The 108,151-nt window shown below is 46.6% G+C and overlaps 4 protein-coding genes across 6 annotated transcripts in view; 1 reads left to right on the top strand and 3 right to left on the bottom strand.

Moving 5' to 3' along the window:
• Nucleotides 1-14,040: 14,040 nt before the first annotated feature.
• LOC146036721 (interferon lambda-3-like) lies at nt 14,041-20,434 on the bottom strand. The gene is made up of 6 exons (XM_083160618.1): nt 20,141-20,434; nt 18,836-19,025; nt 16,977-17,054; nt 16,347-16,490; nt 15,446-15,526; nt 14,041-14,514 (listed from the first exon to the last, which is right to left on the bottom strand). Exons 2-6 carry the CDS (start codon nt 18,974-18,976, stop codon nt 14,395-14,397), a joined length of 564 nt encoding a protein of 187 aa, XP_083016744.1. The 5' UTR covers nt 18,977-19,025; nt 20,141-20,434; the 3' UTR covers nt 14,041-14,394.
• A 2,900-nt stretch (nt 20,435-23,334) lies between these two features.
• Nucleotides 23,335-32,277, top strand: ALKBH6 (alkB homolog 6, nucleotide demethylase). 2 transcript variants are annotated; one of them, XM_083159970.1, is made up of 7 exons: nt 23,335-23,514; nt 23,840-23,957; nt 25,370-25,438; nt 26,560-26,620; nt 27,061-27,212; nt 28,551-28,667; nt 29,403-32,270. In XM_083159970.1, exons 2-7 carry the CDS (start codon nt 23,907-23,909, stop codon nt 29,667-29,669), a joined length of 717 nt encoding a protein of 238 aa, XP_083016096.1. In that variant the 5' UTR covers nt 23,335-23,514; nt 23,840-23,906; the 3' UTR covers nt 29,670-32,270. The 2 variants fall into 2 exon arrangements, with proteins under 2 accessions (XP_083016096.1, XP_083016097.1); XM_083159971.1 differs by lacking the exon at nt 28,551-28,667 and having other exon boundaries at nt 29,403-32,277.
• Nucleotides 32,278-34,038: 1,761 nt separating this feature from the next.
• On the bottom strand, nt 34,039-63,544 carry SUPT5H (SPT5 homolog, DSIF elongation factor subunit). Its single transcript, XM_083159969.1, is given in 31 exon segments — nt 34,039-34,532; nt 36,947-37,042; nt 37,883-38,086; nt 38,169-38,337; nt 38,510-38,668; nt 38,755-38,860; nt 39,397-39,524; nt 41,012-41,114; nt 41,205-41,315; nt 41,426-41,510; nt 41,591-41,716; nt 41,816-41,962; nt 42,278-42,424; nt 42,559-42,714; nt 43,947-44,083; nt 46,334-46,427; nt 46,625-46,730; nt 46,825-46,895; nt 47,814-47,903; nt 48,487-48,738; nt 49,032-49,100; nt 49,638-49,668; nt 52,385-52,450; nt 52,527-52,595; nt 52,718-52,787; nt 53,971-53,985; nt 55,836-55,901; nt 55,989-56,105; nt 56,108-56,156; nt 58,080-58,193; nt 63,381-63,544. Coding segments are annotated over 30 exon segments (3,261 nt in total). The 5' UTR covers nt 58,161-58,193; nt 63,381-63,544; the 3' UTR covers nt 34,039-34,391.
• Nucleotides 63,545-99,930: 36,386 nt separating this feature from the next.
• The window catches only part of PLEKHG2 (pleckstrin homology and RhoGEF domain containing G2), an 85,517-nt gene continuing 77,296 nt past the window's right edge, over nt 99,931-108,151 (bottom strand). For both annotated transcript variants that reach the window (XM_083159968.1, XM_083159967.1), the window contains 3 exons: nt 108,079-108,151; nt 106,103-107,435; nt 99,931-104,580 (listed from right to left, as the gene is read on the bottom strand). The exon at nt 108,079-108,151 is cut by the window's right edge and continues 212 nt beyond it. In XM_083159968.1, the coding sequence (XP_083016094.1) occupies nt 102,080-104,580; nt 106,103-107,435; nt 108,079-108,151 (3,907 nt within the window). In that variant the 3' untranslated portion in view covers nt 99,931-102,079. The remainder of the gene's footprint in view (nt 104,581-106,102; nt 107,436-108,078) is intronic.

Genomic DNA, 108,151 nt, shown 5'->3' with positions numbered 1-108,151 from the left:
ATACTATATATACACAGACACATTGCAATCCCAGTATACTATATGTACACAGACACACTGCACTCCCAGTATACTATATATACACAGACACATTGCAATCCCAGTATACTATATATACACAGACACATTGCAATCCCAGTATACTATATATACACAGACACACTGCACTCCCAGTATACTATATATACACAGACACATTGCAATCCCAGTATACTATATATACACAGACACATTGCAATCCCAGTATACTATATATACACAGACACACTGCACTCCCAGTACACTATATATACACAGACACATTGCATTCCCATTATACTATACAGTTTATACAGAATAGAAGGTCCTCACCTGTTGGTGTAGTCTGTGCCTCCCCAGTGCTGGTCTCAGGTCTAGCCCCAGTCTTGCCATGTTTCTTCCTTTATAGTTCACTCTCCAGGAGTAAAATATCCTAATTTTCATGATGTTAAGATTTCTTCTTTCCTCCAGAATCCGAGTGACAGGAGAGAGGTGACAGCAGCCGCTGGGAAGTCCTGCACAGCTTTCACTTTCCTTCCCATACAGGTGAGATGCTGACGTTAGCTACCTGGGAAGATTCTTCTGTCACAACAAGCCCCTCCCTCCTGTTACAGGTAAAAACTATGTACTGTACAGAGCAAGAATTCTCTGGTAATGCAGCAATCACATAATGTGGCCTTTAGGCTTTTTAATACAGTCTATATCCTAATCTTCTGTATTGTTATCTCTCTGCATTACTTATTTATTTATAAAAAGTAATTTATATAGCGCATACATATTCCGCCGCACTTTACAGAGAATGTTTGGCAATTCACATCAGTCCCTGCCCCAGTGGAGCTTACAATCTATAATCCCCACACAGACATTCTAGGGTTAATTTAGTTTAGGATCCTGAAAGTTGTTTGATTTGAAGGGGATGCAGTTAAAATCCCAGCGGTCGGGATCCCGGCGTTCAGAATCCCGACGCCGGAATCCCGACATCCGAAATGCCGACACATTCTCCCTCCTGGGGTGTCCACGACACCCCTGGAGGGAGAATAAATTAGTGTGCCGAGCGTAGCGAGGCACCGGGCCCGCTGCGTGGCGAGCGCAGCGAGCCCGCAAGGGGGGGCGATCCACGTCCCCCCCTTGTCGGCATTTCGGCTGTCGGGATTCCGGCGTCGGGATTCTGAACGCCGGGATCCCGACCGCCGGGATTCAATACTGAATCCGATTTGAAGTATTCTGCTAGTCTGTCTTTTTTTTTAAATCTTTTTATTGGATTTTTTCGTGAAATATTGGTAGACATATAGAATTGCCAAACAGACATCCAACATGGATGTTTCCATACAGCAATCAACCAATTAGATGCATTGCAACATGTCATGTTGACCAATCAACAATAATTAGTACACATCAGTAGTCATAGTATCTCTTGTGAGGTTTGCTGGTCGGGGGAGAAGAGAAAAATGTACCCAACAACATAATCAAGGCCCTTATTCTGATCGATGCGGATATTCCCGCTTGCGTACGGGCTAGGGAGGCCAATCCCGGGGCATTTTTTCAATCCCGGGATTGAAAAATGCTCAATCCCGGGATTCCCGGGATTCCCGGGATCCCGGGATTGGCCTCCATGGTTTAAAAAAAAAAGAAAAAAAACACGTCCCGACACGGCAAAAAAAAACACTATACCTCCTGCCCTGCACTGCGCTGTCACTTACATGATGGTGGTGACAGGCAGTAGCAGGACCATCTTCAGTGGGAATGCGGCTGGAAGCTACTTAGCTTGGCTGGGAGCTGCTCAGTGGGTGAGCGGGCGGCTAGGAGGTCCTCAGCGGGCTGGTGGGCAGGCGGCACAGAGCTCCTCAGCGGGCGGCTAGTTGCTGCTCAGCAGGCGGGCGGGCGGCTGGGAGCCTCAGCGGGCGGGCGGGCGGCTAGAAGGTCCTCAGCGGGCGGCTAGGAGGCTGCTCAGCAGGCGGGCGGGCGGCTGGGAGCCTCAGCGGGCGGGCGGCCGGCCAGGCGAACAATTCAGAACAGTGTGCTACTGTGCTGCAGCGGCATGACGGCGGCCGGGCTGTGCAGCGTGGTGTGATGTCAGGGGTCACGCTGCGTAGCCCGGCCACCGTCATGCCGCTACAGCACACACAGACACTGTTCCAAACAGCCGTCTGCTGTTTTTTTTTACAATCAGGTACGAATCCCGCAATCCCGGGATTGGAAGGGTCAATCCCGGGATTCAAATCCCGTCATTTTTAGGCCAAAATCCCGGGATCCCGCCGATCCCGATCCCGGGATTGGCCTCCCTAGTACGGGCCGCCGATGTTTATCTTCTGCGCATGTGCAGAGGTCACTCTGCGCATGTGCAGGCGATTTCGCCGCAAGGATTCTCTATACGCCGCACAGGGGGCGTAGAGGGGCGTGAGGGGCTACTTATCCTCATTACCCTATGCATACGCCCCGCGTTTCATGGGCGTTCCCATGCAAACGCGGGGCGTATGCATGGTAATGAGGCCGTGACGCGTGGGTACGGGGCGGGCATCTGACATCGCCCCATACAAGTGTCCGTGTGGTCTTGTGTTGCGGGACCTGGTGGAGCGTGCGGCCCTGCATTCGATGTTCGGCGACCATCGAATGCAGGGGCTGCTCCCACCATGGAGGAGGCGTATCCCCGTCCAATTTCATGCGGATCGCCACATATCCGCGTACGGACGGCAGGTGGCGATCCGTATGGAAGGCGGGGATTCGCCTGCACGGTCGCGGCCGCATATTCTGATCGGGCCGCACCGATCAGAATAAGGGCCCAAGCGAGATATCTGATAATAAGCAACAATAAAATCAGGTGGAAAAAAGAAAAGTATAGACATAGACGCAAAGGCAGATACATGTGGGTATGAAGGGGAGGCTAAAAGAGAAAGGGTGGTGGTGGGGGGGGGGGGGGAGCGTTTGTCAACCAGAGAGGCCTAAGTTACATAGGTCATAAAAATACATCTACACGTTAACATATCAGTCATCATCAGGAACGATTAATGCTCCCGATGTCACTTTTTTCATAAGAAACCATTCAGTATGTTGAAATATCTTAAAAATATGCGATTGAACATCGGGTTCTAGACTGTCTATATACAGCCCCCATTTTTTTTGTAAAAGGAGATGATGCCGGATTCCAAAAGAATGCAAGCAGATTTCCTACCATAGTATAATAGCTGTAGCATTTCACCTTGTACCTCCATTATAGATGGGGAGGATGCAGATAGCCAGTGAGTGAGAATTACTTTTTTTGCTACCAGGCTTGTCAGTACAGGTACAAGTAGCGATATCTGTGTCCCCAAGTCCCAAGCAGAAAAATGAACTAAGAGACATACTGAAAAATCTAAAGAAACATGTACCTGGAAGATGTGGTTAATGTGATTCATGAATTTATTCCAGAAATGCTTTATGTGCCCGCAGCTCCAAAAACAGTGTAGATATGACGCAAAGGAAATAGGGCATTTAGGACATTGTCCTGAGTTGGTGTCTGAAAAATGTGCGTACCTAGCCGGAGATATGCATGCCATCTGGATAGAACAGATATGCACTTCTAGAGGGTATGCGGAGCTAAGGATTTTCATAGTATGGTCATACTGTGAGCTCAGTACCTTGTGGGAAGGGAGCGTTGGAAAGTGCGTTTTCCATTTACTGAATGTTTTCTCCCACCTAGCATCAGCTTTTGTTTCAGTTAAAAGTGTATATAAGGACTTGATATGATAAGGTTGCCTTGTGCAGGAATTCACTAAACTATGAATTTGATTCAGCCGAGGCAACAATACCTATCAAGACCTATCCCCACAGATTTCCTGGGAGCAGCTAGTCTGGCAAAGGCCAACCTCGGCTTTTTACCCCTCCAGAGAAAGATGGAGATTAGTTTAGTCAACTTTTTGGTATCTAATTTTTGCATCAAATAGAAGAGTTTGGGGAAGATTATGCTTTGTCCAACCGCCACTCTTCCAAGGAGTGACAGCGGAAGTAATTTCCAGCTTTCCAACATAGTGGATATCTTTGTCATGAGTGGCGTGTAATTCTTCGCATAAAGGTCCCCAAAATCGGCAGTGATTATGACCCCGAGGTGTTTAATATTATTTCTTGTATTGGCGAATGGAAGGGATGATACATATTGGGGGTTATTCTAGTCCATTCTTTCTGACAAAATCCTTCTTAGATGGACAAAACCCCCTTATTCTGCATCGTGCGGTACGGCCCGCGTGCGGCCGTACCGCCGATGTTTTTAGTCTGCACATGCGCAGAGGTCAATCTGCGCATGTGCAGCCCCATTCGCCGCAGACGTATTTCGTCCGCCGCAAAGGGGGCGTATAGGGGCGTGAGGGGCTTCATACCCTCATTTCCCTATGTATACGCCCCGCGTTTCATGGGCGTTCCCATGCAATTGCGGGGCGTATGCATGCTAATGAGGGTATGACGCCACTGATGGGGGCGGAAAGCTGACGTCGCCGGATGTCAGCTCTCAGCCCCCATACAAGCTAACACACGGACGATTGTCCGTGTGGTCTCAGCTTGCGGGAGCTGCTGTGGCGTGCGGCCCTGCCTTCGATGGTCGACGACCATCGAATGCAGGGGGCAGCTCCCACCATGGTGGAGGCGTACGCCCCACCATTTTTATGCGGATCGCCAGCCGTCCGTGTACGGACGGCCGTGGCGATCCGTCTCGTGGGCGGGGATTGGTTTGTGCGGCCGGAGCACCGTGTGCGGCTCTGGCCGCACCAACCAGAATAAGGGCCACGTGCACTGCGGGTGGGGCAGATGTAACTTGTGCAGAGAGAATTAGATTTGGGTGGGGTTTTTCTTCAAAGTGAGATCTATATTGCAGTGTAGAAATAAAGCAGCCAGTATTTTCCCTGCACAGAAACAAAATTACTCACCCAAATCTAATTCTCTCTGCACATGTTACATCTGCCCCCCTGCAGTGCACATGGTTTTGTCCATCTAAGAAGGATTTTGTCAGAAAGAATGAACTAGAATAAACCCCATTGTATAGTTAGTAGCAGCATCTGTTGACGGGAAATAGAGCAATTCTGATATGGACAGGTTAATTTTATATCCAGCCCTGGCTCCAAAAGAGAATATGAGGCGTAATATCTCTGGGATAGTGGTAGGCGGGTCTGATATGAAAAGCAACATATCGTCCGCGAAAACGTAATTCCATGTTGCCTACTTGGTACTTGTTTCCTAGCACGGCCACACCGATTTCCATCGGGTTGCCCGTGTCGGAAAAATCGCGTCGATCGCATCGCATGCGATTTGGTCGCATGCGATGCAATCGACGCGACCGACCCAATTTTTTAATTGAATCAAATGTGAATAGGGTCCCTGGGACCCGATTTTACATTGGATTCAATGTAAAATATTCCCTAGACCCCCAAATTGTACAACGTAAACCCCACCCCACGATAGACGCCAACCCGAAGCGTGGCGAGCGGCGGCGGTTCGCGTCCTCCGACCTTTTCATTCCCCTACTATCCACATCGGCGTGGCGTTGAGAATATATAGTGTGGCGAGCGCAGCGAGCCCGAAGGGTGGCAAGCGTAGCGAGCCCCGCGAGGGGACGCGTATAACTTCACAGGGCACTGCAAAGCTTCAAACGGGCACTGAAAACTCACCTATTCATCAAAGCGTACCCTTCCACTGCATAAACCAGCTGGTTCTCCGACCCCTTGCCTGTTTACATCCTGCTATCTAACCACCACCCCCTCGCTTGCACCTCTTGTAATCTGTCTGTCTCCCCTTCCTACTAGATTGTAAGCTCCTCTGAGCAGGGCCCTCTTCCCTCCTGTTGTCAAAGCCCACTTCTCCTCACATGTCACTCACAGCTCTCCTATACTCAAACACTCAGTGACCATCTTCGTCCGCATACCCATCTCCATCATTGGCCTCAAGCCTGTAGTTGTATGTTGATTGAGTCCTCACTACTTACATTTAAGCTGTAATGTGTATTGAACTGTGGCGCTCTTTATTTGTACTGTATTTTTGTTATTTATTCAATGTTATGCCAAGTTGTGTCTCCCTGTACTGTTCCTTTGTACGGCGCTGCAAAACACTTGTGGCGCCTTATAAATAAAATTATAATAATATAAATAATAATACGCATCCCCTCCCGGGGCTCGCTGCGCTCGCCACGCTTCGGGCTCGCCACACTATATATTCTCAACTCCACGCCGACGTGGATAGTAGGGGAATGAAAAGGTCGAAGGACGCGCACCGCCGCCCCTCGCGGGCTCGCTGCGTTTGCCACGCTTCGGGTTGGCGTCTATCGTGGGGTGACGACGGGGCCATATATAATGTGAAATGGGTCATATTGGCCCATTTCACATTTTTCACATTTTTTCCTATGTGAGATGGACTTAATCAAGTCCATCTCATCTTGTGCCATTATAATGGCACAAGACCGTCGCGATGCTCCCGATTTCAATGTTAAAAAATTGAAGCCTATGGCAAAATCGGGGGCATCGCGTCGGTCGCATCGGGACCAATGTTAATGGTCCCGACCGACGCGATGCCCCCGATTTTTTCCTTTGCCGGCAAAATGGACCTGATTTCAAAGGAAATCGGGTCCATCGCGGGGATCGTGTACCTTAACTTAAAGGTACACGATCCCAAAGATTGTGGCCGTGCTAGGAAACAAATACCGCCTACTTTTATCCCCTTAAAAATGTCTGAGTTTCGCAGTGCAATAGCTAATGGCTCGAGAGCAATAGCAAACAGGAGGGGAGACAGGGGGCATCCCTGTCCCGTCACCTTTTTAATCTCAAATTAATTGGACATGATACCATTACTGGCTATTTGGGTATTTGGACTATAGTATAAACATTTAAGGATCTGGATAAATTTAGCACCGGGAAACCTAATTTTTGCAAGGTAGAGTATAAGTGAGACCATTCAATCAGGTCGAAAGCCTTTTCCGCGTCCAAGGATAAAATCAGATTGGATGAGGGAAGGGGTAATTCTGAGACTGATATACAGGCAGCTGTGAGGACTTTTATGACATTAATTTCCGAGTGTCTACCGGTGATAAATCCTATTTGGTCTGGGTTTAAAATCTTAGGGAGCAAGGTTTTTAATCTTACAGCCATGATTTTGTCAATATTTATAATCTAGGTTGAGGAGCGATATCGGCCTATACGATCCCGGTAGGGAAAGGTCTCTCCCTGGTTTAGGAAGAACTTTCAAGATGGCCGTATTGAAGTGTAGTGGAGGGGTGTCCTTTTCCAATAGGGCATTGAGTGCTGAGACTAGTATCGGACCTACATGTGGGAGGAGTAACTTATAAAAATCACCACTGAGACCATCTGGACCAGGGGCTTTGTCTTTTGCAGTCTCTACTTCCAGTAGATGAATAGGGTCTTTCAGTGAATTTGAGTCTGCCTGTGAGATCTGGGGGCATAGCAGATTATCCCAGAAGTCTGAGGGGAGGTCAGGGAGGGTAGGGGAAGGAGTGTCAGGTGGAGGTGGGACAGAGTATAAGTCTGAATAGAAGTCTCGTAATACATCTGCTATTTCAGAGTTGCCCGAGGTAGTTTTAAGGGGATGGACCACTGCTGGGGTGTGGGTACCATTAATGAGGTTGGTTAGGAGCTTTCCGATTTTATTGCCAAACTTCTGGAAGTTATAATTTATCGAAAAAAAGATGTCTATCACCTACAGTTTGCATATATATATCAAAGTTGGTCTTTGCCAAAAGGTAGATGTGCCTATTAGATGATGTGGGGGATAGCTTGAATTGCTGAAAGGCTGCTGTCAGCGCGTCTTGTAGTTTTAGGTAAATAGAGGTGTATTCGTGTTTCTGTTTGGTAACATAAGCGATGATAGCACCTCGGAGGACCGATATAGCTGCCATCCAAAAGAGAGCAGGGTCTGAACTAAGGTGGGAAGCATTGTCGGTAGCATATTCTCTCCAGGTGCTCTCTAGGTATTGTTTAAATTTCGTAGAGCTGGCCAGATATGTAGGGAACTTCCAAATCTTTTGGATAGTTGGGTTTAAAGGGGATTCCATAGAAAAAGTGACTAATGCGTGGTCTGAAAAGACAATAGAATTAATTTGAGAGGTCATGACAGAAGCAAAAACTTTGTGTGAGAGGAGAACATAGTCAATCCTCGATAAAGTTGCATGTGCCGCAGATAAACAGGTATAATCCCTCTCTATTGTATGGAGGGCTCTTCATGCATCTGTTAGTTGGAGTCTAGTTGAGAATGCAGGAATTTGCTAGTCTGTCTTTTAATAGTGTTTAATTACTTTTCCTACTACTGATGGAAAGCTTATTGGTCTATAATTACTTGCTTCCACTTTTGTGCAGTGGTACTATATTTGTTCTTTTCCAGCCCTCTGGAGTAGCACCAGCATCTAGTGAATGGTTGAATAATTCTGTTAATATTTAAGCTCTTTCACGATGTTTGGGTGTATTCCATCTCGCCCCATTGACTTATTCATTTTCAGTTTTGAGAGTTCTTTTAAGACCTTCTACTCTGTGAATGTACTTATCTTATTATTCCTCCACTTGATATTCTTCTTTCACTTGCTTCAGTGGTTCCCAAACTTTTTTGACTCATAGCGAACAGGAGTATAAAAAAAATTTTCATGGCACTCCTAGGCCAAATGTTTTGTTTTGAGGAAGTCAGACTAAAATATTGAGTTAAGTAATTGGGTTTATATCTAATCCTTAGGGTCAGTAATGGGGTTATAGACAGGATTAACTTTTGTTTGTCCACAAACTGCCTATTACATTGGCCATGCACTGACTACCAATCCACGGCACCCCTGCAAGTCCTCCCAAATCTGATACTCCTGGGCACCGTGAGTCAAAAATGTTTGGGAACCATTGACGTAAGGGAAAGAAGAATATCAAGTGGAGGAATAATAAGACAAAAAAAAAAGAGGGAGACAGGGCAATAGCAGGTCATCTAAATAATTATTTTTTAATATTCACTACAGAACTAGAGGGGAAGTGGACATAGATAAGTTGCAAAGACATTCATAAGAAAATAAAAATAAAGTACATTTACAGAGGGGGAGGTCTTAACAGAATTCTCAAAACTGAAAATGAATAAGTCAATGGGGCTAGGTGGAATACACCCATAGTAAAAAGAGCTTAAATAATAACAGTATTATTCAACCACTCACTAGATACAGGAGCAATTCCAGAGGGCTGGAAAATAATGAATATAGTACCACTGCACAAAAGTGGAAGAAAGGAAGAAGCAAGGCAATGGTTCCCAAACTGTGTGCTGCGGCACTCAAGGGTGCCACAGCACACAGTTTGGGAACCACTGCCTTACATACTCAAAAACTCCACCCCACCCCATCCTTTATCTACTGACTGGTCAACCATTATCTCCTCAGCTTCTGCCTTTGCACTTCTAATCACCGTCAGCCTCCGTCCATCTGGCAAGATACACCTCTTTGTCATTATTATCGAGTCTGTATTTTTGCTTGTGTCAACCTTTTGTCAATATCGACTTATTGCATGTTGACCCTTTTCATGTTGTCGGCTTATTGACTGTCGACCTTGACACTGTCAATCTAACAATCCACACTCCCACCTCTTCTGTACTCTTTCCAAGTTCCTCTAATATGCCAATGAATCACTAACACATCTCTCCATTTTTCCACGTTAGCCTTCCTAAAATCCAAAACTTTTTTTTGTGTGGCATTAAGGTCGACATGGTTGGAAGGTCGATACAAGCATTAGGTCGACAGTGTCTAGGTCGACAGTCAAAAACATGTCAACCTTAAGCATGCCGACCTATTTCAGGTGTTGACCTAACCCATGTCGATCTTCAGTGGTCGACCCAATGTATGTCATCCTTGAGTGCATTGACCTATTAACCGTTACCATTATAAACAGGGGCATCGACGTGTCGGCTGGGCCCCATTAAAATGAAGGGGGCATGGCCACCGGAAGGGCGGGCCTCTTGGAGGGGGCATGGCCACACCACTGTGAGGAAAAAAAATAACGAGATGAAGAGAGTTGATAGGCTGCCGCTGCCCCTGCCTCTCTCCCCAGCTCAGCATACAGCACTGAGCAGTGTGTCATCTCTCTCCCCACTGCCCGGCTCCCTGCAATAGAGAAGGGGGATCTGGGCCCCTCCAGTAGACCAGGGCCCGGGAAAAAATAACACCCCCCCCTTCTCCACGGCTCTGGTTATATCCAACATTTGCAAGTATGAAATCTAATATTGACTTTTGGAAAGTGGCCCCCCTCGCCAATTGCTTGAGGGATGATCCCTGTAAGAATTTAGAAATTTGCTAAATCTATTAAACTTGCAAAAAACCTTCCCAAGTTACATCTGGCAGATTAAAGTCTCCCATGATTATGACCTGTCCTTTAAATTCATTTTAGTGATGTCCTGCAATAGGTTCATGTTCATTTACTGCCCTATAGATTCGTTATACAGCCATCCTGTGAGGTCAGTTATACAATGTGCAGTATATTCATTATGTTGAAAGAGACTCGCACTGCTGTGCAGACTCCAGGTGGGCGTGGTCTTGTAAAAATTGACATGTCCTCACCAGAAAAGTGGGTGTGGTCTCATCATACAGACAGCAGGGGAGGAGCTGATGAGCCCGAGCCTCTCTCATCTGTGTGAAGTGCGTCCTGCAGCCATGATGGCTACTAGGCAGAGAGGAGAGCCCTATTGGTGGGCACATAGCAGAGTGTCACTGTTCCTGTGAGGCAAGCTGTTGCACTGCTGGTATGAGGCAGGCTATTAGATGTGAGTGGCCGGGATGCACACTTTTGCAGGCCAGTCTGAGTCCAAACCCTAATACTCTTCTCTCACTTGCTGTAGCCCTGTGGCACTGTCTGTTGACAGCTAACTCCAGGAGTGCTAGGAGTATGGCTGGCATTACGGAGTTTGCCGGGGCAGGCTTTAGTTGGGCAGGATGGATGAGGAGGTGGCCCTTGATTGATGGTGTCTCATCACATGTGAAGCAAAAGAGAGGCAGGCTCTAACTGGCGCATGTTGCCCTGGGGTTTCAAGGGACTGATGGGGAGATGCAACAGCAGCAGCTGGCTTCTAGTCGTCACTTACCTGCCGGCGTTCTCCTGCCCTCTGCGCAATGTCTCCTGCAAGTCCTGCCCCCGGCCGGCACTCACTCACTCTGCTCTACCATCCAGGGCTGTGATGGTGGCACTTCAGGACTTTCTTGTGCGCCACCCGATGACCACTCCACCCCCGATGCGACCCGGAACTTGCCTGCAACAACCAGCAGGCAGGGCAGCGGCAGCACCGCAGGGGGAAGCTGTGGAGGCTTTTCCAGTCACCTGGATTCTGGGAGAATCCCGGAATCTGGGTGACTGGAAAAGCCTCCTGGAGGGTTGCCACCAAATCTGGGAGATTCCCGGAAATCCGGGAGAGGTGGCAACCCTAGCTGGGACAGAGTGGGCGGAGGCGCAGAGCCGAGCGGAGGGCTGCTACAGCCTCCGACAGAACAGGACATGTGAGCGTATCGTGTGCACGCGCCCCCTTCTGTTGGAGGACGTGGCTGGCGGGGGGCAGCGATTGGTGATAGAATCACCAGGAGCAGCTCAAATGGGAGCTGCTCCATCTGCAGGCACAAGGCACCAGCAATAATATGTCCTTGATACACAGCACTGTTACACAATGATGACAACTGAGTCAATGTCACTAGAACTCTGGAATAGATCAGTTACCTTGGACAGGACATTGTGCAAAAGCTACAGAACAAATTGCCTTAATTATAGCAGGCCACACATTTTACTAGGGTTTTATTAGGGTTTCTGAGCATTATCCTATAATCAAAGCGGTGCCCACGGTCAGAAAAAGCATTGGCCCCACACATCATATTTTTCAAACAGGGATATAAGGCAAGCGCTGGTGCCCAGTGAAAGCACTTGGATATATACATATCATATAAGAGAACACTCACTGGCTCACAAAAATGTAATTGGACAACCAACCATTTATATACCAACATGTATGCACTTCATTTGAAAGCTCTTCGTCATTTAGTTACATTATCCTTTATTTAAACCACACATTTCTTAGCAGTCATACCAGGACCTTCATACACACATTTCAAAATACTGTGATACCCAGGACTCAAACACATGACCATCCATAGTGCAGTCAGACACCTTTCTCATGGATCTATTTGCTCCTTTTTGGGAAGTATGATAGTATGAAATGTGTACCTTAAATAAAGAAGTGAGTGAGTGAAGGTGCTAAGGGAAGTGAAGGGGAGGTGGACAAGGACAGGAGATTGCCAGGATTAAAGAGTGAGAGAGATTGATTAAATTAGAAATTTGACAGGTGGTGCAGAAAAGCGCCCCCTACCATGCAGTGTCATGTGGCACCATCCTAGTTACGGCCCTGCCTATAATAAATCATACATCTCAACCATTCCATCATCAACACATTTGTGGGCTCTGAACTGCTCTCACGATCAATTCTATTGTTGCAAAGGTCAAGCACTTCAGGACGAGTGTCATTTCTTTGCTCCTCTGCATGTACAGATAGGGCCATTCTCTTCCTTGCCGCCAGCGGAGCAGACGGGATGTGGACGCGCGAGTGTCTCACACGCCGGCACATCCATTGCCGAGAGTGGGACATGTGCACGCCCCATTCTCAGGGCCGTCTTAACAATCTACTGGGCCCCTGGGCAAAATAATTTTTAGGGCCCCCCTCCACCCACCTATGTGCAGCAGCAGAGGAGGGCTGGGAGTTGTGTGGCGGGGATCCGGGCAGCAGCTGTCAGCGGCATCTGTCTAGGCGACTCATCGGTGGCGGCGGTGATCCAGGCAGCGCGGGGGGGGGCTGGGAGCTTGATGTAGCGGTGTGTGGTGGGGATCCAGGCAGCAGCTGTCAGCGTTGTCCGTCCAGGCAGCTCGCTCAGAACTTGATGTAGCGTTATTTGCTGCCGGGCAGGAAGCGCTGCAGATTTTGAAAAGACTGGCCGGACACTGATTGGCTGAGCGTCCGGCCAATCAACGTCCGGCCAGAATTTTCAGAATCAGCAGCGCTTCCCGCCCGGCGGCAAATAGCGCTACAGCAAGGTCTGAGTCGCCACTGCCTGTATGGACAACGCTGACAGCTGCTGCCCGGAGCATCCCCGACATATGCCGCCCAGATTGCTACATCAAGATCCCAGCCCCCCGCTGCCTGGATCACCGCCGCCACCGCTGAGTTGCCGCTGACAGCCACTGACCGCATCCCAGCCGCCCACCGCCATTCCCCAGAGCAGTGCCGTCTTCCCCAGTGGGCTGGGCCCCTACAATCCTTTGGCCCCTGGGCAACTGCCCATTCAGCCCAATGGGAAAGACGGCCCTGCCCATTCTGGCGGATGGCGGTAGTCGCGATGGGAGCCACTCTGATGAGAGCAGCCCCATCTGTACATGGTAATTAAACTGTAATAGGAGGTGGACCATAAGCTCACCCGGTTGTGGATTGATAGATCTACAGTGTTCAGATAGACAGTCAATAGGTCGACAAGGTGAAAAGGTCGAAAGGGTCAAAATGTTGACCTTAAACTTTCAATTTTTTTTGGTGTGTCAATGTCCACACCTGTCGACATGAACCATCAATTAGTGTAACGCCTTCCCTTGCATGGCTCGCTGTGCCGGCACACTATAATATTCTCCCTCTCTGCCGACATGGATGGTAAAGTATGAAATGTCCAAACATTTTTTTTTTCCAGATATTGTGGAAAAATTATGTCGACTATTTGAATGTCGACCTTTCGACCATGTCACACTTTTAACCCTGTTGAAAGAAACTTACTGGAAATGTATTGGGTGTTCCTGGGCGGTGATGGGGGAGGATTGAGCTTGCAATGTGTGACCAATTATGACAAACTAGCGCCCGACACCGCCATGGCCGGCCCAGAGTCTTGGCCAAAGTATATGTTTTCCGTAAGAATGGAATCCATCATTCTGCTAAATGGATAAAACACTTTTCTTTGTGAACATATCTTTGTAATATAATTATAATTGTTCATATGGCAAAGTTTTATTTTAAGTAAAAAAAAGACATTTATAATAAACGGCACAAATCCTCAGTCCTCAACGTATCCACCAAGTGGACAGATGAAAACCAAGGTATGACCTCACTCAGCATTGGTTTCATAAATTAAATTACCGAAAAAAGTAAAAAAATAAATTACGATAAATATAAATAAATTAAATAGTGGCTTTGTAACAGACAATCGATCTTCCATTGTATAAGTAAGTAGGTCCATCAAAGATGATTGGCAGGATGACAGCTTTGTAGGTTGTGCAAGCAAGTCCATTAATGACAGTTTGTATGTGTTCTCCAAGTCATTGCTGAATAATGACCAACAATGTCAGAAGAGCAGATACTGCGATGGGTGACGATCACGCAGCAGAGAGAGGTCTAACTTCCACCTTTTCTGCGTTTTAAGAGCGAGTTCCTTAGAGCCCAACAACTCACATCTTCTAACCTTAAGGAGAGGAGGCCGAGTAACACAGCGTCCCGGACACATTCTGGAGATGCCTGTATTGAAGTAGAAAGTACATTGTAATTCACTTGTTTGTACATAACACTGTTCAATATCTTTATGACTCCATAATTATGGTTTTCAGTAGGGGCTGGGATAGTTATTTAGCCCTTACCATAGGCAAATATGGAGGGGGTTACCGGAAACCCTCCTCCTCTTGGAAAGTGGCTAAAATTGTGACAACAATAGCAATATTATGCAGTATAAGGGACAGAGCGGAGCTGCTGCACATGCCCAGTGGTAGCAGCGCAGCCTCTTACAAGTTTCCCGTGCGTGTGGATTTGAGTCCTCTATCAGTGCAGTAGATCAGAGAGCAGCTACCAGGAAGAAGAGACAGGAGCCTTACCATGAGGTGGGAGAATGTAAGCTTAGAAAGTTCAGTACTGGTTCCATTATGTTTGTGTACTTATTGTGGTATATTTAACCTTTTCTTGACCATTTATTTATATAATTTAAATGTTTGATACAGCCAATAATATAGACCATCTGTAGTGTTAGAGATGAATACTGTATCCCATACAGTATCCAGTGTATAAAAAGGCCAATGTGTACATTAATGTCCGGGGATCATTACTTGGTTCTTCTACCGCTCCCACAGACTACCGCTTTGCTCCAATGTTGCACAGAGTGCGAGATTGCGGACTGAATTTGGAAACCCCCGCTAGTTTGCCACTGCTTACTGTGTACTTGTGGCCATTCCTCAGGGGATGTTGCCGCACCTCACAAAGGTGTGTTGCAAGTCATGGAGGTGGCTCAACTGTGAAAAACCATGCTGCACTGCAGGGGGGCAGATGTAACATGCTCAGAGATATTCAGATTTGGGAGGGTTATATTGTTTCTGTGCAGGGTAAATACTGGCCCAAAGTCCATCCTAATGTAGTCACTAGTAAGTACAAGATATATTTATGGTCTGTGCAGGACACTTACTGCTTTCTTAAAACGTTGGAGACGACGCAGCCATGGCCTCAACCACTGGGAGGCAGGTTCTCTGGATTCTGGCGACTCCCTCTATAAAGAAGAATTAGGAGGTAAGGAACCTGTGTCAGTGTATCCCACTCCCACACACTCACATCATAGGTGTAGATGCATGATGAGGGCAATATTGGGGCAAAGTGGTATCAGCGCATGTTATGTGATACATGTACCTTTCCTTCCCTGTGTTACTGTGGCTAGTCCTCTCTAGTGCAGAGTACAGCCGGCTGTATGGATCATATGGTCGACAGTCATTAGGTCAACACCAATTTGTCGACATACTGCAAGGTTGACATGTCATTAGGTCGACACAAGCATTAGGTCGACATGGTCTATGTCAACAGTCAAAAGGTCGACGTGGAGTTTTTCACTGTTTTGTTACCCGAAAGTCGACACAGTCGACATAGACACAGGATAAAGTGTACCGCGTCCCCTCGCATGGCTCGCGACACTCGGCACACTATTTTATTCTCCCACCATGCCCTAGTGGATGGTATGCCGCCTGTCGGCACATGTTGGCTCAAAAAAACAGTGAAAAACCCCATGTTGACCTTTTGACTGTCCACCTAGACCAAGTCGACCTAATGCTTATGTCAACCTAATGATCTGTCAACCTTGTCCCATGTCGACCTAGACCCATGTCGACCTTGCAGTATGTTGACCTAGTGGTGTCGACCTAATAACTGTCGACCATCTTCAGGTCGACCATATGACCGTATCCCGCGGGAATTGCTTTCACTCCCTCCTTTATCTCCTCATTGTACCTCACTGCTTCGCCTGGTAGTGGAGTGAAACAGGAACTGCTATAGCGGCACAATCCAAGCCACTGTTATACATTTCTCCCCTGAGAACTTACACAGATCACCAGGTCATCCTTTAGAGTGAGGAACACCATAAGCGACTGGGACGCAGCGTCAGACAGAGCAGGCGAGGACATATTGGTCAGTACGTCAGCAGCTAGTGACACTCGTTCCAAGGTCAGGATCAGGCTGTCGCTGGGCTGTAGGATACAATACAATCAAGATGTGAGTGGATATTATAATATTATTTTGTGATCACAGACATGAGGAGGGGAGCTGACTGGGATTGTGTATAACATATTTACCTACCATCCTGAAATGGCCGGGAGGTTCCCAAAAATCAGGTACGCTTTCCGGCCCCCCAAAAGTCCACTGCAATCCCCCTCTTCATGGACCTCCCCCCGACTGTGCAATGCCTGTAATACCAGCATTACACATTGTGGTGGTGGTGGGGGGGGGTGGCCACAGTGATGTTATCACAAGGGCCGCACCCCCACACAAGACTCCGTTGTTGAGCTCCGGCCCTGCCCCTTTCAAGATATGCCCACCGGACCCGCCCCCCTGCTTCTGCTAGCTGTAGCGAGAGCAGCCTAAAAGTAGACATCCCTGTGTATTACAAATGTATAGGAAGAGACCCCCACACAGTGGGTATGGGAGAGATTTGTGATGTCACACAGTGTCCTCACCTCTAGGTCACATACAGACGGCTTGCGTCTCATCATTTTCCTGTAGCATCTCATTGCATTGCTGGTCATGTTCTTCTCCTGTGTGGGGTCAGATGTTTCATCAGTATAATGTATTTCTGTAACTAATATACACTGATCTATGTAGAGTGTCCTTGTATTAATGCCCACTATATGTAAATACAGTATTACATACTACACCTGCATTTACACCCTCAGCCAATGCATAATTCCATACTTAGATATCTGTCTCCAATTTCCTGTCCCCAATTCATATACAGTATATCTGGGTCTGCATTTGTAAAAATACTACATATGAATTGGGCCTTGGCTCCACATCAATGTTTTGGGCGGGATCTACTAACATATGCAATTATTAACACAAAGGGCAGCTTTCCCGATAAGAATTTGGGGGCCTGCGAAACAGGAGTTCCACTGCCCATGCGCAGAGAGATACCGGTGAGCCCATAGTCATCTATAGGGTGGTTGCAGGGCCAGATTAAGGGGGGGCACAGGGGGTCAGAACCCCTGGGCCCCCCTCTACCTAGGGTCCCCCTGTGGTTGGCATGTATTCCCCCCCATTTATTTATTTTTTAGCTAAAGGTTTTATGCATGGGAGGGGGGTAGTGCTGCAGCTTCACCTATCTGCCCATGTGACAAGGATTAATGGTGCTGAGCATCAGGAGCCAAGGCACACTGACTGCATAAGTGTGCAGTGCATTACTGGGAGTTGACTAAGTCCGATGAGACTACATAAGAGGTCAGAAGCTGAGAGGCTTGTGCTGAGCTCTGCTTGGTGGAGCTCATCATATGCTTCTCAGGCCCATGGAGGACAGCAGCAGCAGCAGCCTCATCATGGGAGGGTTTTTAATTAAAGGCAGCGCTGAGCCTGTCAGGGCTCCTACAGAGTAAGGTACAGAGGGACAAACACAGGCTTTTAATGTGGTATTTTTTTATATATATATATATATATATATATATATATATATATATGTGTGTATATTAATTCCACCCCCCCCCCCCCCCCCCCCGCAGTTACCCATTGACCAAGTTTATACTGCCTTTACAGTGTAATATTCTCCCATGCAGTTTGTGGCCAGTGATGGCAAGTGGGAGGGGGCCCCCTGCTTAATCTGTCCCTGGGTGGCTTATTCAGATCTGATCGCAGTACAAATTTGTTCTTAAAATAGGCAAAACCATGTGCACTGCAGGTGGGTCAGATGTAACATGTTAAGAGAGCGTTACATTTAGGTGAGTTATTTTGTTTCTGTGCAAGGTAAATACTGGCTGCATTATTTTTACACTGCAATTAAGTTCAGTTTCAACACACCCCACCCAAATTGAACTCTATCTGCACATGTTACATCAGCCCCACCTGCAGTGCACATGGTTTTGCCCATTTTGAGAACAAATTTGTACTGCGATCAGATCTGAATAAGGGCCATAGAACATTTGGAAATGCGGTAAAGACCCAGAAAATTGTGTTTTTACCTAATTTTTGCTTTTGTGCTGTACATCCCATCGATGTTATTTTTTTTTTCATTTTATACACATGAATTTATGGTTTGACATATAATTAAGTTGAATAACGAGACGTGAGCGGCTTGGGGACCAGATTTTCTAAGCTTCAAAAGTGATAAAAGGCAGAGTGATAAACAGCCAGCCAATCAGCTCCTACCTGCCATGTCATAGACTGTGTTTGAAAAATGTCAGACAGGAGCGGATTGGCTGGCTGCTTATCACTCTCCATTTAAACACTTTTTTGAAGAATTAGAGAATTGGGCCCTGGGTCTGATATGCTCATAACATGTGAAGCCGCCATTAGTAGCCATTGATGAGGATACATTCTGGATCACACTTACAGATACACCTTGCAGCTGTCTCAGCGCTTTGATATCGATGGGAGACACGGATAAATATCGGGACACGTGGCAGCGTCTTCCATGTGGGGATCCACTCACTGCCACAACTACTACCGTGAAGGCCACCAGTCTGATGTCCATGGTTTATGTGCTGGTCCGTGTACAGTGATTCTCTGTTGCCCTTGGAAACCTGTGAATATTATCTGAGTTACTATCTATACATATAACCGGCAGAGATGCAGATTGTGGACTCCGGCAATACCCAGTATGAATTTGGGGATGCCCATGAAGCGCTGGGCGTTCCCATGGACGACGCCCAACTTCGCTGCCCCACACCCCCGGCACGCATCGGTCCCTGCGAACGGATTTGGACTATGCAAGTCGCTGAGTCCATTCACCCAGGGACTCTGCATATGCGCAAATCATTATGCGCTTACACAGATAAAAAAACATCGGTACCCTGTGCGAAGGAGCGGGGACCGAATGAACCAAAATGACCAGGACTCTACGGCATGTACAGATGACAGAGGGGGTCTATACCAACCCACGTTGGGGCGCATCGTTAATGATATAGTGTGTTCACGCTAGCCGATATGCATGAAAATATTGTTACCGATATTGTTACTGTGCATCTCATTAACGATATTGGCTAATGTGTATCCAGCTTAATTCATCAAATATGATAATGTAATTAGTGACGGTCAACTAGAATATGGCCACTAAAGAAAGACAAGTTATTTTTAAGTAGTTTTTTCTCTAAAAAGCCTAGAAATGAGATTAATGATGTGGTAGATGCACGTTGCGGGGGTTGTATAGATGGGAAAAGAGTTCGGAAAGTTTTAAGTGTTTTTTCAGACTATTAAGACTTGTATATAAACATTTTTAAAACATCACAATCCATAGATTTCAGTGTACCCCCAAATACTCAAAACTGTTTAATTGTTGAAATGCAATTGTCGGGGATCATTTTTCATTCATTAATAAAAAATAAAAAAAAACATTGTAACCCCTTCCAATACTTTACCGATGGCCACTAACAGCCTCCAACACTGTTCTGCAATCTTCAGGAGTTCAGGATGATCTCCCCACATTTCCATGCGTAAAATGAACGCAGGGATTGTGGCTGATTGAATCGGCCCCAGTATGTGCAGAACAGGCTCCCAAGTATGTACACATCAAAAACATCCCCTCTATGTTTAAATTTCCCTTACAATGTAATGATATAAAGCTGTGTATATAAACAGGTAATTACAGTATACTATATACTGTACAGCATATTATATACACACAGTGGAAGTTCCTTACCTGCCGGGTTATACTGTGTCTCCCCAGTGCTGGTCTCACATCTAGCCCTAGTCTTGCCATGTTTCTTCCTTTAAATTCCAGCCTCCAGGAGAAATGTAACTTCATTTTCATGATGTAAAGTTTTTGTTCCCTTTATCCAGATCACAGGAGAGAGGTGACAGCAGCTTTCACTTTCCTTCCTATACATGTGAAACGGTGACGTTAGGTAACTGGGACACACAGCAGGCCCCTCCCTCCTCTTGCTCATACTGTATCAGGGATTCCTCACAGCAGCGTCTACCACCAGTAACTGGTCCGTCCTCTGTACATAATCACACAACAACCATTACCTCATGTTATGGGCATCGCATGTATTTCTGACACCCAGCAAGAACAGTGGGTCAACCCCACATGAGTACTTTATGCTCCTTGCAGGGGTTGCATGGTCATTGCCAGTGTGATAACATGCTCATTGCCAAGGGAGGGTTACATTGCTCATTGCCAGGGGAGGGTTACATTGCTCATTGTCAAGGGGGATTACATGCTCATTGCCAAGGAGGGTTACATGCCTGTTTCCAGTGGAGGGTTAAATGCTCGTTGCCAGGATGCTGCAGATGCACAGCGCAGGAATGTGCACTTCCAGGTAGTGCTGGGCGCTCTGTGCTACCCTGTCAGATGCTAGAGGTGCAGGAGGACCTCTGGTGTTTGTCTCCTGTAAAGCGGCAGCCATTTTTGAAGGGGGGCAGGGTCTCTGTATGCTGATAGAGACTCTGCACCCTGCGGCTCCACTCACCCTCCTGCCAAAAGCTCCTGGGTTCTGTAATTGTCCATGGGCGCAGCGGAGGAGAAAGGGTCGGTGGAGCGCCCTCTCTCCTCCTCGGCTCCTGGAGCTTGCGCTCCATTGGAGTCACCCTCCCTTTGGCCCTGCTACTACCATGTGGTTTGGTTACTGAGATCATTCAGTTTGCTGGAGGAAATATTTTGTATTTTCTTCTACAGAAGTCACACAGGACCAATGCTGTTATTGTCTACCAGCCATTACTAAATACCATTTCAGTATCAGGCTCCCTTAGGCAGGACAGAGCCTGCTTCCATGGGGCATGAGCCCCCTACGGGGACATCAGGAGGCTGAAGATACAGACCAGACATGGCGAGAGATAAAGTATCAGCCAGTCAGCTCCATGTAACAGGCTGGGTTTCATAAAAATTTTAAAAAATGTTCAAATGCTTTATTCTTGGTCTCTCTCTAGTTTATCACTCTGCAAATGATGATTTATGTCACCTGTAAAGAGATTAGAGATGATATTAACATTTATATAGGTTACTGCAAGTGCAATATTTGCATTACTATTATTATACATATAGGATTAAAAGCGAATATTTAAGCATCAGAATATTTAAATACAGACATTCGTCACTTAATGACCGGGTTCCGTTCCTACGACTGTCGTTAAATGAACATGTTTAAAAATACATAATACAAGTACAGTACACTTCTAAATAAAGAAAAGTCATCCTCCTATCCTCCTATTCTCTGACAAGTCGCAGAGACGCTGCAAAACGTGCGCAGTACAGTTAACTAAACAGTCTGGGCGGGTCATAAGTACGAATGGGTAGCGGGAGGCAAGGGCGGGTCGTAAAGGTAGCCAGATTTATCTTCAGATCTTCAGATCTGGCTGGTTGGAACAAAAATCTGGTAATTTCTGAATGACAGTTTGTCATTTTTCCAGCATTTCCAAGCAAATGGTCAACTGTCATTTGCTCTCATCCATAACCATGTTTTTGTTCCAACCAGCCAGATCTGAAGATAAATCTGCAGGTGTATGGCCAACTTATTGGCCCCATACATCAGCAATTAATTGTGACAATTTTCAGATATGGAGATGATTGCCACAATTAATTTTAAATGTGTGGGCTCCCCCTTTTGGCAATCCCAATCAAATTCGCCAATCGATTGCTTAATCAGGTTTTTAAACATGTTTAATAATCTGGTATTATCTGCAGATCTTTTTTATATGTGTGGGCATTCCCAATTCATCTTCTTCATCTATTTACATTATGAACAGCTGAAATGACAATCGATTGGGGCAATTTCCAGATATGAAGATGCAATCTTTAGATGGAAAAATCTGCCGATCACTGAAATAAATCTGTAATGTGTGTGCAAAGTCAGACAGATTGTAAAATCCATTTATCTGGCCAAAAAAATCCCTGTATCTGGAAATCCATAAATTGTGATTGCTGATGTATGGGTCGTAAGTATGAGCGGTCGATAAACAGGTTAAGGGCGGGATGTTTTAACATCCGCAGCCCCCCTCCGCCACCCATTGCCCTTGCTCTAACGTATGCGATATATATGGCAAAGGACAGCTTGCGTTAAGAGGTGTCCTTTGCGGTGAGTCAGCGTGTCCCAGCGGCTCCTCCCTCCCTTATCCGGTGCTGGTGCTGCAGGGGTCTGGCCCTCCTCCCTGCACCCAGAAGAGGATTACAGTGCAGGGAGGAGGAGGTCACAGGTCCGGGCAGCACAGCTCTGTGCTGTGTCGCGATAACCCGGCGGGGGATGTTTAGAGCAAATGTGGTAAAAACCCGATAATGAGGTTTTTACTGCATTTTTAGTTTAGATAATCTCCCCCTAAGTGAGGAATGTCTGTATAGCAAATATTTTATAAGCACATATTTATTAATTTTTATACGAAAAATTTATTTTATTTTGGTGCCTGTAAATTTCAATGGACAGTATCTATCTATCTATCTATCTATCTATCTATCTATCTATCTATCTATCTATCTATCTATCTATCTATCATCTAAAGTAAACCCACAGATGTATATAAATCTGTCACATGCATGTGATTATAAGGTAATATCTGTCATCCTAATACTGTAATACATCATCCTAATACAGAGGGCAATCAGTGGCCCTCCAGCTGCTGTGAAACTACAAATCCCAGCATGCCCTGCCACAGTTTTAGTATAACCTAACAGCAAAGCTGTGTCAGGCATGCTAGGACTTGTAGTTCCACAGCAGCTGAAGAGCCACAGGCAGACCATGCTGTCACTGTCCTTATATCTTCCTTCAGTAATATGTATGCACTGATTTGTGCCCAGGACTCATAATTCCCACCCCCTCTGCTTCTTGTAACCTCATTGGTGCATCACGAAAGGGCCTGCCTGACATTCTCAGCTCTGATTGGTTCAATCGCCTGTCACTTAGGGAGACTGCTATCCCGGAAGTGCTGGTCCATGTAAGCAGAGCTCTCTGCTGGGTTGTTAGTGGTCTCCCGTGAGTTGCTGCATGTACTATAACCCTCACTGTACATGGCACTGTGCTCCTTATACATGTACTATGGATCTGCTGCATGCTGCCACCGTGCTTACATGTAATACTGCTGTCTGTAAGTATACAGGGTTTGGGTAATGGTAGTATTGTTCAGGAACACGTTTTTCATGTGAAATGTGGCATTTTCTTCACTCATTGGGGTATATTTACTAAGGTGGGAGTTCTGTTGAAGATGGGATGTTGCCCATAGCAACCTATCAGAATCGACTTATTTATATAGCACCTAGAAGATAATCAAATCTTATTGGTTGCCCCTAGCAACATCCCATCTTCAATAGAACTCCCATCTTAGTAAATAAACCCATTATATACTTATATTTACACAGCCGATCATCACTGACTGCTCTGCATCCACCTTCTCCCTTTTTTCTATATTCCAGGTGCAGCCGTATCTAATCTGTAGTGTTGCCTGTACAATAAGTCTGTGTCTATTAGTAGATTGGGGAGATGCATGCTGGCATCACTGCTGCAGACCTGGAGACCTTCCTGGTAGATAAGGTACAAGTACTGTATATTCTCAGGTCACTGGAATACAAGATCTACATAAGTATAATGACTGATGTGTGTGTGTGTGTGTTTAATCGGATGACCCCTTAAGGGTGCTGTCATAAAGGGCCATACTATGTCTGTAGTTTTCATGCATTGTGATATGTCATCTGAAAGCTTATGACTTTCTAAATACAACCAGGGAGGCCAAGGGGAAAAAATGGTTGTGGTCAATGGGAGGGTTTTTACGCTCCTGTAAAAAAAATCATTTGCAGGGGGTGCAGGATGTGTGCTCTGTTCTCAACTCCCACTGATGGCGCTCGCCACGCTTCGGGTTGGCGGTACGCGTCCGTTTCATACCCCCCACTATCCATGTTGGCGTGGAGTTGACTTTATATAGTGTGGCGAGCCACCGAGCCCAAAATGTGGCGAGCGGACGCGGAATACGAGCCCGAAGCGTGGCGAGCGGACGCGGAATACATGTTAAGTAATCCGCGGCCCCTCGCCACGCTTCGGGCTCGTATGTCGCATCCCCTTGCGGGACTCGCCACGCTTCGGGCTTGGTGGCTCACTGCGCTCGCCACACTATATAAAATCAACTCTATGCGAACGTGGATAGTGAGGGTATGAAAAGGTCGGAGGACGCGTACCGCCGCCCCTCGCATTTTTCCAGGCTGAGCTATGCTGGAGGAGCTGGTTGCCCTGGAAATGTCTGTGCAGCGCTGAGGCTTTAGGCAGATCACTGGCTACCGGGGGGGGGGGGGGGGGTGGTATTGGGGTCCGACATTCGGGATCCCGACAGTCATTAGCCCGACGTCGGGATCCCGACTGGCTGGACTCAAACAGCATGGCGAGCGCAACAAAGCCCCTTGCGGGCCCCCACGAGGGAGAATAGCAGGTAAATGCCTAGCAGTGACCCCGTCTGGCACCCAACAGGGGTCACTGCTAGCTTTCTAGTTCTTGTATGAAGCCATTTTCCATCATTGCAGCATTCCAGCCCTTGGGGGCCATTGCTCAAGAGGCCCATCCTCTCTACTGAACAGGGACGTGCGTGAGGTAAATGACTGGGGAGGCACTGGCTAGTACCAGAGCCAGGTTTACACACTGCATATGAGACAAAGGGTTAGTGTGGGCATTATATACAGGTATAGTAGTATATACTGCTTACCCACCACACATCGCTGCTACTGAATATCTACATGCATTGTGGGATTTGTGGGGCAGATGTATTAAGCCTGGAGAAGTGATAAAGTGGAAGGTGGTAACACAGCAGCCAATCAGCTCCTGCCATTTTTCAAATCCAGCCTGTAAGTTTACAGGAGCTGATTGGTTGATGTGTTATCACCTTCCACTTATCACTTCTCCAGTCTTATTACAGGTTCTGGCTCTTTGTCTTCCGAGCTAACATCCCTCTCTCCTCCCAGGCTCCCCGTGCGGTGTATTACATCCCTGACTATATCACTGGGGCGGAGGAAGAGTACTTGCTGCGTCAGGTACGTGCTGGTCCACACTCTGAGAAATTAATAAAGCAGTAACTGAGGGGCAGATTTATTAAGCTTGGAGAAGAGATAAACTGGAGATAAAGCGGAGAAAAGGTAAAAGGAGATAAAGCACCAGCCAATCAGCTCCCAACTGTCTTTTTCAAACACAGCTGATTGGCTGGTGCTTTATCTCCAGTTTATCGCTTCTCCAAGCTTAATAAATCTGCCCCTGTGTATCACGTGACCATTTGTTGTATTGGCCAGTGTGCTCCCAGCTTTCGTCTTTCTACATAGAAATCTTGTTTGTGACTGTGATCAATGGAATGTTCCTAATTATTAAAGTGTTCCTGGCACCTACACCCAGTGGCATCATCTAGTCCAGCCTCATGAATAATGTCCAGTGCCTCAGTGAGGTCACTATTTCCTAGCAGCTTGATAGGTTGCTTAATGACTCCTCCCACAAACAAAAGGCTGCTACCCTCTATGTAGGGAACTGGCCCATTTTTAGCATTGGTTCGGAGCTGAGATTGTAGTAATTTGTAAATGTGGAGTCGACTTTATGAAATTGGTGCAGGGAATACTGTGGGAGCATAAGGAAGATGTGTCTGATTATGAGGTATATATGTGCAATGTGCACTCATATTGGTTCATAGCTATATATACAGTACTAGTAAGAAGCAAATGCTTTGAAAGCTAGTCTGCTACCTTGTGATTGCCTCTGTGTTTGTGCGTGTGTAAGAGAGGAGATATAGTTTCACTCCATGCCAACAGATGGCAGTGTTTCGGAGACACACAATCGGTATATATATCACAGCAGACAGCGATACCCCAGGCAGGGAAGAGGAACTGCATTGGTTTTCAAAAGATGGCAGTGATTATGGAGGAGTGAGCCAGAAGAAAATTGGCCCGGGGCAACCAATCAGCTGCTCTGTATCATTTTATATTATGCAAATTATAGATGGTGCTGATTGGTTGCCATAGGCCACTTCTCCTCTGGCTCACTCCTCCCTTATCACTGTGTCATACACCTACCCCTGAGTCCTGCACTGCTGCGCCATCTAAGATAACTGTACTAGACTAGATATCTGCAGTGAAGACCGGATCCCTGATCACTGTACCCTCCTCTCCTATAGGTCTACAATGCTCCAAAGCCCAAATGGACTCAGCTGTCTGGGAGGAAGCTACAGAACTGGGGTTAGTGATATTTCTTATGGAGTGTCCTATTTGTGCCTCGCTATATTTAATACGGTTATAAAAGTGTACTTCTGCATTAGGAGTTGCTGTATACTGTATATTCCATAAATATAATATTATTATAAGATTATTCTTCAGGAGAGCATCAATCACTTAGAGATAATTAGAACCCTAGAAATGTATTCTAGTAATACCCCTTTTATACTGCTCTGCGACCCGGTTTGAGATCCGCGGTACACTGGCCACACTACCAGGTGGGTTCCGAGCCGGCATGTAGAAATGATCACCTCCCAGCGACGACAATTCCATTGCTGTGAATGGGTCTTGGGTGGCATCCTTCTTGTGCACAGAGACAGGCTATGTATATACTGTAGGTGTGGTGTGAAATGTTGGCTCCTGATTGCATTCTCCCACTAAGCTTCCTTGTCTGCCTGTTGCAGGGGGTCTTCCTCACCCCCGGGGCATGGTGCCTGAGAGGCTTCCCCCCTGGCTACTCACCTACACAAACAAGATCTCCTCGCTGGACGTGTTCGGAGGGAACTGTGCAAACCACGTGCTGGTGAATGAGTACAAGTCTGGTGAGGGGATAATGGTGAGTATGCCATACACAGGACAGTGAATATATAATGATGGCCTTATTATCAGTAGACTGTGCATGCATAGCAACTGCAGTGCCCACTCACCAAAGTACCATTGCAATGCGGCTCGTAGCGAGGAATATGTTGCAGAGTGATTGACACGAAGAGACCATTTGTGGGAGGTACTGAGGAATATCTGCAAGAAAAGCATTGTGGTTGTGACAGAGGATGCAGTCGCTGAGATTGTTGGGACGGATGTCTCTGTTCACTTGTAGGTGACTGCTACATTTGCGTTACCTCTCAGTCCTGTCATTGAAAAGGATCGAAGCTTCGTTGGCATTGTGACTGCATCTGAATCAGGCTTAGATGCATGGAGGGTGTGTAGAGACAGTACTATTATTGCTATTATATGCAAACTGTACAGTGTGTGTTGGTGAGTAGATATTGATTGCGCAGTAGTGGTGGTGCACAGAGATGTGTAGGTAGATTACATAGTAGTGGTGGTGGTGCACAGAGATGTGTAGGTAGATTACATAGTAGTGGTGGTGGTGCACAGAGATGTGTAGGTAGATTACATAGTAGTGGTGGTGGTGCACAGAGATGTGTAGGTAGATTACATAGTAGTGGTGGTGGTGCACAGAGATGTGTAGGTAGATTACATAGTAGTGGTGGTGGTGCACAGAGATGTGTAGGTAGATTACATAGTAGTGGTGGTGGTGCACAGAGATGTGTAGGTAGATTACATAGTAGTGGTGGTGGTGCACAGAGATGTGTAGGTAGATTACATAGTAGTGGTGGTGGTGCACAGAGATGTGTAGGTAGATTACATAGTAGTGGTGGTGGTGCACAGAGATGTGTAGGTAGATTACATAGTAGTGGTGGTGGTGCACAGAGATGTGTAGGTAGATTACATAGTAGTGGTGGTGGTGCACAGAGATGTGTAGGTAGATTGCACAGTGAGCATATAGTGGTGGTGCACAGGGATATGTAGGTAGATTGTACAGTAAGTATATAGTGGTGGTGCACAGATATGTGTAGGTAGATTACACAGTAATGGTTGTGCACAGAGCTGTGTCGGTAGATTGTACAGTGAGTATATACTGGTGGTGCACAGAGATGTGTAGGTAGATTGCACAGTAAGAATGTAGTGGTGGTGCACAGAGATGTGTAGGTAGGTTGCACAGTGAGTATATACTGGTGGTGCACAGAAATGTGTAGGTAGATTGTACAGTGAGTATATAGTGGTGGTGCACAGATGTGCAGAGTCTGCAGTAGAAGATATGACAGATATTGCAGAGTGTCCTCCTTTATGTCTCTATGTGTTACCTCATTGCTCAGCACCTGTCTTACAGCCTCATGAAGATGGGCCCTTGTACTATCCTACTGTCACCACCATCAGCTTGGGGTCACACACGGTGCTAGATTTCTATCTACCGCTCAGTCAAGGGTTATCTGAAGAGGATGACCAGGTAAATGCCTAAGAATTTGCAAACCATTGAAGCTTTTTGGCATGCTGACCTAGTACTGTGGTCATGTAGATCTCAAAGGACAAACCTTTCCCCACATAGTCCTGTGTGTTACCACAGATGCCTTGTACTGTACCACTATACATTGGTATGTATAGCTGGGGCAATTGAACTGTTAGAATCCTGTGGGAAACCAGGGGTCACCTATTATCCTGGGTGATAGATGGGTGCATGTCATAGGAACCAAGATTGCCACAGGTGCAGTATAATATATGCCCCATGGTGTTCCTGTACGATGGAAAATCCCTCTGCAGTCTACATGACCGTAAACACTGAGTTTTGAGCTGATCTCTGTGCATGCCCTGCGACGATCTCCTGTAATACAGAGTCCCTGATCCCCTATACCAGGGGTGAGGAACCTTTTTTGTGCCAAGGGCCGTTTGTATGGGGAAAAAAATCCTTCGGGGGCCATATGTAAAAATTTCTCTTACAAATTGTCCTGCTGCAGCCGTTTCACGTTCTGGCGGCTGCCACTGAATAGGACTGACAGTCTCCGGCTGCTGTTAATTAAGAGGAATCTCGCAAGAACTACCAACTTCTTGCGAGAATTCCCCTGTACTTGACTCCTGGCAAAGGGTGGGAGGGCCACTCAAACCGGCTACGGGGGCCGCATACGGCCCCAGGGCCTGAGGTTCCCCACCCCTGCCCTATACAGTGCATGTCTGTTCTGTGTTTTAGGTCTCCAAGACAGAGGAGCAGAGGCATGTTCTCTCCCTCCTGCTGGAGCCCCGCAGTCTACTTATTTTGCGGGAGGACTTGTATGTAAATTACCTCCATGGAATCCACCCACTGACCCAGGACACACTTAGCCACAGAGTGGCCAATCTGGACCGTTGTGCGTCAGATGCAGAGGAGACACTGACGAGGAGGACACGAGTTTCCCTAACCATCAGATTTGTTCCTAAAGTTCTCAAAACTGCTCTTTTTCTAGGGAAGAGCAAATAAAGGTGTGTGCGTGTGCCTGTAGGATATCAAAGGATGGACTGTACGATCTCCTTTTCCTGAGTGTCCATTCAAATCAGTCTACTGAGAAAATAATGAAGATGTTGCTGACTTTACATTGCCATAATTCTGTGAGAGTCCATGATACAATCTAAATATCTGTATTATGGGCCTTTAAATTTTGCACCTGGTGCCTATCTTTCTACATGAGTAGACAAGAGGAGCTAAAGTCTTCTGTTATAGAATTTTTCTTTTGGTGCAATATAATACAGGACTGGTAAATTTTCCGTGACATGGTCGTGGTGGCCCAGAGTCAGTGAAGCTGAGATTAGTCTTTAAGTCTGTTAAAATCACTTTTACATATGTACAATACATTGATATGTTGTATTTATTAAACGCTAATACTTTAGTGCAGTGGTTCCCAACCCTGGTCCTCAAGTACCCCCAACAGTGCATGTTTTCCAGGTCTCCACACAGAATCACAAGTGACACAATTAGCTCCACCTGTGGATCTTTTAAAATGTGTCTGAATAATGGAGGACCAGGGTTGGGAACCGGTGCATTGATGTGAGATGTGCCATGTCTTTCTTGGGGCAGACGTACTAAGCCTAAAGACTGGTAAAGTACTAGCCAATCAAATGGCAGTTAAAAACGGATTGATGGGTAGTTAATCTCTCTCCACGTTATTAGTCTCCAATTCTCAGTATAATTATGTCCATCTATCCTCAGTGCGCTACAAGTTGCATTACACTTAGCGTGTGACACGGTAGAGTAGAACATCTTTGCATTCAACTTTTTCTGAAACAATGCATCTTATTAATAAATTATGTAAATAGGATGCATAAGCAGTTTCTGCTGACCAAAATTATTTGCTCCATGCTTCTATTATGTGTGAAACCTTGGAAAATGGCGTGACTAGACGGGTTGTTTAACGCACATGAAAGCTAGTTGTATGTGGACACATCTGTACATCTTCAACTTGTTGAGATTACAAAATGATCTCTTATATAATAGCCCAGATCTGTCACTCTGTAAGTGTGTATAACGCTGGGCGGAGTCACTCTATGACTCCGCCCATACACAGTCACAAAGTGACAGATCTATAGGCATGCTCACGGGGGTTTGCAAGGCACAAGCACACACAGTAATGTACTGACTCACGCAGGGTCAGCTGTAATGTGCTCCCCTGGTAAGTAACTGTAGCTGGGAGCCATGGCTGCATCAATGACACTCACATATATACGGATGCAGAGGGAGGAGCTTCAGTGGAGGCGGAGCCAAACAGATTACCGTTAAAAACTGAGAAGTCAGTGAAGAAGCAGCTAGCTGCGCCTGGGGCTGGTAAGACATGGGTTACAGTCCAGTGCCGCCACGATCCCCTGCCCAAGGTCACAGCTCGCGCGCCGCTGACCGGGGGAGTGATAGTAATAATAGGGTGGCATGTGCCTGGGTGTCCAGAGAGTGCTGCTGGGTGCATGTGCTGCAAGCCTGGGGGCTCTGGGTCTCGTCAGATGAATACATGAGAATGGTGTCAGTTACTGTATTGTATGCATTTCCCAGGGAGCTTTTGCTGCACCCAGTCACACCTACACCACACCCGCAGTACCCACGTACTCATACCTCCAACACCACCATCAGTCCCACACTCACAGCACACCCGCAACTGCTCCCCACTCAACCAGTGTACCCCCCACACCCCAGCAGCTCCTTAATGCTGGGAAGTCACTGTATAAGGAGAAGAGGAGCAGTACTAGTATCAGACTAATGCAGTCCCGGACAACCGGTGGCTTTCCAGCTGTTGGGAAACTATGCATCCTAGCATGCATTGCCACAGTTTTAGCATTCTCTAATAGCAAAACTGAGGCAAGGCATGATGGGACTTGTAGTTACACAACAGCTGCAGTTTGGCCAGGCCTGATGTAGAGTATAGACACATGCTGGGTCATTGGATCTGTGACTTCAGTTACATCTTGATATCTGGAGAACGAAGCACACGTGTTATTGCAATGATTTCAACCAAGAGAACCAATGACATCATAACCATGTGACCCATGATGTAGGCGAGAAGTTAGGGCAGCTCAAGCTGTGCCTTTGGGGGCTGACTTTGTTCGCTACACGTCAGGCACGGTGTCTCGCTCTGCTTCTTACCACAGGTTACTATTACCAATAAATGTGTATGGTAAAAGTGGTAGCTCTCTGACCTTACCGCTCCCTCTTGTCACAAGTCAAATGGTTGGGACTTTGATTCAGCATTTAGGGTTGACTTCTGGCAGATGGGGGCATCTAGGGGCACCTGTCAGTACTGCACTGAGCCGTGACACTCACCTACTTATTACTAGGCTGGCTCCTAAAAGCCATCCTCTCGTCAGAGCTGTAGTAGTGTTTGCCAGCCAGCACTTTCTGGGTGTATAGAAGGGATATGGTCACTGGGTCACCAGCATGATAGTCGACATGCAGGAAAGTCGACAGGGTCATTAGGTCGACATAGGTAAGGCCGACATGGTGTATTTTGAGCAAAAATGTGCCATCAGGTGGTATACCATGCCCTACCATCCATTAGGGCCTTGATGGCTAACCTTGACACTCCAGCTGTTGTTGAACTACACATCCCAGCATGCTCTGCTTCAGTTTTGCTATGTGGCCATGTTGAATCTGATGCAGAGCATGCTGGGATGTGTAGTTGAACAACAGCTGGCGTGTCAAGGTTAGCCATCAAGGCACTAGGACGTGGTGGGAGAATAAAATAGTGTGTCCGAAGCACGGCGAGCCATGCGAGGCTGATTGCACAACTGTGCACACCAGGGATCCGAAGCCACTCAGTAATTAGTCCTGCAATTAATTGGCTACCCCACCCCCACCCGGTCTGGGCTATGCTCTTTATCACCAAAATTATTAAGTATCATGAGTAATCTGCTTAAAGCTAAATGCAATTGGATAGTAATCCACCAAGTCTGCTTACCATCTACAGTAGGTAGCACCATACATCACTTGGTCTGACCTCCTCTACCTACCATCCCATTGAGCTGAAACACCACCACTTTCTAAACACACACTTAAGTACAGGATGATAAAAGCGATCTTAACCTTGGCCAAATAATCCACGTTACTTAATTGCAGTTCAGTAAAGTATTTTGCCTGACCATATTGCATCACTCCACAAAGCCAAGTTCTCATTGCCCCATGTAAGTGTGTTACGAATAAAATTGCCAACACGGCCAGTTCCTAAACTGTTTATCCACAGTCTACAACTGCAATTATTTCATTTTCAATAAAACAAATTAAAGCTTTATTAGTCTGCTCATGAAAATTTGACAGAAGGCAAAACAGCATAACTGATTTACAAAACCACTTACATTTAACAGGTGGGCAATAATCTATGTACAAAGGTATATTCTGAATAGCGAGGTGGCGATACATATGTACACATTACAGCAGCCTCTGCTGGGTATAAAGGATTTCACAGTATGCAGAGACACTATAGGCAGGCATGTTCAAACTATGGCCCTCCAGCTGTTGTGAAACTACAATTCCCATCATGCCTTGCCACAGTTTAGCTATTAGGGAATGCTGAAAATATTGCAAGGCATGCTGGGATGTGTAGTTTCACAGGATGGCTGTAGTTTGGACATGCCTGTTATAGAGGATCGGGGAGGGAATCCTCAAAATTGGCAATAAACTAGCCAGTGAGGATAAATACTTTTCCAGGTCTGATCGCTGGTAATTGGGAAAGCGGGAGGGGAGGAGACAGTTTAAGACCGGCATGTTCAAACTTTGGCCCTCCAGCTGTTGTGAAACTACAAGTCCCATCATGCCTTGCCACAGTTTTGCTATAAGGGAATGCTAAAACTATGGCAAGGCATGCTGGGATGTGTAGTTTCACAACAGCTGGAGGGCCACAGTTTGGACATGCCTGCAAAGGTTAAAGATCAAATAGTTTTTCTTTTTCTAACTTGCATAAGATCCATATAAGTCTCCCATGGGCTACAACAGGTTAAAGCACAACAATGCGATGGACATTAGGCTATAGAATGCTTGAATTTACAGGTCTCATACATACAACTCCTCTTTGGCCATCTCTATACTGTATTAAAAGTAAAGAACATGGTGCCCTACAGATTGGGGGCAGCCAGTGGTTACAGGCTATGCTCCTCATGTACTATAAGTAGTAGTAAGGGTCTACTTTTCCCCATCACTTACCGTGCTGTAACTGTTTGGTTTCTGTTCTCTTATATCTGATGCTGCCTCTCACCTTGTCCCTTGGTACCATGGACAACGGCAGATCCCATTCTTATTGTAATCTATGCTCGGCTGTAGCCCAATAAAGCTCATTCCAGGGGACGGACGCTGGGACTGTGAAGAGATCACGCAGACACACTGTTCTTCTGGTTTATTGACTACACCATATAAATATTACACAGTGGTACTCGCACCAGAGAACAACGTCACTATCGGATCAACCAGAAGAGAACAGGTAACATGAGAAATAAAAACACAACTCTAAGGATGAATTCGCAGAACGGGAAGTTGCGATGTAACGAGTGTAATGGGCAGGGCTCTGAATGCAGTTCATTGTTAGACAATGGGTGTATTCAGGGCACTCTCCTCTAATCCCAGATCTCCCCCCACCGAGCAGCAGAGGTAAGAGGAGCACAATTCCATGGCTAGTGACTTGCGTCAGGGAGACAGAGGTGGAGGCCTTGCTGCATTGTGCACCTCCGCATCCCCTCAGGACTCCATCTTTCCCAGTAAGTTGAGATTGCGGATTTTCAGCTCTTCCGACAGGTCCATACGGACAATTCCGTCCTCGTTATCGATGCTGATAAGAGTGCCGGTCGTCTCGCGGTCATCTCCTGAAATTATTTTTACCTGTAGGATAAAAAGGGAGAACATGGCTCAGACAGGATATTTGGTGGCAGAGAATATTGATGTTGACAATGACATACATCAATAAATTAGTGCAACACAACTAGAACACTACAGGATACAGTCCCCATAATGCTAATCCTCCCCCGTTACAGCCTAACCCTAATGTCGGCATTCTGATGTCAACTCTTGACATCCCGAGAATATAGATAAATTGCCTGTTGACATTTTAACAATGGTACCATAACTGTTGACATTGCTGTGTCAATCTCTGGACTACATTCCAACATCTGCTTCGTCGTCATGGGTGATTTGAACACCCATATTGATAAATCAACCTTTTGATTGGTTGCCATAACAACCTACCATCGTGAATATTTTTTTAATTTTATTTACAGTTTATCATATAGCGCAGCAAATTCCGTTGCGCTTTACAATAGTATACAGTGATACAACTGGGCAGTAACAATCCAACAGAGGTAGGAGGGCCCTGCTCGCAAGCTTACAATCTATAGGGATAATAGGAGGAGTACATTAGGGCAGAATTCCATAGCATGGCAGTCCCACAAGATTACAGCACAGTCCTGATGGGATGCAATTAGATATGAATGCTACTGGAGGTTATTTATGGGGTTCTGGAATAGGATAGGCTTAGTTTCTAGGGAACGCTTGAAAGTTTGGAGGCTAGAGGTTAGCTTTCCATAGGGTGGGTGCTGCCCATAGAAAGTCCTGTAATTGTGAATGGGAGCGAGTAATGAGTGTGGATGCCTAGGTGTCATCCTCGACTAAGAGCAGACTTTTGTTCCGCAAAGTCAATGTTTCCCAATCCTGTGACAGACATCTGAGCAATGTTTCAATAATACACATCTCACTAAACAAGACACCAACTTAAGCATCTTCTCGTCTCAAAAGATCCCTGAAGAGGGCCCCGCATTAGACTTTGGGTCCGACTCAGATGACTGCGAATAGATAGTTGCCATCTAACAGTGAGAACCCTCCCTGTGCAAATCTGAGTGAATTGTCAAAATATCACTATCCTGTCGCACACTTGGACACTCGCACCCCTCAAATGCCAGCTTACTATCTGGCAAATTGCGTGGGGTTTGAGAATGGATATTTCTGCTATATCTCTTGTTATTTTGGTTTCGCAAATGCGCACTATGATTGGTACGCACGCGCACTCATTCAATAAAAATGGATTGCAATTTTGTATATCAGCGAATCGGTCCCCTTGTTTGGACTCTGTGGAAAACCCTCCCACACATAACACTTTCTGCTCGTCTCCCACCCTTCAAGCTTTAGGAATAGATGTTAACTAACAAAGTAGCAACTGATAGTTTTGGCAATGACGCAGCAATTTATACAATATAGATGCCTGGGTAATGATATCAGCTTGGACAAATTATCACACCATGAGCCATAGGACATACAATACAGTAGTTATAGGATGCACTTTGCAACATTTCTTAGTGATCCTTCTAAGGGCAGGGCGCTAGGGTATGGATGCAGCATGTGGAGGGGGAGATATGCACCAATGGGGATGAACAGCTGGCTGTTGTAACAGGTCACTGCTAGAGGGGCAGGGCACATTTTTTTTAATTTAAAAATCTGGTGAAGTGCGCCCTGCTAAACAGCCTAGCGTGAACACTAATTTCTGACAACTGTACTACATGTAACAATATACCAGAGTCAACAAATATGACTGGTTGCCACATGCGCTACCAATTGAAATTGGAAAAAAACAACGCTACCAAGAAGGTGGATTAGGATGGTTGTCCTTAAGCTGCATTAATACTGATACACAAACAAACAAATAAAATTGAGTGCTGCGTGTATCATTTACTTTTTAAATATTTTTTAAAAAGCGGGGGATTGTCTGGATAAAAACCATCAGTGGAAAGTTTGAACAGCTGATGCGTTCCGCTACAGCGAAATGTGTCAGTGGTACAAGTTTCCTCTGCCTGCACTTAGACCAATATCTGGACTCCGACATCATTGGAATTTGTTGAGACCACAGAGATTACTCCTGACTGTACCCACCATGAACCTTAGTGAGGACTAACCAAATGAGCATGCATCAATAAGGACTCTTGGGACCTTCCTCCAGCAGCGGACTGTAATAATCACCATCTCTTACGAATTGTGAACCCTTTACTACCATTCAATAAGACTGAGCCCATTTATACCAGTAATATTCTGTATAAATGCGTATGCCATGTGAATACATGAATTGCGAGGTTATGAATTTACGCTATTATCATTACATTGTTACATTTATATGTTTTTATCCAGACCATCCCCACAGTTTTTATAATTATTACGAAATAGAATAGCACGTTGCATTTTATATTTGTTGGTCATGTATACAGTTCCTGTAACTAACTGCAGGATGGGATCCATCAGCTTCATTTGCTCACCCGGCTGTTCTTGGTGGGAGTCACAGGTTCCAGATGTTCCCCGGAGATACTGATCACTTTCTCGCTGTCCTGCATCAGCACAGAACAAAGACCACCCTGGAAAATGAAGAGAATGAAGCAGTGAGAAAACACCTTAGCAGGGAGACCACTGACCTTCATGACTTCTAAAGAGAGAGACTGAAGGCCCCCATAAACTACTGCGATTTGCCCCGATTCCGACGGACCGGGCCTATAAAAACGGACCAAATCACATGTGTAGACGACCCATCTGAGCCAATGTATGCATCGGGTCGGACCCTACGGATCGAAACTGCTGCACTAAAAATTTATTGGATCGTACCAATTATTGGCACCTCAAGGATGCTTTTTAGCCCCCGCAATGTATTGGGTCTGATTCTGGAGGTGTGCCAGCAGTGCTTCACCTATCTAGATGTCCGAGGCGGCCGGATGGGGAGCGGACAGCAGAGGCCCGGGTGGCAGAATTAAAGAAAAAAAATCTGTCAAAAGACTGTCCGGCAGCTGATTGGCTGAGAGTGTTCTCAGCCAATCAGTATCCGGACAGTCTTGACAGGTTTTTTTTCTTTTTTAATTCTCCTGCCCCCCCCGCCACTGCTGCAGCTCCCCAGGAGTTTTTACATGCAATAAACCGCATGCACAAATGGCACATCAATGCCAAATCATAAAGTGAGCCCTCCCGGGGAGCTCAAGGGAAATTGGGTCCGACAATTCGGACTAGTGTATGGGGGCCTTAAGATTTATTTATAGTGTAGGCGAATTGCTGAGGGCTCAGCACACATGAAAACAAGTAGATCGCCTCTAAAAAGAAGGTATTATTAATGTCCTAGTAATGCAAACGTACAACCATCCGGTACACCATCAGTGCTCAGAAACATCACTGGGTCTATAGCCAGTGATGCGGTGGAAGGTGGGACTTACCGTGACACTGCGTATAATCCCGGTCTGCCCCACAGCCTGGTTGTCCTGGAAACTGTCTCTCACTTTCACCAGGATGTCTGTAGTCACCCAATCATTGGAAGTCTGTTCTATGGAGGAGCCAGGTGTGTGAGGGTTGTACCCACCCGGTGAAGGTGCACCAGGGGTCATCGGACTATAACCCATGGGGCTGGGGCTAGGACTGGCCTGGAAGGGAAGAATTTAAACATTTAATTACATGTTAAAACCTGTGAACAACAAACAACTAAAAGGCAAAGGGTTAATTTACCTGGTAGGCCATGGGCGATGGGGTCGGGTGGTAACTTGCTGGAGAATGCGTATTTTGATAGCCCACCGGGCTCGGTACCACTTGATGGTAGCTCTGCGGACTAGGACTAGGCTGATAGGAGCCTTGAGGTGATGGAGCAGCATAGGGCGAAAACTGTTCTGTGTTGTACCTGTAACAGAACACAAGATGGCAGCAGTAAGAACACTTTTCCTGTAACAGAAAGGTATGGAAATGTGCCGTGCCGTGCCATGCCATTAACACTATCTAAACGTTTGATCAGCTATGGACAGCTAGATGACCGATACATTAGTGTTCGTGAGAAGAACCTTGTAGACACTTACATGGCAGGTGTTCCTGGCGTCTGGGGGTGGTACGGTGCATTAACCTGCGGGGACGGCACATCGGGGTAACCGGGAGTTTGCGGGTTGGGGGTTCCACCGTAGCCTTGCGGTGACGGAGAAGGCTCGTCGTCATATCTGTAATCATACTCTTCGTCCGTCCTGTAAATGAACAGATGCGATGGAGTGTGAGGAACAGGGAAAGTATGTCTGAGCTCTACGCAGAGGGGTACAGGAGAGCAAGTTACCTAGACGGCGTGTTCGGGTTGTTGGGATCCCAGGCCCCACTTTGTGCTGGAGTCCGGCTGCCATCGTGCACAGGGGTTTGAGAGCCATAGTAAGGGGTTCGGCTTCCTAATAAAAAAAACATTAAAAGTTCCAACAACATTAGATACATCCTGCTTTATAAAACCTTTTCAGGGGAAAGGTATAAAGCCTGGAGAAGTGATAAAGTGGAAGGTGATAATGCAGCAGAAAAATCAGCACCTGTCAGTTTTTTCAAACCCAGTCTAACTCGACAGTTAGGAACTGATTGGTTTGTGGATTATCACCTTCCACTTTATCACTTCACAAGGCTTAACGCATCTGCCCCACTCAAACATGTGTAAATGTTTTGATACGCTCCTTTAACAGCTGGGATTTTCTTGCACACAGAGGTCCGGGGAGAGATCACACGGAGGGACAATGCAAGATAAGGATATGAATTTATATAGCAAGGTAAAATATCTCGCAGCAATAACACATGCACATCTATTTATGTGAACTACACCAATAGGGTCTTTATAGAAGAAATAGTGTTTTAGGTTCAGTGGCCCTTTAAACGTTAAATAACAGGACCGTTGGAAAATGGGTGTGTGGCAGGTTAGATCTATTGAGAGGAAGGAACATACCATCGTGCACTGGCGTCTGTGAGCCATACATCGGGGTCCTGGAGCCAGTACCATAAATTGGGGTCTGAGAGCCATAAATCGGTGTGCTGACACGAGTGGAGGTCGGTCCTCCGAGGCGACGAGCACCACTGAGAAGAAAAAAGATTGACGTTAAAGAAAGGAAAACCAATTTGAATTAATTTTATACAAAGGACTATCTTCGGTGGTTTTAGTTGTACCAAATAAGTAATTTTCAGTAGACACACACAGCAAACACACCTTCTGCTACTGGTGCCCACAGTCCAAACACACCGCGGGCTATGTTCTCAAAGCTGCACATGGAAATATACTGGGTTCCTTATTACTGGGCACCACAATGCTGCTTCCACCAAGGACTCGCAGCCCACGCAACACCTGCCGCTAATGATGCACATGGTCTACATGCGTCTTCTGTGCACGCAGCATAAACACATCTCACGCTGCGCACACAGCCCTGCTAAAGACTCTCAGCCCATGCACACCTGCCGCTACTGATGCCCACAGTCTACTACCGACTGACACATCCCAACTGCCCCACCCGCCACCGACTGACACATCCCAACTGCACCACCTGCTACTGACTGGTCACATCCCAACTACACCACCTGCTACTGACTGGTCACATCCCAACTACACCACCTGCTACTGACTGGACACATCCCAACTACACCACCCGCTACTGACACATCCCAACTACACCGCCCGCTACTGACTGGTCACATCCCAACTACACCACCCGCTACTGACACATCCCAACTACACCACCTGCTACTGACTGGACACATCCCAACTACACCACCTGCTACTGACTGGACACATCCCAACTACACCACCTGCTACTGACTGGACACATCCCAACTACACCACCTGCTACTGACTGGACACATCCCAACTACACCACCTGCTACTGACTGGACACATCCCAACTACACCACCTGCTACTGACTGGACACATCCCAACTACACCACCCGCTACTAACACATCCCAAATACACCACCCGCTACCGACTGACACATCTCAACTGCACCACCCGCTACCGACTGACACCTCCCAACTACACCACCCGCTACCAACTGACACCTCCCAACTACACCACCTGCTACCGACTGGACACCTCCCAACTACACCACCTGCTACTGACTGGACACATCCCAACTACACCACCTGCTACTGACTGGACACATCCCAACTACACCACCTGCTACTGACTGGACACATCCCAACTACACCACCTGCTACTGACTGGACACATCCCAACTACACTACCTGCTACTGACACATCCCAACTACACCACCCGCTACTGACACATCCCAACTACACCACCCGCTACTGACACATCCCAACTACACAACCTGCTACTGACACATCCCAACTACACCACCCGCTACTGACACATCCAGAATACACCACCCGCTACTGACACATCCCAAATACACCACCCGCTACTGACACATCCCAACTACACAACCTGCTACTGACACATCCAAAGTACACCTACTGCTATCACACATACACACAGTCCATACACACCTTCTGCTACTGACTGACATAATACAAGATGAAACCAAGACAAACATGTTTGCTTTGCTACTAACACTGTGGTGAGACGCTGTCTGTCCACGGAGATAGTCTGACAGGTGGAATGAAGCTCAACTCGAGCTGTGGATTCAGTGGCATCTTTCACCACTCCAATATAGCCTGAAAGAGAAGGAGTTGTGTAAGTGCCAGCAAGGCCACAATGCTTTGGATACCGGAAGGTCAAGTATACATTAAACTACAGCCACTCACCCTTATAAGGACCTTGAGAAATTCTGACAGTCTGGCCAATCAGATCGTTGTCCCTTCGACCTCTTCCTCTCCCTGGCCCACCGCCACCACCTCCCATCCCCCCATGTTGTTCTGTAATGAGAGTGCAGGGAAATGTTGTATTAATTCAATGCATGCTATATGTAAACAGTATGGTTGCCAAGAATCCATTCTATAACGCTGCATTAAGCAGCGACCCTTACCTCCTCCACTAGGGTGCGCAGGACTGTTTATTCGTGGGCTCATTGGAGCCATCTCCCCAGATGGGAAGGCTGAGATATCTCGAGGCTGTAGACCAGGTGGCGGATTAGCAAGGACATTGGACAAGGGAATTCTAAGACAAATCTCACTATCCTGAACAATTTTACCTTTGAACCACCGGCCAGTAACAAATAGCGGGTTTTACAGACAAACATTCCTCCGTTCTCAACCAGCTTCTTACAATGAAGGAAGCCAAAACCCCGGTACAAATGACGGATCTCGCCCTCCCGGCCCTGAAAGAGTCAACGAGAGGGGTGAAGGGTGCTGGTGGGTCACATAATGTTGTAGCAGAAGCACCAATTAAAAAGGACTTTGAAGGCGGAATCGCTTACCGAATGGAGTCCATCGATGACCTTGACAATGTCTTTGACATGGATATTGTTCTCCTCAGAGTCCAGAGCGACTGCGAAGCGATTGTCCTTCTTCCGGTTGACCGCTTGGTGTCTGACCGTGACCACCTTACCATGCATGTTCAGGACCTTATAACAGAAAAAAAAGTCAAAATGAAAGGAGCAAATATATTAATGGATAAAAAAACAGGACAGGCAGAAGCTAGAGAAAAGGTGAAAAAGCTGAAAAGTAAATGGGACGCCGGGGGTGGGGGGGGAGTGGTAGGTGGATAACGGATAACAGGAGAGAAAACAGATCCTAAATGCAAGTGGTGTGGAACAAATATAACAGCGCCTCCAACAACAGAGTGGTACACTGTTAGGAGGTTGTTGCGATCAACCCGTAGGTCGGCAAGCGTTGCCCCCATCAATCCCATGCAGCACCCGCTTGGAGGAAACACTCACCTGAAAGGTCTCCCTCTCCAGCCGTACAATCACGCCCACTGTCTGTGGGTCCAGTTGTACCAGCTCACCCCATTCATGCTGTCCTCCAACATCCACCCCCGAGGCCGTCTCCGAACACAGCTGCAAGTCTCTGGGCAGGACCTTTAGCTGTATTGGAGGGGAGAAAAAAATGTGCACATGTTTAAGGACTGCAAACATGACCAATAATAATCCCAGTAGGAAATTGGGCAAATTTAATACTGGTGAGAACACAGAAGAGTGGTGAGGACCGGGTCACTCACCTCATGCATGGTTAGATCAGAGAACAGGATGACAAAATTGGTTTCGACCCGCACAACAAGACCCGTGTCTCCCTCGTAGCGCCCTGCAATAACTTTGACATGGTCGCCCATGCGGAAATACTTCCTCAACTCCTGAGCTGGGAATTCCAAGACGTCCTGTAGGTGGATGAAACAAAGAGAGAATGTTAATGATGCAATCCGGATGAAGCAGGGATTTGCACCTTTCCTATAGATCAGTCCTGTTCAACTCGCGGCACTCCAGCTGTTGGAAAACTACAAGTCCCAACATGCCTTGCCACAGTTTTGCAATGATAGAATGCTAGAACTGTGGCAGGGTATGCTGGGATGTGTAGTTTGCCAACAGCTGGAGCCCCAGGTTGGCCAGACATCCCCTAACTGAAGAATGAGATTCTGGATTCCCCTAGGAGCAATTTTACTCTTTGTGGGCTCAAAACTGCAACAAAACTCAAAAGGACACTGTGACGTTATCGGCGGGGATGGTCGTGAATGATTTCCTTGAACTCCCGGAAAGATGATATAGTGCATATACACTGTGCAATCTTGCAAAAAAAAAAATTGGCAGTGGCCACAACCAAGAGTTCGGTGTCATTACAGAGCGTACACACTGGACATGTCGAAATTGGCCACATTGTTTAAAATGCTGATATCTTTGTACGCAAAATTACCCATGCTGTATTAGCCAATTCACTGATGATGTGGTATGACGTGCCCCCACAGGTTCCTGAATCAGGAACACCTGACCTGGTGAACTAAATACAATTCACCTCAGATGAGAGGGCAGACATGGTGGGAAAAGAGCAACAACCTCTCCGCATGGACCAGCACGTATAGTGTTCATTCTAGCACTGTGCACCTCTAAGAATCAGTGTCGTTCTTCTTTCCTACCTGGGGTGCCACTCTCTGCTGTGGTGCTTCTAACACAGTCAGATCTGTATTTCATCAGAGATACAGACCAAACTGTGCTAGAAGCACCACAGCAGAGAGTGAATCCGAAGGCCGGAATGAGGAACTGCACGGATTCTAAAAAGGAGCAGGGTGCTAGAATAAAGTAATTTAGGAATGGCAGCCAACACGGAACGGCACCTTTAGCCATCCTTGTACCTAGCACAGGGATGCCAGAGATGAAATCTTTGTACACATACATATAAATGAAGTGTAAGAACATGAAACCCAACAGAACATTTGTTTGTTAACTTTGCCTCCTCTTGTTCTCGTGTCGGCAAGTTAGAATCAGCTGCAAGAACTATATACAGCCAATCAGAAAACAGTGACAGAAGGATGCTGGGAAACTGCCATAGGCAGCCTGTTCTAAAACAATGCAATGTTGTAAATAGTAATGAAAAGCCACGTATCAAGGAAAAACTCACCTTGAGGTCCTCATGTTTGGGCAGGAGAGTAATCTTGTTCCCGTCCACACTTAGGACTTTTCCCTGCAGGTTTATTAACTCCCCTTCGCACACTTCCACGTTGTCGCCGGGCTGCAGGCTGTGCTCACGTTCCTTTCCTGTGTAACAGCCATATTACCGATGCTGTGGTCATTAGGGATTAACAGACACAGAAACTAGATATATTCACGTCCAAAAGCAGTCATGCTTGGAAACCTTGCTGGCACTTACGCCATCCTGCTGACAGAGCAGCCAATGCAGGTAGACATACACTCACTAAATCGGCCACTTGAGCTGCGTGGACATTTAAATCTGCTTGTAAACACAACCAGATGCACCAGCCGTGCTGCACAGCTGACACTGTCTGGGGGATGTACTTTACCCGCTGACTGTCTCGCTATGTATCGTCTGTTCATTTGAAAGACCAATAAATTGCTTAGTGTGTACCTAGTGCTGTATTCCTTTAAATCAGTGGTTCCCAACCTTTTTTCTCTCCCGTACCCCTTGATTAGGCTTTTCATTGATGAGTACCCCCTCCTCTCAATTTAAAATATAGACAGTACTTATAATTGGAGTGGAAGTGAGCGGTATGCGTATCCTTATGCATGTCCTTATATTAAGGAGTAGCGGACAGGAATCGTGCCCTTCCGTGTCTGGCCGCTGGTTGTGTATTGTCTCCAGGGTTCCCACTTACACCTGTAGGATTAATGCCGCTGCTTCTTCCACCCATATCAGTGCAGGGCATATGATTGCTGATGTCTGAGGGCAGTGCGGGTAGCTACCAGTGGATTGCTGGTCAGGCAATGAAGACAGAACCATAAGTGACACAACATAGTTCTTCTCCATAGCAATGGGTCTTCTTCTGCCATCAAAATACTTGTTTTCCTCTTCCGCCATTACCAATATTATTTTCAAGTACCCCCAACTGGTCTGCGAGTACCCCCAGGGGTACTAGTACCCCAGGTTGGGAACCACTGCTTTAAATGAAGAGTCCAGGAACGAGTCTATGCAGTGGTTGTGGAGCTCACAGTAGTTTCTGGATGGCAAAAATGCTTGGGACACGTATGGACGGTGTAATAGTTAGAATTACTGCCCCTCAGCACAGAGGTCATGGTTCCCATTCCTACCATGGCCCTGTGTGGAGTTTGTATGTTCTCCCCGTGCTTGGTTGAGTTTCCGCTGAGTATTCCTGTTCGCTACCCCACATTATTAATTATTTATATGTGTGTGTGTGTGGCTCAAGCAGTTTTGATCTGCAGTCACGTTATATGGGGTACATGAACTCAAGCTTCTAAAAATAAGAGAGGTTGCCCATAGCAACCAATTAGATTCTGTCTATCCTTTTCTAGAAAGTAACAGACATTCTAGACCGAGTGCCAGATGTACTAAGCCTTGAAAAGTGATACACTATAGAGTGATAAGCCACCAGCCAATTTGCTCCTAACTGTTATTTTTCAAATGCAGCTGGTACTATGGCAGTTAGGAGCTGATTGGCTTGCAGTTTGTCAGCTTAGTACATCTGGCCCAGAATCTGATATTTTGCTATGGGTAACTTCAGTTAAAGAATAAGCTCTGCATTGCTATAAATCTGGCATGTCCAAACTATGGCCCTCCCGCTGTTGTGAGACTACAAGTCCCATCATGCCTTGCCACAGTTTTGCTATAAAGGAATGCTAAAACTGTGGCAAGGCATACTGGGATGTGTAGTTTTACAATAGCTGGAGGGCCACAGTTTGGACATGCCTGCTATAAATGATACCTTCAGTTAAAGAGGTAGTCTGAAGATGTATGGTACCTATGGAAACTAGGGATGGCCATCGTTGCCATCGATGGCAATTCTGCAACTGGCCATCGATAGTGCTCAACTATGCAATGGATGACCATCGATATTTTTTACATATTGATGGTCATCCATTGTATTTAATTGATTGGCCTCTGGGCCAATCAAAACACAGGGGGCGGGGATTTGCGGGTGTCGGGGGGGGGGGGGGGGGGGGGTTAGCTATGCTCCGTATACCAGCACTTTGAAAAAAAAAAAAAAAGCAAAACATCGTTTTGCTATTCCATCAACGGAGGGAAACCATCTGGTTCTCCCCCATCAATGGCAAAAGTATTCAACATCGGCCATAAACCATTGATGATTTCGAAACATCGATGGTGGATTGCCATCCCTAATGGGAACTTCCTATAGTCCAGCTGGAGACTCATGCAGTAAGCTGGTACCTTGCAAGGAGTTCCCTGAATGCATGCTATTGTGATTCAGAGTCTGTGTAAACCTATGCCCAACATTCCTATTTATCCCACGTCTACCAATTCTGCAGTGATCCTGCCCTCTAGACAAAGTACAGGAAAGGTCTGGAGCAAGTTACCTGTTGATTCTGTTACCACCTCCAGGTCAACCCCTTCGGGCTGATCTTCAAACTTCTCCAACTCCGATAGCGTTGGCTTCACCCCTTCTGTGATCTGTGGGGAAGAAAGCTGGGTTCTTCTTCTGTGTATACAACAAATTTAACTATTACATAAAGAGGCCAGCGTGACATATACCCCACTATGTAGACCCGGACATTAATTCATTCATGAATGATGTGAGAGTCGGCTTAGATTGGGGTCACGTCAATAAGGGCAGAGGCGTCCTATCACAGGCAGAGGGGCTGGCTTACCACTGCAGACATAGCAAAGCTCTTGAAGAGAAAACCTTTACGACTGTAACGATTCCCCTCGAAAATGAGGAAGTCGCCATCTGAGGAGACATCTCCCTCCAAGGACCTGTGCAGAGGGAGGCGACTGATCAGGACAAGGAGAACAGGAGCAGACCACACATTTACCATATACTGCTTTAATACATTCACACTGTTCTTACCTGATCTTCTCTGTATCGAACAGCCTCTGCGGCGGTCTACGGAACCTCTTCCTCTTCGCATACCAATCTTTCTATAGAGCGGGAGAATAAAATAAAGAACAATTTAAATAGACTACAATAGCCTGTTGGGGACCAGAGTGATGCACAGGTCAGCTGGGGAAATCCAGACAATGGACGTGGTGGTGTGGGGTGTGCAAGGTAGCTGGTGGAATCCATACAATGGTGGTGTGGGGTGTGAGCGATGCGGCTGGGGGGGAAGCCAAACGCTGGAGGGGGTGGTATTGGGTGTGATGCGGCTGGGGGGGAAGCCAGAAGCTGGAGGTGTGGGGTGTGTGCGATGCGGCTGACAAGGCTGGCGGTGACGGTGAGGCAGTTGGGGAAAGCCAGACAAGGCTGGCGGTGACGGTGAGGCAGTTGGGGAAAGCCAGACAAGGCTGGCGGTGACGGTGAGGCAGTTGGGGAAAGCCAGACAAGGCTGGCGGTGACGGTGAGGCAGTTGGGGAAAGCCAGACAAGGCTGGCGGTGACGGTGAGGCAGTTGGGGAAAGCCAGACAAGGCTGGCGGTGACGGTGAGGCAGTTGGGGAAAGCCAGACAAGGCTGGCGGTGACGGTGAGGCAATTGGGGAAAGCCAGACAAGGCTGGCGGTGGTGTGTGAGGCAGCCAAACAATGCTGTTGGTGTGGGGTTAGATTAGCCAAGAAGAGCCAGAGACGAGCAGGGGAAATTGCCACATGGCTGAAAGAAGTGTATAATACAGAACTAGGAAGAGAGTAAGCAAGGTACATGAGACTATTTAAGGTAACTATTAGGATTTTTGCCAAAAACAAGTATTTGGATCATGTCATTTGTCATGAATGTATTTGGTATTAATTTATACAGAGCTAACAAGTAATGAGAAATAATGCACAAAGTATGTTAGCACGTAGGAGCCCGATGGGTGTGTGAGACCATCCCATTAGCAGTAATGATCAGCACTTCCGGCTACCTACCAGACTCATGCGTGCCTTAATCCGATCATAATCGATTCTGGGAATCATCTTCAGAGAGATGGTATTCTGGCTTGGCTCCACGTAATCCACCTTTGGAGAAAAAGGTATTAACATGTATTAACTGCACATGAAATATATAAACGTATATGGTATGGTAGATAGGATGGCGTAGTAGCTAGGTACTTAAAACTATCCAAAATCTGAAGTTAGAAACTTACCAAGTCACAAAGGAAAGTGCAACTAAACGAAAATGAAAGCGTAAAAATCTATCCACAAACTCAAACATTCTGAAAATGAACCAGAGTGGGGCTTTGGGGGAGAGAGGATGGTGTATTGAGGTGTAGAGGTCGGGGAAGGAGAATAAATACAGGATTGGGAAGGGAGACAATGCGGTATTAGATAAAAATTGCAGGAGATTGGTGATGGGGGGGGGGGGTTTGGTGAGAGGATTGGGAACAGCAGTGGGAGAGGATGAGTGGGATGGGAAGACTTCAATTACATTTCCTACCATCCTGGCAATAGCTGCCCATGAGAGCTCAGTAAACCCTGATCCTTATCTCCAGCAATTGTCCTATTCAGACACATTGGAGATGCTCACGGTCCGGTCACTGCTGACTTATGTCCTGCTTCACTTTGGTCAACACTCCCCAATACAGACCACACACCAGCTTACCTGGGCAATATCATCCTTGTATATTCCCCTCTTGAGCCGGACCCATGATTTGGGCTTCAGATTTGTGACCTCTTTCACGACCTTCAGGACATCAGTCATTTCTTTGATGGGCACCATCTGCTGGTTCCAGAAGCCCATTCGCAGGTTGCCCACCCCTTCAATCGCTTGTTTGACGTGAGTTTGTTTGTAGGCCTCGACGTAGATATAGCCCTTGACATGCTCTGGTGCGACTACAGACTTTATCTGTAGGGGCTGTAGGAAGAAAATTGGGGAGGAGACAAAGGAGAAGAATGAATCAAGTAGCGAAGGTCACAGTGCAGCCATAGGGCCAAATGCAGAGAAGTAATCCAGGGTTTCGGTTCTTTGATTTGGCCAAGAATGTTTTTGTAGCAAAGTGCTGGGACATAAATGCTGGGTCGTAGCTTGGTATAAAGTGCAGGAGAATAATACAGGGGAGATATTATATAGGGGAGGGAATGTGTTCGGAATAGACCAAAAAGAAAGGGAACCACAATTTTTGAGTATTGAGGGTTCCCGATACTTACTGCATCTGTGAACTGATAGGCGATGAATTTTCTCATCAGAGAAATGGCGGTGGCACGTTCCTCTCCGATCTGCAGGGGGCACAGGAAAGAATAATCTTCAGCACAAACACACCCCAAATATCAACCTTTATGAATAGTGGGACATCTACAAGTAAATCATGTTTCTGTTAGCTCAGTGACCTTACTTTGAAACCAGGACGATAAAGTTTGGTTTTAGGGGGCGCTTGAATTGTCCCCCCACCCCTGCTGCCACTAGATAGTGCACGATGGAGCAATTTAATTGTCGCGCCGTACTGGCATGCATGCAGCATGGGGGGGGGACGGACATTTCGGCTCGCAGTGGTGTGGTGTTATAAATCGCGAGTAGGGGACAACTGAATTCCTGGAACAAATCTATACCCGCTTTGGCGTCTGGATTTAGAATGTAACCCAGATGTTAGCAGAGGACGATAATAGAATAACAATGTCCGATTAGTATAGATTACTACTCGCTAACCAACAAAAATTTATCTATACGCATTGAACAAAAAATCTAACATCTGCCTAATACCTATCACTACAAGTGACGCCCTCTCCTCTCCCTAAACGCACCAGCAAAACACTCACCTTACACTTCACAGTCCACAGATTTGGGTCTCTGGAAAGAAAAGACGTAAAATGAATAAGGCCTTAAGCCTATGAAAATCTAAGAGTTTATTTCAATGACATGGATATAAATCAGTGGCTCATTATTAACGCAGATGAAGGAAAGGCGTTAAGGTGCCCATACACGTTACAATTATTGTATACAATATTGCATTTCATCGCATATTGGTTTTGCGATGAGATGAGATAAGAACTAGTACAAAAAGTATGTGCAACACATACTTTTTGTACTAGATCTCATCTTATCTCATCGCAAAACCCAGATGCGATGAGATGCGATATTGAATACAATATTTTATACAATAATTGTAACGTGTATGGGCACCCTTACCCTTTAGAACAGGGGTGGCCAAACCTGCCCTAAAGATCTCCCAACAGTTCATGTAATTCAGGCAACCTGTGGATCTATAGTAGGAATGACTACAGCAGGTTTGAAAATGTGACAGCAATGACCACAACTGAGCACCAGCTAGGGAGTCTGGGAAATGTGACAGTTAGTAATGACTACACCTGTGCACCAGCTAGGTCAGGGGTGGCCAACCCATCCAAGACAAAGCCAAAAAATTTGTCCTGTTAAGACAAAGAGCCGCGACCATTCAAAAAGGGGCGTGGCCTAGCTCCCAGAAGGCCACGCCCCATTTTAATGTCTAGTACGGCACTCGGCGGGCTTGAATAAAGGATGTTACCACAAAATGCTGCTTTCAGGAGGTATATATAAGGACGTATGTGTGTATATTTAATATATATGTGTCCATTTCCAGTGCACTCACAGTAACCATTAATCCATTGCTGGGATACGAATTCAAGGACAAGGCACTCACATCCCTCCCAACATGACCCTCTCCCTCCCTTTTGTTTCTGTGCAGGGTAAATACTGGCTGCATTATTTTTACACTGCAATTTAGATTTCAGTTCCATGTAACATTGCTGGAGAATGGTTTATGAATCGCTACCCACTCCTTAATCCACATACAATTCCCGGACCATAGAACAGTTTTTGCCGCCTGTGCTATTGTGAGTTACTCTGATCTGCGACTGAAACAGGGTGAAAGTGATCATCGCTGCCGTCACAGACCCTCCCCGAAAACTCCTGAGAACGCATGTATTTTTTTTCGGGCACACCCAGAAAACGGCTGGTTTCCATCTCCAAACGCCGGCTTCCTGTCGGTAAAAGTCCGGTCACATTGTTTTTACGATCCACACAGATTTTTTGTCACTGTTCACCCTCGCAAATGCGCAATGCGAATGGTGCGGTAGTTCGGTAATCATTCAATTTGTGATTTCTCTAATTAGCACTCTGCCCTGAATCAGGCCCCTTGTCAGGAGTCTACTACTGCCTATAAGGGACGTCGGTCTCTGGTTATTTGCCTGTTGAGGTAATAGTTCAATCATTACAATATTAGTGGAACTACACGTGACAGGACCGTTGCTGCATTGTAGGGGACAGTGTCCTGTGACGTTCTGCCTCTGTGGGATTGTCAGGACATGTGGTTGGCTTGTGTTATCAGTTGTAAATCAAACCCTGCAATGTTTCTGTGACGCCTCATCGATCAGAGTTTAATCAATATAATGTATGTATCTATGTTATGACCCCAAAGCCGCACTAGTGGGTTCTGCCACGACTCCACTATCCAGCCCAATCCCGCCTGTCAAGCAATATAGTCAGGTGCGCACTCACCATACTCAGCCGGCAGATGTCATATTAACAGCCGAGCGTCTCAGATCTCTAATGGACGCGCCCACTCTGATGCGTCATTTACCGGTCACCTCCTGGTCAGGCAGGATTGTGCAGGACAGTGGAGTTGTGGCAGAACCCACTAGTCCGGCTTTGGAGGCGTAACACAGATGGAACGCAGACCCGGAAGGACGCTGCCGCCTAGCGTGCCTTTGCAGCATCATCACGGCCGCAGCCCGTCACGCTGTGCTACCAGAGTAACCAGACGCAGGAGGCAAGGGAGGGAGGGAGCCGCACACAGGGAAGAGAAGAGCCGCATGCGGCTCGAGAGCCGCGGGTTGGCCACCCCTGAGCTAGGTGATCTGGGGAATGTGACAGTTAGTAATGACTACACCTGTGCACCAGCTATGTGATCTGGGGAATGTGACAGTTAATAATGACCACAACTGAGCACCAGCTAGGGAGTCTGGGAAATGTGACAGTTAGTAATGACTACACCTGTGCACCAGCTAGGTGATCTGGGGAATGTGACCGTTAATAATGACTACATCTGTGTACCAGCTAGGTGGTCTGGGGAATGTGACCGTTAATAATGACTACATCTGTGTACCAGCTAGGTGATCTGGGGAATGTGACAGTTAATAATGACTACAGCTGTGCACCAGCTAGGGAGTGTGGGAAATGTGACAGTTAGTTAGGATTACAGCTTTGCACCAGTTAGGTGATTTGGAAAATGCGGACCGTTGGTAGATATGCTTTAGAATGTAAGCTCTCACGAGCAGGACCCTCATGTGATTTTCTCTCTTACTTAAACCATCTTCGTGTTATCTGTGGATGCCGCTATATTTATACACCTTGTACTTGTCCTATATTGTCTTTAACTGTAAATCACTGTTTTCTGTTTTGCTTATTATGTACTCTGTAATTGGGAGCTGCGGATCCCCTGTGGCGCATATAAATAAAGGAAACTGATAATACTACCACATGTGCTCTACAAAGCACGCTTCCAAAGTGGAAAGTAAATGCTCCTTACTTGACTCCAGGAAGCAGTTGCTGCTGGGTGATGTCATCCGACAGCTCATCCGAGCCTCCGTATATGCTGGGAAAGGAGAGAACCGGTATTAGGTACAGACATAGAACACGGCACATGTCTAAATGAATGTGAATGTACTCACTGCTCCCCGACAGACGACTTGGCATATTTCTTCATGTAATATTCCCCCAGCTCCTCTTCTCTCTGGTCTCTGTGGTGAGAAAAACGCAAACGCTGACACAGAACAAGAGAATATCAGACGGCGTGCGAGAGTTGCGTCACTACAGAGCACCGGTCTGTGCCTGCCCCACTTACCATCACAGCGAGCCTTACCTCCATAGATTCTGCAGACGCCGGGCCCCAGAGCGGTCCTCATCCAGGACCACATTGTCAATGTTGGAGGCTGCGGGAGGGGGGAAATTATTTCACTGCGTCAAAGTGGTTTCAGTCCACTTCACCAAAAAAAAAAAAAAAAACGCTATCCTGTAACTAAATCATCCTCCCCGTCCGCATATCAGAGGTAAAAGGACTCTGAACACCGACATACTTGGAAATATACTGAAAAATATAGATATGTCTGCACACAAGAGACTGCTATGTTGTGAAATGAACCCCTCACTTCTATTAGGTGATTTACAGCCACTGACCACTAGAGGCCAATTGACAGACCAAATTACTCCTTTATGTGCTATAAGATGTCATAAGAGAAAGCGAAAGCAATTTTTGCAGGGACACTTAAAACTTTCTGGATATGGAGAGGGGGAACTGTGAAGACAGATTGCAGGTAGGAACAGACAGCTTTTAACTAGTTAATACTGTGAACACTAGAAGCTATAGCATCCCCACAGATTGTTAGGGTAGGAAACGGCCTGCATTCTCACTAATATCCGATCCCATTACACCGGGTAGGAAACGGCCTGCATTCTCACTAATATCCGATCCCATTACACCGGCTGTTTAGCCAATATCTGTATGAGGAGTTCACTTCAAACGAACGCTTCAAATAGCCTCTGTCACTTATAACTGACTTTTCTCAATCTACAACCTGTCGGTAATGTCCTATACTGTGACTTTACTTTAGACCAGGCATGTCCAACGTTGGCCCTCCAGATGTTATGAAACTACACATCCCAGCATGCTTTGCTATAGTTTTAGCATTCTCTAATAGCAAAACTGTGGCAAAGCATGCTGGGATGTGTAGTTTCACAACATCTGGAGGGCCAACGTTGGACATGCCTGCTTTAGACACATATGTGCTGCAGCCAATGGCAAAAAAACAATAAATAAAAATGAACAAGATAAATGCAAATATTATATAAAACTATCATATAAAAACTCATCAATGAAAGTTCAAGGTAATCAAGGAATTAAGACAAGGATTGGCAGGGGGCAGTACCCAGTCTTGCGCTGTACTAGTCAAGGCGTAGGGCATATACAGAATTCCGAGAGGTTTTACCGACAGACAAATGCGGTCCTGCACTCTGCTGCAACAATGTTCTAGTGTGGTCTCCCCTGCTAACACCAATGCTTTACCCAGGACTGTGGCTGATCTTATGCGGGTTGGTGTAAGTGGCATGATCACTCACCTTCAATTTCTTCAGCTGTGAGCGATGATGAAGCCAAGACAGAATGGTGCAAAACATAGCGGCAAAATCAACCACGAGGACCGGAAATGGGGAAAGGGGAGAAATTATAATATATGGCAGAAGAAGCAGCATGAATCACTGAGCGGCATAAATGAGGAGGAATACAATGGAAGAAGCAACGGACACGACTAATAACTGTGCAAGCTGCGCACTCTCTGATCACGGAGAGGATGTGCATAGCTGCCTGCTGCTACGGGCCGGAATTCCAGCCTCACAGGTACGGGAGACGCACAGTGATCACAAACCACAAGCAAGGTCACTGGACGTCACACAACATGTTTAGAAGACAGAGCTCTTTGTCAATAGTCTCCGACATGCACAAATAATGTGATGCAGATGAGGGAGACTGAATACTCTGCATATTACATTTGTCCGTGTAGGCTACAAAACTATCTAGATAAAATGCCACAACGTATAAGTGCTCGTCGTGTGCCTGGCAGACGCTTCTCAAACCTAGAGACTATGAAGCGGATATTTTAAGCAGTGGAAACCGTGGAGAAGAGGACCAGTGGAACAGTCACCCCTAGCAAAGCCAATTGGTCGCTAGGAGTAACTGCTACAGTTCCACTTCTCCGCTCGTATTATTGCAAGTGGCCTTCTGAACAATCAGTGGAAAATCGCTTGCAAGGTTCTAAACAGTGTCAGACCACTTTGCTGGCAACCTACTAGGGGGAGTAATGTGTGGACAGAACACACTCTCCCGAGGACAGGAGCAGCTGACTATGGCGGACGGCAATGATCTCCCAGTTTGGCCAGTGATTATGTCCAAATGCTACAATATGATCTCACAGCTGATGAAGAGCTTTGTATTAGAAACATGTTTTGTTACATGAAACCATCAAAGTGTATCCCCCCCCCTGGCTGGAACAATACAGCTTGTGGGTGTGTGACAACTACGGACATAAGGGAGCACAAGCGGATGGTCTAAACTGTGCTTTCCAACATCACCCTAGCAGGGGGGCATATTACACATACGCACGCACAATGTGTATGATCAATGGAAGCAGGATACATTATATACATTACACAATGTAACACGCAAGAATATAGAGTTCCATTACCAGACACTGAGAGAAGGCATGCAAGGAATAAGATAAACCGAGTAAGGTCTAATTGCAGAATAAAAACAGATAAATCTAACTCCCCCCCCCCCCCCCCCAAGCTCTCCAGAAGCAGAGATTTGTAGACATGATGCACCGGGAGTCCTAAGGGCAGGCATGTCCAAACTGTGGCCCTCCAGCCGTTGCGAAACTACACATCCCAGCATGCCTTGCCATAGTTTTAGCATTCCCTAATAGCAAAACTGTGGCAAGGCATGATGGGACCTGTAGTTTGACAACAGCTGGAGGGCCATAGTTTGGACATTGCCTGCCTAAAGGGAGTCAGCAATCAGACACACGCAGTCAGTACCCCAAAAGACTTCACCCAACAGCATATAACAAGAAATCCTTCAACTAACAAAAGCTGAGCACCGGCAGTATCGCTAGAACAACAAACAGCAGAAGCCAGTCGTACAAGCCCCCCGCGCCCCCCCCCCCCCCCCCCAAGCCATGAAAAATCAAACCAAACGCAGAGAGAACCCAAGTCATAAAGGATATCCCAGCGCCACAAGTAAGGTCACCCAACATGCATCCTGGGCCTGAGCCCCAGAGGACATTACCAGGCACACGCACAGCAACTGTCCAACAGAAACAAAAGAGCCCCAAACACTATCCTTTTACTGCTTCTTTCAGGACACACAAACTTCCACATCAAGGACACACACTAACACAGCCCAGCAATGCCTGCCATGGTTCAGCAATCACCTTTCTCCAGTATGTCCTCGGCGCCATCCTCCCACTGATCTTCATCTTCATACTCATCATCAACATCTACGGAGAGAGGCCATGTCTGATTAATAACGGAACAGTAACCATTGGAATATTTGGAAAATCCATAGCCCGCTCAAATGATCTAACCGGCTTCATCTAAGATGAATCCTCCGTGTCTTGGTTTCTTTCGGCGACGGTCATCATCCTCATCGTCTTCTTCTTCCTCTTCATCATACTCATCCTCATCTTCTTCTTCAACCTCTTCTCCTCACCCTTCTCACTTCCAGCAGGGCTGGCCCTCGCCACCTCCACTTCCTGGAGCCATATACATACAAGAACTTTGTGATTAACTGGTAAATACTTTCCTCCGAGTCCTATGGGAGACACTAGATAGGCTGAGGTATTGACATGCAGTACAGCTTGGGCACACTATGAGCTCAAGCTCCAGTGTTCTCTCCAGGCATAAATTTTCAGTTGGCCTGTGCAGGAAGAGACGTCATCCCCTCATGGACTCGGAGTCCCCTGACACTCTCACCAATTAGACCTTGGTGCAAGCGGACGCTGATTCCAGACAGACCGCCCAATCAGATCATGTAACCATGATATGGCCGAGCTATGCCAACGTAAGTGTCCCAGGTTCTTCCCATTGGGCATGCTGTCTGGAATCAGCCCCCACCTGGGACATGGTATATTTGATGATAGTGCCAGGTGGCAGGGGACGGACTCTGGGGCTGCAAGGACAGTGCTGTGGGTGACAGGCGGCGGGCGCATGGCCTATCACAGTGCAGGGTGGGCAACTGCTAACACCTGTATGGAGCCAAAAACTTAAGGCAGCATCTAAGAGATGCTTAGAACTCAAATTTTAATCAATATACAGTAAGGACTGAATCACTATTATTGCGAAGACCCCACCTGGCTACTTGCCACCCGGCTGGAAGAGAACAAAAAAACAAAACACAATAAGAGCACCTTGTGCACCCCATCTCCTAATTCATCATATCGGGGACACTGGATACTGCTGGAAAACTCCAATGACATCCCTAAGGAGGAGTATGCTCTGAAACTGCAAAGCACAGCACCTTACTTCCAAAACTGCCATCTTTCTAATGGGATCGCACAGGCAAGGAGCATGCAATATGATGCAATGTGCTCTTATATGTTTAGGGAATAGATTACACTGCCTCATTTAAATAATAATCTGCTTGGTTGTGACCTGTTGAGACACACCCTAAAGGACATCACCAAGGCATTACCAGTACTGTGCAATTCTCAGGCACAAGGGTCCTTATACAATTACAGGCAGCCTGGTCTTAAGCCGGAAGCACTAAGTGCAAGTGAGATGAAAGCCCCCTGCACCATTCGAAAGCCGTGCAGTTCCCTGCCTGGGTGTCACAAATGGAGAGACCCCCAAGCAGGGAAGAGGAACTGCACACTTTGTGAAAGAGGCAGGGTGTTAGAATTAACACTAGTTACTTGTGCGAGGACAAACCAGGCAGTGGAAAAAGGCTCCTGGCACAAAGGACCAATTATTCCTAACAGGCAATACGCTGTGAAGAAAATACTGTGCTACATTTTATTCATAAAAATACCTATGGAAGATTATGGTAATCCAATACCAGCGGGAGAACACAGCCGCCTCAAAGAAACCCAAAGGGGGTGATTTGTTTTATGAGTGCCAGTCTGAATTGGGTGCACATGATACCAGTCCAAAGTCCAGGATATGGTGCTCAAATCCCCATTTTGCACATGTCAGCTTTCACCTGAGGAGTCTGCCCAGAGCATCAATTGAATTGCTTAGCTGGGCGCCATCTAGAGGCAGCCGAGGCAAAGAACAATTGAATTACCCCCACACAGTGCACAAACCCAAGTACTATATATATTGTAAATCAACTTTGGAGCAGTTTTATGCATGCAAATGGCATCATTACAGGTATGCGTAAGACTAAAACGTAAGATGCCATAAATAACATTAACAAGTATATAATCTTTGAAAGTGTTTTTTTCAGGATGTGATCACAGAAGCAGTTTCCCTATGCAGGCTTATTTTGCTGTATGTTTGCCCACTGGACGACACTGCAGTGCACCTAATCAGAACAATAGAGTTAAGGGGCAAACTAGATGGGCCAAATGGTTCTTATCCGCCGTCAAGTTCTATGTTTCTAAAGTAAAAACAAAGTCAGAAAAATAGGAACTGTAAGCCGTCAGCATAACCCGATGGTGTACATGCCGGTCACTCACCTCATTGTCTTCCACTTCCTCAGCCTCGCTGCTCCTCTCACTCTCCTCCTCAGAGAAGTTGCTGTCCTCGCTGTCAGACATGTTACTCCGCTAAGTGCCGACACAGGAATAAGCCTGCATAGACGCAACACATCAGTTAAACTGCAGTAATTATAACAAAGATCTCATTAGCTTCTGTGCCTTACAGCATATGAATGATTACGGTTGCTGCTCTGTTTGCCACTGTTTCCCTCACTGCTGTGGTGCTTATAGCACATTATGGTCTGTAATTTCACCACAGATGTACAGATCAGACATGTGCTAGAAGCACCACAGCAGAGAGCGACACCCCAGGCAAGGAAGAGGAACTGCAAGATTTTCAAAAGATGCAGGGGGGCTGGAATGACCACTACTCTACACAGCTATAATTATAGAGGCACAATGATTAGTATGTGATCCAATTATAATGCATGTGACCATAGTTATACATTATAATACAAATATTGGCAAATTGGAGTCCTGCTATCGGGACATTTACCTGTAAATTGAACACTGTCCCATCATTACATGGATGCTGTGACCACATTCTATTTACAAGCATTTGGGGAGGCCATATTTTTGCTGTTTTAGGGCATCATTTACGGCCAAGTCCACATCCTGGGTTCAGACATTTAACCTAGGAAGTATATCCCCACAGTGCTAACTGAAATCCCCCATTGATTGGACAACTATGTGGGATCAATGCTCTATGGGCCTGATTCAGACCTGCTCGCTAGGCTGCTCAGAGCCTTACAACTCCGCCCTGGCGAATGCAAACCCCCCCCCCCCCCCCCCCACCCGAATCCCCACGCAAGCGCCAGCGCAGAGGAAAAATCCTTCAATGGTTGCTCACCATGGGCGTGCCCACCATTTTTGTGGGTACGCGTCGCCCATGAAACGCTCCGTGACCAGCCCAGAACGCCCCCCCCCCCCCCCCCCCCCCCCCCCCCCTGCGTGTCAATCAGCGAGCAACCCAGCGTTTGAAAATTTTGCTGAAGGCTCTCGTGGAGGGTGTCATGCGCAGATCCTCGCCATTGACAGAGGACGAATTTGCTGATCCACAAGCAGGCCTGAATCAGCCCCTTTATCAGATGATGAAGAACCTTTCTACTCCAGCTGTTAAACTTCACATCCTAGCATGCCCTGCAACAGTTTTACTGCTAAACCTTTTGCAGGGCATGCTGGGGTGAGTAATTCAACAACTGGAGGGCCTTCATTCTCATCATTTCTCTATATCAGGCATGTCCAAACTATGGCCCTCCAGCTGTTGTGAAACTACACATCCCAGCATGCCTTGCAATAATTTTAGCATCCCCTAATAATAAAACTTTGGCAAGGCATTGTGGGACTTGTAGTTTCACAACAGCTGGAGGGCCATAGTTTGGCCATGCCTGCACTATATGGAAGTACAATATGGTAAAGATTTATTAATAATAAAGGAATATAGTGTAACAGTTATATATTGTCTTAGTGCAGTATAGCTATGTGGGTCCAGCAAACAGCAGAATGGTTATGGATTGTGGATTACAGTATATGATAGTATGGTGATAAAGGCAAATTGCTGGTTATTCTATGTAGCTCCATATACGCCATTTTGTATGGATTATATATGTAATGTATTGTGTTTCTCATCTGAAGAGAAACAGTATCTGGTTATTCTATGTAGCTTCATATACACCATTTTGTATGCATTATGATGTAATGTATTGTGTTATCTCATTATATCTAGTTTAATTAGTTTAAAGGAATGTTATTTTGAAGGAAAACTCGTAAATCCTTTATAATAGGCACAGCGTTATTTGTGTTTCTGGCTGTACGCCCAGGAGATGTGGGGAACGAGATAACAGTAGTGATATGAACAACCTGGGGTGTGTCAATTAGTTGTGATTTGTGTATAGTTATGGAATGCAATTATATGTGTGTGAAACCCATTATGTAATAGATAAGAAAATGAATATATGTGAGCCTTAGGCTAATTAAAAGTCAGAACATCACTTTGACACTCCAGAGTGTGTGTGTGTCGATTTGATTTCTCCTGCTAGCAGAAAAGGAACACAGGTTTATGATCAATCCCGGAGACTAAGGAGAGGCAGTTGTTAGAACCCCATCGAAGAAGGTTCAGGATGGGGGAACACCTCTAACAATGGTTATGGTGCCACAGTTGTTGGAGCAGAGTGTGGCAGCTTGCTAGGGGACAGACTGCTGTGTAATGGTGGCAGGGACAAAGACCAGCATATGGTGGCATGGCTGTAGGGACAGAACGGTGACAGGGCTTTGGGTACAGTGTGGCCTGTAGCAGCATAGCTGAGGGGATAGAACTCTGCTTATGGTACGATTGCTGTGGAGACAGAACACGGCATAAGGGAGAGCAGCTATGGGGAAAGAGCATGGAATTTGATGGCACAGCTGTAGAGACTGAGATTAGTGTATGGTTGTCCTGCTGTAGGGATAGAGCTCCTTGTATGGTGGCTTGGATATGGGAACGAGCATGGTGTTGACAGAGAGTGTGATTCAGACCTGAAGGCTAATGTGAGAATCCACAGTGGACTGGCAATAGAAAGCCACCACCCAGTCAGTAAGAGAATACGGCCCTTGCAAAACTGCAACAGAATAGCAAATGGAACGCTAATCGCAATCTACTCGCAAAACTGTATGCAATTCCTGAGCTATCTAACAGATTTGCCATCCATGCGATTGTAAAGGCCCCCATACACTATGCGATTTTGGGACAATTTCATCCGATTTCGGCACTTTGTGCCGATAATCGGGTGAAATCGGCCCAAAATCGTATGTGTGTGATATCTGATACGATCCGATGCACGGTCCCGTGCGCATCGGACCGGATCAGGGAGGTCGGACGGTCTGGACATACGATCACGTCCGACCTCCCTGTATGCATATGCCTGCCACCTGACAGGCATATGCATGCAGACACCGGGGGAGCAGTGGGGCGGGCAGCGGGTCCCTGAGCACCGGCGAGTGCTGCTGACTGACCTGGCCGGGCAGTGTACTTACACATAGCAGCAGCGGGGAAGGCAGCGCAGTGGCGGCTATTATATTTTTAAAATACTTGTCAAATGAACCGGCCGCTCTCTGATTGTCTGAGAGCTCTCCGGCCAATCAGAGAGCGGCCGGTCATTTGACAAGTATTTTAAAAATCTAATAGCCGCCACTACACGTCCCGTCCCCGCTGCTGCTATGTGTAAGTACACTGCCCGGCCAGGTCAGCAGCGCTCACCGCACCCGCCCCCACCACCGCTGGCTGCCCGCCCCCACCACCCCCGCCGCCGCTGCCCGCCCCCACTACTCCTCATCGCCCTGCAGCTCCCCGGGTTTTTTTTAACATGGGATAAATCGCATGCGATTTATCCCATGTAAAAAATGGCACATCAAGTGCCAAATTGTATGTGAGCCTCCCGGGGAGCTGCCGGGCGGCTCGCAGGTAAATTGGGTCCGACTTGTCCCTAGGACAAGTCGGCCTAATGTATGGGGGCCTTAACTGTGGGGCAGGGTGGAATTGTTAATCAGACACACTGTGAAAACATCAGGTTTCCATCTCCCAAACGTCAGCTTTCTGACAGTAAAAGTACAGCCACATTGCGTTTACGATCCATACACATTTCCTATCGATAATCACCCTCGTACAGGGGTAAAGCGAACGGTACCCTGGGCAGTCTGATAATCGCTCCATTTGCAAATTCTTTAATTAGTAATCAACTGTAAACCAGGCATGGCTGGGGGGACAGAGCACTGCTTTTGGCATGATAGAACATGACCTATTGGAGAGAGGCTGTCCAGACAGTGTGTCATATGGTGGTATGGCCGTGGGGAAAGAGCTTAATGCACGATCGGCACGGCAGCAGGGAAAGAGCTTAATGCACAGTCGCGGGGAACGAGCACCGCGCATGGTCGGCACGGCCGCGGGGAACAGAGCTTAATGTATTTTGGCTCATCTTTGGGGGACAAGGCTTATTGTATGGTGGCATGGCCGCGGGAACAGAACGCAATATATGGTAACATGGCTGCAGGGGACAGAGCGTGGCATATGGTGCCATGGCTGCAGGGGACAGAGAGTGGCATATGGTGCCACGGCAGCGGGGACAGAGCACGGGATATGGTGCCACGGCAGCGGGGACAGAGCACGGCATATGGTGCCACGGCAGCGGGGACAGAGCACGGGATATGGTGCCACGGCAGCGGGGACAGAGCACGGGATATGGTGCCACGGCAGCGGGGACAGAGCACGGGATATGGTGCCACGGCAGCGGGGACAGAGCACGGGATATGGTGCCACGGCAGCGGGGACAGAGCACGGGATATGGTGCCACGGCAGCGGGGACAGAGCACGGGATATGGTGCCACGGCAGCGGGGACAGAGCACGGGATATGGTGCCACGGCAGCGGGGACAGAGCACGGGATATGGTGCCACGGCAGCGGGGACAGAGCACGGGATATGGTGCCACGGCAGCGGGGACAGAGCACGGCGTAGAGCAGTGGTAGCCAACTCCAGTCCTTGAGAGCTACCAACAGTTCACATTTTCCAAACATCTTAGCTGCTGCAAAATTGCACTAATTACTCACTGCCACATTTTAAAAGATACACAGCTGGAGCCAATTACTTCACTTGTGATTCTGGGGTAGATTTATTAAGCTCGTGAAGTGATAAAGTGTCTGGGTTTTTTTCACTGGCCAATCAGCTCCTACCTGTCATTATTCAAACCAAGCCTGTAACTTCACAGTTAGGAGCTGCCGTTAGTTTAGCCCACTACAATTAGACCTAACCGATGCACTATGCATCAAAAGTGATAAAATGGAGAGTGATAAACAACCAATCAGCTCCTGCCTGACATTTTTCAAGCACAGTGTTGGCATGCAGGCAGGAGCTGATTGGCTGGCGGTTAATCACTTTTGAAGCTTAGTGCATCTAGTCCTAAATCACATCACAGAGCTTAATAAATCTGCCCCTTGGTGAGGAGATCTGGAGTTGGCTACCCCTGGCGTAGTGACCCAGTGACTGATATGTATATGAGGCCTCCAGTGTAGCTGCACAGCGGTAGAAGGGAACACCGGCATATGTACTGTATACGTTCCCTCTGCATTACACGCCGCCGCCGCAGCAGCAGCTGCTGCTCCTCCTCCTCTTTCTCCCAGCGAGATCACACACAGCAGCGGCGACGGTACAACAGGGGTAGATATGCTGCAGCAGCGGGGCACATGCCGGTTTACGGTATAAGGCGGCGGGATACAGCACACAACCAGCAGTAGGAGCAGAGAGAACTCACCGCTCAGACACCGGAGACAAAACTTGCCGCAGCTCCGCCACCCGCACCTACAGCCGGTGAGCGACGATTACAGCGCCGGAAACGTCAACACGCACAGAAGACGTAAGACGTCGATTTCCGTGGTGACTTCCAGCAGCGGGCGGCGCCCCGGAAATGACGTCACATATGATAGAGAAGACCCAGGACATATCACCTCTGCCCTCTGCTGGTTGCTCCATATGTTCCAGCCTCTGCCCCTGCTGGCCAGGCCCTGATGTTACAGCTACCTCCCTACCTCTGCCCCCTGCTGCCCAGGCCCTGACGTTACAGCTACCTCCCCACCTCTGCCCCTGCTGGCCAAGCCCTGATGTTGCAGCTACCTCCTTACCTCTTCCCCCTGCTGGCCAGGCCCTGATGTTGCAGCTACCTCCCCAGTTCTGCCCCTGCTGGCCAGGCCCTGACGTTACAGCTACCTCCCCACCTCTGCCCCCTGCTGGCCAGGCCCTGACGTTACAGCCAGCTCCTCATCTCTGCCCCCTGCTGGCCAGGCCCTGACGTTACAGCCAGCTCCTTATCTCTGCACCCTGCTGGCTAGGCCCTAATGCAGTGATTTTTCACGGGTCCCCATAGTATGAGTCATACCTCCCAACATGACCCATTGCTCTGCTCCTGGACTTTCTTCTATGTATGATTACCTACATCTGTGTTGAACAGGTTAATTGATAAGAAAGGTGTGTTCAACACAGGTGTTGGCAATCATAGAACATACCTCCCAACTTTCATCGGTGGCTCAACATACCTCCCAACTTTCATCTGTGGGGGCGTGGCCTCATGGTGCGGGGGTGTGGCCTTCAAATCGTGTCACTCGTGCGAGGCCCATGCCCCCATTTCACCACTGCTGCCCCTCTGCCTGCGGGGAATAGACTCTGCTGACAAGCAGGTGGCAGTGGGGACTCACAACTGACCCCCCACCCCCTCCATGGTAAACTGCTGGCCCCTTGTTGGTCATGTTGGGAGGTATGTATGAGAATTTTTTGGGTGGCACCCATAGGCCAAACATTTCTTAGAGAGTAATTTAGAAAAAAATATTAAATTAAGTAAATTGTGTTTATATGTCATCCTTATGCTACCCATACACTTATGCGTTCGGATTTGATTGGACATTGAAGTGCGATGTCCATCGAATCCGATTGCATCTTAAGGTGCAAAACTTTCCGACCCAATGTCGCATGCCATCTTGCGATGGGACATCGGGTGCTGGAAGAGGGTGGCAGAGTAGTGTTGCGCTAAAAGTAGCGCTAGCATGCGGTGGGGGTCAGCGTGGTGGCAGAATTGTTTAAAACACTGGACAGGCCTCTGATTGACTGAGAGAGCTCAGCCAATCAGAGGGCTGCTCAGTGTTTTAAACAATTCTGCCACCATTGCTGACCCCCACAGTCCGCTAGCGCTACTTCTAGTGCTACACTACTCCTCTGCCTACCCTCTTCCATGCTGCCAGTGGTCCCTCTGGCCCCCTGTCCCCAAACCCCATGCCGCCAAAAGCATCCTTTCCGCCCCCCACCCGCGGATTGCATTCGAGCAATAAAAATCACACGTGATCGCTCTTGCAATTCGATAGATATTATGTGCAGCTCATACTATCTATCGATGTGACATTCGACGGCGTGCCCGCACTTTGTGTCAAATGGTCTCTTACAAATACATACAATGATTTAATTTATCAGCCAGATCTGGTCAAAATCTAATGATTGCATGCAATATCTCACAATTGTATGGGTAGCATTAGGTTCTGTTATGTGAAGATAGACAGGATTCACTTCTGTTTGTCCACAAATTTTATAACTGGAAGCAACAAGCACTCATACCCTCCAACTGTACCGATTTTGCCGGTACAGTACCGTTTTTTAACGGTCTGTACCGGCAAAATACAAAGTGTACCGATGTACCGATTTTCAGTGATCCATGCCCCGGCAGATATTGTTCCAACTTCTCCGGCACATCAGTTATTGCTTTCCGCCATGCCACATTGCGCGGCACTGTGGGAAATGGAGTCCAGTTCACCGATGTCACTAAGCAAGCGGCTGTGCTTGAGTGACTGATCTCCCAGGCACCAATGCGGTCACACTATTAGGCCGCGAGAGAGGTCCTTCCAGTGTCTGTGGGGAGAGGGTAGACGCTGCTGGGCCTGCTGCTCCTTGTGCTGGCTTTGCAGCTCCATACACCTGCCCCGGCTCCATACATCGTCCCCCACTTTATCTGCAGCTGACGGGACGCTGCGGGATGCAGCAAGTGGGGAGCGCGTATCGGCGGCACACAGTGAGTGGGCGCATATATATATATATATATATATAAACAGTCCAAAATTAAATGGCACTCCGGAGGCAGTTTTTCAGCATATAAAAAGATTGTATTGTGCAACAAGCTTTCGGGGTTCTACCCCCTTCGTCAGGTTCAACAATCCTACAGCAACTAACACCAGTGTACTCACCACATAAATACCCGCAGGTCACCTCACTCCCTGCAGCGCGCCGCTCCGCCGGGACCGGAACATACTGTCAAATGAGCTTCCGGGTACTCGCAGCTGGTTGCTGCTAAGCAACCCACACAGCTTGCGTCTCAACCAACGGAAGTGTCCCGCTGTCATGTTCTTACAGCAGCAGCGTCATCAGCCCGTGAGGAGGACTCTACCTGGGGACATGAAATATAAAAACAGTGCATTAACAAACATTACAGTACAAATAACATAGACATACATATAAGCAGAAAAACGCACATATAATGCATGAAGCAGCATGATAAAGCAAGTATAAGGATCACATTAAAGCATTCCAGCTGATCTTCTCATTTAACCCTTTAGGGTAGATGGTATCCAATTTAAAGATCCATCTGGATTCAAGCAATAATAAATGCTTAGCACGATCACCACCCCTAGGTGATTCCGCTACATGATCGATCATAAAGTATTTCAAGGCAGCAAGGGGATGCCCCTTGGCCTTGAAGTGCCGTGCGACCGGCTGATCCACTGTCCTGCCTGACAGTGATAGGTCACTAAAACCTGCAGATCACTAAAACCAAAATTGCGGCATTTCAGGAGGAAAATAAAGGGCTGTGGAATAATGCTGCTAACGCGAGCTGGTTGACCAAATTGGAACAGCAGTGTGACACTTATAAACAAGATTTATTAAAATTTAAACGCAATAAAAAAAGAACAGTCGAGGCTGATTATGAAGACAATAAGGTTTATAGTTGGCTCACAGGGGATCGCTAAGATAAATATCCTGAGACCGGTGACCATCGCAGAAAACCCTGGCAGTCGCGATTTCGCAGAGGACGGCAGCAGAGAGCTAATGCCGCCACTAGCGATAGCGACTTTGCGGTGTCTGAATCCGATGATGTGGCAGAGATAACAGATGTCCCTTTAGACCAGGCTACCACGAGTACGGTGCAGCGCGTAAGAGGCCGGCCACCCGCAGGGGGAAACAAACCAGGAGAATTGCGGCACAATCCCTCAAGAGTGGTGGGCAACAAGAAATCAAAACCTTAATCTTCAATCTGTCAACCCGCACGTTGACACCTTGTGAAATGTCCGTGCTTAATAAAGGTTTCACATTTGTGCCTACCAATGAATTTGATCAGTTCCAGTGGAAATGCGATCACCATCGATTTATGCGGAAGCTCCGTTTGAAAGAGCATTATCAAAACCAAGCATCTGCCGCATCTGGGGGTTTATTAGATGGCTTCTTACAACATACATCCAAATCTAGATTTGATCCTATCTCCAGTAACCCGTCGATTAAAACATTCGGCAGGCTATTGGATGATTCAATCAATGAGTTTACAGCGGCACCCGGTAGAGCTCTTAAAAACCTTACCCGTGCAGAGTCACTTGCTCTTAAACAACTGGCTGGATACGAGGACATTATCATCAGGCCCGCCGATAAAGGCGGGGCCATTGTTGTCATGAACACCAGCGACTACAGGGCCGAGATCTATCGACAATTATCAGATGTTGATGTATATGCCAAACTTCCAGGTGATCCAACCCCTAAATTCAGGCAGGAGCTTGCTGGGATCTTGAAAACAGCTGTGGATTCTGGGATCCTTTCTGCTAAAATCCGTGACCGCATCTCCACTTCTTTTCCACGAGTACCAGTGCTCTATACCCTCCCCAAGCTCCACAAGGATGCCCGCAGCGCTGCGGGACGACCCATTATAGCGGCACGGGAATCACTTTATCAACCAGTGGCGCAATTATTGGATTATCTTCTGCAACCGCTGTTGGGGCTTAAGCCCACGTTTTTGAAAGATACTACGAGCTTCTTAAAACTTTTGATTGACATTGCTGTGGTTCCTCCAGGGACTGTTATGTGTTGTTTGGACATTGTAAGCCTGTATACCTCTATCCCTCACTGCGGAGGTATGGAGGCTATGCGGTGCTTTTTATCTCAGCATCTAGACGCTGCTCTGTTTGACCATGAGCTGTTTTTAAGGCTCTTGGGTCTGACCTTAGAACGCAACTACTTTCTCTTCGATGGTCAATACTATGTACAGCGACGAGGTTGTGCCATGGGGTCTGCGGTGGCACCCTCGTACGCCAATATTTACATGTTTCAACAAGAAGAGGTTGCGTTCTTTGGTCGACCCGAGGTCTCAGATCACTTGCTGCTGTTCACCAGGTACATAGATGATATTTTCATCCTGTGGACCGGTGGACAGCGGCGTTTTGATGATCTGATGTTGGAGCTCAATGCTATGGAGTCTCCCATTAGATATACCTACTCTTGTAGTGAGGTTTCAGCGCATTTTTTGGATGTTGAGATTAGCATTGAGGATGGGGTGATCTTCACTGATATTTATCATAAAGATGTGGATCGTAACACGTTTCTTCTGGCTTCCAGCCACCATCCCCCTGCCCTGAAAAAGGGATTGCCATTGTCACAAATGTACAGGGTGGCAAGGCTTATGAGCAATCCTGCCAAGATTGCAGAGAGGCTGGATCAATTAATTTTAAAATTCATTAGACGTGGTTATGATCCAGTGTTGCTTGAATCCCAGAAGTCTAGAGTGTTGTCTATGCCCAGATCCCAATTGCTGCAATCCACCAATAAGAATTCCACCAATGTGCTACCCTGGACTAGTACATACTCTCTGGCTAGCCCAGTTATCCATCATGCGTCTAAGGCCTTATGGCCGATTGTAAAGACAGATGCTGACCTACCAGGTCTGAGTGCAGTTAGACCCTTGGCTGCCTTCAGACGGGGGCGTAATCTAAAAGATAGATTAATGAGAACAGATATCACAGGCTTCCAGAAAGCCAGGGCTGCCAATGTATGTTTTAAACCTGCAGGATGCTACAGTTGCCTGGGCTGCACGACATGTCGTCACTTAGTTTCATGTAAAAAATTCCATCATCCCCACACTAATAAGGAGTTTGACATTCGTCATGTGTTAACTTGTAAATCCTCATATGTCGTTTATATTATTGTTTGTCCCTGTGGCCTTTACTATGTTGGCCAGACGACCCGGACCTTCCGGGAATGAATGGCACAACATCGTTCTGCCATTGACCTATCACTGTCAGGCAGGACAGTGGATCAGCCGGTCGCACGGCACTTCAAGGCCAAGGGGCATCCCCTTGCTGCCTTGAAATACTTTATGATCGATCATGTAGCGGAATCACCTAGGGGTGGTGATCGTGCTAAGCATTTATTATTGCTTGAATCCAGATGGATCTTTAAATTGGATACCATCTACCCTAAAGGGTTAAATGAGAAGATCAGCTGGAATGCTTTAATGTGATCCTTATACTTGTTTTATCATGCTGCTTCATGCATTATATGTGCGTTTTTCTGCTTATATGTATATCTATGTTATTTGTACTGTAATGTTTGTTAATGCACTGTTTTTATATTTCATGTCCCCAGGTAGAGTCCTCCTCCCGGGCTGATGACGCTGCTGCTGTAAGAACATGACAGCGGGACACTTCCGTTGGTTGAGACGCAAGCTGTGTGGGTTGCTTAGCAGCAACCAGCTGCGAGTACCCGGAAGCTCATTTGACAGTATGTTCCGGTCCCGGCGGGGCGGCGCGCTGCAGGGAGTGAGGTGACCTGCGGGTATTTATGTGGTGAGTACACTGGTGTTAGTTGCTGTAGGATTGTTGAACCTGACGAAGGGGGTAGAACCCCGAAAGCTTGTTGCACAATACAATCTTTTTATATGCTGAAAAACTGCCTCCGGAGTGCCATTTAATTTTGGACTGTTTGTATTACTGCATCTGGGCACCGGGGCTTGCTGTGTATTTATGATAGGAGTGCCGGCTGATTTGGATAGGTATATATATATATATATATATATATATATATATATATATATATATATATATATATATATATAGCAATCCAAATTTGCCGGCACTCGGTTTTAGCAAGCAGCTTGCCCTGGTGCCAGAATGAATATAGATAGTATCCAATCCTCCCAGGCTTGGGAGAAATAAACGGCACTCAGAGACGGTTTAAATAACAGCAAGTATATTTAAGGAATCGTTAACGTTTTCGGGGTATCAGCCACGTCCTCAGACAATTCCTACAGCAAGTGTGCACCCCACCACCTAAAACATTTATACATACCTGGCCACGCCGGCTCTCCGGGTCCAGTGACGCCATCACTCCGCTCCCGGAAGTCACCGCCGCGTACTTCCTGTCCAGGGCGCAGCCAGCGTTGCATAGCAGCGTCTGGATTGCGTTCCACCTAGAACAGGAAGCCTACAGCTGGTGACACGCAAGGGGCGGAGGAGACTGTTACTAGTCCCTCGGAGAAGCCCAGCGGTCAGAATATAGTATAACTATCCTCCCAGTCCCAGCAAGGCATAACCACACTAAAGACAGCCCACAGCGGCGTTTTACAGACGGCAAACCTGTCTACACACTAGGACATTTAAGTCCAATATACAGACCGTTGTCGCTGCATCTCACCGTCGCAAGCGTCATAGGGGTCACCTAATGCAGACAAGAATAGAGGAAAAATATTAGACAAATACAATAGATACAAAAGACATAATAAAAAGCACATAAACATGAAAATATATAAAGATAAGACACATGTAAGCAGGATAGTTCATGCATAGAGAATATTACAATATATACCCCAATTTTTACATCAAACTGTTCCAGTTTAATTTTTCATTTAGGCCTCCAGGCCAAATGGTGCCAAGACGGAAAATCCATCTTGACTCCAGGGTTAGGAGCCTCTTGGCCCTATTGCCCCCTCTCATGGAATCAGGTATGTGGTCAATCATAAAATATTTCAAAGAACTCAAAGAGTGACCTTTCTTCTTAAAATGGCGGGCCACAGGTTGGTCCACCTCTCTGCCACCCAAGGACAAATTGACGGCAGATCGGTGTAGGCCCATTCTCTCACGAAATGACCTAGTGGTCTGTCCCACGTAATAAAGGCCACATGGGCATACAATAATGTAAATAACGTGGGTAGACCTACAATGTAAAACATGTCTAATGTCAAATTGTTTATCCTGGTGTGGATGTTTGAAAGTGCGGCAGGTAAGCATATGACTACAGGTAGTACAATCATGGCAACTATAACACCCTGGGGGTTTAAAGGTGACATTACTGGGTCTACTGACACCTCTCCCAGTGATGTCAGGTTGCATAAGTCTGTCCTTTAAATTAGGACCACGTTTGAAAGCAGCCAATGGTCTCAAGGGTTGTAAACCAGGCAGATCGCGGTCTGTCTGTCAGCGCAGGCGGGTTTTGTGTTCCCGGCTGTGACCGTGGTGGACCAGTGGAGGGCGCTGGAGAGCCAAAGGCAGAGGGTTTGATGTAGGACATACACGGGGAGATCAGGGCACAGCGAACCAGAGAGTTGACGGAGACCAGGAACAGGGGCGCGGAGTCTAACCTGCCAGCGGTATTCACCAGGGAGCCCCGCAAGGAACTTTGGACTTAGCTGCGTCTGACAGGCAGGTCGCGGCCCCCTGCCCTGGTCCTCTGGACGCAGGCAAGGGAGATGATACTGGAGGTAGCAATGGAGAAGGGAAGGCAATCTGGAGACTGCGGAGGATTGCGCAGGATGTCGACAACTGAGGTAGACTGTGGTGCCGACAATGGTGCCAACGGCAGGTGGACGACTCAGGACTATGCTGGAACAATAGGACGTAGATGGTAATGTCTCTATAGAGTACAGCAGCTGAATGTCGACGCTGGTGTCGACGGAGCCAGTCGCTAGTTCAGGACAAGATGGAGAATGTCTCTGAAAGGCTTGGGAGCCAATGGTGGTAATGACGAGGCACCTGTACTCGACTGCAAAGGTGGAATAGCAGGAGTCTTCTGGAGATGGACAACCCAGGTAAGTATAGCGGATGCAGGTAACGCTGGAGAGAATCACAGGGGAGCCTGGAGATCTCGGAGTCTTGGAACTTCTCTGTCACAGGAGAATACTGAGAGCAGGTAAGCAATTGTTCAAGACAAGGAAGGAAGGCCGCAGGTCGGCTTTAACCCCCTTGCTTGTCTGTGATTGGCTGCCAGCTGTAGCACCAATCAATGCTGGGAAAGGAGCACACACCTTGATCCAGGTACAGGTGTGTGGGTCAGAGGTGAGGTGAATGGACAGCGGGGATTGGTCTGGGAAATCAGCTGACTTGAGAGTGTCATGGCGGCACCCATGCTGCCCGGGAACGGCGTGCGCTTGGCAGGGAACTATGGCAACCGACCGCGGGGACACAGGGGACATCGCGCCACACATCAGAAGTCCTGCGGATGACAGGCCTCTCACGCAGCACCGACCATCGAGATGGTAATGAGCGATGTTTCCGATGGTAAGATCTGCGGTTTGTGACAGTACCCCCTCCTTTTAGGGTGGGCACCGAACACCCTTTGGGCTTGGAAGGATGTTCCTGATGGAACTTTTCTCTTAGACGAGGAGCATGAACGTCTTCAGCATTGGTCCAACTTCTCTCCTCAGGACCATATCCCTTCCAGTCAATGAGATACTGAAGGCATCCATAACGATGGCGAGAATCCACGATCTTTTTTATCTCAAACTCCACTCCTCGCTCAGTTCTAACTTGCGGTGATACCGGGGATGAAGACTGGAAGCGATTAAGAATTAGAGGTCGTAGCAAGGAGACATGAAAGGAGTTGGGAATGCGTAAAGACTTGGGTAATTTTATTTTGTATGCTACCGGATTGATCTTCTGTTCGACAATATATGGACCTATGAATCGAGGCGCAAATTTCATTGAGGGGACCCTCAGTCGTATGTTTCGGGTAGACAGCCATACTTTGTCACCAGGACGGAATTCTGGTACTGCACGTCTCTTACGATCCGCAAAGAACTTGTAACGAACAGAAGCTTTTTTTAGATTGAAGTGCACTTTCTTCCAGATTTGTGAAAAGTGTCTCAGGGCTGCGGTAGCTGCTGGCACTTCGATGGTTGCTAATGCCTCGAAGGTGGGTGGCCTGGGATGTTGGCCATAAACAATGAAGAAGGGGGAGTGACCTGTGGATGAATGGTACCTGTAATTATGGGCAAACTCAGCCCAATGGAGTAACTTGGACCAATCATCCTGGGAAGATGAGATGTACAGCCGTAGGAATGTCTCGAGATCCTGATTGACCCTTTCTGTCTGGCCATTGGACTGCGGATGATAAGCAGATGAAAACTTCAATTTAATTTGAAGGGCTGAAGACAGGGCTCTCCAAAAGCGTGCCACAAATTGCACTCCTCGGTCAGAGACGATTTCTGTAGGCAGGCCATGGCTTTTGAAGATGTGCTGCACGAATAACTGGGCCAAAGTAGGAGCGGAGGGTAACCCGGAGAGAGGTATGAATCGGGCCATCTTCGAAAAACGGTCAACTACCACCCAGACGGTGTTGTATTCTTGGGACTTGGGTAACTCTGTGATGAAGTCCATTGAAATGTGCGTCCATGGACGCGTTGGAATAGATAAGGGGCAAAGTTTTCCAGCAGGAATTTGACGAGGGGTTTTATGCTGGGTACAGACAGTACACGATGCCACAAAGTCTTTGACGTCTTTTCTCATCTGGGGCCACCAGTAAGAACGTTGGAGGATTTCAAAAGTGCCCTGAACGCCAGGGTGTCCGGAGAATAAGGACTTGTGAGCCCAGGACAGCAGTCTTTGGCGGAGCTCAGGGGGTACCAGAGTTTTGCCAGGAGGAGGTACCGGAGAAAGTTGCGTGGGAGCAAATGCGATGGGGTCAATGATGGGATGATTCTCGGGTACTAGAGGATCCTCTTCCATGGAGCGAGATAAGGCATCGGCCTTTACATTTTGCGAACCAGGACGGTACAAGATCTTGAAAGAAAATCTGGAAAAGAATAAAGACCACCGGGCCTGACGAGGATTCATACACTGAGCCGACTGCAGGTACAGGAGATTTTTATGATCAGTGTATATGATGACTGGAAATTTGGCGCCTTCCAGGAGATACCTCCATTCTTCGAGTGCTAATTTAATAGCCAGTAACTCCTGGTCGCCTATGGAATAATTTCTCTCTGCTGGTAAGAATTTGCGTGAGAAAAAACCACAGGGATGCTGTTTCCCATCCTCGGATGTCTGAGACAGTACTGCACCTACCCCTATGTTGGAGGCATCGACTTCTAGGGAGAAAGGTCGTTCCATATCAGGCTGGGACAGAATGGGTGCAGAGATGAATGACTGTTTCAGCAACTGGAATGCCGACAAGGCCTCTGGGGACCAGACAGACGGGTTGCTACCCTTGCGGGTGAGAGCTGTAATAGGAGCAATCAGAGTGGAGAAACCCCGGATGAATTTTCGGTAATAGTTTGCGAAGCCAATAAAGCGTTGTACGGCTTTCAGTGTAGTGGGTTGAGACCACCCAGTGATGGCTTCCAATTTCTCGGGGTCCATGCTCAATTGTGACCCGGAAATTAGGTATCCTAGAAATGGAACTGAGGGTACCTCAAATGTGCATTTGGAGATCTTGCCGTAGAGTCGATTTTTTCTGAGACGGAGGAGGACCTCTTTGACTTGGGAACGGTGTGAATGTAGATCTCTGGAGAATATTAGAATGTCGTCCAAATAGACCACAAGACAGGCGTACAGCATGTCTCGAAAGACCTCGTTAACAAATTGTTGGAAGACAGCTGGGGCATTGCAGAGGCCGAAGGGCATCACTAAATACTCGTAGTGACCATCCCTCGTATTGAATGCAGTCTTCCACTCGTCACCCTTGCGGATACGTATCAAGTTGTATGCCCCACGGAGGTCCAGCTTGGTGAAGACGGTGGCACCTTTCACTCGATCGAATAATTCTGTAATCAAGGGGAGCGGATAGCTGTTTTTGACTGTGATGTTATTTAACCCTCTGTAATCAATACAAGGTCGCAGACCACCATCTTTTTTTTTTACAAAAAAGAATCCTGCGCCCGCTGGGGACTTTGAGGGTCTGATGAAGCCTTTCTGTAAGTTCTCACGAATATATGTAGACATGGCTTGAGTCTCAGGGACCGACAGGGGGTATGTACGTCCCTTGGGAGGAGTCATTCCAGGAAGGAGGTCAATTGGACAATCCCACTGACGGTGGGGCGGCAGTGTGTCGGCTGATTGTTCACAGAACACGTCAGCAAAGTCTTTGTAAACTTCGGGGAGACCAGGTACAGAGGTGGCCACAGCAGAGCGCACAGGTATCACAGGATTGATGCAATGCTGATGACAATGATGACTCCATTGCTCTAATTGTAAAAGCGACCAGTTGATGGTGGGGTTGTGGAGCCTGAGCCAGGGAAGGCCCAATACAACATCATAAGATGCTTTAGGAATGACAAAAAATTTAATGTGCTCTTGATGTAATGTGCCCACTTTCAGCAGAACCGGCTTGGTACAGGCACGTACCTCGCTGCCCGGAATTTTACTGCCATCCACTGCTGTGACAATGAGATGAGGATGTAGAGGCATCACGGGAATTTGTAACTTGGTAACAAGATGTTGAGAAATGAAATTTCCTGCCGACCCGGAGTCGACCAAAGCGGAGCTTGATCTGAGTCCAGCAGGGGTCTCTAAGGACACTGGGAGGATAAAGTCAGTACAGGGAGGAGACTTTGAGACATGACCTAACCTAACTCCTCCGTTACAGGTTAGGCCCTGGAGTTTCCCGACCGCTCGGGACAATCATTGATGAAGTGACTGGGAGCAGCACAGTAAATGCAGAGTTTGTTGCGCTGTCGACGGGAACGCTCCTCAGGAGTCAGGCGTGATCTACCTATTTGCATTGGTTCTTCACTCGCAGGGGACTCTGAGTGAACTCGAGGAGTAAACTGGGGAATTAACTTCTTTTGTTTCTCTAGACCTCTTTCTCTGAGGCGGAGATCAATCTTTACACACAAGGAAATTAAGTCTTCCAAGGAATCAGGAAGATCGCGGGTGGCCAGTTCGTCTTTAATGCGGTCTGATACCCCTAGCCAGAATGCGGCTGTCAGGGCTTCGTTATTCCATTGTAACTCAGAGGCCAAAGTCTGGAACTGGATCACATATTGTCCCATGGATCGGGACCCTTGTTTGACCCGTAGTAAATCTGTAGATGCTGAAGTAGAGCGTCCAGGTACATCAAATATACGGCGGAAAGTCTGTAAGAATTTGCCATAGTCTGACAACAGGGGATCAGATCTCTCCCATAACGGTGATACCCAATTGAGGGCGGAGCCAGTTAGCAAAGAGACCATGTAGGCTATTTTAATTCTGGCGGTAGGGAAATTGTGTGGAAGAAGTTCAAACTGGATCTGACACTGGTTGATAAACCCCCGGCAGAGTTTTGGATCGCCGTCATATTTGCTGGGGACAGGTAGCAGGAGACGAGAAGGTAGAGCAGCGGGTGGAGACAGATTCCCCTGGGCAGTTGACACAGGAGTCGGCAATGACTGTTGCAATGTGTCCAATCGATTGGATACCTCTTGGAGGAATTTTATCACTCGCTGCTGTGTGGCTTCTTGAGTCTCTATTCGAGCGGTAACATTTTGGATGACCGCTGGTCCCACACTGGGGTCTTGAGCCGAGTCCATCGGTCTTGAACAAACTGTCAGCGCAGGCGGGTTTTGTGTTCCCGGCTGTGACCGTGGTGGACCAGTGGAGGGCGCTGGAGAGCCAAAGGCAGAGGGTTTGATGTAGGACATACACGGGGAGATCAGGGCACAGCGAACCAGAGAGTTGACGGAGACCAGGAACAGGGGCGCGGAGTCTAACCTGCCAGCGGTATTCACCAGGGAGCCCCGCAAGGAACTTTGGACTTAGCTGCGTCTGACAGGCAGGTCGCGGCCCCCTGCCCTGGTCCTCTGGACGCAGGCAAGGGAGATGATACTGGAGGTAGCAATGGAGAAGGGAAGGCAATCTGGAGACTGCGGAGGATTGCGCAGGATGTCGACAACTGAGGTAGACTGTGGTGCCGACAATGGTGCCAACGGCAGGTGGACGACTCAGGACTATGCTGGAACAATAGGACGTAGATGGTAATGTCTCTATAGAGTACAGCAGCTGAATGTCGACGCTGGTGTCGACGGAGCCAGTCGCTAGTTCAGGACAAGATGGAGAATGTCTCTGAAAGGCTTGGGAGCCAATGGTGGTAATGACGAGGCACCTGTACTCGACTGCAAAGGTGGAATAGCAGGAGTCTTCTGGAGATGGACAACCCAGGTAAGTATAGCGGATGCAGGTAACGCTGGAGAGAATCACAGGGGAGCCTGGAGATCTCGGAGTCTTGGAACTTCTCTGTCACAGGAGAATACTGAGAGCAGGTAAGCAATTGTTCAAGACAAGGAAGGAAGGCCGCAGGCCGGCTTTAACCCCCTTGCTTGTCTGTGATTGGCTGCCAGCTGTAGCACCAATCAATGCTGGGAAAGGAGCACACACCTTGATCCAGGTACAGGTGTGTGGGTCAGAGGTGAGGTGAATGGACAGCGGGGATTGGTCTGGGAAATCAGCTGACTTGAGAGTGTCATGGCGGCACCCATGCTGCCCGGGAACGGCGTGCGCTTGGCAGGGAACTATGGCAACCGACCGCGGGGACACAGGGGACATCGCGCCACACATCAGAAGTCCTGCGGATGACAGGCCTCTCACGCAGCACCGACCATCGAGATGGTAATGAGCGATGTTTCCGATGGTAAGATCTGCGGTTTGTGACACTGTCTTTATAATAGGCCATAAGGCATTGGTGGCATGACGTATAACTGGACTAGCAGTAGAAAAGGTGCTAGTCCATGGTAGAATAGTACCCACCTCCCTACTCTTAGCCTTAAGTAATTGAGCCCTCGGCAGACTAAGAACATGTTGTTTTTGGGTGTTCAGAGTTTGAAGATCATATCCGCGTACACTGAATTTATCAATTAACTGATCTAAACGAGACTCCAGCCCTTCCCGGTTACTCATAATCCGGGCAATACGCATCATCTGCGACATAGGGAGACCTCGTTTAAGAGCCGGGGGATGATGGCTTGCCGCCATAAGGAAAGTATTTCTGTCAATATCTTTGAAATACACATCTGTGCAGATCCTACCGGCATCAATACTAACTGATACATCCAAAAAGTGAGATACCTCCGCACTCCAGGAAGCAGTGTACCTAATGATAGATACAGTGGAATTAATATGTCCAATCAGTTCCAGTAACCTCTCAGCACCACCCGTCCACAGTATGAAAATGTCATCTATGTAACGGGTGTATGCCAAGAGGTACCGACTGATCTCAGGGCTCCCAAGGAACAATTTTTCCTCTTCTGCGAACATAAAAATGTTAGCAAACGAGGGGGCCACGGCCGATCCCATGGCACACCCCCGTAGCTGCAAGTAGTATGCTCCGTCGAAGAGGAAATAGTTACGCTTGAGAGTCAAACATAACAGTTGACAAAACAGGTCATGATCAAAAAGAGATCGATTTTTTGATGCATGGCGCCTCCTTGTCCGATTATTATAGGGCAAGGAGAATACCAAGGGGCTTTAGGGTCCGAAATACCCCTACAATTGGGAGACATAACCCCGAATTCGTCCACAAGTGGGTTGGTATCCTTAATCGATGTTCTCTGGACCTAATGGTCCTTGTAATAGAGGAAGCTGGCCGAGAATTACAAACTACTAAAACGAGGATTAGTGACTTCATTCAGGAGAACAACGTCTTGCTAAACGATACAGCAAATGCTGATTGGCTGGAGAAACTCGAGTCACAGTGCAAGACTTATAAAGATGATTTAATAAAGTTCAAACGTAATAAGCGGAGGACTGTTGATTCAGATTATGATGAAAATCGTGTTTATGGATGGCTATCCGGTGGAAACCCGAGACAAGACACTGAGAGTCGCAAGCGACGCCCATGGCAACCAAGAAGCTCCCGTCAGAGGGCCCATAAAGAGACTGTGGCCGTGATGAGCGATAGCGATTTTATAGTGTCTGAATCTGACGATGCTTCTAATGCTCAAGACATCCCTTTAGATCAGCCCAGCTCACAAGCTATGGCGGCAAGAAGAGGCCGGCCACCCGCAGGGCGAAACAAAGCGTCAGAAATCAGGCGAAATCCGCCGCGTCTCGTGCAAAACAAGAAAATGTAGTAATTAACTTGTCCCACCGAGTTTTGACTGACCCTGAGATTCATGTCCTGAATAAGGGCCTGTCTTACGTGCCTACCAATTCACACGACCCATTTACCTGGAAATTAGATCATCATAAATTCCTTCGAAAAATTAGACTGAAGGAACATTTCCAGTCTCAACCACCTCAAGACCTTAGTGGTCCACTGGATAAATTTCTTGTCAGCAGGTCTAAATCGACTTTTGATCCTCCCTCTCACAATCCTTCTATACATACGTTTGGACGTTTATTAGATGAGTCTATCAATAAATTCTCAGCAGCCCCAGCAAAGATTAAGAAAAATCTGACATTTGCTGAAGCGAATGCTTTGAAGAACCTGAGTAGCTACGAAGATATTACCATCAGGCCCGCCGACAAGGGCAGGGCCATCGTGGTCCAGGATATTCAAGATTACCGTCAAGAACTGTACTCTCAACTAGCCGAATCTGAGGTTTATAGCAAGTTGAGAAGAGATCCCACTAAGCAATACCAACTGGAACTCAAGAATCTGCTAACTGGAGCTGTTAAAGATGGGAGGATAACTCAGAAATTGTCTCAAGCACTTTATACTGAATGGCCTAAAGTCCCGCTTTTGTATTCACTCCCTAAGGTTCACAAGAACCAAGAGAAACCTCCCGGGAGACCTATAATCGCGGCTTGTGATTCTCTATACCAACCTGTGGCCCAATTATTGGACTTTTTGTTGCAACCTCTTTTACTTCTTAAAAAATCTTTTTTGAAGGATACCACCAGTTTTTTTAAATTACTTGATGAGGTGGGGACTGTCCCTGAGGGGACACTTATGGTATGTTTGGACGTTTGCAGCCTTTATACCTCCATCCCTCATGATGGGGGGTTAGAGGCTGTATCTGCTTTCATTCAACAACATCTTGACCCTTCTCTTTTTGATCATGACCTGTTTTGTCAACTGTTATGTTTGACTCTCAAGCGTAACTATTTCCTCTTCGACGGAGCATACTACTTGCAGCTATGGGGGTGTGCCATGGGATCGGCCGTGGCCCCCTCGTTTGCTAACATTTTTATGTTCGCAGAAGAGGAAAAATTGTTCCTTGGGAGCCCTGAGATCAGTCGGTACCTCTTGGCATACACCCGTTACATAGATGACATTTTCATACTGTGGACGGGTGGTGCTGAGAGGTTACTGGAACTGATTGGACATATTAATTCCACTGTATCTACCATTAGGTACACTGCTTCCTGGAGTGCGGAGGTATCTCACTTTTTGGATGTATCAGTTAGTATTGATGCCGGTAGGATCTGCACAGATGTGTATTTCAAAGATATTGACAGAAATACTTTCCTTATGGCGGCAAGCCATCATCCCCCGGCTCTTAAACGAGGTCTCCCTATGTCGCAGATGATGCGTATTGCCCGGATTATGAGTAACCGGGAAGGGCTGGAGTCTCGTTTAGATCAGTTAATTGATAAATTCAGTGTACGCGGATATGATCTTCAAACTCTGAACACCCAAAAACAACATATTCTTAGTCTGCCGAGGGTTCAATTACTTAAGGCTAAGAGTAGGGAGGTGGGTACTATTCTACCATGGACTAGCACCTTTTCTACTGCTAGTCCAGTTATACGTCATGCCACCAATGCCTTATGGCCTATTATAAAGACAGACCGCGATCTGCCTGGTTTACAACCCTTGAGACCATTGGCTGCTTTCAAACGTGGTCCTAATTTAAAGGACAGACTTATGCAACCTGACATCACTGGGAGAGGTGTCAGTAGACCCAGTAATGTCACCTTTAAACCCCCAGGGTGTTATAGTTGCCATGATTGTACTACCTGTAGTCATATGCTTACCTGCCGCACTTTCAAACATCCACACCAGGATAAACAATTTGACATTAGACATGTTTTACATTGTAGGTCTACCCACGTTATTTACATTATTGTATGCCCATGTGGCCTTTATTACGTGGGACAGACACTAGGTCATTTCGTGAGAGAATGGGCCTACACCGATCTGCCGTCAATTTGTCCTTGGGTGGCAGAGAGGTGGACCAACCTGTGGCCCGCCATTTTAAGAAGAAAGGTCACTCTTTGAGTTCTTTGAAATATTTTATGATTGACCACATACCTGATTCCATGAGAGGGGGCAATAGGGCCAAGAGGCTCCTAACCCTGGAGTCAAGATGGATTTTCCGTCTTGGCACCATTTGGCCTGGAGGCCTAAATGAAAAATTAAACTGGAACAGTTTGATGTAAAAATTGGGGTATATATTGTAATATTCTCTATGCATGAACTATCCTGCTTACATGTGTCTTATCTTTATATATTTTCATGTTTATGTGCTTTTGTATTTATTGTATTTGTCTAATATTTTTCCTCTATTCTTGTCTGCATTAGGTGACCCCTATGACGCTTGCGACGGTGAGATGCAGCGACAACGGTCTGTATATTGGACTTAAATGTCCTAGTGTGTAGACAGGTTTGCCGTCTGTAAAACGCCGCTGTGGGCTGTCTTTAGTGTGGTTATGCCTTGCTGGGACTGGGAGGATAGTTATACTATATTCTGACCGCTGGGCTTCTCCGAGGGACTAGTAACAGTCTCCTCCGCCCCTTGCGTGTCACCAGCTGTAGGCTTCCTGTTCTAGGTGGAACGCAATCCAGACGCTGCTATGCAACGCTGGCTGCGCCCTGGACAGGAAGTACGCGGCGGTGACTTCCGGGAGCGGAGTGATGGCGTCACTGGACCCGGAGAGCCGGCGTGGCCAGGTATGTATAAATGTTTTAGGTGGTGGGGTGCACACTTGCTGTAGGAATTGTCTGAGGACGGGGCTGATACCCCGAAAACGTTAACGATTCCTTAAATATACTTGCTGTTATTTAAACCGTCTCTGAGTGCCGTTTATTTCTCCCAAGCCTGGGAGGATTGGATACTATATATATATATATATATATATATATATATATATATATATATATATATATATATATATATATTGATTGCTACGTGTTTATTTAAAAAATGGCCAGTACACATTCGGAAAGGGAGTGGCCACGCCCACTTTATCATTGGCCACGCCCCTTTTCTGGATGTGTACCGAATTCTGCCCTTCAAGTGTTTGTTTACTCCGCACAGCAGGGCCGGCGCTACCCGCTCAGCAGAGGATGCAAAGCAGGGAGGCGCCACACTGGAGAGGCGCTTTGCCCACTTTGCATCCCCGCTGCTGTGCCTGTGCACTTGACTAATGCAGCTGCTGCTGTCATACTGTGGGCAGCGGCGCCGTCAGACTGAAGCTGCTGCAGTCTTTTAACTTAGCTCCTGTCCTACAGTCCTACATACATTGCAAACAATCCTCCGTATACACTGACAGCCTGAAACTCTGCTACTTGCACTCCCCCTTGACATGCTGGTGAGTCCTCCCCCTCCAAATGCTGCTACATGGAGCCTCTGCTTCTCTTCTGTGTACAAGGCAGAAACGGTAGTTTAACTCTTTGAAGCCCTGACATTCTTTTACTACTGTTTTCAAAAGCTCATGCTGTGGGTGTGCTTTCTAATATATATATATCTATATATTAGAAAGCACACCCACAGCATATATATATATATATATATATATATTCAAATCTATATATACTGTTACTGTATATATATCATACATTTATAGGATTATACAAAATAATTTGGCAACATCCCTCATTGGTTGTTTCATGTACTGGTGGAAAATAATTGAAAGGCAGATTTACTAAAGTCTAGAGAACAGATAGGAGAGAGATAAAGTAGCGGCTAATTTTACAGGCTGTGGGGGAAACATGACCGTTAGGAGTGCTCTCCACTTATACCTTCTCCAGGTGTTAGTACATCTGCCCAGTAATCATCCCACACTCTGGTTACCCCCGCACCATATGGATATGCTGCATGGTTGTCTTGAAAAAAGGGCTGAATATGCCCTGAAGCGTCGACCTGTTACCATAATCTGCATTAAAATAATTATTTATCAACGTTGAAGTGCCCCTTCTCTGTTCTGAATTGTGTTTACGTAATTTGGGAAGGCACCCACAAAGCTGCAACCATCTGAGTGTTGGCCTATTCTACGTCCCTCTCTCGCTATCTAAAATCTGTTTGACTGTATTCATCACCGCCACCACCACCTCCCCTTCTGTGGACATTATGGGTATATTCAGCGCTACTGTGTGCATTATATGTGTAAACGACTACTACTGTGGACACTCTGAGCTTAAGAGGGATACGTATGGATGATTAGCGCTCAGGATGCCGGTAGTCAGAATACAGACGCCGGCATCCCAGAGACGGGAATCCTAACAGGGGAAGGTAAGTATACTTAACCTTCCCCCCATAACCCTCCCTTCCAGCAGCCTGACTAGCTCTTTCCGCTAGGGCCTAACCCTAACCTCCACCATGCAGCCTAACCCTAACCCCTTTTTGGTGCCTAAACCTAACCCCCCACAGCCTAACCCTAAGTCTCCCCACTAGTGCCTAAACCTAGCCGCCCCATCACCAGCCACCTGTTCTTGCTCCCCACATGCTCACATATCGGGTTGCCAGCTGTTTGTATTCTGGCATTGTCATCCTGACCCTTTCAGAGATCCAGTGCTGGTGTTCTGTAGGCGCTCAGGATGCTAGCGGCAGTATATTGAATGCTGGGATCCTAACCCCCGAGATGTTATAGGCATCCCATATAAGAGGAGCTACTACTTTGTGCATTATGTGTATAAGTGTGGCTACTACCTTGTGCATTATTTGTATAAGCACTACTACTTCTGTGTGGATTATGTGTATAAGCAGCTCTACTACTGTCAGTGTCACTGAGCGTCCTCACACAGACACAGCCAGAGAGCGCTCCCCTTTCCACAATGCCCGCTGCCCTTCCAGCTTGCACGCAGCGCTGCTTTGTATTCCGGCCGGGCTCCCAGGCGGCGAATGTACAATGCTGTATACCAGTCAGCCGACGGGGAAGAACACTGCGAACCTGCGTCCCGGTGGCGCCTGCTCCCCCCCGCCACCGCTGGGGCTGCGGACCCCAAGTTACGCCACTGACTATTGTAGACATTATAGGTGAAATTTAATAGGACGAGAGATTCAGAAAGTGAGAGATTTGGTAAGAAATCTCCAGTTTTTTAAAAGTGGCAATCATTTACACTGCAACACCAGTTTGATTTTGACTTTAAAAAAACTGGAGATTTCTTACCAAATCTCTCACTTTCTGAACCTCTCATACTATTAAATTTACCCCCCTGTGTATAAGGGCCACTACAGTGTGTCATGACATGAATAAGGGGACACTACTATAAGTATCAGGGGTGCTTCGTATCGTGTAATGTGAATAACATAGTGCTACCGTGTGGCGTAATTTTAATACTTTTGGGTGGGAACACCTTTTCCTTGTGAGAACGCAGCCTTTTTCTGGTGTATGCCATGTCCCTTTCTTATGTATGGGAGAGAGGGCGCAAATTTATCGTTTGCAGGGAGGCGCCGAACACCCTAGCACCGGCCCTGCCGCACAGAGTACTCCTTTTGTCTGGATCATATGTTCATCCCTTCCGCTTGTGTATATTATATTGTTTTTTGTACCACTATTTTATATTTGTTGTTACTCTGGTTTTTGAGCTTATGTGGTGCTACCCTTCTCTGAATGATTGCACATATGTAATGAGAAAGAAAGAAAAGATCAGAGATTTATTGGGTGCACGCTGGGAGTTATCATGTGATCCATCCAATTGATTTGAGAAAATATTTTTTCTTAAAACTTAACCTTTATTACTATTTTTGTTAAAAAGAGGGGAGATGTATTCTACACCTCCTCTCCATGACAACATGTAATATAAAGAAGATAGGAAATTTGTGTTTTTAAAAAAAATGTGATTGTAAAATTGTGACCTCTATGTGCTCTATTTTGTATTTTTGTTGCTTTCCTGTTATGTACCCTTCGCAATTATTCAGTTATAATTTTATCCCCCTTATAGGATTAATTACGTTTTGATTTTTATTCCCTTGGGGTTCTCCCTCCTTGCTTAGTTGTCCCCTGGAAAGTGAGCAGGATTCTCTATTGATATGTGGCTCATTCAGTTTTAAACAATTTGTAACACTTCTCTGTGTTGTGTTCTTATTTTTATATACTTATGTAGCCATAAGCCTTTGATCCAATTTCCTGGGCTTGATGCCAATATTAGATAGTAACTATTTTCAGTTACTCCATCTTCTATGCACCTTATTGTGTTTCACAGGATTTAATGAACAGTGCCCTTCTCAGGATTTTTTGGCTGCAATCATATCCGCATATTTGGATATAATATCCCGCTGTATATGTGGGGGATTCAAGCTTAGTGGTAGTAGGGGGTGATTTGGTACTTGTATACTATCACGGCTCCCACGATGGGCATCGTACAGGGAAAAATCGCATCGCATGCGTTCCGATGCGATGCCATTTTTCACAGAAATCATGGACATGTGTTCAAATCATGTAAAATGCACCCCAAATGTCATTTTTCACACTGTATCACCCCCACTATCAACGCCAACCCGAAGCGTGGTGAGCGCAGTGAGCCCGCGAGGGGTGGCGGTACGCGTCCTACGACCTATCCACGTCGGCGTGGAGTTGAGAATAGAAAGTGTGGCGAGCGCAGCGAGCCACGGAGCCCGAAGCGTGGCGAGGGGTCGCGGATACCTGGGAAGCCCGCGAGGGGACACGGATACCTGTGAAGGTATCCGCGTCCCCTCGCGGGGCTCGTCACGCTTCGGGCTCGGTGGCTCGCTGCGCTCGCCACACTTTCTATACTCAACTCCATGCCGACGTGGATAGTGGCGGTATGAAAAGGTCATAGGACGCGTACCGCCGCCCCTCGCGGGCTTGCTGCGCTCGCCACGCTTCGGGTTGGCATTGATAGTGGGGGTGATACAGTGTGAACAATGCCATTTGTGGTGCATTTTACATGATTTTAACACGTCCATGATTTTTGTGAAAAATGGCATCGCATCGCATGCGATCGCATGCGATGCGATCACATGCGATGCGATCACTTGCGATTTTTTTCACAAATGCATTAAAAACCCGGTAAAATTGCATCGCATCGCATGCCATCGCATGTCATTACATATGGCATGCGATGGGAGCCGTGATAGTATACAAGTACCCGTGATTTTTATTTTTGTTTCTTAGGGGCCCATTTATCAAGCAATATTTGCAGCTAAATCCCCGAAAACACACGTTTTCGGGGTTTAGCCGCAAATATTAAGTATCACCTAAATGTATTAAAGGGGACCGCAGCAGGAATCTCTGATCCCTGCTGCGATCCTCCCTGCAGCGCCGCCGGCCGCATCCCCCATAGGTTTCTATGGGGGATGCGAAGCTGCTCGATGTATTAACATCGGGCAGCCCGGCTTCGCAGCCCATGGCTATCGCCATTCTAATGTTGTAGCCTATGGCTACGGGATCGCACTGCCCGAGCGCATTTTACAATGCGATCCTGGGTGGCAATATGATAAATGGGGGCCATATTCCTTATGTCTGGGCTGTGTAAACATATACTATATATTGCCTCTGGTCACTTTTAATATTGTGCCCGTATTTCGCTTCAATTTGTACTATGCGTTTTTATCAGGCATGTGACTGGCCCTTTAAGTGGCTTGTCTGTGTAGATGTTATATGTTATTTGTCTCTACAAAGCCAATGTATTCTATGCCAATCTGCCTTTCTTTTGTGGCAAGGGCGCCCTCTTTCCAAGGTACAGTTATATATGTATATTGTTCTTATTGTTAGTTACTGCCCGCTGCTACTAATGTCCTTATTCAGCCGTATCTCGGCTTTCTCGGACCTGAGCTTATCCCCCTCACGGTGCTGTGTATTCACCGAGCATCGGTATATTGTAATATTAGAGCGGAGTCTGTATCTACCACTGTCACTTGCAGGCTTTGTCGGACCTGGGTTAATTATCCTCCGCTATACAGCGTTTTCACGGGGCATGGGTATGACACTTATATGGGGAGCATAGGCGAATCTAGGGGGTGGTCCGGGGGTGCACATGACCACCCATTAGCCCATTTTGTAGCTGAGGGATGGGGCTTTCCAATGAGCCCAGCCCTGTGTCTCTTGCCCCCTGTGAACCGGAGATACGACCAGGCAAAGCTGGAACGTTTTCCCCATAGGATAACATGGGACCCGCTAATTCCAACCCCCCACACAGCATTACGGTTTGTTATATAGTATGTAATGGGCATCATGATGTGTGGCACAATGTGTAATGGGCATTATGGTGAGTGGCCTTATGTGTAATTGGCACTATGGCGTGTGGCTTTATGTGTAATGGGTATTACGGAGTTTGCTAAAATGTGTAATGGGCATTACTGTGTATGGTCTAAAGTGTAATACCACACCTCCAAGAGGCCCCTTTTGCCGCGCGGCTATGCCGCGCAAAGGTCTCCTTGCTATTGTTTCTAGATCTGGGACCACCCATTACCATAATTCTAGATTCGCCTATGATGGGGAGAAGAGGTTTTGTTATCTGGATGAAGTTGGAAGCTCCACCCAGAGATACAAAGCTCAATCAATAGTGTAGGGTTAATTTTCTAAAAAAAAAAAAAAAAGTTTTTGGGAAAAAATTGTTAGTTACCAACCAGCTGCAGCATGCATCAGATGAGGTCACCTGAGCTCATCAAAGAATTGGACAGAAATAGCAGCAAGGTGATGCTGTGCGCTGCTGGTTAGATCTATCGTAAATTGTATCTGCTGAGTGAATAAGGCTGGACACACTGCTTCAATTGTATCAATTTTTATCATTTTAAAAGGATAAGTTACACAATCTAATATACACGTTCATAAGCAACACAGTACAGTAATATGAAAAATAATAAATAAAAAATAATAAGAAAAAGGTAAATAAAAATAATAAATACAAATAAAGATAAAAATACACAATGGTGAAAATGCGTAAAAATATTTAGTAATTAGTTAGAATAATCAATTTGAATCGAGTGATATCGTGGGTATGAGGTCTCCAGTAAATAAAGTGGGGGTGTAATACTGTTGGAATTGACAGTTCAATGTCTAGTATTAAGGTTCACACTTTGCACAATTTAAGGATAACCTAAAATAGTAGACCACTGTGACAGAAGAAGCCAATCCTTTTAGCATGTAAATGTAACACGCAAATAATGATTCGGAGGCAGTCTGTTAGTGCTAAATGCGATATCCAGTTCAGAGGGTGCACCGGTAATTGAGCAGTGTGGCGGCTGTTGGTAGAAGATAGACGGTAAATTAAGTTGTTTAAGCTGCGCCGGTCCTGGAATAACTCGTGGTGTTGGGTGGGCAAAGCACGGTGTCCGTGCTGGAGGGCTTGCTGAGCCGGCAGCACTTCCAATGCAAGCCACAGTAGGTAGCGTGTAGCGTGGTCCAGCTGGGTCGGACAATCAGGAGACCTCACACTGTGTTTGCTGACGTCAACGCGTTTCGTAACCACTTGTATGCTGGAAACTTTTTCAAGACGGATGCAGCATCAGAGCCCGAACTCTATTTATGGGCTGGAATGTCACTCTTAATTATCAATTAGATCATTATTGTATGTAATATACGCATTTTGACATGTTTAAAACATTAAACTGTAAATAAAAATAAGAAGCAGTGTGTCCAATATTGAAAACAAATATATCACAGTGATCTACTATTTTACGTTATCCTTAAATTGTGCAAAGTGTGAACTTACTACTAGACATTGAACTGTCAATACCAACAGTAATACTCCACCACTTTATTTACTGGAGACCTCATACCCACGATATCACTCGATTCAAATTGATTATTCTAACTAATTACTAAATATTTTTACGCATTTTCACCATTGTGTATTTTTATCTTTATTTGTATTTATTATTTTTTATTTTTATTTACCTTTTTCTTATTATTTTTTATTTATATTTTTTCATATTACTGTACTGTGTTGCTTATGAACATGTATATTAGATTGTGTAACTTATCCTTTTAAAATGATAAAAATTGATACAATTTAAGCAGTGTCCAGCCTTATTCACTCAGCAGATACAATTTTCTATAGATCTAACCAGCAGCGCACAGCATCACCTTGCTGCTACTTATATGGGGAGCACTAAATTCAGTTCCCCTATACAGCGTTGTCCGTCTGGTGTTCTTGTCAGGTAGGATATTTTTTCAATATCTCCGCCACATACAGGGTATCAACACTTATGTTTTACACATTATCAAGCACGTCACAACTTTACGAATCAAGCGCCAAAATAGTAATAAAGGTTACGTTTTAAGAAAAAAGTATTTTCTCAAATCAATTGGATGGTTCACATGATAACTCCCAGCGTGCACCCAATAAATCTCTGATCTTTTCTTTCTTTCTCATTACTCAAGTGTATTTAGGAGCCTGTGAATTTTATGGTTGTTAAATAAAGCTATTGAAGAAAGTACGAAGTGCCCAGGGAAAATCTCAGGTTGAGTGGCAGGTAGATCAGCCAACCAAGTAGCATAGGAGTGTTTAGAGAGGGGTATATTAGGTGATGCTGGGAGGAAGTACTTGCTCTTTGAGTCTGGATCCCCAGCCTCCCTATTCCTTTCAATCTTTGCTACTACATGGCCTCCGGGCCATCACCAAATTGGCTTCTATAGCTTTAATTATGAATCGGCGAGAAAACACTCTCAACCAGCAGTCAGGTGGGGTGTCAGGTGGTCGCTGTGCGGTATTGCCCCCCTTTGCCAGGGAGGCTGGCGAGTCCAGACTCAGCGGGGGGACGTTGGACACTTCCTGGAAGTGTCCTTGCCATGCCATAGAAGGGGTGGTATGTCCGTCACAGCGTGGGCTGTACCTCACAATAAGGGGTGTTGTCGGATTGGGGCATTTCAGTCGCTACCATTGATTAACACCTTGGACTGGTGCTGGTCTCAATTGCTTTCTTTGCCATCCCTTAGACAAATAGGGGTCATACCATTACAATAAATATTCATGACCTGTTTAAACTTACGCAGTGGTTGTCCGTGTCGTTATTTATAGAATAAGGTGTGTTGAGTGAGTTATTTCTAGGCAATTAAGAAGTTAAATAAAGGCATAGGACAAACAGCATAATTCATTAGGCGCCTTATTTGATTTGGTCCTGGACCACCAACCCAGGGCACCCCTACAAGTGCTTTGCGGCACCCCAGGGTGCCACGGCACACAGTTTGGGAACCACTGCCCTAATGTGTCCCAGTAACTATCCTGCTCCTAACAAAGGGTCAAGGACCTAAGATTCAAGAGTTAGCCAGCTTGCTAGACACATTACATTCCCGGGTCATATGTCTGAAAGCAGAATTGGAAGCATTTTTATCATGTTAGACTCTGAGAATCTGGGGTAGACAGTGCTAAACCTTTATTGACCACATTTGATGCTCATTACAGTCACCTCTCTATGTCACCATACCTCCAAACATTGTGAGTGTGCTGCTAAGCCATATGTGCCAAAACGGGTGGTGGTCTTGCGGGAATTCCCTAACTCCAAGCCATGTCTTCCATTTTCGTCATAATAGGGGCATGCCCAGTGCTCTGTGAGCTTCTGGCCAAGCCCCCATTGCATCACTCTCACGAGGCCATGCCTCATTTTGCCACTGTGGAGGCATGCTCTGTGAGCTGCTGGCCATGTCCCCAGCTCCTCTGCCTGTGGGAATAGACGCTGTGCAATTTGCACAATGTCTATTTGCTAGGTGACAGAGGGGACTCCCAACTGCCCCCCCCCCCCACGGGACATGGGACACTACCAGCCCCAGGCGGGATGCAGGAACGTCCCCAAAAAACAGGACGGTCCCGCGGGACAGTTGGGAGGTATGGCCTAACCAATCATACTGGCACAATCCCTGGCACAATTGCTGGCGCAATCCCTTTGGCAGCAAAGGGATTGCGCCAATCACCACGTATTTCACACGTGGCAACAGGGGCGGCAGAGATGAGCATGGCTACATCTGTATACCATCATCTACTCTCCCCTGCCATATGACTTGCATCCTCCTATTCTGTTCTACATTGTTTTGAACTGTAAGCCTTTGGCTCTTTATATCCCCTTAGGTTTGTGCTAGGGATGAGCGGGTTCTGATCTCCGTGATCCGAGCCCTGCAAGAACTTACCGATCGAATCCAGGATCCGAATCAGGCTCATGTTCTGCTGCCAGACTCGGATCCCAAAACGAAGCAAAACGTCATCATTTCACTGTCAGATTCCTGTGGGTTTTGGATCCTATATAAATCCTTGCCAATCATCGCCATCTTCACTCCAGCATAGGAGATTGTGCAGGGCGGAGCTCTGTCTGTCTGGGGGGTGTGGCTTTTGGTGGGTCTTTGCTGTGTCAGCTGTCTTACTCCATGGTGCGCTGTCTGCTCTGCACTCTCAGTCCAGGGGTGCCCTGACTGCCCTATAATTGGGTGCTCCCTGTCTGTCAAATGATTGGGTGCTCCCTGTCTGCCTTATAATTGGCCACTGCCTGCCTTATATTTGGGTTGAACTCGATGGACTGACATCTTTTTCAACCTCACAAAGTATGTCACTATGGGGGAAATTTCCTAAGAAGGCCAATTACGGCCGATCCCTTGTATGAACGGGTTCGACCGGGATCAGAAAAATAAAAATGGAGACTACAGCAAATTTAGAAAGCTGCCGTATTCTCCGCATTCATATATTCTGATGGTGAAGTCATTCATATTTGGATTCCCGGCAGCCAAATATGGACGAGGCTGAGTATTTTCCAGTCGTATTTTCTGCTGAATTACCAGCCAAATGCAGCGGTAGGAATGATAGTAAATAGATAGACCTCTATGACCATACTGTATATGGCTGAGTTCTATCGATGGTGTATTCATTCATACACCAGAATTCACCTGAGATTGCCAAATATAAATATGAGAGAACAGAACAGAAAGAAAGAAACTCTTTTTGCTGGGGCACTACTTATTACTTTAGATCACTTTAGATCAAAAAAAGGAATATTAAAATCTTTCATTACAATTAGATAAAAGGACATACAAATGGACATACAATGTGTAGTTATTACACTCTCACTCCCTTCAATTATCGGGGTGTGGACTGTAAGTCTAGAGCGGATAGGTTAAAGGATAGCCGTGCTGGCGAAAATATTTGCTCTATGTACAATAAAGGTAGAAATGTACCAATTTGATCAACTGAGATGTCCCTGTTGTCTGATTTATACAGTGTTAAAGAAAACCGAGGGCTGATTAAGCTAGAGGTGCCATAAACTGCTGAAGGAATCCGAGATGCCTGCACTTTAAGCTGTGTTTTGTTAAGGGGTCTATGATGCTGCAGCAATAGCCAATTAGGGAGCAGGGGAGGAGTTCCTGCAGTTAGGAATAGCCAGAGGGTCAGGTGAACTGCCTCTCTGGCCCGAATTTCCCCACCCTCCCTCCCCATTTTTTCTATCTTTCTTGGCGGCGGTAAAGAACGGTCCTTGTTCAAATGGTGATATGAGGATAGTGGGGTGCGCTCTCCCGTCAATGATATGCTACTAGCCCATGCCCCTTGGACAGGGGATAGGCTGCACCATCCGCACGGGTGGGTTGCGTGGGAGAGTTGAACACCAACGTTGTGTGAATGGTGAGATGTCATCTTACCCTTCTTTTCTCTATGACCATTCTTTAGGGCCGCCACCAGTGGCGTAACTATCATCCCGCAGCCCCCGCGATTGCGGGGAGGCGCTGAGGGTATGTGGGCGCCGGGGGGGGGGGGGGGCTGCGGGATGATAGTTGCCTTCTGCCGCCGGACCGGTGGTTTTATTTGCACCACCGGGTCCCAGCTCTCCCGAGTCCCGGCAGCCGCAGCGCTGTTCTAATACAAAAAGGTGACACTTGGAAAATGGCTGCCCCCATACCGCAGACAGTTTTTCGTCTGCAGTTTGGGGGCAGCCATTTTCCAAGTGTCACTTTTTCATTAGCAGCAGTAACGGGAGAGCCGCCCGGGACCCGGCGCAGACGGATGCGGCCAGCCGGCCACGCCGGCCAGAGGTAACACACACATACACACAAACACGTCACACATACATACAAACACACACAGAAACACAACCCCCCCTCCCCACCGCCGTACCACGGCTCCCCTCCGCTCCGGTTTTTTTTTACCGGGGGGCGCCTCCTGCATTGTCGGCAGGGGGGCGCCGAATATCTAGTTACGCGGCTGGCCGCCACCCTCTTTTATAAGATCAATATATATAAATAGTTGTCAATAATAAATTTGACATTCATATTGAAACGCCAGCACTTGTGTCTGTCTCTTTATTTTAGTGTTAAGTTAGATAAGTTTAGATAAGTTATTAAAGTGTCGGGGCATAAGGATTGCCGATGGCAAGTTTAATACTCTGTAACTTTTTACATAAATGTAACAAATGTAACCAATCACTGTGCTACACAAGAGTAGCAGAAGGAGAATTTAGGGACAGTGGTAGTAAGAAACGATAAAGCATTCGGTACAGAATACCTGCTGTGCAACATCATATATCATTTACATTGGATGCAGCAGGAGTTTCTTCTGTCTACCAAATGATCTATGTAAATATTGAAGAAATATATCGAGATAGAGATTGAAAAGAGCTTGTACAGGACTAGCCACTAACACCTACTAGATTCCTATCTACTCTACACTGCAATCACCCCATTTTCTGTCATTTCTTTTAGGGGTAACCTATATTATAATCCTACACAGTGCACCCAAGATGGCTGCCTCACCTGTTTTCTCTTATGTCTATGTGATCTACCTATTGCTGTACTACCCAAATCCTATGTGTTATGTGCATTGTCTGTAAAGCGCCTTGAGTCCTGTTGGTGAAAGTGCGCTATATAAATAAAACTTACATCCCCATCATCAGAATCCTCATCGTCAGCATTCTCATTAGCACCAGCTACACCAATATCCTTCTCATCCTGGTGTACTTCTACTGTGACATCCTCAATCTCAATGTCAGCATGCTGACTGGCGCTGCTCCTCCCAACACTTGCAGAGGACGTGCAAACGGTGGAAGGAGCCTCCGCTTCCCGTACAGTATTGGTAGGGTTAGGCCTTTACATCACAAAAGCGGACATACTAGGACTCTCCTTGGGGATTTGTGATATCTCTGAATGCAGTTTATGTGCTTTAACAAGCTTTATTAGTTACATTTTTCAAAATGAAGGAGGGCTTCCATCTTTACGAGAAGCTGAACCACCAGTCATGAACATAGGCCAAGGCCTTAGCCTTTCCTTGCCACTTTGTGCTGTACATGGCATACTGCCAAATTTATGTTTCTCCCCAAATAATGTAATTTTTTTTGTTTATTATTGTAAAATGTTGCTTTTTCTTTTTTTCATGCCCTATACGACATTGGGCATCGGCCTTAGCAGACAGCATTGATGGACTTGCATTGTCAATGTCATGACTGGTTAAAGCAGCTTCAGTGCTAGTAGTAGGAAGTGGACTGATTCACCCTGGACTGATTCAGGTGACTTAGCAAGCAGCACCCCTGGACTGATATAACAAACTTTGCCGCACCCTGGACTGATAGAGCAGACTTAGCAGCACCCCTGGACTGATACAGCAGGGTGTGGTATAGGGTTCCGACAGTCTGGATCCCGGCAGTCATTAGCCCGACATCGAGATCACGACTGGCTGGACTCAGACAGCATGGCGAGCGCAACAAAGCCCCTTGCTCACCACGCTGCAGGCACGGTGGCTTGCTACGCTCGCCACCTATTCTATTCTCCCTCTACGGGGGCCGTGGACCCCCACGAGGGAGAATAGCTGATGGCCGTCGGGAACCCGTCTGTTGGTGTTTTAGCAGTCGGGTAAATTACAGGATCCTGACTGTCGGGATCCTGTCCGGCACCCGATACAGCAGACTTAGCAGCACCCCTGGACTTAAACAGCAGAATAAGCAGCACCCCTGGACTTATACAGCAGAATAAGCAGCACCCCTGGACTTATACAGCAGAATAAGCAGCACCCCTGGACTGATACAGCAAACTTAGCAGCACCCCTGGACTGATACAACAGACTTAGCTGCACCCTGGACTGGTACAGCAGACAGTGCACGTCATTTTTTTTGTGGGGGCCGAAACGAACCAATCACTTCAGCCACAGTTGTGTGGCAGACCCTGATGCTGAAATGATTGGTTTCTTAAACTGTGCATGTCCCGTTAATACAAAATAAGTGTGGGCAGGAGGACCCAAGGACAATTCCATCTTGCACCTGTTGCCTTTGCATTATGTGCTCCTTGGAGCATTTTTTGGCGCAGCTTTTGAAACTGCCATCCTGTCTGCCACTACAGTGCCACTCCTAGATGTGCCACATGTTTGTGCCGCCCACTTGTGTTGCCCCCCCCATATAGTACAATAGTAGTGATTTAGTGATTTCTATTGGATTCACATCTATGTAGAATGTGATAGGACACCTACACACACTGAATAAATAATGCAATGGAAATCATTCCTAGTAAGTATTTCTTTTATTGACAATACATAAAAAAAAGATTAAACAAATGTAATGTACACTTATATAAAATGAGCCTTAGATAATCAGGATTAATAACTGCTCAAATCTATTTACACATATCATATGCCTCCCACGTGTGTATTATTCCTCCTGCATAAAGATCACAGGGTGCAATATTATTCTGTTACCTTACTGCACCCTAAATGAAGGCTCTGATATCACAATGGAAGCCAGGAGTGTATACATTGAGAACAACCTATTGCTATGTACCATTAAGTGTTGGGTTAGGGTTGGTCCGCCGAGAGTACTGTAGACACCTGTACAATACCATATTAGGCTTAAGTGTATTCCCCAGCACCAGCTTCTCACAGTGTAGTGTATTGGGCTGTCATTTATTCTGCACCACTAGCAAGGTAGTATACTTATGTAAGTACAATATGCACATGTGCGCCATAAGCTACGGCAGCTGGTCACTTTTGGGCTTCGATTAAACGAGATAACGTAAATGCATTCTATGATAATTAACGGGAAACCAACCGAAACTGGCTTTACAGAGAAAGTGTTGGGACAGAAGCTCAGCATCCAGTGTAGTGCTTAGCACCGCTGAATAGGGATGACCATTGATAATTCATAATAATCGATGGTCAATGTAGAATAGTTTTGCCATCTATGTGGGAGAACCAGATGGTTCCCCTCCCGCAATGGCACAGCATAACCGAATAGTTTTTTTTTTCCTGGACACGGAGCATAGATCCGCTCCTGACCCATAAAACCCCTCCCCAGGTTCTGATTGGCCCACAGGCCAGTCAGTCATAGAAAATGGATGACTATCAATAGTTAAAAGCATTGACGTCATACATTACATTTTATGCTGCCATCAATGACCATTTGTACCAGTGGTGGTTTTTACCTAGGGGCTGCGGGGTAAATTGCAGAGGCTTCCTATTGGAAGCACTATCTGCTAATCACATGCTGGGCTGTGATTGGCAGATACGGCTTCATGGACTGCAGCTGACGCAGTCCGCAGAAGGGAAGAGATGGGGGTGCGATTACGCATGTGCAAATCCCCCCCCCCCCCCCATCAGCCATAAGGGTCTTCTAAGGGCTGCATAGGAGACAGCCCATAGAAGTCAGTGCACACTGAGGCTAGCATGGCACACGCATGCACTATTTGAGATGGTGTGCCGAGGGCAGCCGAAGAATTGAAGGAGGTTGCTGCGGGGCCGGGCGGTGCAGCTCCCGAAGGAAACAGGTAGGAGCCTCCGCTAATTTGTACTGTTCCCATCAATGGCAACTATTGATGATGATCACAAAGATGGCCATCCCTACCGTCAGTATTTAATAAAAGTGCTGGCCAGCTTCTGAACCAAAGGGGTCTGTGGTTCCAGGCTACCGGCAGCCTTACTGGCTGTATTGTATTGAAATGATTGTTTTGTCGTACCAACTTGTAGCTAAACATTTTATTTCTATTATAAAGTGCATTACACTTTATTTTGTATAATTTAGGACAGTATTTGTAAAAATCACTTTCGCGCTTTCGGAGAATCGCTGTTAACCTGATTGCTAGGAGCAGGTTTGAATTGCCCTCATTGTGTTAGGACAGAGCAGGGTCACAGACTCATCTTCCAAGTTATATCACCTTCTGCAACCAAATCACATTGCGGAACACATACCATACACTCATCTCTCAATCTCCATTCTCTAGACTTGCAGCTCACACTCTTATCTTCACTTTACCAATAACAACCTTCAGCAATAGCAGAACAAAGAAAATCTTTGTAAAGATAGGGACACACTGCAGGATGTGTGTGTACCCTGCGAGATAGCTTGCGCCTGGACCTGGCAGCGATGCCGGCATCAGCAAGTGTGTATACCGTCAGCGACAAGCGATGGCGGGGGGTTGATTTTGCAGCACCGATGCGTACTATGGTTTAGGAGATGAACCGTGATTGTCATAACAACGCTTTTGAGAATTTGTGATTTATTTTACGTATAGAAGAATCCAAGCAGAGGATCAACTAAATACAATATTGGGTAGTAATATTAATTAAAGTCTATGAATTAACCAAAAGGCAAAGTGCCTCTCTATTAGACTAATGGGCCCCATACATCAGCAATCACAATTTATGGATTTTCAGATATTGGGATATTTTGGCCAGATAAATGGATTTTACAATTTATCCGACTTTGCCCACACATTACAGATTTTTTCAGTGATCGGCAGATTTTTCCATCTAAAGATTGTATCTTCATATCTGGAAATTGCCCCAATCGATTGTCATTTCAGCTGTTCATAATGTAAATAGATGAAGAAAACGAATTGGGAATGCCCACACATATAAAAAAGATCTGCAGATAATACCAGATTATTAAACATGTTTAAAAACCTGATTAAGCAATCGATTGGCGATTTTGATTGGGATTGCCAAAAGGGGGAGCCCACACATCTAAAATTAATTGTGGCAATCATCTCCATATCTGAAAATTGTCACAATTAATTGCTGATGTATGGGGCCCTTAAATCACAGGTTTGCAAACTCGGTCCTCAGGCCCCCTACACAGTGCATGTTTTGCAGGTCTACTCACAAGTGAAATAATTAGCTCCAAATGTGTCAATGAGTAATGAAAGCACCTGTGCACCAGTCGGGTGACCTGGATTATGTGAACTGTGTGGGGACCGAGTTTGAGAACCCCCTGTCCCATTCCTTCACTGAATAATTGTGTCTTAAAAGGCCGCTTAAGTAGGTGGTACATCTTCCTCATCCAACAGAGAGAGGTTTAGTGCAAGTCAAATGTGTGATTTAATTGCTTGCAGTCTTTTAGGTAACAGTTGTTCTATACAGTTTGAATGTTTCAAATGTTGGGATATAGGAAATGCGAGTTCCAAAGGAATAAACCGATCTACTACTTTTTTTTTTATATTATTGATATGACAGAGGCAGATGAACTAAGCCTTGCAGAGTGATAAAGGGGAGAGAGATAAAGTAACAGACAATCAGCTCCTAACTGCCATGTTACATGCTGCGTTTAAAAAATTACACGAGCGTATAGGCTGGTACTTTATTTATCTCCACTTTATCACTCTCCAAGGCTTCTGCTTCTACTTCTGCCCCTATATATGAAATTTATCTTGTGCAGTTTGGAACTGATAGGGTGGAATATACTCCATTATATTTTAGCAGAGGTGGATTAGAGTTTTCACTAAGTCGTACATTTATCTTTATAGTTAAAACAGAATGAGACAATTTGGAATATATATTTTTTTGCCCAATCAAATTGCTCCTTAATTATAAATTGCCCAACCTACCACCCCTTATGTTTGCATTCCTCCACAGGAGTAAAACCAGGGAAGTAATTGTCAAATACTAAAGGGCCCATAAGGAAATTTTGAGTATTTCAATACATGCTTTGTACCTTCCAGAGTTATCAAGGTATATATATATATATATATATATATATATATATATATATATATTTTGTGATATGTTGGCACTCATTTCACCGGAACATCCACCGGTGTAATGGTAACTTTTGTCGGTACTTGTTTAGTTTCACGGCGGCAGCAAGGCCGCCCGCTACTTCCGGGTTCGGTGCTCGGAAAACTATCTAAAATAAAGTCCATGCCAACGTGAATAGTTCATACCCCCACTATCCACGTTGGCATGGAGTTAATTTTAGATAGTGTAGCGAGCCACCGAGCCCGTAGCGTGGGCGAGCAAAGTGAGTCCCGCAAGGGGACACAGACGCTGCTGCGACTGAGACGCTGCCGCCGTGAAACTAAACAACTACCCTTTTGCAGGGTTGCCGACTTTTCAGCTGCTCTCTCCGGGAGGGGCCATTGGGTATAGCACAAAAGGGGGCGGAGTTGTGGGTGGGACTAACCAAATGAAATTGCAAGCGGTACTCACCGCTGCCGCTCCAGCCACTCACGCTGTCGCTCCCGCTCTCCGTGCTGCCAGGCCAACAGAGCCCTGCAGTGGCTGCCATGGACCGCTCCCACCGCTGCCGCACACGCTGATAGCCTCCGCATAGCCTCCGCGGTGGCCATCACACAGGAAAGCGATGCCATGACGCAAGGCATGACGTAGCGCTGGTAACTAGCACCCGCCCCCAGCACTTTGTGACTTGCGCATGTGCAGTCCAATTTTTCAGCATGAAGGCTGAAAAACCGGGAGGATGGTGGGGCTTTCCGGGGGACCGGGAGAAAAGTTCAAAACGCGGGAGACTCCCGCGAAAAGTGGGAGGGTAGGCAACTATGCCCTTTTGTCATACAGCCATACTATGATACCGCAAACGTTCCCGAAACGTTGCTTAAAAGACATGGGGGGAAATTTACTAAAGGAAATTTGTAAAAAAATTGGTGTATTTGTATCCTGAAATACACTTATTTTTGACATTTACTATCCTGAAAATACGGCAGTTCGTATTTGTATTGATAGCACATCAATACGAATACGAATTGCCGTATTTTCGGGGTAGTAAATGTCAAAAATAAGTGTATTTCTGGATACAAATACACCCATTTTTTTTTTTACAAATTTCCTTTAGTAAATTTCCCCCATGGCGTCAGATTGATTTATTTGTATTTGGAAAATACATATATATATATATATATATATAGTATCTATGTGATAAGTGCTTGGAAAGATTTTTAAAAGACTGAGCGCGAGAAGATTAATTTGACCTGGGATTAGATGGTAGGGCTGGTGGGATTTGGAAACTCTCATTGGGAAATTCCAATATACTAGCATGGGTCTCACCCTCCTCTTATGGGGAGAAGTACAAGCTGTGTCTTAAGGGCTTAGAGCATGGTAGGTTAGAGATTTTTCAAAATGATGCATTGTAAATTGTGACAGCTCAAAAATTCCCAAAGTCCAAAGAAACTAGTCATAGGAAAAATCCCTCATCATAATGGTTATCGCATCATCTGTGGCAAGGGCAGCGGAACAACCACAACTGAAAAAAGACATTAATTTCCACATCGCAGAGACAGATTCTGATTTGGAAGTAACGCAAAAAAAAAAACAGAGCCAGTAACTGTGCACCAGGGGTAAAACCATGTTGCACTGCAGGTGGGGTAGATGTAACACCCAGAGATATTTGTGCTGGGTACACATGAGGCAATGCTAGATCCTGCCGATATGCCGGCCCGACATACCGGACCCTTAGAACTATCTAATAAAGAACAGAAAGATCACTGGTCCATCTTCCATCCTTCATTAGCATACAGCAGGTCACAAGCAATATTACCATGTTACCTGTGCCACGCAGCTACCTGCATATCGGGCATACAGACTGAGCAACACACCCGATATGTTGTTTCGATTTCACTGGAAACTACACATCAACCCAGCTTTAGGTATGAGAGGTCCAAACCGAAATCTAAGTAGCAGTGTAAAAAGTTAGCTGTCTAGCTTTTGTGGTCTACATGCAAAAACAGCCAGTATTTATCCTGCATAGAAACAATATAAATGTTTGTTCCACTTTTTTTTTTGCTTTACTTATAAATCAGAAAAAATGCCAAGTTCACAGTTCATCTCATTACATGGCCACTTCCCTTTCTAGTAAAATCTGAAATATGAATACTCAGTTCAGAGACCATCTACAGATCCGTAACCCTTTCATTCTGGGGAGAGAGCTTTGTTGTAGATAAAGAACATTATAAAATAACATCTAATTGTACCTGCAAACATTTCCCTGATTTGGAGAGGATTCCCTTCCATGTAAACACTGGCTGATTTTTTCTAAGTTGTTTTTAAAAAAAAATCAATATAGGTTTTAAAAAAGTTGGACATTCATATAATATAATCATTAAAAAAATTACTTTTGAAAAGTGATTACAACCTTGTGTAGGGTTATTGTCTATGTGTTTATACAATGGTTTTCTCTGTGTGCTATGGACTGGAATCAGAGGTGGAAGCAGTCTGCATTACACTGTGCATGCGTTACCAGTGGTTACCACACAATGACGCAGATTGAAATTGCTCGCAGGCACATGCAATTTCCTTGGGTTTTTCTGGGTGCTATCAAGATGCGGGAGTAGTAGTAACATTGACACCTGCGGTCATAATGTGACCTGAGATTCTGCACCTCCATCTGATGCAGTCTCCGATGGTGCATATTGTACACAGCGGCGGTTTTGCACTGCAGTAGGAACCCATAGGCTGGGGCATTACCATAAAGTTCTAGCTGCAACTGCGTCCACCCCTGAATCACGCCCCATTCATCCTATCAGGTGGCCCACAATATGATTGTTCTGTACTGCGAGACATGAATTATGGTAACATCGCTTATGGTAAAGTCTCATGTTCTCATGTCCACAATGTGGGTGGACGAATGGTAACTAGAGGATCAAAGTATTCTTTGGTGTATTATTTTCACAACACAAAGACCATAATGAGGTTCTTTGGTGCAAATTGTTCATTGTAAGTGCAAATTCACTGACCCTAGTACTATTAAGTCCATCTGTTCTGGTGGCACCAAGTTCATCGGCACATTGCAACAGAGTTCTACCTAGAAAGATACACACAGGCCTGGAGCGGGGTCTTATCTTTGGTATATATTTATCATGTGCTCTTCTTTAATTGGTGATTCTGTAAAGTCCCAAAAAAATCCATTTTTTAACTCACATTGAGTTCGGAAATGTAAAATAGACTTAGGGCCCTGTGTTCTCATTTCCTGCTAGCATTCACAGTTTTATGTTCTAAGGTGCTTCCGTTAATGTTTATCTTCCGCGAGGAGAGAGATTCTGGGGCTTGCAGGAGAGGATGCGTCAGACTCACCTGAGCATTGCTGAAAGACGCGATTCTGCCGCTGCCACCGATCTGTATGTTCACGGTGGTGGAATAACTAGCCCTTGAGGCTGCTTTTTCCCTTGTGTCAGCAGAGTCCAACCTCTCTGTACCAGCACATTGCTGTATACTTTCCCTGGTCGCTACAGTTGGGTAATGGGAGGCTGCTGGAGATAAGGAACTTGCATTTTTAGGGAAAGGTTTTGGTCCTTCATCCAGAGACTTGCATTTTCTGAATGAGGCTGGCGGCCTCAAATCAAATTTCTTCTCTGTGTTGGTAGATTTCTGGTACTTCAGCGGCCCATACTTTGTGCGCAGCTCACGGACGTCTGGCCAGTGGATGCTGGTTAGCTCATGCGTACTGATTCCACTGGTAGGCGAAGTAGGGTCAGGAGACAGACATGGAGGTGATCTGTTTAAATAACAGAACCTGCTTTCTTCATTTGGGGATCCGACTGGGTAATGTGATGCTCCGGGGCTAAGAGTACTGTCTCCAGCACTTGGTACATTGTTTCCAAAAGATCTCCTGGAGTGGATAGGAAATCCAGGTGACCATGGGCAAGCTGGGGGACTTGTGCAAGTTGGAGTAGAACTTGCAGATGATGAGGATGACCGTTCCAGGTTACTAAAGGAAAGAGGGGTAAAGGAATATGCTCTTGTGTTGGAGAAGGAAGGGATGTGTGGAGACTTTGGACGTGCAGGGTTTTGCCTGGGGGGAGGAGAGAACATTCTAGAACGCAATGTCAGTGGGGATTGTACCCGTGAGTTGGGTTCAGAAACTGTGGATGCTGGTGTCTGTCTTATGGATGGAGGGCAGGGAATTGCAATGAGGACCGCAGAACCAGGAGAAATACAAACAGGGCCATCTAATCCCTTGTCTACAAGATTTTCCTTTTGGCAGTTTAAAGACAGATGGCAAGGCTTGTGTGGCCCTTCATATGTCGATATAACCGGTGTCACCTTGTGGTCACACTGATATGTCTCTCCTTCCTTTTGAGTGTCGACCAACACTTTGCTTTTTAGGACTCTAGGTTTTGTATCACTCAACACAAGCCCCGAATATAATGAATTTCTATAAGGCGATGGACCAGGAACAGAACACGGAGGCCTTACAGTTTCAGTTTGAGTGTCTGTGTCTGAGCTTCGAGATTTTATGAAGGAGCTTCTCTTTGCAAAAATCTGCTGAGGCTCTGGAACATTCTTGGACAATGCCATGGCTCTAGATAATTTCCTTTGCAACATGGAAGGGGAGAAGAGCCCAGGAGTTGGGACCACTTTCTGCTGTTTTTTAATCGTTACGTTCGGCTGGAGCATACCCTGGAACTCCTTGGCGGTTGAAGTGTTACTCTTGAAGGACGATGAGCGTGTTGCCATATTGAGTTTCTTTGAGGAGTTTATGTCTTGGGAGAATGGGACAGAAAATGATGAGTCAAGCTGCAGTCGCTGCATGACATCCTTAACAGATGGAGAGACTCCCCTGCTCCTCTGTGTCTGTGCTGGCTCGGAGGATTTATGTGGAGACGTATCACACGAGACACCATAACTACCATCTGTGCTTGGGTGGGAGCCATTTTCAAGAACTGGTAAAGGCGGTGGAGATATGTCTGTCTCCTTTCTATCACAGTGTGGTACAATTGCAGAAGAGTTTTTAGTTAATGGAGCCGAAGGAACTTTTTGTGTGTCAATGTTAGTGTTTATTTTTAATATTTCCACCAGCTCATCTGTGGTTTTCATTTCCACAGTGTCTGGTACTTCATCTGGGCTTTCTTCTGCTTTCCTTACTGTAGAGTGCACAGTAGAGGACTTCTCACCAGCAGTGGGTGTCATGAGTACCATGGGTTCTACTTCTCCTAACTCCAGAATTTCTGTTGTGCAGGATGGCGTCTCACTAAGAAGGTCATTTGAACCCTCTACGTAGTTGGCTTTATCAAAGTCATTCTTTTCTAACGCGCCGGCTTCATCGACATACTCAACATTGGTAATAAGTTTTTCTCTGTCTTCTTCTGGGTCTGGTCTAGCTACACACTGATTGTCTGTCTTGACTTCATTTGATAAACAGATGGATGTTGGTATGAGATCAGACACACAACCATAATTCTCGTGCAATTCATTTTCTGGTTTGAACACATCAACAGAGATATCTTTGCGTTCCTCTACTTCTGTATGAGACTTTTTCACCGGCACTAAGGCCATTAGATCTATCCCTGGTGACTGCAGCTGTGGAGCTTGCTCCTGTCCAGGTAGCTGGGACAACAAGGACTCCACTTTATGAAGTTCTGAAAGGCTCTCACGAGCTGCTGGAATACACAGACCATTTTCTTGAACACAGTTAATGTGAAGTAAAGTTTCGTGTATCATCAGGTGTCCGTACAACTGAGGCTCTAAATGCAGAAAAAACACATTTTGTTATAGAAATGTCAAATACTGATACAAAAAATTGCACCAAGCATTGTAAAAACAAAACCAAATATTGCTGACATGGTGGAAGGTCCTGCAGAGATAATATCCAATCTGCTCTAGTCATGTTGTGGGCTCTGTACATGATCACAGCTGTAGGCCTATACACGCCTCAGACTCAGCCATTACACCCCTGCATTTTGCTAACACTTCCCGTTACCCCCCCCCAAATGGTCCCTACCTGTCAAACCCAGGGCCGCTGAGAGGTATGCCGGGCCCCGGTAAAATTTTGGGAGCATGGCCTAATCAATAAATATCAGGCAGCGCAAATGGAAATTGTATGATCAGTCAGATAATTGCATGGTGTGTATAGACAACGTTACTGGGGTGTTAGGCGATAAATGTCTTCAAACGCTCTGGCAACTGCCGGATAGAAGGCCGGGAATGTATGACCGGTTTAATCATTCCAATCCTCGATGTGCAGATCGCCTTGAAGAAAGCAGAGAAGGAGCTAACCATTGCTCAGTGTGTACAAGCTGATTGGATAATCGCACAGAGGGGCCGATTATGGTTCACTTGGAGTGAACCAAATTCGGCCCCGATGGTCGGGGTTTGCGCCTTCGCATTTCTGTGAATGTGCAAACCCTGACTGCCAACGGCCTCAGTGATTTACAATGCAGCCGGGCCGTTTGCAGCAGGGAGGTGGGGCCGAGGGTGGGATGGTGGCAGACGGGGGTGGTGGCGGTGCACAGACATGGGAATGCCTGGCATTTCAGTGGCATCCACATGGAATCACTGGCCGTTCCCATGGGGTTGCAGGTGGGACAAGTTGTGCTGGGGTGGGCGGGTGACGTCACATGACATCAACCACTCGCCCTGTCTTCATTCCACTGCCCGAAAATACGTCAGTCTCCACTGTGCCCACCGACCTTCGAATGATGTCTCCTGCAGCGGGCACATGGGAGGGGTTGTGTATTCTCCACACAGCTCACTCCAATAGGTGTCGTACAGGATTCCGAAAGTCATTAGCCTGACATCGGGATCCCGACTGGTCGGACTCAGACAGCGGTAGGAGTGCAACGAAGCCCCTTGCGGGCTCACTGCACTTGCCACACTGCTGGCACAGTGGCTCGCTACGATCGCCACCTATTCTATGCTCCTTTTATGAGGATTGTGTCTGGGTTTTAACAGTCGGGATTCCGACGTCGGTGTAATGACTGTAGGAATCCCGACTGTTTGTCAGCCATCCGGCACCCACTCCAAGTCCCTTCTGCTTCCTTCCCCCTTATAGGTTATAACCTCATTACAAGGGCCCTCCTCACTGGTTGTACATATGTGACATTACACATGACCATAACATGTTTGCATTTGGAGGACATGTTAAAACCTATTTTTAGAACCTCTTTGGATAATATCTTATTACCCACACAATATTTCTGTTATGGTTTAATACATTTTAATTCCTCCGTAGAGAACGTAGCATACTGTACCTCTTCCTATTCTTACCTGTCATGTGCCTCTCCCCGGTGGTCTCCTCAAGGACCTGAGGGAGCATCTTCACTGTGGCTCTGTTCTGGACGGCCGACCTCCTACTCTCCCCATTCTTCTTCTGTGTCTTCATCCGGCCAATCTTCTCGCTGTACATCTTTGCAAGCAGTTGGACTTTATTAATGATTTTCTCTGAGTTCTCAAGTAGACAAATGTCATCTGAATCATAGAGGCCCATCCCTGGAGAGCAGAAGGTGGCTTTGCTGGTGACGCTGGTCAAGCCGGTGAGGTCTGTTTTTGGGGTACTGTCCTGTCTGATGGCGCAATCTTCCACAATGTGCTTGTGATGGTCATTTCCTGCCTCCCTCTTTGCAGGGCTCTCTTTTGGTAGCTGACCTACAACTTCTAAGTCAGATTCCTCCACGATGACCAGCTCCCCACCCTGCTCCTCCAGCTCTTTACTCTGGGACTTCCCTCTTTTCAGCACTCTTCCCATATCTGCAGTGCTAGGCTTCTCCTTTTCTTTCCAGGCTTTTCTTATCTCAGCACAGGACTTGTATTCCGACTCTTGCTCCAAGGCACCATTGTTCTTTTCTATTGGGATTGCCAATTGTTCAGCTGCATGGGATGTGGGTTTCCTTTGACAATTGATCTGCCTTCCCTCTTTCTCGCACCCATTTGTCCGGCATCTGCCCTTTTCTCGATCCTTCTTGACCTCTTGCTGAAGGATGTAATTGAACCTCAGTATGGAGTCTTTCACCACCCCAGTAGGGATATATGAAATACTATCCTCTTTACTCAGGTATGAAGCCCCCGCATCAGCATTATCGTAGTAATTTTTGATTCTCTCAATCAACAGCCTGTCGTCCGCAGTCAAAGTAGAGTCCCTCTTGGTTTTGGGGATTGTTTCTTTTTTTTCTGGAGCAGGCTCACATCTACTTACCTCCTGTTTTTCATTCATTTCCTGTCTATCAATCTTCTCTTTGAGCATGGAAGCTCTATCTTCTCCATCGCCAGAGGACATTGACTCCTCTGGTTTAGAAGCATCTGTTCTGCTGACACTGGGGCCAGTCTCTTCTTGCCCAAGATCTTCCGAATGAGCCTTCTCTCCTACAGAAAACTCTCCATTATCTTTGTTCTGCAAGTTATCATCGGAAGATGCAACGCAGAAAGGAACCTCAGAAGCACCTAGACCTGAATCTAGATTTCTCATCTCATCCACTGAGTCGGACGACGCTAGGTCACTGTAGAATACATCTGGAGCATCTTCGAGCGAGATGGAACTTGTCCTCTCTGTTTCAGCATGGTATTCAGAGGATCCTGACAGTCTCAGCTTGCAGCTCACAGACTCCTAGTACAAAGTAAAATATAATATACTGGTTTATGTGTAAATAATACAACTGTGATGAAGTGTAAGGTGTAAAGAGCGCTAGAGATTTTCTGGTACCTGGGGGAGATTGGAATACAGAGATCTGGTACTATAGATGTCTCCAAATACATCCTCCATGCGATACAAGTCACATTATACATAACGTGTGAGCGCCAGGTGTCATGCAACTTTCTTGCAACATTTTCCATTAAAATGTGTTATATTTGCAAAATGGAGTGAACAGGAAGCACAAGCAGCTTCTCCTGACTAAAACGATATGCAACATGCCTATATTTAGTGTGTAACCGCGGCTGTATTTGCATAAGGATTGGATCGTTACAGTGTTTTCCTGGAAGACACTGTACAGTAGCATTTGGTATGCAGATACAGCTGCCGGCACACACTGAATATAGGCACGCTGCACATAATTTTAATCAGCAGACGCTGCTTGTGCATCTTATTTGATTTGCTTTGCAAATAAGACACAGTTTAATGAAAAAGTCACCCAAAAAAATGGCCGGTGCTACAGAGTCCCGACATGGTATGCAGGCACATAAATTGGACTCTAACAGGCCGGGAGTTTAGAGACCTGGATACTAAAAGTATACAGATCACAGTGATTTACCTGCTCCTTAATCTTGGCCACTGTCTGTTCTTGCTCTGAAGCCTTAGACTCTCCGTTCATTGGCTCAGCCCGA

The sequence above is a fragment of the Crinia signifera genome, chromosome 9 (assembly GCF_055691185.1).
Source record: "Crinia signifera chromosome 9, ASM5569118v1, whole genome shotgun sequence".
NCBI classification, from domain to species: domain Eukaryota; kingdom Metazoa; phylum Chordata; class Amphibia; order Anura; family Myobatrachidae; genus Crinia; species Crinia signifera.
Note: the sequence above shows the minus strand (reverse complement) of the source record. Positions and strands in the feature narration are given on the sequence as shown.

Bases quoted from the DNA above. Each gene is read 5' to 3' on its own strand.
- LOC146036721 (XM_083160618.1), bottom strand. From the start codon at position 18,976: ATGGACATCAGACTGGTGGCCTTCACGGTAGTAGTTGTGGCAGTGAGT. The intron at 17,055-18,835 runs GTAAGTGTGATC...GACCCCACACAG, and splicing joins GACAGCTGCAAGGTGTATCT to GAGAAGAACATGACCAGCAA. The intron at 15,527-16,346 runs GTAAGTTCTCAG...TCTTCTTTATAG, and splicing joins AGGATGACCTGGTGATCTGT to AGGGAGTCGCCAGAATCCAG.
- ALKBH6 (XM_083159970.1), top strand. From the start codon at position 23,907: ATGCATGCTGGCATCACTGCTGCAGACCTGGAGACCTTCCTGGTAGAT. The intron at 25,439-26,559 runs GTACGTGCTGGT...CCTCTCCTATAG, and splicing joins AAGAGTACTTGCTGCGTCAG to GTCTACAATGCTCCAAAGCC. The intron at 28,668-29,402 runs GTAAATGCCTAA...TCTGTGTTTTAG, and splicing joins TATCTGAAGAGGATGACCAG to GTCTCCAAGACAGAGGAGCA.